General features: G+C 44.8%; 3 protein-coding genes across 3 annotated transcripts; all 3 read right to left on the bottom strand.

The window, feature by feature from the left end:
• Positions 1 to 481: 481 nt before the first annotated feature.
• Positions 482 to 12,350, bottom strand: chrnb1l (cholinergic receptor, nicotinic, beta 1 (muscle) like). Its single transcript, XM_070929426.1, has 11 exons — positions 12,260 to 12,350; positions 9,977 to 10,110; positions 9,789 to 9,833; positions 9,222 to 9,331; positions 8,722 to 8,830; positions 8,466 to 8,613; positions 8,008 to 8,193; positions 7,239 to 7,462; positions 6,978 to 7,156; positions 1,031 to 1,169; positions 482 to 801 (listed from the first exon to the last, which is right to left on the bottom strand). The coding sequence occupies exons 1-11, from the start codon at positions 12,348 to 12,350 to the stop codon at positions 661 to 663; spliced, it is 1,506 nt and encodes a 501-aa protein (XP_070785527.1). The 3' UTR covers positions 482 to 660.
• Positions 12,351 to 15,962: 3,612 nt separating this feature from the next.
• Positions 15,963 to 31,336, bottom strand: chrnb1 (cholinergic receptor, nicotinic, beta 1 (muscle)). Its single transcript, XM_070929648.1, has 11 exons — positions 31,276 to 31,336; positions 29,284 to 29,417; positions 27,617 to 27,661; positions 26,932 to 27,041; positions 24,987 to 25,095; positions 24,726 to 24,870; positions 24,427 to 24,612; positions 22,673 to 22,896; positions 19,764 to 19,939; positions 16,382 to 16,529; positions 15,963 to 16,109 (listed from the first exon to the last, which is right to left on the bottom strand). Exons 1-11 carry the CDS (start codon positions 31,334 to 31,336, stop codon positions 15,963 to 15,965), a joined length of 1,485 nt encoding a protein of 494 aa, XP_070785749.1.
• Positions 31,337 to 40,308: 8,972 nt separating this feature from the next.
• fgf11a (fibroblast growth factor 11a) lies at positions 40,309 to 111,029 on the bottom strand. The gene is made up of 5 exons (XM_070929568.1): positions 110,837 to 111,029; positions 72,084 to 72,194; positions 60,891 to 60,994; positions 40,683 to 40,881; positions 40,309 to 40,451 (listed from the first exon to the last, which is right to left on the bottom strand). Exons 1-5 carry the CDS (start codon positions 111,027 to 111,029, stop codon positions 40,309 to 40,311), a joined length of 750 nt encoding a protein of 249 aa, XP_070785669.1.
• Positions 111,030 to 121,896: the final 10,867 nt, after the last annotated feature.

The raw sequence follows: 121,896 nt of genomic DNA, 5'->3' as shown, positions 1-121,896 counted from the left end.
TCTTCCAGAACCCCAAACAGAACATTGGGTTCAACCGTCTTATATTCATATGTAATATAATGGGAGACTGACATACACAACCTTGGTAATATGTACCTTTTACCAGTTTTCTTCCAACAGCAGTGTTCTCATCTTTTTTGAATTATCATTACATTACTGCCCTCTACTGCCCAAAGGCCAACATTGCAATCACTTAGTGCAATCACTGTTCTTGGAGATTGACAGCGCACCTTACAAACAGCGGCTTCCTGCACGGTCCACAAAGTACAGCACATTCATAGAGAAGGTGGCACAATGAAACAAAAAAACTGTCGCTTTCAAGAAACATGTATTTCAAGCTTTTAAACTCAAATAACGAAGATGTGTTAAATACATGATTTTGACAAAATAAAACAAAGCACCACATATACATTTCCCTTCTATAGATCTATACATGGATCCTGTTATCGTGTAGGTCGTGTGTCAGGCCTGTGGTCCTACATGTTTTCCTCTGCGACGTGACCTTACGAAACATTTCAGAGGCTGACAACAGAAATATGGAATAGGTATTAAGGTATCAATGGAAAGTCAGAACAGGTGATCTCAGAAATCACCAAACGATGTAGCAAGCTCCAACTGTGCGTGTGTGTGTGTGTGTGTGTGTGTGTGTGTGTGTGTGGTCTATGGGAAAGGGTTGTCAGGTGTGTAGTTGAAACTGGCATCCAAGAACATGGCCAGGGTGCCCAGGGTGGTGATGATGACAAACAACCACAGGAAGAGACGGTCCACCACCAGGGCGATGAACTGCCAGTCTCCTGTCATCTGAAGGGAACAACACACACACACACACACACACACACACACACACACACACACACACACACACACACAAAACACTTATTGTAAGCACTGAGTCAGCAATGTACTGTATGTATGCAATGACACATGAACATTGTCGGGGCATGTTTGGAACACCCTGTGCTCAGGAACTGCAGGCAGACGGAATAACAAGCCGCCTGACAGCGTGTGTCGGGCCGTGCTCGCCTCTCACCGTGTCGTCCGTGTCCTGCTTCTTCAGCTGCTCGGCCATGTATGTCACAGCAGCAATGGCCGACTTCAGGTTGGGAGGGAGGATCAGACAGTAGCTGTCGGTGTCCGGGAGCCGCTGGAGCTGCACTGTGCTCTCACACCTTAGACGCAGAGAGGCAGGGAGAAAAGAGGGGGGGGGAGAAATTCAACAAAGGATTTCGTCTAGTTCTTAGTTTTATGTCAAACATGAACTCTAAGCTTGAGCCCAACACATAATGTTTGTGAAGGTTGTTCGTCTGTGCTGAGCTTTGTTTTACAAAGCTTTGAATGAATGAATCTTTGTATTTTTAGGTACACTGCTGCCACTTGTTTTCAAGGAATGGTTTGACATTTTGGAAAATAAGCTTATTCGCTTTCTGGCGAATAATAATAATAATTGTAAGTAGTGATCTTTTGCGATGCTGGTAGGTACATTTTTTTTTTTTTTACCTTTGGACAGAGGCAGGCCCGCTGTTTCCCTGTTTCCAGCCTTTGTGCTAAGCTAAGCGGACAAACATTGGCTATAAATACATTTCACAGCAATTGTGCCAGATGTATATTGGTTTGGCAGTTTTTTAAATTTTTATATATATTATTTCATCATGTGTGAATATACACTTTAGTTGATATATACTGTGTAATTATTTCACCATGCATACTCAGCATCTTGGGCACAAACATTTTCTTCAGGATGAATAAATCCCTGTCTTATATTATCATTTTAGTCAACTTATTATATGATAATAATAAAAAAAGATAAGACAGCATCTTTGCTATGCACTATGCACACATAGTAAGATAAAATGAAAATATACACAGCAGTGCACATTACAAAAGATGGTGCAGCACATGGATGGAAGTGAAGGGTATCAGTTCAGTTATTGTCAGTCTATTTTTATTTAAGTTTTCACAATTCATTTTATGCACTTTAGGAAATCCAATGAATGATTACAATGAACACACCGACAACGCGGGGTGCTGTTTCCAACAGGAACACATTCTCGAGTGTCATGCTTAGACACTTAGACGCACGTCCTCTGGAAGAAGTTAAAAAATGCAGCGACACCCTTCAGAAATGTTCCCTGAGCTCAGCTTTATGTTCGTGCATGTCATGAGTCACTGGCACAGCATTGTTCACCCCCGCTGAAGCAAACCGCCATTGACATCAGCTGCCCGCCATAGGACGCGCAGCATAGAGACGTCAGTGTCGCCTCATAACATACAGTGTGTGTACTTGTGTACCCTCTAGCCACTGACAAGCGAAACCACAGCGCGGAACACTGAGTGACAGCGGCAGCACGCGCCTGACACCCGGGGCGACATTGACACAACACCGGGGTCAACATTTATGTGATGCCATGACCTTTGACCCCTTCATTCTTCCCCTCACACAGCTGTTCCATAAACCAAAACATATGAGCAGAGAGAGAGAGAGAGAGTCTTATTGGCAGCGTTCTTGTCGTGCCTTCATGCGTTTGAGCAGCAACCACAAAGAAATGAGGAATTTAAACAGTCTCCGCATTTCTTTATGCTTGTAATCAGAGGGAAAATATATGATCTCACAGCTGCAATAATAATAATAATAAAAATGCATTTTGTGGGTGGAAATTTAGGGTAACACAGAATATATATATGTCGCCTATGTATGAGTATATATGACCCAACAATACACACTCTTATATGGCAGGTCAGGTCACTGACACTCATGTTTGACCACAGTTACACAGGTTGAAGCAAACACTTAAATAGAGTGTTAACTATTTGCTACAGATTCCACTTCCTCCTTCTGCCCTCTGCCTCCCATCACCCCATTCACCCTTCACCTCTTGTAAAAACTCGTCCTCAGTGTCAGCCGAAAACCTTATCTCTCATCATTTTTCATTTTTTTCCATTTTTATTTTATTGTTTGTGTATTTAAAAATTGGATTCTTCATTGGCAAGTTTGTGGACACCCAACAGCCCCATATTGGATAAACTGTTCAGTCTCAGGCCTGTTTAGAAATAAAGGTTTTTACTTGGAAACGGCAACGTTTCACTTTTGCACACGCTTTTGTTTTACTGCACTGATGACACAATGAGACTAAATTAAACCTCTTCGCTATACTTCTTGCAGTCGATCTTATTGACAATACACTGTATTTCTTTTTATACATATCCTCATCAGAGCAACATGTTCAGGTCCTGCTAAACACATCATAGTCAGCATCAGTGAGAACTAGTGGACCTCCGTCAGTTGCTATGGCTTCCGCTGTCACATGAGTTTTGGCAGCTCTATGCACTTTGCATTTCTGTGTTTGTGCGTTTGCACACGCAGCACACACGAGGCATTTTAACACGCAGTAAACAAAGAAGATGAGCTAACATGTTGCACAAGGAATAGAACAACCTGCTATATATGACCGAGACGCAGCTTTAAATGCGCTTTCCCTGCTTTCTGGTTCCGGGGGCCAGCCTGCACAGTGATGCTTTGCTGAAGGCAGACGTGGCACAACACAAAAACGATTCTTAAATGACAGAAGTTAGACTTTAAGTAAACACATTTCTGCTATGTTGTTATTCTATGCGGTTATTCTGGGTGCTCATTGGAGCCATAATGTACTGGAATGTTGATGAACATGAATTTTCTTTGCTTTCTTGTAGTTTTGTTTAGTCACTGGTACATCAGTTTGTTTAAGTGTGTGCTTTGCTAAGTTTTCTGGTCATTTGCTCATGTGTTCAACTACACGGGACGCTGTGATACCAGCTGGCTTTGGTTTCCTTCTTTGTCACTGTTGTCACACGGTCACCGAAACATTACTAAAGGAGAGCGAGCGCTGCGCCAACGTGTGTCACCTCCTGAAGCCGTCGACACCACAGCGCACCTGTCAGATTTGCACTTCAGTGCACCTCTCACAGTCCCTGTATGTATGTAGTGTATATAGGGGGCGCACACTGCGTATGATGTTAATAATGTGCAGAACCTCCGGCACCAGAGAGGGGAAGGCGTCAGTGAAGGAGAAGAAGGACAAGTTATCGGAGTCGCAGAGAAGGCGGCGTGACAACAGATGGACTACTGGACGATAAAAATGAGTGACCAAGAAGGAAGGGTGTGTGTGTGTGTGTGTGTGTGTGTGTGTGTGTGTGTGTGTGTGTGTGTGTGTGTGTGTGTGTGTTGTGTGGCCACAGCTCAGGGCAGAGCTATGCGATGCTCTACATGCTGCATGCCATTCACATTCCACGGCTTGTATTCATTACTGCGGATACATGGAGCCCTTCTCACTATGACACACACACACACCCTTAAACAAGCACATGTATGTTACTGTTACTGTATATGTATACAGTTTATAGATATATATTTACATGTGGGTATACCTATGTTGAGTAATTGATTCATAATAGTATACTCTCTCAAACACACCCCTATTGGTGATGCACAGCAGAAAAAAAGACTTTGTGATATCAATTAAACACACTCAAATGGAGGTGCGCATGCAAGCAGCTCACATCATCAAACACGCAAACGCCTCTCATAAAAAGTCGTAAAGGGCAGCACCCGGCTGTCTAACTAGCCCTCGGACAGAACAACAAGATAAAGAGAGACGGGTGACGGCAGAGACATCTACATGACGATGGTGCCTGATAGCGCGACCACCATCTCCTCCACATCAAAAACAACCAAATCCTCCTCTGCCCCGATCACTCAGCACCGGTCTTCCCTTCCACTCATCTACCCCTATCTATTCTTCACCCTCCCTGAACCTCCTTTCTGTGGGATTACCCCCTAATGCCCAACCTAAACAGAGGCTTAGTGGCTGGCGACTGTGGACCGGGGTGCGGGGCTTAGCTGGGGCTGAATCTGATGCCTTTGGAACGGGATGAGAGATGCCCAGCAGTGAGCACTAGGCCTGGTTCAGGGGACCGCGGAGCTGTTTATGATGCCAGGGCTGGGTGGCAAGGCTGGTAGAGTGAAACCAGCACGGTTGGACGGACAGTACAGATTGAAACAACATTTTCGATAAAAAAAAAGAATATTTCGATCATCTCTTTCCAGTATAGTGACTCTGTCCTATGCTCAACTCATTACAGTAAAGCTTGTTGATCTAAACACCCAGCGTACGGTACAGTAGGTCAAGGAGACAGGGTAGTTCAGAGCTAAACCGGCAAAGAAGGAGCACCAGCTACACAAACTCCATTAACCGGAAATAGAAAAGAGTATACACTGCTTCATTAACAGGCGATCTCCGAGAATGGCAGTACACAGAAGCAAGAGCTACTTGCACCAAAGATGGATTCCAAAAAAAACCCAAAACATTTTTAAGCGAAAAACTTGGTGTGAAGAAAGCTCCCAACAACAAAACAAAGTACATTCCAAAAATAAGAGGATCGAATATCATAGAAACGAGCTCATGAGACAAACGGTGGAGACAGAGGGTCCACCTGTGACCAGCACTAAAATTCCAATCAACAAAACGCGATAAAAAATAGAAGAAATGACTTAACAAGACCAAGAGTCTGAGCCATGTGGTAGCAGCTCTGTGAGGCTGTCCTTAGGCGCAGCTCATTATATGGTTACCCAGCTGAACCGTAAAATCCTTCCTTTTCGTCCGTCAGAGTACCTTTCATGCGGCCGCTTTAAATATGGTATCCAATACGTGAGGCTGAAGGAAGTGCACACACTGTTACTGTCTTGACAGATTCTCTGAGCCGTTGTGGTGATGACTGTGATTCTGCCAAGTCTAGCACGCTGTGTGCTTTACTATAATAGCTAGTCTGGCATCAGATCCAACATTCACACTTTGGCACACTCTACAGAGAAGACTCATCCCCGGCCTGGCTTTTATCAAACATTAATAGAAATAGCTTTCTGCTAGAGTTACATCAAGGATCAGCGCGTCTCAGCCTAGAAAGAGGCTGAATCAGGATGAACGGCTCTGATGGGTATTACTTGAGGCCCGCGGTGTTTAACAGTCTTGACAGGTAAGACTACAGGCACTCTAACTTTTTGGCAGTTTATCTCTTTCAGTAACTCCAACCAAGAGCTTGGTTTATCGTTGGAGTCTAATCCAATCAAGTTTGTTATATATATACAGCCAATATTTATGCTTAAGCTTCAACCAATATTTCTTGGGGTTTGTGTTTTTTGTTGTAAGAGAAGGTCTTCATCTAACTGTTTAAGTTGTAGCTTTTGGGCTTTTACATTCCTGTTTCCTATTCTGATTACTGATTCGTTCACATGCTGCACGTAAAGCCTTGTCAGTATGAATATACTGTCAGCAGTTGGTGTAAATGAAAGCTGAAAACGTAGAGAGGTCTGGTGATTTTAGTCATTTAAAGGGTTTTTCTTCCTCTTTTGTCCCAAGTGGGGGGAAAAAATGAAAGAAAACACACCTTTACAGACTGATCTGTTGATTGAATTGATGCATGAGCAAAAGTGCTTGCCTCGGTCCAGACCTTTGAATCCGCCCACTCCACCATGTTGGCTGCTTCTGGTCTGGCAGTGGTTTCCTGGTTGAAAAGCGATCGATTGAATGAGCGCCATGGGGGGGGGGGGGGGGGGGGGGGGGGGGGGGGGTTAGCCAATCAGTGCCACAGGCAGGACTAATGCTGTTATCAAGCTGTTGTCAAGCACTGTCAAGATTCAGTTGGATACCTTGGTCTCTAGTGATTGGTTAGGGAAAATCGAATCCCCCGCCCCCACAGAAATCAGTTCGAGTGGAGGCAACAGTTCTGTCTGATATCAGGCAACAAAAGTGCAAGGAGTGATTCACCTGTGGCAGTCTTTGACCAGAATAGCTTTTCTCCAGTTAGTCAATGAATTAAACTGAACACTTCGCCAGTTCACAGCTTTTACAACGCACACATTTCATTTAGACCATATGAGCCGGTATGAATCGCTGATCGCTGATTGAGTCGTGCCTCTGACTCCTTGTCAGTTGAGGTGGTCTTACCTGCCTCTCCAGGGTATGACGAGATCAGGGTTGATCTTGCGAAAGAAGTACTCCCCCCCAGGCTGCCTGCCGTTGAAGCTTGGCGTTGGCGCGTCATCACTAGACTCCTCCTTCAACAGAGGCTCCTCTGGGTTTGGCCTCGTCATGCCGATGTACTTGGGCAAGAAGTGAATGAATACCTGCAAATGCGAGGCAAAGGAAGCAGTGAAATCGGGGTTCTCAAATGTTTTGAAACAGCCTCGATGGACCGCACCTTCTCACCTTTCGAACCCAGTTTGGCATGATGTGTGTGCTCGGTGTTCGGTGGTGCAAATTGAGGACGACGACACTCAGGATGACAGAGAAAGTAACCAGGATCATGGTGAACATGACGTAGTTGACAATAATTGGGATGCCGAGGGAAGTCTCTGGGACCTTGTCAGCCAGCAAAAGCATGAAGACAGTCAGAGCGATGAGGACGGAAATGGAGAGAGTCATCTTCTCTCCTGCAGACAACAGGGACAGTGTGGGGAATTCATTCAGACAGAGAAGCAGCCAATATTACTCCGCCGGCTTCTGCTTCATGTTGACAAGGGCAAACTCTAAGACCTGATTACATTTGAATGTCTGTCGTGGATAAACATGCACTTGATGAATTGGCTTTATGTATTTAGGCAAAGTGTCCGCTGTAGGTAAAGAAGACTTTTACCGCTGTCTCACAGATAATCGAGTTTATGCTCCAAAAATCCACCGTGCTCAAATTGTTTGCAATCAATCCTGCAGCTTTCTGTTGAGTCTATATTTTTCACTATGTCAGTGAAATATCACTCTGAGATCTGGCCACACAAGACCAAAGATTGACAAAGTAGATTCCTCGCCAAGGTCACTTTCCTTCAATCTATAGTATATATCATATAAATTCCCACAAAGATTGGCCTGCCTCATGAAGTAGTGTGTATTAGACACATGCCTCTTGTCATGTGCCTCTGTCTCCCTTCCTATATCCCGTCTTGGCAGTGATGTGTAGTCACAACGTGTAAGATGTGCTGACCTGCACCGGGAGGCAGGTAGAAGACAAATATAGCCAGCACGCTGGTGAGGATGCAGGGCACGATGATGTTGATGATGTAGAAAAGAGGCTTCCTCTGTATGATGAGGTAGAAGGTGATGTCCTCATACAGGTCCTCCTTGATGTTCTTTCGTGAGGGTTTGTGACAGATGGCCCACTCTCCATTTTCTGCAGAGAAAAAGAGACGTACACGGTGATGAGAAGGCGGAAGCAATCGAGAAACCTGAGGAAGGTTGTTATTATTATAAATCTTATATTTTTACCACATAATATATTAATGTGGTAAAAATGATACTAAAAACACCAGGCGGCTAGAGAGAAGGATAAGATTTAAAAAGCGCATTATTGTCCTATTATTAGAAAAACTACCTATATATACAGGAAGTATCATGAGGTACACGAAAAAACACTATACTATAGGTTCTGGACAAGGCACCAACCTGTGAAAGCATTCTCATCGATAACAATCTCTTGGATCTCTTTGCCTTCATCATCCAGAAAGTACTGCAGGTCCACCTCCGATGCGTCATAGGTGTACGAGCGGAAAACCATGCTGCAGTTCTGCCAGTCAAATGGGAAGTACGACACCTGTAGGGGTGGAAATTAAAGGACCGCTGCATCACTTTTCAAAGGGAAAGGGACATATTTCCAAACATGGAATTCTGGATGAGGGTCCATGAAAATATAAAGCAGCACCTCGATAGAGCAGGAGCTGCGGTAGATGGCTGGTGGAAGCCAGTAGACTGTGCCGTCGCTGTAAACCAAGACGTTGACGTACAGAGCCACGTCAAACTGACCGTCATTGCTGTATGGAGACATTAGATGAGAAGACAGATGTGGTGTTCATATTTCAGACATGTTGGTGCGACATTTCAGATGTCCTTCTACATCCTGGACCCTTCTTCTGTGCACTGTTGATAACACGTATTTCGGGAACATATTTACATGTTGACACACACAAACATGTTAAGATTGTTGATATTGTGTCAGTAACAAATGACACTGGGGCCTGTTTGGAATCACACGTTTCACCACACGTTTCATGAAAATCACATCGATGTCGTTACAATACAGCTCGCAATAACTTGTGCACCGTTTTAGCACACTTGTTGACATTTTAAAGTGAAACATGTTTTGTGTTACATAGGTTCTATCAGCTTTGTCTGTTTGGGGCCAGGCCTCAGTCAGACACTCACTTGTTTATGAGGTAGATGTCAGGACGCCACACCTTGTTGAGAGGAATCCTCAAAACGTCAATGTCATCATATTCCTTGGGGTTCCATGACAACCTGTAGTCTGTCCATGCCTGGGAAGGAGGGAAGGGATGCAGGGAGGGAGGGAGGGAGAAAAGAGCAAGTAAAAAGAAAGAGGGAAAGTGAACGACAGGCATAGCGGAGCAGACAGGAGGTGAAATCATTACCATGTTGCCCCGACGTCTCTGTCATTTACATCCTAGTTTCTCCTGTCTTTGATAAGTCACTTAAAGCCCACTGATCTAAACACGCTCTCACACGCCACTGCCACAAACACTCAAGCCGCCCTGAATTCTAATTAGCGGGACCGGGGGGGGGGGGGGGGGGGGGGGGGGGGGGGGCGAGGGACAGGAATGACCGAGTGAGCCAGAGAACAAGAGAGATAAAGCAAGGAATCATTTGTGGTTATAAGAAGTGACAAGTCCATTTGAGGGCAGAGCGACGGAGCGGCAGAGGCAGAGGAGATGGGAGTCAGCTCAGTGATGAAGATGAATGTTTTCGTGCTCATACCAGATTCATGAACACGTTGGTTGTCATCTCTTCGTTCTTCTCGTTCTGCGTGGGACACAGAGACGGGGGGGGGGGGCATACATTAGTGACTCCTTCATAATCTTGTTGTGCATTGGACTGCGTTTCCATAAGATAATTCACAAAAGACTCATATATGCATGTATTTGCATGTGTGTATTTGTATTTACCAAGCTGACAAGCTGGGAGAGGGTCATCCCCACTCGAACCATCACCTTCTCCTCCCAGTAATGAGCTGGCCTGACTTTCATGTTGTAATTCTCAAACAGCTTCTGATGGAGCTTGCGCTCTGTTTCGGAGGCTCCTGGATGAAAGGACGCGTGCAAAGACACGAAAAAATGATGAGGGGGGGGGGGGGTAGATTGAATCTAATGCACCAAGTGCCACCACCGCCTTAACAGCAGAGAGTATATAGTGATATGGAGCAACGAAGAAATACTACATCACACATACACACTGTACAGAAACCACATGGACCTGTATCATGTGAATTGTGTCGCATGTTAAATTCCTGGAACAGTATATTATAAACATGCTGAATACACAGGCTTTTTTTTGCAAGATGTCTTCATTTTGACATTTGGATTTATAATGATGGACGTGAAATGAGATTCAAACTGGTTTCACTGATTTAGAAGGGACCTACATGGTTTTTTCCACCAGTCTGCTTGTCTGAAATAATGTTTTGAATGCTTTAAGGCTATTGTTTGACTTTTTAATGTACCTGTTTTTTGTTAATGATTCTCCCCCATTAGTCCTAATGTTATTTTTGGTGTGCAATAGTCTCGTATTATTCTACTGTAAGACTCTCAATCATCAAGAAAATGAAAGGAGAACGAAAGTGGGGCTAAAACAAGAGTAAATCAACAGTTAGTGGAAAAGACCAAAGCTTTTCAAATGAGATACAATAAGTACAGCATCACCAAAGCACATGACACATGCCACTGACCCCCAGACCACAGCACGTTTGTTCTCTGTGGATCAGTGAACCAGACCTATAGTGGTCAAGGGTTCAATTCCCACTGGGATGACGCATGCTAAAAATACACTGTGTGCGCTCATGTATACTCACTGGTACTCTGTTTGCTGATTGATATTCTAATAAGCTCATGCAAATAGAATAGAATTATTACTCTTTGATATGAAAAGAAATACTGCAGGCACGTGGAAGGGAGACATCATTAGTGTTTTATTGATTATCTGTGATTCACTCCCGATTTTGGCATCTCCGACAAATGTTTCTCAAAACCCCACTGATGACTTTCAGTCCAAATGTGCGACCAAAACAACACTCGGAAAAGGCAGAGAAGGACGGACAGGGCGTGCAAAAGCAGCAGTCAGCAGGGCAGGTGCTGTCTGATGGGTAGCAAAGGTGACTGAGCTAATGTAATTGATATGCAGCAGGGGAATGGGATCAAAGGGATGTCTGGGATACCAGCGCCATCAGCGTCAGAAATAGACTCTGATTAACAAACAATGATGTGTTAATGTGGTTCATTATATGTTCCAGAACAGGACAGTCTTGGGGTTTTTTTTTTTTTTTTGCTTTTCAACAACACACAAACATGTTTGACAGGACATAGAATGAGCCTTATTTCCATCGGGACTTCCCCCTATGTGCCTCAGGCTTCTGCTCTCTGTTGGGCCTTCTCTTCTGGGAAATACAGTTGCAACATCGCCCGAGCCGTAGGACCTACATAGGGACAGGAACAATACACCACAACCCCTGTGGAGGTCATCAACCGGTGCGGGGCAGCTTTTTTTTTGTTTTTTGCTCTCCACTCCCATTGTGGGGTCAGAAGGTCAAAGTCAAAGCCCCTCAGCTGAGCTCAGATAAGAACTAGTCATTTTAAATCGATTCTAAATATGATTTTATCCACACACAAAAAAAAAAAAAAACTGAGGAATCAATACCGATTTAACTGAACTGACAGAGTTCAGTGGAATATGAGATGCATGTCTGTTATCTGATCATGCTGTAGCTACCGTGAATGCGAAGAAATGCTTGCAAGTGGAGGTAGAAAGGATTCTCCTCCTGGAAATAGGTGGAAGTGTTCGGACAGACAGAGGAATGGCAACACTGCACCACAGGTCGCCAACAAGCACAGGGCAACTGTTTGTTTTCCAAGCACAGTATGGGGTCATAGGTCAAAGTCAAAGGCAGCCAAACATATTCGTGTGTGTTGTTGTTGTTTTTTTTTTTTTTATGTCACTGTACAATTCAACGCCTTCATTTTAAAGGCACATGAGGAAAAACCCATGGAGTTAGTCCCAGTAAAATACTGTATGTCTTACATATAAATTCAGATTGAGGAAAATACCTTTAGTTCGATCTCTGCTCGATCAAATTTATCTTAAAAAAAAATGAATCAGCTTATGTAAAATTTGAAATTCATGAAATCGATGAGTCATCGTCACACCAATGCAACAAGTATGCCATAAAATGTCCTTACCGGCGAGAGTGAGACAAAGGCAGCCGCATACGATGATGAATGCGTCCATCCTCACATGAATGTTTATCCCCTTCTTCATTTGTCCAATCATGACATCTTATTCTTTCGTGTGCCAATCAAAGGCCCCACTCTCCGCTGTAGAGGCACTTTGACCCCTCCGCACCTTCACCTGGAGTCTAGATGGAGCGTCCTGAGAAGACACACCTTTCTGGCCGAGGCATTTACATGCACACACACTGTTCAGCTAACGTCTCTCTCTCTCTCTCTCTCTCTCTCTCTCTCTCTGTCCTGTCCCTTCGTCTCTTTGTGGCCATGGCTCCATGGGTGAAACCACGGCCTGATTGGGTGCGTGCGCTGGGAGTGACGAGAGGGTGGAATGTGTTTGTACTGGGAAGCCTGTGGGGCAGGCACCTGTTGGTGCTCACCAATCTGAGGTTAGCACTGGGTGGGAGGAAGAGGAAGTGGAGGGGGTGGGATGGGGTAAAGGAATGGCAAAGGGCTACGGGTTATGACAATGGAGATATTTTTGGGAGGAGAACAAGTGGGCGGGGTGGAGCGTGGAGTTGATTGACTTTCTCACTGACTGGTGGTGACTAATAGGTGGCATCTCTTGCTCATTTCACTTTTAATGCCTTCATCCTGTTATTGACCCCCCCACCCCCCATTCTTCTTTTCTGTTTTAACTTACAATACGTCTTTCATCCCTTCAAACATTCGTTTCCACCCTTGTGGCAGTCACTCCCAGTGTGCTGCGTTGTGTCTGTACAGGCTCTTGAGTTCATCTAGTTTAACAGAGCAGACACTTAAATGAGTTGTGGATTTGATTATTTAATTATTTCAATGAATGGGGTGGGATTTCCTCAGGATTTGACCTGGGACAGTGAGATGAGTGGTCTGAAAGCAGCACATAGACTGGGCCAACTGTGGCTGGGAGTGTTTCATTTTTTTTTTTACAAACAAAAAGATGACATCATTTCATACAAATATGTGACTTTAGGCACTCAGTGGGTTTAAGTCACAGGAATTTTGGGCCAGAATAAAAAGATGACCAGAATTGAGATGGGACCTGGAGTAACCTTAGTGCAACAGTAAAATGAGCCATTCTTGAAATGACAAGCAATAGTAAGAACAGAGATCAGATCCACAGCCCTGACATTATCTTAGTGATATCAGAGTGGCCGTGACAGAGATAAAGAAATTGCAGCTAGCAGAGCAGAAAAGACATTTTTTCAGCAGAGCAAAGCTGACATGATGTGGCTTTATATGTCTCGAAGCCATTAAAGCTAACGTGTGCATTGGAATTAAAATGAGCGAAGCTGAAAGACTCCGCTCCACTGTTGGAGCGAAAACTTGCAGGGTGAGTCCGGAATTAGCAAACTTCTTGGCATGAGCAGCGAGGTGGTGATGGAGAGGTCTTACAGGATTCATGGGTTTGAGCGGAGAAAGAGCACCTCGGCCTCGCTGAGATTGAGTTTGAGCTGAGCTTGAGGCAAGAAAAAGGTAAGCGTGTCGAATAAGATACAAATAGAGATGGATGTAGTTGCCATAGAAATGGGGAGGGAAGTTCTGAGACGTGAAGACTACAAGTGTTATGATCGATGAGGTGAAGGCCTTGGAATGAACTCCGGATCCTGCCGCTTCTCGGATCCCTCATGTTGCTTTTTATGAAGTTGATGCCGGCGTTTCAAGGGTCGTAAAGTTATTTTGTCTGTTACACAAGATAAGAAAGTATTCCCCCCCCATCACCTGCTCTCTATCTCTTGCTCTCTGTCCTATCTGAGGTCACACTATCCCCTCTCCCTCACGCTGGTCAGGGTTTCCAGCGCAAAAACACAAACAGGCCATAAATCAGACCCAGGTTGAGAGCTGAGAGAGGGAAAATGTCTCCGACTTGCCCTCCCGCATGCCGCCACTCCCAGTATAAATACATCAGTCACAACGGCCCCTGTGTGTTCTTGTGCATCTGTCGAACAGCCTGGTCTTCTCAGAGCTACAGTCGCGTGCAGGGTCAGAGTGTTAGATCGAAATGAGCGCAAATTAAACACGTGCGACGCCAATGCTGCAGCCAGGCCCATAATGTTGAAGCACTATCAGCACCGTCGCCACAATGAGCTGTCGGGAATGACTGCAGACTTTCAGCCTTCAAATGCTTCAGCTCGCACCGCATGCATGCAGTGTAATTACACACACATAGAAACATCAGGGAAGCCCATGCTGCAGTGTCCAGTAACCAGTGCCAGCGTGTGTGTGTGTGTGTGTGTGTGTGTGTCAGTGTGTGTGTGTAGGATTATTAAGGATTATTTATAGCAGAGCGGGCAGGTGATGGAGCGAGGGGGGCAACTCTCACGGCAGCATTCTGACAACAGATGGAGCCTTTGATATCCTCCCCACAGATCTTTATTTCAAAAAAAAAAAAAAAAAAAAAAAAAAACTGCAACAAAATGAAAGTACAAGATTAACAGGGCAGGCGTGTGTTTGTGTCACGTGAGAGAAGAGAGAGAGAGAGCGAGACATTAAGAGACACGCGTCTCCTGTATAATGGGAATTCCACAGCCTATTGGTGCAGCTGGTGAGCCGAGTTGGCATGCTGCTCCGCACTCCGACATAAGAATATCCTCCGAGCAAAAAACCAGTGCCGAAAATACAAAGAGGATTACCATGGATGCAGAAATATACACGAGGCATGTGCCGCACTCCAGCACATTCTGACACAGGGAAATGAAAGGCATACAGTTTGCTCATTATAGCATCTGCTTTGTGTTGGTGTTTATGTGTGAACACCACATATGAAGATCCAACGTTGGAGCCACACTCCAGAGTCCTACTGTGGCTAATATACTAAACAACACACCAGTAACTTAGATGGATGTATTCATACACACGTCTAACGTTGGCTTAGTTTGTATATTTCATGCAATTGCCAACGCCCTTGCACGCGTAATGCGGTTTTAGCTAGTTGAAATGATCTGTCCAGAGTCCAGAGATCTGTCCATTTTTGTGTGATTAAGGCAACAAAACTGAGGCAGAGACGTTCTTCGGCCGAGAAACCTCAAGGCGTCCATTCATTTGCCTTTACTTGCAAATTTAGGTTGAATGCAGACAAAACCTCGCAGGACTTATTGACAGCACAGAGCAAACACGCCATCCTTTAAGGGTAGGATGCCCTTCTGTTGAAGCTTAATGTCCAAAAATGGACCTGGTTCGTCAAAATTTGTCAACTTTGGTCTGGAAGCAGCGGTGCACCCAAGGGTCAAGGACTGGTTGTACAGGACTTATGCTGTTTGGAGTTTAAATCCAGGTCTCTGCCTTCCATATGGGCAAGAATGACAGTGTTGAATTAGAAATTATTAGTTTGACACGATAATGGAATATAGTCAAGATGTATTTCAACTTTTGATACTGTCTACACCAAAGGCAAATGAATAAGAGCAACATGTCAAGGTCATTTGGGGTTTGGCAGTCAGAGAAAGTAAAGCAAATTGCTAGCCCTTTCCAAGACACAAGATGACAGTGGGAAACATGTGAGGCGGGCAGGTTTCTTGTCTGGAGTACATATAAGAGCAATTCTCGAGAATTGTTGGCACAATGGCCGACGGTGAACTACACCCAGAGAATCATTCAGCCGTTCAATACAGTGATTTCTTCCTCTCCATTTGCAAATCAGGATGGGTATAGCACATGAAGAGCAAAATGTCCCACTGCTTCAGGGGGATTTGAAGGGGTCGGTGGGTGTGTGGTTGAAGCTGGCATCAGCGAAGATGGCCAAGGTGCCCACAGTGGTGAAGACGACGAAGATCCAGAGGAACATGCGATCCACCACCATGGCCACGTACTGCCAGTCCTCCTTCAGCTGGACGAGCATGGATGGGTGAATAACAGGGAGGGCAAATTGAGGAGGAGGAGAAGATGGGAAGTGAAAGAGGGGACATCAGGAAGGAGTAGCGGTGGTAGGACAGGAAAAGACAGACAGAAGGGATAAAAAGAAAGCAGAGCAGAGTTCACAAATCAAATAAAAGAACCGACAAGAGCGACAAGAATGGTCTTAGAAAAAAAAAAGGAATACAGGAGGGAGGAAGAAAAAGGTGGAAGAACATTACAGCTAGCTCCAACAAGTAAACTCACAGCTTCGTAGTCCTTCTCCGCCTGCAGAGCCTCAGCGATGTATGTGATGGCCTCTATGGCGGACTTGAGCTCGTCAGGTAGTGTGAGGTAACTACTGGGGCCGTCAATGAACTTTCTCAGATCTGTACACATGCCCTCTGGGTGAAACCTACACGGCAACACACACACACACACACACACACACAGGCATTAATGTCACAGGGAAATATCGCACAACATTTGATATTACAAACACATCTCAGCGCGCACACACACACACACACACACACACACACACACACAGTGTCACCGTCCAAACTGGACAAATGCACACCAGCTTGCGGAATGTAGCAACGTGCGAGCAGATGTCAGGCCGGACTAATTAAAAGCTGTAAAATGGTAAAGCGTTTATGAGGCGGGCTGCACGTCTCCATTGCACTCTTCTGTCATTCAGAGAGGAATAAAGAGAAGGTCGGAGGAGCTCCCCGGGCTTGCTTGCCCTGCCAGTGCGGGGGAGTCACCGCTCTGCATCTGCTGACTGGGCTGCTCCGGCTGAGAAAAACCTCCCCGTGTGACCGTGTGTGTGTGTGTGTGTGTGTGTGTGTATGTGTGTGTGTGTGTTTGTGCATGTTTTGTGTGTTTCCTTGTTGCCCGCAGTTACCAACCCGTCAGCTGCTATGGGAAGCTGGGAGAAGGCTGCTGTGGGTGTCCTCATAACTCGCCTAACTCTGCTGTCACTCGCAACCTTTCGCGCGGCAGCAGGTCGTATTGGTTTTCATTCTTTATCAGATTGTGTAATAGAACTGAGCTTTGAGCCGTTTTCTCAAATTCAATTCTGTCCACTGTCAAAGTGTTTGAGGAAACTTGGTTGAGCCTGTTGCAAAGAGGGTTTTTCCTGCTATCCTTCGTACTCAAGAAGTTGAGGTCTTACGAGTGAAGTGTGCATATGACAGGTAACTACAATCCATCCTTACCAGACAATGCATTTAACAGTTTTCCCCTTTAACAAAGTCCCTAAAACTCATCTACTCTTGGTCACTGCAATGACCTTGTCCAAATGAAGATGACACTCTGACAAATTAGCATTATTCTCCTTGCAGAACAGCTGCAGAGTGCCTTCCACAAAACATCTGTTTTGTTATGAAACACCTCAAATATTAAACACCTCATTCGCTTACATTTTTAGATCCTGAGGGAAAAAAAAAATAAAAAATGCCAGATAAATATGTGTTGCAGGTGAGGCAGCTCACCACCAGAGGGCAGTATGGCGCTGTGTCTTTAAGTGGAAAACATTACAATGGAGCGTGTGACTTGACAGCCAGGGCAGAGTGCAGAGCTGCTTGGTATTCAGCGCAGCAACTTGGGAGTTTACAATGCAGCGCTGCCATCGCTGCTGCTCCTGTGAGTGTGGCAGGTGGAGAGGCTGTGACCTAGGAGAGGTGGAGCCTCTTCAGATGCAGAGAGAGAGAGAGAGATAAGAGAGGGAGGTAGAGAGAGCGACAGAGACACAATTTGGCCTCTTAACCCCCCCCCCCCACGTGGCTCAAAGTAGCACTTCATCAGTGAGAAGTAAATGACTATTCAGGAGACTAATTCAACTAAAACTGTCTGCATCTGGTGCCAAGACATGCACTAAACCCAATTAAGAAGGTGGTGCGTGAACGTGTGTGTATGTGTGGCCTCAAGAGAGATACTGCTGTCTCATCAAATTGCTCTAATAGAGCCCCCCCCCCCTCCTCTTCCGTCACCCCTTCTTTCACCTAGACACGCAGCATCCCGCTCTAATGTGTCAGAGTCGGGTCATTATTATTTTAGCAACGATTCTCTGCCGCCTCCAGTCTTTCCCCCCTAGACATATTTCAGTTCTCGCAGGAGGCGAAGGATAGAGGGGGATAGCTACAGACTGTGAGGAAGATTTCTGGTGTGAATTACTAGAGCAGCAAGCAAGCTGGCTGGTTAAGGATGTCAAATAGCAGCTCATTCCCAGGACGTTCCTTGTTCTGCCATATTCACCCGATCAAGGTCACCCATTTCCCGCGTAAGTATAGCTACCAGGGCTACACTGATCGCCAATTTGTGCGCCAACATGAAGTTATCCTTTATTGATCCACCTGGGGGAAATTCATTCTCTGCATTTAACCCATCCTAAGTGTTAGAGCAGTGGGCAGCCACTGTGCAGCGCTTCGGGGACCAACTCCAGTTCTAAGCCAGTACCTTGGTCAAGTGGCCTGATGGGAGAATTAAGCTAACATACAGGTTTTTGGAGGAGGAAAACCAACACAAACACATGCAAACTCCACACAGAAAGGCCCTGCCCCAGCCGGGCTTCGAACCCAGGACCTTCTTCACTGGAGGTGTTGGGGTTATAAGGTCAAAATGCCTTTTTAGAGGCTTTTCCACCTTAATTAGGTGGCTTTGTTTTGTACTGTTTTAGCACAATGCGCCCGCAAATTTAAATATTGCCAGTTTCTGTCTAAATCCAACGTCCTGGTGCAAACACCTCTCACAGTCTAAACCAAAGGTCATCCAGTTTTACCTGTTAAACAACTTGTTCCCTGATCAGTTGCAACAGCTCCAAAACTAAGCATTTACTTTATCACTGACAGCCCAAAATTTGGGTGTAAGTGCAGCTTTCACTGTACACACTGTGATATTTGCAAAAGAGGACATGCAATGCGTGACAGTGACTTAAGACGATGTCTGAGTGCGATTGCGCAGAGCCTTTAGTGCAGCCTGAAGCAAAGCAACCTTGATTTCTTTATCGAGACAACAGCTGAGATACGGGCATGGAAAGATAAGGTGTGTGTGTGGTTGCGCATTAAAAAGTCTTTTCATATTTGAGGTAACTGCTAGGCCTGGTAAAGTTTATTAATGCAGAATGAGAGTGTGATTCTATAGGACAAATGCCAGCTGTGGGGAAAACGGGAAATGTTGGCCGGCTGACTGCAAAGATAACCTGCTACACAGGCCTGAAACTCTATGAATACTAAACACAGGAAATGATAAAGAAACTATTGAATTTTCATTTCGTAGTGCTACCTAACACGTTAAAGCAAGTTTACTCTCGACGTGTTTTTAATCACTTCTACGACACAACATAACATACGATGTTAGAGAGAGTCAGATATGGATTATGTATTACAAGTGGATATAAAACAATTTTATGCTTGAAAGTCCTCTTTCACCCCCCCCACCCCCCCCCCAAAAAAAAGAAAGAAAAAGGGTGGGAATGGATCTATCCAACTGTGTCCAGAGGCATTCTTTGGTCTGCATCCGTTGATAACGCCCCTTGGAAATTGAAAATGAACTGGCAATGACTTCACGTACATGCTGACCAACATGCAGACCCAAGCACTAATACATGAGCCTATAATATGACCCTGGACCCAAAAGTCGGTCTCACCTGTTGGGCTTGGGGAACAAGATGGAGGAGTCAGGCTTGCGGATGAAGTATTCATCGGCCACTTTGCTGATGGCGACCATCTTTTTCTCTTGACGGGGCAGGGTCTCCAGGGACAGGGGGGTCTCTACTTTTGGCCGCAGCATGCCCAGGTAAGGAGGCAGCATGTGGATGAAGATCTAGCAGAAAGGGAGAGATGAAAAGCATGAGTGACCTCCAGAACTCACACATAAAGTCTGTTTCAGCTTCTTTGGGCTCACACTTCTGAATTTGATGTGAATACAGAATTGAGAGTTTAAAACTGGAAATCACACATGTAAAAATACCCATTCATGAGGGGTATCGTCTTTCCTGGCGACAAAAATCCATTTGTTTGGATCCCGTGTCACGATTTATGGGACAGTTGAAATGAATTTGCTCTGTATTTGCCTATTAAGGCTGAGAAATGAGTCAAAATGTTGAATTTAGTGGTGAGATAACCTTTGAGAACAGTTGCGGGCTGAATAATGTGGGCGGGGAAACCAAATGGGTAATGCTTTCCAATTCCTCAACGTCTACCCTCAAGGTGTCCTTGAGCAAAGAACATAAACTCTGGTTTCTCCAGTGGAGCTCTTAAGTAAAGGACTTTAGTTGTACTGGGCAGCCCCCAAATGTGCGTAATTAAAACAGAAACACATTTTGATAAAAACCTGAGATAAATCGTGTAAATCTTCTTTTTATGTAACCATCAGTTGGTACTCCTTGGCTCGTCACGCTTGGAGCTGCCTTTCAAAAAGAATACCAGAGGAATTTGACTTGAAGATAAAACAGCAAACCACTGGGCCAAATGTTAGTCTTGATCAATATCATAAATGCTGTTTGCCTCTGTAAATGGCTCTTTTATCTGCACTTTGGAGTGCTTCGATATGATTCTTTTGAAATGACTCTTGGCTTCCCTGTATTGACAGATGGATGTCAATGACAGCCCACTGGCAAGGACCACGCAGTACCGGAGCTACAGTGGAGAATATAACGTGAGGTGAAGCAGCTTTGACTTGTGTTGTGCTTTCAAAGAAAAAAGGGTGGCTTCGTTCAGAATCGCCCGTCAGCACGAGGGGATATCAACCTCTCTGGCTTCCTGCTGTTCCCTCTGTATATCACGGCACCATTTTTCCTCGACACGCACCAGACTTTTGACAAAAAAATGAGACTCCAAATGTATCTGACTCTTTCCCAGCTTATGTAAAATGTCTGCTGATTGGCTTAGATGTGAAGACGGGTTTGAAAGACGGCAGGGCTGAACGCACTGCTTGGAAGTGGTACCATTAAAGCCTAATAACTGTAACAAAAGAACGCTAAGAGAAGAAAAGTCAGAATAATGATTGTATTAGTGGGTATGGATAGGTGCCCTTTGGTCAGTGATGATTTATATTTACTTAAAAAAGATCATGTGGATTTTATAATTTGGGTTACAGACATTCCATAAACTGCTGTACCGCAAACAGTATACTAAAGTATATATACTATAGTATATTAAAGTGTGCATGCTATCTCTTTCTTTCTTTGTTTTTTTAAATACTGTGTTTCACACGTACATGAGGGGAACTGCCAGTTTGGGTCATAATTCTCTGTGAATGACCCCTTTCACATTCCATTGTTAGTATGTAAACATCGATTAAGTGCAGCTTTAAACCAGATAAATAAACCATCTGCAAACGTCCCACTAGTTAATGTTCTGGGCACACATCTTTCCTCTCCACATGCCATGCCTCTGATTGGCTGAAAGGTAGGAGTGAAAAGAAGCAGAACCTCTAATGTTCTTTTCTCCCATCAATCCAGTACCAAGCAGCTTAGTTCCATTAAACCACGCAAATCACCTGTGAATGAGCCTTTCGGAGGCGAATGTTCCCTGAGAGCGTAACGGAACTTAAGAGCAAAGCATATAGAGCTGCTGCTCAGGCCTGTAATTAGCTTCACGTAATGTACAGAGGAGGGCAACAGCCGCTGATGGGGGTTAATGGTATAACATGAAGTTCAGGGTGTTGAGGAGTGTGTCGACTCATTCCAATAGTCTGCCTGAAACTAACCTACCATTGCCCCCATCATCAAGTTATCACCAAAATGAACGTGACAATTCATTAATTCAAGGCCTTCATTGACTCCATCGTATAATTAGTTGATTAGTCTTGATTGTATTCATTATGTTTAATCAGTCTTAATTAGTTCTTGACCAGTCTTGTTGTTGAATAAATATAAAGTCAGGTAAACATTTGACATTGTATATCCAGCATATACTACAAAGAGTTTATGGTATCTCGATGGAAAGGAGGGGTGTGCCCGAATCTCAGAAACATATCTTACTGTCTAATTCATTTGCCACGTGATTTAATTTTGATATCTATTTGCAGATTTTGAGCCGTGCATGTTTTTTTTTTGTTTTTTTTTTATATCCAAACATCTGAGCAGGTCACATGCAGGAATAAATATTTGTTGTGCTGCCTCCCAATTTTCCCCCATCCGTCCCCTCCATCCCTCTCAGGGGGCACGCTGAGAATAGCTGGCCTCCTGATGACATCGCTTTGACATCACTCACCATGCCCCTCTTGGATGCGGACTGCTGGGAAAATGAAAGCCTACACATTGAAGACATTGCCTTCATCTTTGTCAGCCGGTATCCTGCAAAAGCCTCCAGCAAGAGAAAGTAAGCTTTCTCACTCTACTGGACTGCTCTGAAAAATGGCAAATGCACACGGGAATGACCTATCTACGGGAAAAAAAGATTTTTTTTGCAGCGCCAGAGAGCCCAGGAGCACAAAAATATCAATTCAACATCAAGTAGAATCGTGACAAACAATGTCATTCATTCTTCCTCAAGTTTGATTTATAATGTACAGCTGTAACCAGGATACGTGATATGGAGGCAGGGACCTCACCTTGCGGACCCACATGGGCATCAGGTGGGTGTTGGGCGAGCGGTGGTGCAGGTTGAGGACGACAACGCCCAGGATGACGGAAAACGTGACCAGGATCATGGTGAACATGATGTAGTTGACGATGATGGGGACGCCCAGGGACGTCTCTGGGATCTTATCAGCCAGCAGCAGCAGGAACACCGTGAGGGTGAGCAACACGTTGATGGACAGGCCCATCTTCTCACCTGGTAGGGAAGAAAACGGAATACACCGTGTTGAGCAATGTTCACCCTGACGGAAGTCGGTGTGTAATATCCACTTTAAACTCATCTACTGTCACCGGGACAAGGTGCGCTCCTCCTTCAGCCGTGTGAGATCTACTATTTTAGCAGCAGCTGGTCCATGTAATACACCAGTAATGCCTCTAATAGAAAATTCATCTCCCATTCTAAGTGAAGCTGATTTGCCAATAGAGCACGGCCTCTCAGGTGCATTCAGTGGTCACTTACGAACCGTGTTTACCTCAGATTGGTTCGAGTGGGCGTGTGATGAGAAACTGATCATCACATTAGGGCAGTGCGCACTCCCACAGTGAGTAACTGTCAAAGCAGAGGCGTTTCACTTCAACGCACTGCATCACCAAGGTTCGACAGGTAATCTCTGGGAATCTTTCGTGGATTACCACTTTAAAGTCCTTGACTTGTCACACTGTGTTGGGGTGGGGGGGGGGGGGGGGGCGGGATCATACTGCGTGTCTGCAGATTGTGCAGAAGCACGGACCTTGAGAGGTCCCACATGCAGAGGGTGAAAGATTTAAAAAAAAAAAAAAGGAGGAACACACACACACACACACACACACACACACACACACACACACACACACACACCACCTTTAGGGCCGTAGCCAGGATGTTAGCAATGCTGAGGCCATGTGTCCAAATTCACCCAGAGTGACCCCACCTGGAAGAAATGTTTGACAAAGCCACCAAAGAGTCTTCTATTTGATCCTAAATAATGTCTGTCTCTCCGCACGATGAGAAATACTCAATACCTTTCCATTTGAATTCACCCATTCATTTCCAGTGCTTACTGTGGAGCAAAAGTTAACATAATGTGTCAACAATTTGCAAATCAGCTAAAAAGAGCCACGAAGTGTGTGAGTGAGAACTGAGAAACAAAGAACCCCCTCTTTCTTGGAGAGTGTTATGTTTGTATGCTGTGGTCATATGTCGTGTTGTGGTCACTGTTACATCCCCCATAGGTGAATGTGGGACTAGTACGACCTGTGTCGCTCCTCCGGCTCTGCGGGCCTCAATTCTCAAGTCCACTTCCTCCCCTAGTGGAATTGGTTGGTGAACCTGGGGGCCTGCAGCTGACCACGGACCATCTGAGAGTACATATGGTCTAAGGAGCTGCACTTCTGGGCCCTCTTGGCCATTTTCGGCTGCCTTTTGACTAATCATGTTTGTGAGTACTGGGAACAAAGTACTGTCTGAGTACTCTCAGTAGTTGCGAGGTTTCTGCTATTTTCATTTTCGAGGTTATCGATTCAGCAGTGCTCCGCGGGAAACAACTATCTAATCTGAAATTGAATCCCCTTTTTTCCAGTAATTGGACAAATGTGGGATTGCCCAATTCAAATGCACCGCACAAACACAATTAGGAAATGATATTTGCAGTTTTGCAGAGAGCGACGATAGAGCGGTGTAATCCTAACCGGAGCTACATCAAGGTGGAAACTGGTTTGTATGTGTCATTCTGGATTGTCGGTATACCTGCATCGGGGGGCAGGTAGAAGTTGAAGATGGCGATGATGGTGATGAGGATGCAGGGGAGGATGATGTTCAGGACGTAGTACAGAGGCTTCCTCTCGATGATCAGGTAGAAGGTCATGTCCTCGTACAGATCGTCGTTCATGTTCTTCCTGCTGGGCTTGTGTCTGATTTGCCACTCGCCCCCCTCTGGAGAGACATTTGAAGAATTTAGAATCTAGAAGCAGCATGTGTTTCCCTTCCTTTTCTAAAAGCGTCACTTTACTGCTCCACCCTTCCATCCATCCTCTCCAAAGTCTCACCACTGTACGCTTCGTCCAGTTGGATCTCCCTGATCTCGTTGCCTTTTGAGTCCAGCGCGTACTGTATGTCGATCTCTGTCGAGTCGTACGTGTAGGAGCGGAACTGCATGGTGCAGTTCTGCCAGTCAAACGGGAAATACGTCACCTAGACAGAGAAACAAAACGGGGGTGATGCGAGAGTCAGAGGGGAGGGAGGGAGGGAAATGGACGGAATGCATAAGAATAGTTTACGTTTGTGTATGTATGCGTGTTGATGTTCACCTTAACTCCGCAAGAGCTGCAGTAGAGTGCAGGGGGGGTCCAGGTTACTCTGCCATTATTATAAACCTGAACGTGGACATGCAGGGCCACATCAAACACCCCGTCATTGCTGCAAACACAGATTTAGATACGAATTCAAAACTTACGTTTCTTTTCTTACGCCTGTATGTTGCTGCCAGGAAAAGATCGCACTTGAACCATCTTTATTTGCTGAATTCTTACAGAGCTTTTGAAATCCTGACAGTCTTCTACTGAGGTTTGTCGCTTCTGTTGTGCATGAAGTACTGATTTTGTGACGGAGAGATCCTGCTGAAAGGTCACCGTGGAAGACAATAACGAACCACCTATCTTGTCGTTTGGGTCGGAGGACTCGTTGGGCATACAGGTGAGGGCTGCAAGCGTACGCTGTCCTTCGGTGACTTTGCTTTCAGAGACATAATTGGATGGGGTTCAACCTGCCTGCTAGAACCTGCTGACTCAGCTGCGCATATCACAGCAGCGTCCCAGGTTTGAATCCCACCCCTCTCCCAAAGGCCTCTGCTCCACTTCCTCTCACTTAACCTTCCTTTGCGATGAAGCATAACGTTACCTCCGAAGAGTGAGCGAGTAACTACGTCTCGTACGTCTGATTATTGCAGTCTCACTGTTGTTTCCATTCCATATAGAGCACGCCAACATTTGGAGGAACTCGACACATTTCAGAGGACACTTCTAAGCGCAGCTCTAATGTTGGATGTATAGAGCCGTTGTGGTTGTTGAGCTCACAACACTACACACAACAAAGACATCAAGACAATTAGACAGCAGATTTAGCCGCCTGTCAGGGTGCTTGGTGTCTGGTTTTTATGGCTCTGGTAATTCAAGCTTGTGTCCTTAAAGCGGGCCCCTCCTAAAACCCTGTCCCTGTGAAGGTGCTGCTGCTGAAATGACCAGCATTGATCACACAAAAACACACACACACACACACACACACACACACAGTAGGGCGTTTGCATTCGTTTGTATGTACATATTTGTGTGTATATGTATATGTGTGGCTCCTTGTTTCGCCTGACGACACCCCTGCATTCAAGGATTACATCCGGCCATGGCCGCGCACAGATCCTGCTGCTGTGGGTGAGTGTAAAACGTCTAATAGTGTATTAGGATCTCATATTTGGTTTCTACTTACAGTATGACTTGTATAATAGTGTCTAAGCACAGTGTATTTTGGGTCTAATACAAGGGCATTATACGGGTTTGTAATTACAGCATAATTGAGGCGTATGGTGTCAAATCAGTGTGTTTATTTACTGTCCGGTGAAGAACATATTATTTCTGTTTTTTTGTCTAATTTGACACAAAGTACGGCTTGCTACGTCTTATTAGTGTACTGTAAAATGAAGTGCGACCGTGAGCGCCTCCCGGGCTGCAGTAGCTGAGCGGTGCCATCATCTCAGTGTTTTTTTTTTAAGGGAGCCACGCTGCTTAATTGCCTATAAAGTGTTGATGAATGGAGCAGTGGGGGTATTTACAGCTGTGTTAATGGGAGTGTGTATGTGTGTATGTGGGGGTAAGGAAAAGAGACGGCACTCACTGTTTTGTCATTACATAGGTACTGTACTGTACTGTACTGTACTGTACTGGGTCTTTAACCTAAGGTCCACTGGGTGCAGCTGCGTGGCGTTCTGGCTCCATCGACATGCAACAAAGGACTCTGGCTGGACACGAACCAGGGATATGGAGGTTTATGGTCTGCGCCTTTTTCCTCATACAACATTTTGCATGTTGTTGTTGTAGCTTATCCCACGTGTCTTTCACATCAACATGTACGGGAGGGTGAAAACAAAATGCCCCTCAGGGCCCACAAAGAAAACCACCGTGGAAGTGACCAAAACAGTTCCCCCCCGAAAACTCTTCGGCGCTGATTAATTCATGTCAATGTGAGTGCGGTGCTCGTGCTCACTTATTGATGAGGACAATGTCGGGCAGCCAAACCTTCCCAGAGGGGATACGCAACACCTCTATCCCATCATGCTCCTTGGGTTTCCACGACAACCGATGATCTGTCCATTCCTGTTTGGAAAAATGTAAAAAGTGTTTGCTGTGTGCAGGAATGTGGGAGTTACAATCAAAGTGCATAAGAAGGGCCGGGACAAGAGGGAAACCGAGAATGACAGAAGAGGGAAACTTTGCATTTACAAATGTTACCAATTTGTACTTTCATGCGTTTATTTTTCATCTTTCCACTGCTGCAATTAGATTCCACTGGGACGATTCCCCTGTGCATTTGTCCTTGCATTACAAAGCACCATTTGCATAATTTCTCATTTTGCATGTACTCCGTATTATTATGACGACTCCAAGTGCTCTCGCTTGGTTGTTGTTGTTGTGTAGTGCATTGGCACTGAGCTGTACATGAAGGAGGAGGTCTTATACACTTGTTTTCAGTGGCGCTCGGCTGAGTGAAGAAGTAAGACGTCACTGCGTTAATGAAGACTGTGTGCAGTGGTTCCTCTTTCACGCAACTTTCTGTTTTAGTAAAGCAACAAGCTCTCGCGTGTCCCAAACAAACCGCTGACAGATCATTCGTCGTGTGTTGGGAAGGCTTGAAATGCACCTTCTTAAACCGACTCCGGGGGCACACTTACCAGATTCATGACAACAACTGTGCTCATTTCTTCATTTTTCATATTCTGAAACAAAAATGTCAAAAGTTGCGTTATTGGTGCCTCTCTTGATGATCAAACACACACACACACATTCTCACACACACAACACTCTGAGAACGCGGCATCTTCCAGGAAGCTCTCCAAATAAACTTCACCTTGCGAGTGCGCGGGGGGGGGGCTTCTCACACTAATTCAACGGTACATTTTCACTATTTCAACTTCATCATTTAACGTTATTAGAGAGCGAATTTGGCTGTCTGTTTTATTAGGTCAGACAGTGCAGTCGATGGACACTCCCGGTTTTCAGTTCAGCTGTGTTCACTGCAGAAACCCAATCATACTCTCTTCCCTGGACCTCTGTCTGTTTGTCTAAATGAATAGCTGTGGATGAGGGGAGGGGCCCATAGAGAACGCCCATGTACAGGGTCCAGAATTTTGTGCTACGCCCCTGAATACACCGTTATTACAAGACACCAATTTTACATATGTCCTTTGTCGTGCCCAATTCGTGCACATATGTAAACATGGTTGGGCTCCATCCCACGCTGTCCTGTATGTTTGCCGGGAGAGTTATGACACAAATGACATCAGGAGTTACGGCTACATGCTGGAAATACAAAACAGCCGATAGTCATTTGAGATGCTGGCCGGTTTGACAGCAGTGGACACTACGCCAGCTACTTCCAGGACAGAGTTCACTCTGGTAAAGGTGTTTGCGTGTGTGAATGTCCACTAGTATGTGTGTGTGTGAGTGTGTGTGTCTATGAGCGCGCGCCTGTGTGCATGTGATTGTCTGTCCAGCAGGAAGGCGGAGCTTCTTTGAGCCGGGCCTGCTATTTAAAACGCCGGGAGGAATGTCAGGGAGACAGCTGGAGGGGGGGGGGGGGGGGGGGGGGTTGGTGGGGGTCTCTCTCTCTCTGTCTCTCTCTCTCTTAGCCTCATACAAATAACTGTCTGACCTATCACTAACTGATGCTGATACTGATACTAGTTCTGGAGCAGACCGGCACTGAGCATCCAAGTGGGTCACTTTTCAAGATCGTTCCACTCCAGAACTTAAGAGCCCACGTGACTCCCTCTCCGGCGTGAGGCTGACCTTGAGTGGAGGCGTAAAGGAACGCGCTCGCGGTGGATGTGTATGCAAATGTGACACAGTGTGAATACGCGTGTTGGTGTGTGTGTACGGCTGCTACAGAGAAGAGAGCCAAAGGGGGAAATGAAGGAACAGATGAAGTGGCCTGGTATGTGCGCGTGTTTGTTTGAGCGCGTGTCCGATTGTTGCGTAGCCCAGTCAGTCATCAAGCACTGAATACAGAACCAGACGGCTCTCAGATATATTCACAGTTCTGGATTAAAAAACGAGCTACTACGGTTTTATCCTGTTACCCTGTCATGTGCGACTATAGGAGTACAGTGGCCCTCGGCATCGGGACCAACCGCCGTGCTTGAAACCTTCACAGAGACATCTGTCTGCGGAAATCAGATTTGATTTTTAAATAGGTATTTATCAGCAGCAGAGCTGTTCTCGAGGCAGACAAACCCCAGTTTTTCCAGGTACAGGTATAGCGTATGAGTAAGGGTGTAGTAAGCCTAAAACTACATCTGACTGTGTGAATAAATGTAAGTGTTTGGGTCTCGTGCCTCACCAGTCCAACGAAGGAGGAGAGGACCATACCCACACGAACCACCACCCTCTCTTCAGGACTGGCTGCTGGCCGCACCTTGAGGTTGTAGCCGGAAAAGAGCTGCTTCATCAGAGCCTTCTCCACATCAGACGCGCCTGTGTGACGGATGGGCAGAGGGCTCGTATGACAGGTTCAGTCATGAGACTTCAGGCTTCAAGCTGATCAATCATTTTGACAATAATAGTCATCACGTGACTGCTGTTGTTGGTACTACCATAGTTGATACAGCTGGATGTGTCGCCCAGCAGGAGATAGCCAGACTATTTGCGGCTAAGTTTGTGGAGTAAGAGAAGCAATCGATGGCCAAGCAAAGTTCTTTAGCTGTCGAACTTAATATCAGCCTTCCCTATTATTGAAAAATGAATCTTTGATTAAAGCCACAGTATCCTTGCTGGATATAACAGAGACGGTATGTAAAAAAGTAAATCTGGTACTGCAACACATATATAGAAAAACCGCTTACATTCCACTGCATTCTCATACATAAGGCCTGTTTCATTTCCACCCATTTGCTCCTCAGTGTTGGAAGGTTAGAAGCATTTATAATCAGCAGCTCTGGTGACGCCGCATTCATCACGTTTGGCATAGCTGTGGCCCCGGCAGGATCTGACCTGACAGGAATAAATGACAATGATCACCCAGCGAGGCACCCCCATTAGCCAGGCACCGGGAAAGCATGGCTGCTGACGGGCGAGGCCGGGAGGTGGCTGTAGGAGGCTAGAGTTTAGCATTTCCTCCTCTCTGCCCGGGTCAGATGACGCGGTAAATAAGTCAGACCAAAGTATAATCAAGACCAGTGAGATCAGCTGAGGTCAGGCCACGTTTGAGCGTGTGAGGGATGCTCGCAATGAATACAGCTGATGGCAATAAAATACGAAGGGCCACATTTGAATGATCATTTTGTCAGTTCTGCTGGTAAGACTTCACAGTACGGTACACAATGACAGAGTAGTTGCAATGCAGTCCTTTGTTACTCCATCATTGTTTGGCCATTGCTTCATGGTTTAAGGTCTGATTGGACTTTAATAGTTTAAATAGTTCAAATCAAAACTTCCATGAAGTAACAGCCGACTTATGAAGAAAGTGGTCATTAATATAGTATCTTTTAGTCTGTTCTTTGGTAACTCATCATTGTCGACTATATAGTCCTCAATTCTGAGTTATTCAGGAACTACTCATTAATGATTCCTTAATTATCAGGTTATTCCTGATTTGCTCCTCTCTCCTTCTTTAGTACTTTTGTGTCACCGTTTTGCTCCTCTGATGTCAGTTTAATAAAGGACATATTGAAGAATTTTTGAGTCCTCATACTTGGAAAAAGGCTCTTCAAATGTGCTTCCAGCTGGTGATAAACAGGATTCCAAAATGGACACTAACAGCAGTAAAGCTCAGTGTGAACTACATCTCTCTCCGAGTGGTTTGAGCGCTCTGTTCTTGTCCAGAAACCAGTGGTCGGTTATCAAATCAATGGCCTGAAGACAAGAAAGCTATTGATTTCTCGGAAGAAATGGATGGCACTCAACTGAAAATGATTGTTTCTCTGATGATGTTAGTTCAGTTTACGACTGCTGTCAGCAGTAACTTTCCTATGTCACCATTCCTTCAGTCCTATCGGAATTGTTCTGTTGGCAGCCTGTGCCATTTCCATTCAAATTTGTATCTGCGGTGTGTTTTTCTTATGGTACCTAATAATAGTATCTGGCTCTAGAGATGGCAGTGTCTGGTTTGTTGATTGGAAGGTCACCACTTTGGTCCAGACTGATATATCTCAACAACAATTCTATGGATTGCCATTAGATTTTGTACAGACATTCATGGTCATCAGAGGATGAATCCTAATGACTTTGGGGATCCCCTGAAAGTTCATCTAGTGTCATCATCAGGTAAAATGTTCAAATATTCCCTATTATGTTTTCCATTACATGTGTACACTGGTGTCAGCTTGTGCCTTACCTCCCAATGTGCTCAGGCTGCATAAGCAACATGCCAACAGGAACAGATCCAGGCTTTTCATGGCAACCCCCAACCAAAAAGGTCTCTCCTCCGCAAAACAGACCACAACAGGTCGATTAATCCAAGTTCTTGAAGGCCTTTTTTTCTCCTCTTCTTTTTCTTTTCCAGTGCAGCTCACTGGAACTCGTCGGTGTAAGTCTTGGGTTTGGTCAGTTTGGACTGTTGTTGTCTGTCAGTCAGGCCAGCCTGGCCAACTGCTGTCTGCTCCAATTACATCCTTGGGGGTGGGGTGGGGGGTTTAGGGGAGTGTGTGTGTGTCACTGTTCACCCCCTCCGTCAGTCTCCCCAGTTCAGCCAGCTAATTAATCACATTTTCATACTGACAAGTACAAATCAAAAGTACCTTTACAGAGACAAAGGTATATATATTTTATTGTGAAGATATATTTTCCAACCTTACTTCCCGATGTCACAAATAATGACTACTGAACCAGATTAATCAAGGAGGGTACGCTTGGAAAGCCCACTATTGGACATCTTTTGCGAGTTTTACCTTTAATACATAATGTGACATAATATGAAGTGATCAAACAACTAGATTCTTTCTTTTTGTTCTGGTAGATGGTGTTAATGTCTACTTTGAATGAGGTGATATTCGAGCGTCTTACACAGTCATATATAACGTGTGTTTGGGTCAAAGGGAATGGACACATGACTGGTCATTGCCAGAAATGATTCCAATGGATTATCATCAAGTCAGTCCATGCAACTGAATAAAAATACAGTACACAAATTTGCAAAAGACACTTTCTGAGAGAGCCTCTCTGGTAACGTCATTGGGTTTTTATTACTGGCGTGCTTTCATGGCTCATATATGGCAGGGACTCCTGTCCGCCTTCCTCCCTCCTGTTCAGACACTGCTCAGTGCTGACGTTGTTTTTACATATTCATTTCTGATCGACTGAATGTGCCATAATTGCTACGACGCTATAGAGTTGATCACTCTAATAAGAATAATTCACCACTGTTCCGCCCTGCTGCTGACGCCATACATACATGTAAATAGAGAGCGTTTTTTCACGTGGTCTCTCGTCTCTGTTCTTGTCTGTTTCAGTGTCACATAAAATGAGCTTTTATGCTGTAAAATACATGGCCATCTTGTCCAGTCAACCACTGTAATAACAGGACATATAGAGGTGATACAGCAGCCATTATTCTCATAATGTAACGCTAAGTTGATCAAACTGCCACACACACTGCTGTATTTTCCGAAGGCCCCCGTCGTAAAAACATCTCCATCCTCCCTGTACCCCTCCACTCATCGCTTCACGCCACTCTGCTCTCACTCACATTCATCGGCCATCCGCGACACCGTAATTTATGATCCACTGTCACTGCCATTTTGGCCTGACGCCAATTTAATTACCATAGAAGCTAACTATTAACAGCTAGCAGCCAGTGTCAAGTCACACATCAAATCTGTGGTCATGGGGGAGTGTATAAAGCCCCTGCTGGCAGTGACTCAAATTCAGGGATCTCTCCCAGAGCGACCTTAGTAGATCACTGTTTAATACAGAAGTAAGTAGTAAAGTTAAATTAGATGGATTGTTTACCCGTTAAGCGTCATTCTCATGAGTAACAAGTAACAGATGCAACAGGATTATAGCAATCAGACGACATAAAAAGTTGATGATGTCACTGTAAAGATTATATAGTTCGGTGTTAGAGGTGATCATTATATTTTATTACAACATGTTGTCCAAGTTCCCACTTTCTTTCTCACTTTAATCATATTGAAAATGCATCATCACTTTTTGTTTATTTACCTAATTACCCCACAGAGATAAGGGATGCCCGATCTGAGTTTTCAAATCAAACGTCAATTAATTAATTAAATTTTGTGTTTGGACTTCAATTGAAAGTAATCCAAGTGGACTTTATGGACAAAAAGTTTCTCGACACAGGAAGTGAACTATGGAAAGCCCTGGTCCAGACCAAATGAACCGAACTACAGGTGTGAAAGCGACCAAAAGGCCCAAACCATTACAGATTATATGATCATATAGTGGAACTGTAATTCAGTACTACTATATGTGATATGAGACTTGCAAACAGGTTAGCTTTTTCAAACGTAAAAATGTAGCTTGCCGAAGGAATGACATCAAAACACCCAAAAAGAAAACTCTCAGCAGACCAACGTTACAATCATACAAATATATTAGTTTGTTTTATTCAATTATATCCAATAATACGTCTCCCTTGATTTCGGTAAGTTATTATAGAAATAAATACAGATCATATTGCAAATGCAGGGACAAGAGTTTGGGATAATAGAATGTTGGTGGGGGGGGGGGGGGGGGTTAAGGGGTTAAAGAGTAAATATTGGGTAAAGACTGTTTCTTTGAAGGTGTCCAGTAAATGATTGGCGCATGCATGCTTGTAGTCCCACCCGTCTGTGATCCTCTACCTCAACTCAGGAGTTTCAAACCGCAAGGCTCCCTGCGGTCCTCTACAGCTCCTTTCTCCAAGTGATCCATGGGATTGGATGGCGTATAGTAGTCGTGTTATTTCGCCTTGCCAGCAACAGGGGGAGTTATTGCACCCCAACCACGTTTGCATGGATATATTTATATATAGAGATATATAGATATATATTTTTTTTTGCCCCATTTGTATACAAAAATAGTGTCATTGTGGCTTTGATAGCTGGAAGACTGAAGCACTCTTTTTGCAATTGGAAGACGAGAAGGAAAGTAAGATTATGGTGATTTCCTTGAAATCTTTTCTGGAAGACTTTGTCACAATAACTCGGATCGTCCATGCAGTACAAAGAAGAGCAAACAAAAAGAATCCTTCAAGGATCGATGACAGAATCACACACACACACACACACACACCTTCTACCTGTGTGTGTGTGTGTGTGTGTGTGTGAGACAAGACGGTGAATGAGCAGTCCACATGCTGCCGGTGAGCCAATTAAAATCCCGCTAAGAGATCGAAGGTCAGAGGTCAGTCAGTCGGCCTTTGATTGACAGGTGGGTGCTGGAGGATTGTGGGGGGGGGGTCAGGAGGAAGAGGTGTGAGACCCATGCTTAGCGTTCCTCTCTTTGTAGACTGACCTCCATTGTTCAACACCCCCACATTGTGTGATAGGAGATTTGTCACGGGTATGCATTTAAATTGAAAAAGAAAAACACATCAAATCAACAAACACACATGGACGGACCAACAATGATTCATAAACAATGGACACCAATACTCAGAATTCCTCATATATCATCACAAGTCACTGTACTTCCACCGAGAAAAAACCCAAAACACAAAAAAACACTTGGGGGGGAAAAAAGGGGTAATAAAGACTTTTTTTTTAGCATAGTGTACAGTGTAGAGTCACCACTAAAACACTGTTGGTGCATTAGCTTGTGAGAGGTGAAGTCCCTCCATAATCTGCTTGCAAAGGTCACCCCATTTAGCCACATCTGCGCTGGCTTGGTGCAGGGTGCTGTGTGTGCAATGCAGATGTGTCCGTGGGAAGAAAAAACAAAAAACACAGTCTGATTTTTATATGCTAACACTGCACGGGATGTGGCATTAGGTGCTCGGGCTGTGGACTCCAATATAGAAGCACTTTTTTTTTTTATGAAGCAGCTGAAAAAAAAAAAAAAAAAGAGAGAGAGAGAGAGAGAGAGAGAGAGAGCAAATCTGTCCGAGGACGGCGTCACTCTTTTGTCACGTGAGCCTCCCTCTTCCTCCCTCTCTTTTTTGTGTTTTCTGCTGCATTGCAGATGTGGCGAAGGGACTCCACCTCAAAGTAACACACACACACACACACACACACACACACACACACACACACGCACACTTAAACAGCAAAAACCCAGCTCACAAAAAGGGCAAAGTGTTAGAAAAATAAAAGCTCTAATAAAACACGCAGTTGGTTTCTATATCAATATTAATCCCTTTTTTTTTTCTCCACGCCCTCCCAGATAATGTGACTGCACCTTGTTAATGGAGTTTATTGCTTTCTGCCCAAGGACTCGTGCTCATTGATTTGGCCTCTGATTTATCCTCTATTTTCCTCTCTGCCTTTCTCTCGGCCCAGACTTTATCCCCCCCCCCTTCTTCGATACGCATAATGGACATACAGAGATACTCAATCACAGTTACACAACGATTACACACAAGTACCAAAGCTGATGAGCGAGATCTAGAACACACACACACACACACACACACACACACACACACACACACACACACACACACACACACGCACACATGTACTGCCTCCAGGTTAAAGGGAAGTTGTGTTTGCAAAAGGGATGGGAGAGAGGAAGTGGAACTTCAAAGGGAGGCTGTGAGGGCACGAGTTAGGTAAACTACAGTATGTGACACATGCCTCTCTCTCTCTCTCTCTCTCTCTCTCTGAGTCCTTCACCACCCCGGATGACCCCCTCTGCAGTTGTAATTCGCTCAGTAAGCAGGGAGGGCCCTGACTCGGGAGAAATGGGAGGGAAGGGAGTCCCCGGGGAGAGAGGTGTGCGTGCGTGATGCGTTGAAGCGTGCAGCTGAATCAGACACACTTCATTTAACCCCCTTCGATATCCATACACACACACACACACACACCTCTCCTAACTTTTTTTTTTTTCATTTACTCCAAAGAAATGGTGACGCCAAGCCCTCCAAAGGGCCAATATTTAACATTTAGGGCTGAATATAGAGATGTTTATCAGCGAGTTAAAAGCAGTATATTCAGCTTTTTTTTTTGGGGGGGGGGTCACAAATCAAACATGTGCTCAGACAGACAGCAGTCAAGGTAAATGGCAATCTTTACTTCCTGTAATTCACACAGAATCGTTTGAAGTGAAGCTGGAACAGAGAAGCTGATTTCAGGCTTCACATTACAGCACAGAAAAATGGCGTACGAAACCCTGCAAAACACACACGAGTCTGTCACACACACACACGCACACACACACACACACACACAAACACACGCACACACACACCCACACACACACACACACACTCATGCAATCATGCAAACTTTGCAGATGCAAAAAATGGCTTCGTAATTCTACCTTTCTGCAAAGTGAAATCAACAACACTGCAAACAGACAAACTTTACCCCCCCACCTGCTTACCCAAATACATTGTATCTGTATATCTGTTACAGTATTTTTGGCAAAAAAAAAAGAAAAAAAGAGCGAATTTGATTACAGATGTGGAGTTAATCCTGGTTGAATAGCACGAGGATGAGTGCTCGAATAACAGTGGGCAAAAGCTAATCTACCAGCACAGTCTACAGTGGGAAAACGAACAGGTGATGCATAGTTGCGTACTAATAAATGATGCAACTATAAGTGGCTGATGGATCCCGTATTGGATTGCATTTAATCACCCAGTTCACACATGCATATCTCAGTTAACGGAGATATGAATCCATCACTAGATGTCGGCGTTGACTGATGCTCGGTCACGATGTCTGATGAAATCTTGGCTCGAGTTGCTTCAAAGTCACTTTAACACAGAGTTTGAGGCAGGAAATGAGATGATTGTAGCCCTACGAATATATCACAAACAGTCTGTCCTCTTATCTACAAATACCACCTCATGTGCTATTATGTTTTTTTTTTTGTTTTTTTTTTGCATCTATACAAGCATATGCACAAACAGAAAATAATATTGCATTTACTTTGAGCTTTAAAAGGGCCGCCAATTTAGCATGCCACTTCCATAAAGTTTGGGGTTTCACAAGAGGCAGATTGAATTCGTGTGAATAACAAGAATGGCGAACATTTAGGTTCACTTTCTGTCTTGAACACACCTCTAGAGAGCTCCCACAAAAATGCATTACTTACGTTCCATATCTCTAATCTGAACCTCATCTAACTTACATTATTACATTAATTACATCATTATTTTCATAGTCCACATTAGCAGCTTGAACTTAAATTGAAGCCCTTAACTCTCCTTCTCTTTCTTTTGATTCACGTTCCGCTTGAACTCTGACAACAAACACGGCGCAAACTGAAAAATAAATCAACAAATATTGCAACTCAGATTTCCCAGCCCTTATAATATACAGTAGTTGTCACAGAAGACAAGGCTGTGTCTGTTTGCTGAATCCCTCCTCCCCTCCCATCTAGCAGTATCTCTCCATCTAGTCCCAGACAGCCTTAATTCTATTCCAGCAGGCAGGAGCCTCACTTAATTAAATATTTGTGTAATTACTTTGCGAAATGGTACTCAAACATTGTGTTCTGGACTTAGCCATCCATAGGGGGTGACTGGTCAGACACACCAACCTGAGGGTCTATTTAACAGTTTAATTAAGGTCTTTAGTGTGTAAGTGAGGTTTTAACAGCAGCTTGTGTTGAATAAATAGAAAAATAATGTTGCAAATCATCGAACTGTACGTCTCTTTTCTTGATTCCTCGCAAGTCCTTCTTTCTTTCTCCTTTTCAACCACCCTTCCTTCCTTTCGCATGTCTTTCCCTCTACCTAACTACCTCTTTTCATTCTTCTCACCTCTTCTCTTTGCTTCATCTCTCAGGTATTACTTTATATCAGCTATTATTATTTACAACCACAGGATACAGGGGAGCAGAGGTGTGTGCACGAAATGAGAGGCGTGTGCAAATATGTGTGTGTGTGTGTGTGTGTGTCTTCAGGGACATTACTGCAATTCCCTCTTAAAACTCTTTTTGCTCTGCTCATCGCCACAAATGATTTCGACCCTAAACAGCCCCCCCTTCCTCTTTGGTGCGCCCCTCTCTCTCTCTGAGGCCCGATCGTCAATCCGGCCTCGCCACCTACCTCCCGAACAAACGGGACTCCCTCGCTTCCCACAATGCATAAACATTGGGCAGAAACAATTACCCTGCACGGCATATTGTACCAAGAAAGTTCGATATGGAAAATGATTGCTTTTTCGTGTTGAGTGGAAAGAACAAATTGAAACACACGAAACAAGGCCCCCTGAACGAGAACGGTGAAATATTTTAAGTGGTTTGTTTCTTTATCAGGAGAGTTTATCGGATAAAGACTGAAAGAAATGTGATCGAAGTACGTGTCTGTCTTTCCATCTCATCTTTTTTAGAATCCTCATCCTTCTCATGTGCTACAGCTGTCCATTTCATTATTCATAAATGACTTTGGTTTCTTATTTTTCCTCCTCACAAAACAGTCACAATAATCACAATCTATGAACTCTCAGTCGTCATAGGACAAGGCTCGTGAAATGACAAGTAAAAGCGGCTTGAATTCCTTTGCATTATAACCAACGTCTCCAGGAGAAGATTTATGGTAATTCGTCCTAACACATTTAGAAAGAAGGATTTTGGATTAAAAAAAAAAAAAAGGTGAAAGCGAGTGATTCATGTGAAGCACGGCGTTGTCACAGTACATGTAATGAACAGAGGTGTTCAGTTGACTCATCCATGTGTATATAAAGACTTAAAGGACCCCTCAAGCAGAAGAAGCCGAGACATCGCGTCTTTTAGTCCCTCGTATGGGTTAAGCTGCAAAAAGACACTGGATCCTACACTTCCCAGAATACAGTGCGATGGCATATTTCATTAGACCCTCCTAAACACCCACATCTTTCAAACTACACACTAGTTTGTGGAGTATTTCTGGCATGGGGAGAGCGATGGGGTTTATCATATGCCCAAAATACTTTTGGAAAAATTCATCATAAGGCGGACGCACAATATGGATGTAATACTTAAACAAAAGCACATTTTCCTCTGTATTTTTAGACGAGAGTACCACATTGCGTGAAAGAGGGTGTCCGCAGATACTGTGTGGGTCTTGGGGGTTTGCGCAACGCATGGCCAGCCACAGTGAAAAAAAAAGCTACGGCAGCGCAATCACGAGCCACACAGTCGGGCTCCGCCAGCACCCCGTGATATCCTCCGTCATCTCCCAGAACCCTGCACACACGCTCGACCACCGTGCCGGCATGTCTCTGCGTGTGCATGTGTTAATGCATGCCGTTGTGTTAAGTGTGTTAAGTCGGTGAGATCGTTTTTCTGCGGTCGTCGCTCACGGATATCACAAAACACACACCTGTGCGCGCGTGTGTGTGTGTGTGAAAATGTCAGTGGAATAATGAGTGCATGCGTGTGTGTGACTACCCAGTGTGCCGAGGGAGCTCTTGGCCCCTCGTTTAAGGGTCGAAAGATACTGATCAGCCCCAGACTCCATTAACAGACGGGAGGGGTTTTCTTGTGCCACCGAGTGGAAAATTGAGTCCATGTCACAAACTAATCAAATCGCGCCAAAGGTGAATGGAAGAAGAAGGGAACGCGCACACACTCACACACACACACACTCACACACACACACACACACACACACACAAGCAGGGCTGACAAGTATCCAGGCCATCTCACAAAGTCGCTGACACACACAGAAGATGTGGGCTGAGCAGATGGCTGCAGAACAAAAAGTCTGCAAGGGTCTCTGTGACAGCCTCGCATTAGCATGGCTCCGGGTCAGGCTAACATTAGCACGGAAGCCCTGCGGGGAAATAAAAACACAACCCATTTTGTAAAGTACGCGCTGCAGAGGGACGGATTTGACCGTTGCACCCGTTGTGGTAAAACCAGGAAGACTTTGCTCGGATATTTGGTTGACTGGAGGGATGTTGCTGATGATGGCTAGAAGGTGAGAGGGACCTCCTTCCAGCAGGTTAAACGCGCTATACGATGAGAGGCGACTGTTCACCTCGTCATGGAGTTATTGCTTTTATATCCCAGGCTTTGATAATCACAGATAAATAAGAAGGTGGAGGGCTGGTGTGGATGGGGGTCTGTGAAGGTAAAAGGGGCTTCCCATTGGCCAGCTCCACTCTGCCTGGACAGCTGCTCCTTTTCTGCTACTTCGCTCCAGTGCATTGTGGTTCTCGTGGGGTCAGTGTTGCAGGCAGCAGGTGGGGGTTAGCCCTAACAACCCTGTTCAGGTGTCCGCTGGTACCCAGTGCCCCGTGTCCTCCACCCCTCCTCCCACCCGTGTCTCTGAGCGCTAGGAGGAGGAGGTTTTGGTTTTGGATTGAGGGTCCTTCTTGCCATTCTGGAGCACGGGCGAGTCACTGGAGGTCTTGGGCGTTTTCCTGGGCGGACTCTGCTCAGCGACGTCATGTAGAGAGGGCTCCCTGTACATGGCCACTGGGGAGGGAGAAGGATGCAAAGAGTTAAGACTGGGTAAAAAAACGAGTGACAACATAGGTGCAGGACTTCACTTGAAGTGGGGGTTTTACAGGAGAACTAGCGCGTTCGTCTGTTGGTTTTTATACAACAAAATGAGGACAGCAAGTGAAATCTTTGACATGTGACGCTGACCTGCACTTTGACATATATTATAGTAGCATACAGTGAGTATATATTCATTTGTGGTACCTTCAATGAGTTTGGGCAGGAAGTGCGCAGCTCCCTTTGTCTTCTTGACGCGGTTCCCTTTCATGACCTGCCCATCTCGGTTGATACCGATGTACCACGCCCGACCCGACTGGGTCTGCCTGTACAGGATGGACGAGTAGGTGACGTAGTAGTTTTCAAACACACACTCCTTAAACTTACACTCCGGCGTGAAGTGTTCCTGAAAGACACACACACACACACACACACACAGAGACAGAAGTGCACACATCAGGTCAGGCGGAGAAGAAGAATAACACATTTGGAGCGTCTGCCTTTTTTTTTTTTCTTTTTTTTTATCTGTTCCATTATTTATATATTTACTCTCCAATTCCACCGGCTCAGCTGGGAATGGGGGGAAATGGGCGCCACATTTCATTCATGACAGGGTTACAGGGGAGCATCTGTGGCTGCGTTGACAACACACACACACACACACACACACACACACGCATGACAAACTCATTCCAACATGTGCGCATGCCTGTGCTGAAGTGGTTCCAGAGCCGGGATGCCATAACTCAGCCGGTTCGGTTTACCTGTAACAAACCACTATCAGCCGGATCCTTCACCCCCCTCCATAGTTTAACGACCCCACTGTCGGCCTTCAGCTCTCTCTCTCTCTCACAGACATGCATAGCTCTGCATTAGACAATACGTCAACATCGGGACACCCCCCCCCCCCCATCTCCCTCTTGTTACAGCCCTCACATATTCCCTCTCTATCTCATATTCTGCCGCTCCTTCTCCACCCCCACCCCACCCCCATCCCTCCGTCATTTGGTAACCTTGTTGAGGAACAAACCAATTTGCAGGATTGATTTGGAGCCTTGATGTGACGGGTGAGTCGAAAAGGCCTGAATAAGGAGTTTGCTCTCTCTCTCTCTCTCTTTCATTCCTCACTCACCCTCCTCACCCTCTCCTCCTTCTGCTCTCCGTCTGCTGCCTCTCTCCTCTCTCTCCTCCCTCCCCGTCTCTGCTTGTCTGCCACCGCCGGCGCAGGGCCTCAACGCCTGCTCATATCCATTGTACCGCACATAAACAAGCTAATTACATTGACTGTATCGCCCATTCTTTAATTACACATCCATTCACTTCGGCAGCCATTCATTTCCTCACCCACCCATTAACTTAGCTCTAATAGCACGGAGCGACACCCAAAGGTCTGGAGTCTCTTGAAAGGTGTAATCAGATTGCTATCATTAAGCGTGTTTGCACTGTGGTGTGTTGCGTCTCATCTTCTCTGCACTCTGTGTGTGTCTGTGTGTGTGGATTCGGGGGGGGGGGGGCTTCACAGGATTAAAGCCTGCTTTGTAGAGCCTGATCACCAGCTCACACACCCCCCAGACAGACATGATCACGTTCATTAATTGATTAATTACGTGAATTCAACGGAATCTGGCCATATGAGTAATGGGTAGGGGGTGTGTGTGTGTAAATGGGTGTGTGTTGAGGCTGCTTCATTACCAATCCATGACCAACCTTGTGCAAAGGAGGTCTTTTTCAATTAGCCATTATCATCCTGGGAGTTAGCAACAGAAGAAAGATGGAGGCTGGGTTTTTACCACCGGGCTAAGTCTGATTTTCCGATTAAAGATAAAAATTGGGGGGGGGGGGCATTTACACTGTTCCCGACTAAACGCTTTACTTTGCTACTTTACACTTCTACTCGTATATTGTGCTTTTAACTCCACAACATTTATCTGACAGGTGCAGATTTTACATATGTTTCTAAAATACGATGCACTGCCAAAGATTAAACCAGTGGTTCGCAACCTTTTTGGCTGTTGGTCCCTCACAAAAAAAAAAAAAATCAGTTAACATCTTAAACATTGTACATTTATTGTATGTTTGTAGCCTCACATTAATATTACCAATGGTTGTGTTTTTGCAGTGTCTCTTTACATGAACCTATAAAATCACACGTGTCTGTATCTGTCATCTGGCCTCAGCGTCTGCAGTGTTGACAGCAAACAGACAGACAGACAGACTTAACACTTCCCACACAGGGGTTGAGCAGATTTGGTCTTAATAAACTATGTCCAAGCAATAAAAACTCAATACAACACAATAACACAACACTTGTTGCCCTCAGAGTGATTATGCATAATATGATGGCTGACGATATCTTGCATCACAGTCAAATCTGACCTCTGGCTGGTAAACATGATAAGGCAAGCAACAAACATGAGCGAAAATATGTCCCGTTTTCAGAAAAGAAATCATTAATTCATGATTTTCCCCTCGTAAAAAACCCCTTTAATATTTCATGTCATTTAACTCAGTGTAACGTTTAGCATGGCGCTACACTGACTGAAAGACTACGAGCAGCTTGCATGATTGCATGAACCTCTGCAAGGCATACAGGCACTTCATTTGATCATTTTAGAAAAATCGAAATATTTCCAAAACCTTCCATCATCTTACTGTTTTCCATCTGACATTTGGAAATATCTGAAAAACAAAGCAACTACTACCGTACAGGACATTTCAACCCTCAACACATCAAAATGAATTCTCATTAAACGAATCCTTCTTCACTTTTGTTCTGGCCAGAAGCCAACCCACATGTACTTAGTCACAAACACACACTCAGGGTGCCATCAGCAATGCTGCTTTATAGGATAACACACTATTAAGCAGTCATTTATAGAGACACATTATTCACACCGCAGACACACAGGGGACAGATGCACATCTGTCTGCGCAGTGTTTACTCTGACTAGACTTCAGGCGGATTTCAGACGGATCATTTCCTCTCAGAAGGGGGCGACTTCCTCACACCTCTTCGCCCAGATCCTCTATCAAGACACTGAAGTAGATCCGCCGCTAAATAAAAACAGTGATAGCTAACTGTCACCTGTGTCCAACAACCCTCATTCCCCTCATGTGAGAGACAAACCAGACTTCATCATCACTGCTGCAGTTCCTCTTGTGTCCAGAAGGGGCTGCTCCGAACACACAGGGCAGTCCTGTCACTGCTCCTGCTGCTGCTCCAAAATTAACTTGTGTCTCATTGCTGCTCCATAATGCTCAGCTCTACCCAAAGGGCCTCGGTTATAAAACCCACTCCAGTCGTACAAAACAGCCACAAATCCACACAAGGATTTCTTTCTTTGTGTGCACGCTTTTTATGCACCAAACTCCATGTTGTTTTGTATACGTTAAGTCGAATTTCGTCCCATTATGTTGCATTACATGATTTAGGAGAGATGAGCATAAACCTAATGCAGCAGTAACGCAATATGATATCATTGCCTGGAGTTGAACCCAGAGCCTATTAGCAGCTCCAAAAGCTGTTTTTAACTGACTTGGGAAAAGATATTAAAGGTCCATATTTGACAACATTTCTCAACTTTCATAGACACTACAGCTTTCCAGTGCAGGTGGAGACCCCCGCGGCTGTGTGGCGTCAAAGTATTTGCCAGAATAGATGAGAAAAAGTAAGAGAAACAAGAATATGGAGATGGAGTAAAAAACATAGTCTACTCAGAAAAGACTGAGACGGAGAGACACACTCACTAATCAGATCAAGTCAGGGTCAATAAAAAGTATCCATGACCAGACAGTAAATGTACTTAAATCCTCTGTTCTACATAGACAGTGTTAGAGGAGATGAGAGGATTGTGTGTGTGTGTGTGTGTGTGTGTACATCCACTCATGCGTGTCTGCTGTTGTGACAGAGAGACATGACGGATCCCTCTTACATCAGTGGGAGGCCACCCGGCGCCGGATGACATGCATGCATACACACACACACACACACGTTCACAACATCAACAGTGACGGATGGACCGGTTGCCTCCCTCATCATTCACTCCCACAGACAGAAGAGAGAAAGAGAGGGATGGAGGGAAAAGAGAGGGAGCGGCGGAAGAAAAGAGGGGACAAGATGAAACAAGAAAAGGGGGGGGGGGGGGGGTGAAACAGGGGGGAAATATGAGATATGATGGAGGAGACACAGGGAAAGTGCAGTAGGATTATTCTCCAGTAATGACACACACACACACTTGTCTCATTTCCATCCGTTGACACCTAAAGACATTATTCAGGCAACGTTTGCAGGCGGGCGGCAGCCTTTAACCATTGAGCCTCCCGTGCGCTCAGCTGGGGAATTGATTCCATGTAAGACCTCTGTGGAAAGTCAATAGGCATTAGTCCAGAAAAAAACTTGGATTAGGCTTTGATTGGACGCGGCGACACGGCGACGCAACCGAGTGTGAAGAACTTAAAGCGACTTACAAGCTGCGATCGGGCACCCACAGGTTAATCCAGGGGCTTTAAGTCGTGGACACCTATCGACCGCGTCCCGGAGGACAAATGTATTTCACAGCGTCGATAGAGCGCATGTACGGGCGGCCCTGTGTGCGTGTTTGTACTGTACATGCCGAGAGAAATACATGCGTGAAATTTGTACAGCTTTCAGTAAATGACGTTTGCAGTTACGCGTGTCAGCAGCTACAGCTGATCGATGCTGGCTCTGCTGCCGCAGTCGTAACGGCAGCAGATGCACACGGGGAGGTTGGGTGGCCTCATTCAAGCAAAATGGGCTTTTGAGGGCCGGTGCCAACGTTTGCTATCGATGGGATGGATAGATATTCAGGCTGATAAGCTTCGGATTCGGCAGAGGTGAGACAATGTCATTGTGATGCAAAAGTAGGTCTCAAGTTGTCGCTACGAAGTCGAGTCTCAGGAGAGTCTCTGTGGTCGAGACCAACCAAGTCCCAAGTCAAGCCCAAGTGCTGATCTTTGTGTTTTCTCGAGTTCTGAACAAATCCTGATGTTATAGGGCGATATTTTACTTTTTGCTTTTTTTATTTGTCTTGTCATGATGAAGGTCAAAAGGTCAAGTATGCTTCGCAACTTCACGTCGGTCAACCGGCCCGTCTGTCAGATCACATCTTCAGCCTCCCCGTCTCTGCCCCGTCCCTCCTGTCTCTTCATCTCAAAATCCAATAAAAGAAGGAACTGCTGTTAAAATATCCTGCGGGGGGCGGCGGGGGGGGGGGTTATAAAAAGATATTGGACTGATCATGAATTGAGAGCTGTTTTCTTTCATCCTAAAAGCACTTGCCTCAGTGGGTTTTTCCACTGCGTTTGTGACACGACACAGGAAATCAGCTTTATTGGCTCCAAAAAGAGATTTGTGTATGACGCAATAAAGAATTGTCGGGCGTAACTATAAATTGAGAACATCTGAAGATCCGAGACGAGCAAATATCAGTGCTGTGTGATGGTATGCTGCAGCTGTGTGTGTGTGTTATTTTGTGCTAAATCATTGGTTAATAAAGCGGCGAGCAAACAATTTCATCAGAACAATGAAGCAGCGGGAACGCAGGAGTTTGGCTGAGGATAAACCTAACGGTGAAATAAAGCGTATAGTGAATGATGAAATATTTACCTGCAGATGCAACTCTTGTCAGAAGGACAGGAATCAGCACTAAAAGCACATAGAGCAAGGTTAGCCTCAGAAAAGCTTGTTTACCAGCAAAGCTGATTATTATCTGAGCAAATGAGCAGGAGAGAAAAAAAAAACAGCTTTAATTGAGGACAAACAGCTGAGGAAGCACCACAGGAGCTTGCAAAATAATTGTCTAAAGATAGGAGTAATTATCATTTATTAATTTATGCAGAACATGTAGCCCTGCTGGCACTTTCTGTAGTGTTGTCATCAGCACTGCTCTTTCAAATTCTGCGTAGAAACCATCACTGAGCGTTTAGAAAACTCAGACACGGTCTACATAAAAAAAACAAACAAACGTCCATATCCAAGCCAGCATTGTATTCTCAGGTGGATACGCGAGCCAGCTCAAGCATCAACATCTAGCAAAGCAACTTTGTCAAGTCCCAACGCTTGAGTTTTAAAAGCAGCATTTTTTTCCTTGCACGATGACGTTTTTTTTCCCCCCCACAGATTTTAAAAAAAGATGCTTCACTCTGAAAGAAGGGACATGTCATCTTCACTGCTGTATAACAGTAGGACAGCGTGCTGTAAAGGGCCAAAGGTTGTAGTTCATATTCGAGCTCATTTTAAAAGGCCCTAAAAGCCCTAGCATATAAACTACGACTGGGGTTTGGTTTAGACTTAGTACCTTAAATGTAGCCGTTGTGTGTTAGTCGACATTAAATGATCTATCAATCCTTTGTTGAGCGGCGGGCTGAAATCCAGTCTAAAATGTTGATGGTTGATGACACCTTTGTTTACATTTGAAGAAGGGATTGTGCCTTTAAGACTATTTTTGCCTGAATTGAATACACATTTTCAGATCATTTAATTTCAAGATATGTTCCAGAAATGAAATGCCTTTTATTGTCATTTATTCCTGATGAGATCTTATGGGCAGCAGTCAGGCAGAATGTATGTACTAAACCTTCTTGAGAGCTTTTACATCTGGTGTTCTGTCCTGTCCTAGTGAGAAAAAAAAAAGGAAAACCAATGTTGGCATAAGATTGTTTTGTCTGATCCAAGGATGGAGAATAAACATAACTTGAGGGTTATAGTGAAACTCAGGCTGAAAACGTCACACATATTGTGTTGCCTTTAAACACAGGACATGCTGTTGGTTACATATTGTATCTAAAACGGCGGGGGGGGGGTCAGTTCTTCTGGCTCATCATGAATCAAACAGACCTCACAACAACCCAACTGGCTTTAAAGGTCTTTTCTTCATCTGATTTCCACCTCTCTGAACTCTCACGAGTGTCTGTCAGCTGCTGACTGACAGAGAAGAGAACAAAGTTTTAAGCAGTTCAGGCGGAGAGGGGTCCTCGCCTGTGCCAACATTCTGGCATTTACAGGGACGCCCTGAGGAGCGCTGGACCTCGACCAGGGCTGATGCGCTCGCAGCATCCAGAAAACACACACACGCACACACACACACGCACACACACACACAGGCAAGCAAAAGACCCAAAAACACATATGTAAACACACATGTTGATGATATCTGACTGCACAAAAGGACGAATAAACAAGACACGCGCATGAAGCAACCCTTTGACACAAACACACACGCAGACAGATGAGTGGAGATTAAACAGACACACACACACACACACACTGTAATGAGAACAGCTGGAGAGGGTGCAGGCGGGTGCACCAGGGGGAAGAAGCAGAGAGGGAGGGAGGGATGTCCTCTGCTTCTCACCTTGACTGCCAGACCCTTGCTGTGCGTTTGGGGATTTTCCAAAGGGAACCAGAGATAACCTGCCTTACCTCTACACTGCATATTTCATCTCTCCTTCTCCACATCTCCTCTCTTGTCTTCCCTTTCCTCTCTCTCTCTCTCTCTCTCTCTCTCTCTCTCTCTCTCTCTCCCCCTCTTTTCTCATCCCCTCCATCTTCTGCCACCCCCTTACACTGCTTCCCAATTCCTTCCTCGAGGCCACGTGTCTGCACACTTTTGCTGCCACATCAGAGGAGGAGGACGGTGTGTTTGTGTGTGTGTGTGACAAAGGAGGGGGTGAGGGGGGGGGGGTCGATCAGAGTGTGAGAAAGGAAGGAGAGCAGAGGAAAGGAAACAAGAGTGCTGACTCAAAGAAAAAGAGACAAGCGGTTTCTGATTCGCTGGGCGGGTGAGGAAGGTCAGAGGAGAGAAGTTGGAGGCAAGAGGAGGTGCGAGTGGGGGAGTCAGCGCGCGCGTGTGTGTGTGTGTGTGTGTGTGTGTGTGTGCGTGTGTGTGCGTGTGTGCGCAGGCAGCTCGGTCCTCTCAGGTCATACTGTAAGAAGACTTTGTTGAGAGCTTTGTTGAGGGAACTGACTAATTGCCAGTTTGCCACCTGTCAGGAGTGTGCCTCTGAGGGAGCACTACATGCATATACTGTATACACTTACACACCATCACAGGTGGAAGTTAGTTGCCCTGCGACAAATTAAAGGCACGGTGCGGTGTTAGATAAGAAAACATGGAATCTAGCGTGCGTGGCAGCACCTGTGGACCCTGTGGACATGTGATGAAAATGTGGACAGACAACGATTCATGGCTCCAAGGACTTCAAATGTTCAATGTTCAAGATGACAATAAAGTACTGAACCTTGAATCTACAGTAATGTAATTATCATAAGACGAGCGTACTGTTACTGCTATATCTTGGCAATTTCCCACTGTTAAGTTTTCCATGTGACAATATTAGCTGTTTAGTGTTTGCATTGACTCTTAATGGGATGTTGGGAAGGATTTAGCTGGACTTAAAAGGGACCCAGTGTAGCTTTTGACTACCAACTATCATAAAGCAATGTTATGATGAGCGGGGGGGGTCCCTGTGTTGTGTTTAACAGCTTGTGTTCTACGACTAACATTTACACACACACACACACACACACACACACACACACACACACACACACACACACACACACACACATAAGCACGCGAGAGACACAATACACATTCCTGCCCACTGCAGTAATGTCAATCTATAACTGAAACTAGGTGCACAGTGTGGCCCACATACGCTGGGGAGGGTGAAGCCCGCATGAAGATTGGTGAAGTGCAACAGTGCGCCATGTTAGCCATCAAGTATATATCTGCAATGTGTTTCGGTGAGAAACACGGAACATAAGGATAACTGCGTAATGACAAAATAATCGTATTCTTAAATAACCCGAAGAACCACTATTATGAAGGACTGAGCCCTGTGGCGCTCTCCAAGGTGCTGATCCAGCTGCAGTTAGCGAGCTGTCCTGGGCAACTTTACTCCCACCAGTCTCATGACATGAAATGAAAGTGATGGGTGAAAAGAGGCTGCGCATGCAAAACTTTCATATAGTAGTATAATTAAAATTGAAGACTTTTGCCATACTTTCTAAAAGCACCCGTCTCTTTACTTTGGCTATAAATGATTTAGGTGCGTCTGTTCTCGTATGTTAACAGGGACGTTAAAGAGAACATTCCTGAAAGAAACTTCTCCAAGTGCATCCTCATCCCTGACCTACTCTTTACAATAGCTCTGCAGGAAAACCAGTGAACTAAATATCTTGAAGAGACCATCCCCCGTACGCACACACACTCTCTGCCAGTCTCCACAGAGAAAGGAACTGCTGTTATAGAACACAGTGGGATGATGGATGTGGTAGCTCTGTAGATCACCAAAGACCATCCATCCCAAATAACTGGTTTTGTGAGACAAAGTGCCACAGCGCGCCATTTACAACGAACAACTTCACTCATAGGAAATAATTTTGCAGTAAAAAGCTTGTTTGCTTGAATGTTTTCTATCCATGTGCGCTTGGTGTCCTATAAATCCTCATATAACATGTATCAACACATACAGCTGCATATGTATCCCTGTCTTCTTGTGTGTACGTGACCCTGTGTGTGTGTGTGTGTGTGTGTGTGTGTGTGTGTGTGTTTATGGGTTGTTAGTACAGATCAGAATGCGGAACGGGCTCTACCCTGTCAGCTCACCGGGGCGGTCGTAACTCTTTTCAAAATGCAGCAAGGCTATTGTGTTGGCTCTGGATGGAGCTGCAGCATTTTAAAGGTGGATATGAAATCCTGTCTCATGTCACCTCCTTCTCCACTTCCTCATCCTTCATGATGCCCCACATCTTCCTTTACCCCCCCCCCACCCCTTTTCCCTCTTCCCCGAGGTTGGCCATGTGAGCAGAGGTGTTCCCTATTTAGCGGCCGGTGCCTCAGCGCATCTCTGAAAGGAGTCCCCAGTGGAGAGCTTAGAAGAGGCCACAAACAGTGCGGAGAAAGGGCAGGGAGGGGAGGGAGAAAGGCTGAACAACAAGCGAATTAGAGGTATGGGGGAACCGGCGGGGGAGATAAATGGAAGTGGAAGGCGATCGGAGAATGAATAAGCATGGAGGTGAAGTAGAGAGATCAGGGGTGAGCCCTGTTTGCACCAGAAAGTGGCACAGCCAAATTCATCCGGATGTCTTGGTGAAATATTTGGGACTACTTGCAGAATAGGTGGTACTACTACTACTACTACTACTACTACTACTACTACTGTAGTCAGCCACCTAACTGCTATAGCCTGGCGGTACCTGCTAGCACTAGTGAGTAACAACTGCTTCTATTTTCTGTGCACTTACTGTGTATTCCCCCCCCCTGACGTATTTTTTTCGGGATCGTACGTCATTTCACTCAATAAAGAGTTTTATTGAAGAGGGGGACAAGCTGGGCAAGTTCTTCTGCTAATTGGACAGTGAGTCCAGTCACCTCCAACATGCTGTCCATACACATGCTGCAGCTATGTTTGTCTCTCCCCTGGAATACCGCATGTGAAATGAAAATGAAAACAATGTTGTATTTCTGCCCCTCTTCCTCCCCACCAATGATTCTCAGTATTGGGTCGCAAGTGGAGCTGTGTGCGTTCCTCCTCTGAGTGTAGATCCACAATGTCATCCGGCGGAGGAAAGTTTTACTTTGCCAAACTTTCCCCTGTTAACTGCGGAGCGTCTGGCCAGAGCTGGTCCCGGGTATCAGAGTCCGGCCCAATTATGTCTGCCTGCCTCTGTCAGATTGTTTATACCTGGCTGCACATGTGTGTTTGTAGGGATGTGGAGGGTGGCTAAATTGCACTGGGGAGTTTGTGTGTGTGTGTGTGTGTGTGTGCAGGCACCATGTATTGCTGTGTGTGTGTGCGTGTGTGTGTGTGTGTGTGTGCGCCTTTTACAACATCCCGCCAACACCAACCCCCCCCCCCCACACACACACACCATCCACACATCACTCCTCCCTCCCTCTCCGCTGCCATTTCTCTACCCGGGAGGCTTTTCCAGAGCACACAGCTAATAAAGTGGGCCAGGTCCACGGCTGAGCACTATTTTTATCAGAAAGCAATTTTCAGGAGGTGCCCACAGGTAAGCGGGTCCCAGCGCCTCAGACAATGGAGCCATGACAAGGAGTTTCCCCCTGCCATTAACCTCTGCTGAGCTACTCCCGGATGCCCCGCTGCTCCAGGAGCACTGCACAGCCACCACATAGACCTGGTCCCTGTCCCTGTATTAATATCAAGACCTCCAAAAAAAAACACCGATTGTGCCTAAATTCCCGGAGACAAAATGGCTACATGACTAGTTACCACAAATGGTTGTTTTTTGCTCTTGAGTGCTTTCCCAGCACGTAGGATGATTTGTAGGGCTTTAGAGACGACGGACAGAGAGGCAGTGAGCGGGGAATGAAGAGACGTCCTGTGACCTGATGAATAAAGGTACCGCAGAGGTGAAGGCAACCGAGGGAATGATGAAGAGGAGGTGTGTATTGTCGTGTATGTGGGATGTGTAGAGACAGATGGATACACGCAGCCCATCTGGCTTCACTCTCTGTACAGCTGAACGATCCAGCGCTGCATTGAAAATGTTTCTGCTCGTGCATGTTATCACCACAGAGTCAGGCTCCAGCTATTCCTGATTATTATTATCAGTGAACTGCGGCAAAGTGAAATGTTTAAGTGTATAGATGTAGGCCACTCAAGGATGAGTGTTTTTAACCCAGTCTTTCCTCTCTTCTACTACAGCTAACACTGTCCCAGGTCAGATTTCTGGCCTCGTGTGTCACGCGGAAGGGGGAGGAAAAACATGTACAAAATCAAGAGATCTGGTGCAACGGTGCCACAAACTACGGCCTCAAATAAAGGTACAAAAAAAGAATGTCTGAACAGTCCAACACGTCCTCCTTCTCCAATCCGTGTGGGAGTTGCCATTGCTCTCCAACACCGCAGTGGGCACTGTGGACGAATCTACAGCAGCACACGAGACGGCCGCTGAGGAAGAAGAAAGACACGACATTTCTTTCTTCCTTTTTTTTGACTGTACGTCGGCATTGTACATTATGTGTGCTGTTCTCCGCTTGCTTCTTCGTTCTTTTAGTCTTTATAATTAGCTGGTTGTCCGATTTTCTGTGTCATTTTGATGGAGACATTGTGAGACTATGCTGGGTGGACCTCAGACCCTCAAAGGGTCGTTTGTACGTTTTAAAGATAAATACATCAATCTGGTGCACTTTGAGACCGAAATTAAGAGGCTAGATCTATGACGAACTTTGTGCTCTTGTAAACAACACATATACATAGAAGAGCGTAGGTCTAAAGGCCTATGTGGTGGGGCTGAGCCCTGGACAGCCCAGGCCTAATCTCACCACTGATCACACAGTCATTTCATCCTTTGTTAATGTTAAAATATTGGCTAGTGCAGCTTTAAGTAACTTGATCTGATTTCACTTAAATAAAAGATTTGAATGCTCGCTCTGCCACTGACTGTATAGTTGCTCATACTATAATAACCACCCCCCCCCCCCCCCCGTCTCACATTTCTAATCTGTGTGCGAGTCGTATTTTTGGAGCTGTGCTGCAAAATGTCGTCCCAAAACAGGCCACCTACATGTGTCTTGTACTTGCTGCATTGTGCCCTTACAATTAACATTCACTTGGGACAGCTGTCACTGTTTTGGCACCGTGGCAGCTTTGCTGAGCCAGCGTTACAATAGAAGACACTTGATTGGGGAGACGCTTCCTTTCAATATGAAATGCATATTGTATGTTTATTTAAAACAAGCAGAAATGTTTTCGTACCTCTGGACCTTTTCTGGATCTTTTATACATTAGCGTCTGTTCATATTAAGAAATGGATTATGTCCTAGAAAAAAAATCTGATTTCTCTGAGCATACATTCTGTACATGGACAGGTTTGCAGTTAAAGAATAAAAACATGAGCAGGCAGAGCTGACCGTGAAAGGGAAAGGTTTGAGGGCGAGGAGGCAGAGGACAAAGGGAGAGAGGGGAAAGGAGAGCAGAGAGGTAGAGGACAGAGCTCGGACAAGGACAGCAGATAAGGGACACATCAAGACAGGGATATATATTCTGAATAAAAGAGGTTCACGGGGTGACAAAAAAGCACGGGAGGAAGAAAGCAGTGACGGCTGGAGAGGAAAGAAAAAGACAAACCACAAGAGAGGCCAACAGACACAAATGGCCGGACTGGGAGCGAGCCAGACTGACAGGCGAGTAAAAGCTGTACAAGTGAGACGGGGGAGGGAGGGGGAAGAAAGATGAGCATGGTGGCGGTTGTTGCTCCCAGCGGAGACGTTATGTTCACTATGAGTCTGGGCCTGTCAGGCCATCCTTCTCTTCCTCTCTCCCTCCCAGACGCTGCTGCTCACCCCTCCTCTGTCTCTACTGTCCTCTTCTCAAGACAGCGACAACAATCAGCCCTGTTTGTTATCGCTCGTGGTAAGATCCAGCCTGTCCTGCCAGTCAAGTTGCCCTGTCACTCCCTTACCCTCAAGGAGTTTGAGTAACCCTGGCCTTGAATACAGATTCACGTGTGTGCGGCTGTGCACTGGCCATGTGGCATAACGGGACGAATCCCGGTTGGCCGCCGCATCGGTGGGCTGTCAAAAAATCCATAAGGTTTTTACCGGACCTCTCTGTGTTTTAAGGTAAATAACACCCCAGAAACAGGTATTGTTACGTCTTTCATCAGCTTTCATGGAAAATAAAACAGCACAAATCTTACAGCAAGTGAGAATTCAGCCAGTTTTAAAGCTCATGTTTTAAGCTTAGGTGTCAGCAGGTGTCTCATTTCAAACCAAACTCCATTTCCATCCCGCACATTTTAATGTAAATGCAGAGAAAAACTGACGCTTTGCCGTGACTCACTCCTCTGTTCTCCTTCTCACCTCTATTATCATCTCGTTTTATCCTCCTGAAACAAGAGGCTCATGTAAGGACGAAAGGACATTCGCTCCATCAGTTAGCCTGTCACTCCCACTCCCTTTTTATTGATCTTGTGCACGACAACTCACAAGTTCACAAAGAGATTAAGGCGTTGGAAATGTGTTATTTTTTGTTTACATGAGGTCACTTTGTGATGACGTATAAATGCTGCCTTTTCTTGGTGGGTGATCCTTTAATATCAGGGCTATACTAGAATGTTTGGCTGCTTACTTCCTCACTGAGGCAGGTGAATCAACACTTCGGTAAAGTAATTCCAGTTTATTTTTTCCCTGTCCTGGCGGGAGCTGCTTTCCCTGCCGCTGTGTTAAATGTGTCTAGAGGTTTAAGTGTGTCGCCTGGTTAAACGTAGGGATTTAAGGTTGGCCAGATTCCTGAAATGAAAACCTGGGAAATCTCCAGTTCAGGGGGTCGATATATCATTCAAATATCCAATGTTATTATCTATGAAATAGAAATATTGTCTTCACAATAAACATAGCCTCCATGGTGGGAACAGTGAACCTATTTCTTGCTTCTGTCCATTCATCATTCTATATCATCAGGATTTCTATGGCACATACATTTCCAGCACTCTTCGTAGACCAGGGACAGCCAGCGAACATTGCTGTGTCCTAAAATGTTATGGTACTCCTGGCCAACAAACTCACAAAAGTCCTTCGGCCTTTCTAGTCCGATGGTGAAAATGTGAAAGTATCCAAATATCTTTGTGAGCAGGTACTCAACATCGAGGGGAGTCATATCCAAAACTGTTCTGGCCGTGTTATGAATGATGTGGGCCAATCACCTCCCGCTGCAGAGCATTTTTAACTTTGGTATGGACATTGACCCTCCCCAGCCTACTCCGTCCTCCAAAGTTGGTATTTGTGTTGTGGGCAGAGATGCCACGACTTTGTTTCCCAGGTTAAATTTCTGGATGACCACCAGGACCTCTGCAAATTTCCTCTGCTGCTTCTCCTTTCATTGCAACAAAATCAAGCGGTTGTGTCTCCACAGACGTGCTGCCATCGCATATCTTACAATATCTGACTGCTGAGTTTTGGCAGCAGCTTGAAATGTGATTGGACGCACCAATGGGACAGGGACACAAATTCAACGTGGTCCTGCTTTCTTGCCACTTAAAATACTATTTCACTTTGCGGCCTGCACAGTTAAAAGCGAGGACAATGCTGGGGACAGCTCCAGCAGGGACATCTGGTAACCCTATGTGATCAATAATTCATGCAGTGTGTTTGAAGGGGAAACCCCACGGTGCACACTGAAGTAACCAAACGTCATGTACATTTGAACTGAATTGAATTCTGCTCATTTTGTGCTTAAACAAACGCACATTATAATGATACAGCAGCTGTTGTGCATATTTTAAACTTTTTCAAAAGACGGTGAAACAGTTTTTGGAGATATTGCAACAGCCTCTGCACGTCAAGCCTCTGGATGGGTGTTTCTCCCATGGCAGGAGTTGACTGACCTCTGCGAGCCGGCAGTGCTAGAAGACGCACCTTCAACGTCTTCATGTCTTACTGTGACGTTGTAGCCTACAAATGGCGATACAAGGCTTTTCCTCCCTTCTCCATGAGTCCACATAGCACTAGCTATCAACTGTTAGCAATTTAAGCCACCTGTCCCTTACATCATTCAACATTCAGTGGGCCCCCACGTGCTGTTATGTTTGTATTCCACCCAGGGAGTTAGTCACCCCCAGCTTGCTAACAGTAGCACTGATTCCCTCAAGACATTACTTTTCGTTAAACACCTGCCGAGGGGCTATAGTCGAGCTCCTACACTCAGTGTTGTGTTCATCAGACATTACAAAACGGAGGGGGGGTCGAGCTACAATTAGCTGTCTATATTTCATTGGTACAATGGGTAGCAATGGTTAGTTCTATGACCTGTTAGCAACTGCTGTCAACATGGGTCCCCAGCTGGTTAGCTATTAACTATTGTAGGGTATATATATATATATATATCTATTATTAAACCACCATAGGGACCCCGTGAAAGCCTAGGAGCAAAATGTCTACTAGTGGACCATGGGTCAAAACCTTGCTGTGTCATTGAGCGAGAAAACGAAATCTCTATAAGATCCAGGACTGCTGCTCTGTGGCTCCCCGTGACCTTTGACCTTCCTGTGGAGGAGACAGGGAAAAGATCATTTCTCTACGGGCATCAGTGACCTTGACCGGACATTGCTTGCGGGACTTTGTCACCCTCTGATCACTTATTTTCTTCCTCGTGGCCATGTTTACAGGCTCAATTCTCATATATCATACAGGATTAAACAACAAAAGAAAAGTGGAATACACGATCAAGCACATTTCATCAAAATGACTGTAAGTTCTGTGTTCCAGGCTGTTTAATTAGCTTGCAAGATAAACTGAGGTCACCACAAATATTTGAAATATTTATAAAAGGTGACATCATTAAATTAGATCAGGTGATTTGATGAAATTTCAGTGACCCTCATGGGGAAAATGAGTTGTGGCAGTAGAGGGGTAGAGGATGTCAATAAGGGTAGAGCCAACAGAAACTACTGAAGATCATACAAAAAGAAATGAGAATGATGCAACTGATAAATAAAGATAAATGATGGAACTTAGGAAGGCCGTGCTGGAAAACTACTTTCCTCTGAGCCATTACTGGCAAATGTACAGCTGGTAGGAGGTACTTCATTTTCAAATCCTTTAAATAAGTGTTGTAATTATCTGCTTGTGTGTGTGTGTGGTTGCAGGAGAGACAACGTCTGCCACAGAGGCCCATGAAAGATTAATGCTGAGTAGCCACTGGAACACTGCCGCAGCCAAAGTGAGCCTTTGTTATTGCTACGAGAAGGTAAAAGGAAACACCTCTCCACCCTGGTTACATGTTGTTTTTTCTGATTTTGCTGGAGAATGACAAAACACATCGTGAGGTTGTCAGCCTCGTCTCCCCTCGAAATTACGTTCTTACTACTACTTTGCAACAGCAAGTACATTTAGCAGGTTGCAATACAAACTCCTCAACCGCAAACCGTTGCTTATTTACACATCAGCAGCAGACGCAGGGCGCCAGCATTCATTTGGAGTCCTGTTTCTGACCACGTGGCAAAATGAAGTCCGGTAGCCAGTCTCCTTTTAGATCTGTTTCACTTTCCAAATCCTGAAAGAGATATCTGGCTCTTTAGCCGGCAAATGCGTCATTACGTTCGCTAACTCTGCCTGCACCTGGAGACAAGGCTGATGGCAGCAGTGAGAGTGAACTGAAGCAGTAAAAGTGCGGAACAACGAGCTGAAAGCTGCTAAAGCGCTTCGTACAACTGAGTTGAACTGCAGAGGTGATCATTTTCCGTGCGTTAGTCTCTACAAGCGACCTTTTCGAAGCTACGGTAGTCAATCGATCCGTTGCTGATATAAAAATATTGATTTTAGCAGCTTTAAAGGAAAATAGCAGCACCTTTTAGCATTAGAACCCATTCACCTCAATCAGTTTGCGATGTGTGGGTGGCCTAACCTCTATTTTAATCACATTTGTGCGACCTTTCGTTCTCTCCTCTCCCTGCAATGCAGAGCAAAGAACCACCCACAGACTAACAGCCATTATCTCAAACATCTCCCTCATTATAAATCTTTAAAGACGGCACACATAAGAAATTCAACGACAACAGAGGTTCCCCTTCTACCACAGTCCCGCTGTGAGGTTTCCACTACGGTAGGCAAAAGGACATTTGTACCCGTGACCCAAAATGGCACATGTACCAAAATATTTTCAGAAATTTCTACATGTTCATTTTAAAATTTTACACTGAGGTTGAATTTCTTTGACTGCTTGCGAAAACGTCCCTTACCCTTCAGGGGATGACGCAGGGGCCTTGTTCGCTGCACATGCTAGCGGTTGCGTAACAGGGTGTTAAGGATTTGCACCGCCTCTCTCCGGACCCTTAGGGCAATGAGCACAAAACATGCTTTCCTCCTCTATTTCTGTTCTCCATCGTCTTCTCCATCTCTCTGGTGCTCACATTTGCACAGAACAATGGCAGAGCAGGTAGTTTAAGGTGAAAGGGGAAATATTCTCCCTCCTCTCTCATCGCGGAGGGATTTTCTCAAACATTTCCCTCCTTCCTCTCTCTCTCTCTCTCTCTCCCTCTTTCCATGTGGTTCTTTCCCTTAGTGAAAATGGGTCACCTTTCTTCTGTCAGGAGAATGCCTGGGTAAGTATGACCTCTATATTTGTGTGTGTATGTGCATGCAAGGTTTTCACTGTCTAGGGGGGTTCCAAGCCCTGGAAAAGTCATGAGCAAGGACCATTTTCTGGGGCTCATTAGGGGAAAAGTTTTGTGTTTTTTGGGTTGGCGTTACAGTAGGGTTAGAGTTAGGTTAAAATATGGATTGGGGCTACTTTCGACATTTCGGCAATTTGCACTGGCAGTTAAAACTACAATACTTGAAAGGAAATTCTGGGAAATCTACTCTCATCATAGTGGACATTCTGATCATTTTGCCCTTGCCACCTCTGTTGCAGAGAATCAAGAAACGCGACTGGTATAACTATAATTGTATATCAGGGTTAGCAGTCTTCCCTAAAGCTTTCCAAATAAAATTTCACACGCTTGTCATCTTACTTGTAAATAGAATTAAATTTTCCGTTCCTTTCCTTATTGCCTGTTTCATTGATTTATTCTATTCTAAATGAAATATTTCTGTGTGTGTAGCGTGGAGGGAGCACTGATGACAATAAAGCTGAACCTGGAGAAAGTAGTTTAAAAGGTGGTAGAATCATGCTATATGTGTAAGAATACGTAATATGTGCAGATGAATATGTAGCATTGGTGTGCTTGGATAAGCAAACAGCTAGCTTGGTTGGCCTGTAAGCAAATATAAAGCAAGCTGATCCAGGGAGCCGCTGGGTAGTTTTGTCTGCGTTTCTCGAAGTGCAAAGTCGGCATGACCCATAGTCAGAATGGCCACAATGATGAGGAAAAGACCCGGGGTGAAAAATACAGAAATGTCCCTTTAATTGTAAGTAGAGATTTGGAGAGCTTTTGAACGTCTCACGGCAATTTGTGGTTGGAAAAGTGAGAAGCTGCTAGAATTAAGGACACACATTAAGTAGTGTGCTTGTACGTCTCAGCACAATGACTGTATATGCACGACAGACACCCAGTGCTTTCTTTCCAGGCTGATTTTCCATTGTTCCGCCCGACTGAAACCCTGTATCTCGTCTGCATGCGGGCAGCGTTAGATGGACTTTGAAGTGAGCGCGCCGATGCACTTCAAACAAGATCTCACACACTTTGCCTGTGTGCCAAGAGGAAAAAGGCTGAAAAAAAGAGATTTTCTCCGCCTCCCGATAAGAGTGCACTCCGATCCACCCTCTGTCTCTTCATCTATTCTTCCACCTACCCCCCTCAAATCTGTGGCATCGGCGGTGCCGCTTCTCGCTGCACATCAATGCCGAGCAAGTCTCTGGAAGCACCGTGTGAGCCGTTTCACAGGGTGTAGCACACAAGTCCTGCTGTGACCGAGAGAGTGGGGAAGTGTTTCATGCACAGATGCACGCAGACATTACGCGCAGTTTCAGATGTCACCACCTCAGCCGCCGTCACTGCGCGAGCAAAAAAGGGAACCGGGTTGGGGCGAGAAGCCTCAGATAGTCTCAGGCAACAGCACTGTGTCATGTGATGCTGTGTGTGTGTGTGTGTGTGTGTGTGTGTGTGTATTAATCGTAGTATACTTAGGAGTGTGGACTTCTCGTCAGGTGACTTAATTGCTAATATTATACCCCAGTACTAGGGCATATCCTTCAATGAAAATGACATGGTACGATTAATGAGATAAGATGAGACATAATTGAATAATTAAAAACTTGCTCTGAGCATTTTTGGTTTTAAAAAAAAAAAGTTTTTTTTTTACTTTCTTGCAAGCTATTAATGTGCGCTGTCTTCTGTTTTTCTCTGCCTCCCGTTGAAGACAAGGTGACTGCATTAAATACGCTTTCACGCCAAGCACTTCAATACATGTAGTTCACGTGTTTGCTGTTAGTTACCGTGATGAAAATGTCAATAAAAGCTACAACTATACTATTCATCCAGTTGAGCGTGAGTTGGGTTCATTTTTGACCTTGGGAACAGTAGACAGACAACAACAACGACAACAACAAAGATGGAAGATGGTAAAATGAGGTTGAAAGCTTGAGAAGTTAAACACATATATGCAGCTTTATGCATACTGAGATATACACACACAGTATCAGGTCAGTTTGACATTTCTGCAGTGATGTTGCCACACAGACTGACTTAAAAAGCTTTCATAACTGCATGCAACTGCAGACATATTCCTCCATTTCAGCAAACACTACAGCAGCATTTAAAATGCATGTGTTGCTGTCACACACTGCCCGTTCACTGTGTTTAATCAAACTCAAAGCCAGCGGCGGGGTGGCAGTTTCTCAACCAGGACTGGTGTGAAATGAAATTACAAATGAAGTCCTTAAAGGCTTACGGCATTACTGTACTGTATGTGCTGACCGTACCGAAGTGTAGAGGTAGCCCTCGCTGTTCATGGCAACGTAGAGCCCCGTCTTGGTGCTCTGGATGGCCACTATCCTGAGCCCCACAGGAATCAAGTTGAACTGCACTGCAAAAAAAAAACAAAAAAAAAAAAACACAACACAGAGGGGGGGGGGGGGGAGTGGTGTTAGAGCAATCATTCTTTCTCTTAAACGCTCGCAGTGCTTCCTCGTGGCATAAAAAGACAATTGCTTTCCAGCTGTCTCCTATTTCATCCTCCCTGTTGTACAGTATATCTGTCGAAAAGGCGGGAACGTGGGAGTGTGTGGGAAAGAGAGAGGGAGAGGCAGGGAAGGATTAAGGGAGGGGGATTTAGGAGGAATACAGTCTGGTTGCTGGTACACCGGAGGTCGGACAAAGCTGGGAGTGACAGAACGGAGAATCCCTCTGCAGGAGAGAGAGAGAGAGAGAGAGAGAGAGAGAGAGAGAGATGGAGAGAGCATAGCTGAGCAGAGAGCTTTAAGAATACAGTACATTAGAGAGTGACATCTCCTGAGCCTGCTTTGAATTCATTTCCTCTGTCCCGACACAGTAAACTGCACTTTGTAATGCAGTGCGCTGAATCCCCTTCCTACGGAACCTTGGATTTCTTTATGTGCATAGCTCTCCATATAAACCAACTTCAACACGGCCACTGAAGTGGGCTTTCCTGCATGTTCTAGTAATTTGTTTTCCGTCCAAGCCTTTCTGCACATGCTTCCCTGTGTGTGTGTTTATGCCTCTCAGACCTCTCGAGCGTGTGCCATCTAAAAAAAAAGTGCCTCATAAGATTCAACACGGCAAGTTGAGTGATACGGACAGAACTGCCTGCGGCTGCAAAGCTGCTCTGTGGTCACATTGTCACCGTGACCAAACGCTACCACGACATTTAAAGTCCCCGAAGCGTTTGGATCGGATCTGGGATGAGAAAGACAAGCAAAACAGACGAGCTTCAGAGGATTGAACACATAACAGCTATAATTACATTCTTCAACAATTTGCTTGCAATCTGCTTATTATCCGCTTTTTTGTTGTTGCTAAGAGTTAGTTAGAAAGTCAATACCACTGTCCTCTCTTTGTACTGGGACTTAACATGCTGTAACTATCTCTCCCTGGGGACTTCCTGGGAATCTTGTCAGGCCACCAGCAGAGACTCCAGGAAGTCACTGTGGCTGGACGGCAAGAAGTAGTTAAAGCACGTAAGTCCCCGTAAAAACCACAGCTTGCCATTCTAACATTTCTGTTTGTGTATGGATTAAACAAACAAGGTACACCGTGCTAATGAGTAAACTTTAGAGGTGCCGGTGAGCGCATATATTTGAACTTTGCAGTGAGGAGGTCTGGCTCTTTTTCTTGTCTTATGTCTTATGTAAATGTCTTACAAATGCAAGCCTTATGCACTTTGAATTGCCTTGCTGTTGAAAGGAGCTATACAAATAAACTCGCCTTGCCTGCTTTAATCCTTTATGCTGAAAAAGCTAGTTGCTCTAGCTCCATAGCTTGCAAAGAGTGGTATCAATCTCCTCACGTAACTACTCCTTGAATTCCTTCTAAAGAACGTTGAGCCATTCCTTCAAAATGTCGCGTCGAGCATGAAATTAATAATAATTCTTTACTTTGTAAATAGTTTGACAAAAAAAATAAAACTTAACCCAAGGCCCTCTCACCAGCTTCTTCTGGAGCTTTCAACGACGCCTCATGATCTTCATCAGCAGATGGAATAGCCAACCGAGCAAACTCAAACTACTATATCTTAGGTTGAGCATTAAAACAATCTGCTGATAAAGATGGGTTTGCTTATCTTGCATGTCTGCACAACTCCATCATAATAAAGTTTTAAAGTCACTAACTGAGAATGCCGCTCAAGGGAGCAGTTTTTGTTTAAGGTCTGGTCAGAAAATACCCAAACTAGCATCACTGTGAGTTCTTTTTTTTCTTTTTTTTTTGTCTTTGACAAATTACAAGTGCACATTATGAAGTGACAGCGTGGCTGTCAAAATGACGGATTTCTTTTAGAGATGAAAAATGAAGTATCAGGGGCATGTTTTAGATTCATGGAGCCATTAGCTGCCATTAAACAAATCAATTTCAAATCAAAAGTTCTGCCAACATAATGGATGGAAGTTAAGTTATCAGATGGAGATAGAAAGTCAATGCTGGCCATGATGGGGGAAAAAAAAGTCAGTTCTACTTTTTGATGAATATTGAGTTTTTTAGTGTTAGGAATGATGTAAGCTTCAAGAAAGTTGTGTTTTTCTTTTTAATAATACAACTAAAAAGAACAAAACAACTTTATTTGGCCTTCTTTGCAAGCAGCATTCAGTTTCACAAGTTCTTCCACATAAAGTTGAGGAAAACTCGCAGGCTTTGCTTCTATTTAGGCGACATGTGGGCTAAAAAGGCAGAAAGTTGTACATTTCAGTTTTTTCCGCCAATGTGCACATAGCCAGATTTGACTGTAGTCTCACATTTAATAGAAATGAAGTTCACTAGTAGTATACCAGTACAAATTAAACCAAACGCAGCACAGATAGTGATGTGTGTCCAGTTTGAAGGTGGAAATGTAGGTAATGAAAACCACACACTCCACAACCCCTCCTCCTCTCTCCCTCTCTCTCCATCTTCGGGGGCCTGCCTCTATTTGCTCGATCGATCCCTGCATCTCAAACAGTCGGTTTCGCAAATGAACAAGGTGTCACCAAAGACCATGGCCGGGATGACAAATAGAGCAGGGCACACACACACACACACACACACACACACACACACACACACACTGCCTCCCTCCTTCTCGCCCTTGTCTTTCCCTGTACTCTTGTTTCTCACTCTCTTACATACACCAGCAGTCTTACTGTGGTGTTGATGACCCCACATAACCTGCTGCACATAGAGACACACGTGCACGATATTTCATATGAATACTTTGGATGGCAGTTGGGGTTTTTTTTGAGTGGGTGGGGTGGGGGGGGTGTTCCCTCTCCAAAATATAATAACATAAAAACAGATGGATTAAACAGTGCGTTTGTCCTCTAAAGTAAGCTGGAATCGTTAGCATGTCCGGCTAGTTTACGACCTACAGTCGCAGCCTAACTGGGCGTTACTTCCAAGGCCAGTAGCGTTTCATAATGTTAGCTTAATCGGCTAGCTAACTACGGCTGACAAAACCGACTAACGGCAGTTGTCATTTTGGCAAAATCGACGTCATCGACTACAAATGAGAGCCCTGCTTTTGTCGCTGTCTAAAATCAAGGACCCATTGTTCCAGAAATGATTAAGAATCTCAAGTGGTAAATCTGTCATTGCTTATTATTACTGTGTGTGAGAATGGAAAGCTTGACAGTAACGGGCTCAGCAAACGGTCAATTACTTCCTCCTTCTCAGCCTCTCTCCATTGTCTTGTTTCCATCGTCCCTCTCTCTCTCTCTCTCTCTCTCTCTGCATCTCTATCTCTCGTTATTTCCCCTATTCCAAGAAAGAAGTTTGCTTCCTCTCTCATCCTCAATCAAAAAGAGCTTTTCTTATCAAATGGATCACATAACTTTCTGCCTGGATAATACAGGCGCCCGTCTCTCTTTTGTTTGCCCTTTTCCCTCATCACGCTCTCTCTCTCTCCGTCCTTCCGTTTGACTCGCTTTTTTTTTTTTTTCTCTCTCTCTCTCTCTCTCCGCAACTCACAGAGGAGGTCGCTGGATTAATCAAAAGTCTTTTGAGGGAGAGACGGAGGGAGGGAAAAGGAGACGAGGGGGAGGGAAATGACGGGGGAGGGAGGAGGGTGTTGCCAAATCAATCCCGCAAGTCAATTTGAGGCTCCAGATCTTCTACACAATAAATAAACAAGGAGAAAAGTGGAGATGGGATGAGGGAGCGGAGAGGGGCGGCTGAGCAGAGGGAGGCGGTGGCAGGACACAGAGTTAAGCTGTGCAGAGGGCATCTGCAGGCCTGCACAATGTGCTGCCGCTCTGCGGTGTCGTATTGTGCCGCCCAGTCGGTCTCTACTGGAATGAAAAGAGGATTATAGTCATCTGTGAGAAGTCACACAGAGTTTAACTTCTGGACAGGCACCGGCGTTCTTAATTCTATTTCCTGTTTGAATGGGGCCGACTGGATGAGAGCGCCGTGATGTGATAGTAACTTACTACTGACGTCGGAAATGGACTCATTTCCTGGATCATCTCTAAATTTGGCGGTTATCGGTTTCATTTCATCGGATTCGTTGAGATCAAGCTCTCTTTCTTTTTGCGAAGTGACCCGAGAAGAGGCGGCCAGCGCATCGACAAACAAATCTTTAACGCGTCGCTGTCACTGGCAGAATGAACTCAGCAGTTCAGTTTACATGCTGTAAATTACAGTAGTAGCCTGACCCAATTCCATACTGCATACTAATATTATACTATAACTACTATATACTAACCACACAGTCACAGTTTACTGTGTTTAAAGTTAGTATACAAGAAGTGAATGTATTTTACCATATGTTACTAACAGGAAATTAAACTTGAGATGTTCATGTTGTGATCTTCATAGAGCTGTCTATATACAGCACATCCTATCCATATCCATATATATAGAGATGAGAAACATAATGTTTGCGGGCACCCTGGTAACCTAAGGGTTAATAATCACAACGTCCCCGGTTCAATTCTGATTCCATTACAGTTCCAGTCACTTGAAATAGCATCTACATCTTGAAACAAGACAGACGGCTGCACTGGGATCAGCACAATGACACTCGAATTAATGAAGTGGAAGACAATAAATAAATAGATCGGCAATAAATAAAACAGCCTCTCTCTATTCACAATCTGACATTTGCGAGGTAAAAAAAAAAAAAGAAGAGCTTTAAAGACTCAATAGTAGATTAAATGACTTGTAGCTGCAGCTTCACGCCAGATTTCCCTGGTGGTCGATGACTCTGATGACAACCACCTTCACTCCCCTGTTATTTAACTTCTATCTTTCCCCCCAGGCTTTCCTCTCCATAACTGATTCCTCTCAGTCTTTATCTGTCTTGCTTTCAGCCCATCTGTCTTTCCCTTTCTTCTCCTCTCCTCTCTTTCCCTGGTGCTTTCTGTCTTTTCACCCTGCCTTGTCATGAATTAACAACCTTTTTCTTATCTCGCTCTGGTTTTTTTTTTTTTATAACACCGTCTCTCCATTTTTCTCCCTTATTTGTTCCCTTTCGGTTCCCCCGTCGCCTGCTGTCATTCTCTCTGTCCTGTGAAACCGATACTTTTCCACCAGCGTCCATTCATCTTTGTCCCATTTTACCCTGCAGCCTTCTCTGTCTGTCTCTTCATCACTCTCTCCCTTCTTGTCTCTGCCTCCCCTCTTGTATCCTCACTTCCCCTCGTTTGGTATTCTTCGCGCTCTTCTTCTCATCCTCACGAGCCCGCTCGGGTACTCTTCTACCTTTCTCCTCATCGGGCTGAGAGAGCTTTTGCTTTCGATGTTCACGTTCCCCTCCCTCCCCCCCGCCTCTTTGAATGCTGCAGCTCTCACACGGAGCAAAGTTTCCCTCATCTGCCTTTCAAGTCTTTGAATTTTTTTTTTCCTCTCGGCCCTCTGCGAAGAAACGCTACCGAGCACTGTTGAAAGTTAGACGAGCTAGAGAAAGAGCAGACTTGTTCCAGAACAGAGAACGAGATAAGTAAAAATGTCCCTCCAACAGTGGGAGATGGTAATTACAGTGGATGAAAGTCAGGGAATCAAGCTCCTCCTTATGGCTTTTTCCGATGTACACACTGAGTCAATAGCTTTCATCCCTCTCTCCGTCTCTTCTCTCCACTTCCCTTTCCTCCTCTTTTTTTCTCGTTGTCTGTCAAACTGTCTCTTTCTGGCTTTTTTTCTTCTTCTTCTTCTCTCTCTTCATCTCCAAGAAACAGAATTCAGAAAGAGACCAAATCCAGTGACAATCACACCAGCAGCCCCATCCGTCACCACTCGCTCAGTGCATTTATTCTCTCCCTGCCTTCTTTTGTGTGTGTTTTAATCTCCCTTCAGCTCCTCTGAGATCTGTTTCCTTCCCCGTCTGATTCTTAATCTTCTAATCTAATTCTGTTTAGTGACAGAACCCTCCAAACCCTCCTTGTTCTGTCCCTGTTTCACTTCTGTCGCCGTTGTCACTATATCTGCGGTTTTCCATAATGTCTGTGTGATTAACCCCGTATTTAGCACTATTATACACACATGTCATGTTGGCATATGTACATGTGAGCTTTTGGCCCCCAGCTGCTCATGGACACACAGTGTGGAATTAACATTTTAACAAATTACAGCCACAATGTGCAGAAATTAAAAAAAAAAAAAAAGAGTAGTAGTATAAACACAGACAGTAACTGACAACTTATGCCATCAGAATCATTTGAAATCACATTAAAATGTTACACTTAGTGGCTTTAATCACACTTCACTTTTAAGTTACTTGCAGGTCTTTGCAAGCTGCATTTCACAATGGACTGAAATGAATGGAAACCTATGGCCGCTAAGAAGTGAGGAAGCCGCATTAAAAATCTAAAAGTCTACATGGTGATGAGGGAAACAGCTGGCAAACTGTAAAGAATGTGATACATTGTAAAGTGGCTAACATGCGCAAAAACACCAATGTAGTCCTTTATTGGCGCCTTCTTCCCCAATAAATAGATAATACATCCTCACCACACTCCCCTCTCCTCCCTTCGTTTCTCTTCCAGCTTTATTACATAACAGCTTGGAGGAGCCAAGAGCAGAGAAGGAGAGAGGGGCAGGGTGGGAGGCGGGGGTGGCAGCTCCTCTGACCTCCCACCAGAGGGGGGAGACACAGTGATTGAGGAGCCATCAGCTGTGTGCCAGCTGCTCCTCCTGCTCCCCATCGCTCCCTCTCTTCCTCTCTACCACCCCCCCCCCACCCCCTCGCTTCCTTTCTCTTCCTCTGCCAACCCGTCTTGTCCCGCTGTCTCAGTTCTCTCTGGCGTGTTCCACCGTGTCCCTCTTTCTCCTCTCTTCTCTGATCCTCTTATTCTCTGTTTCCTTCCCTTCCGTCGCATTTTGCTTTAATATGCAGTCTCTCGCCTGGTTATGGAAGCCCCCAGGGAACTGTGATAAAAGTGATAAAAGTATTGCAAGGCCGTACAAAAGCCGCACTGGTCACTTTCTGTTCTGCTACATCCCCTCGGGGCTTCCATACCTCCTTCCAGCTTTTGTCTCCAAACAAGCCTTTCCCTTCTGTCCAAGAGAGCCAGGAGGTGAAGGCAGCTGCTGTGAAGCCAGGTAGCCCAGGAAGAGAGCTGACAAGAGGGAGTCAGAGAGGTATCCGGTCCCCTTGTTTGTCCATGCTCCCCCCTGCTCCCCTGGAGGTCATTGGTTTGGTGTCATTACACCAGGTCACAGGTGTAAAGGAGCATGAGGACAAGTCAGGGTCACAGGGAAGAGAGGGTGTGGGGGGGGGGGGGTAATGGAGGAAGAGAGGGAGGAAAGGTGGTGATCCTGGGAGAGAAGTTGATGTACTGTACGTGTCTGAATGCGCTATTCAAGTTGTTGGGCAGGTCAGTCGATCAGTGCCACAGTTAGCCAAGAACTCCAAGAACGTCCCCGTGGTCTGGTAAATGTTGGACAAACTGAAAGAGCTTTAAAGATTTGTATATATCTGAACACAAAACATGGATTGCTCTGCATTACGCACGGGCTAACCTTTGCTCTGCAGCACCGCTAAAGCTCTGGGGCTTCTCATAGAGCTGGAGACATTATCAACTCACTGCTCTGCAGAGAGGCATGTCGGGGTCACGCTCCTCTTGCCTAAATGAAGAACTGAATTTGTCATGCTTCCTCTACTGTGTTGTACTTGACGGGTGCAGCACCTGTACTTTGTCTCCGATGTGGTGCTAATGCATGGGGTGTGGCACACTGCCTATGGCAACTACCACCCTGGGATTCATTATCCAATAGATTTGAAATCCTGCTCAACAATGACAACTGCACCCCTGTTCTAGGTTGACTGTATATGTTGTTTCCTCATGTCTTTGTCCAGTCGTGTCGAAACCTTAGTCTGTTTGCACAATTCAAGGGTGCAAATCAATCAGCGTGCTGCAGTCTCTGCTCTTCCCTGTTTCAACTTTCACTGACATCACTGTGTCTGAGTGCCCCTCTGCACTCAGACACTACTGAGTGCTCTGGAGTGGAATTAATGGCACTGCTTAGGACAGTGTCAAATTTGCGCTTTCAGTGTGAAAGCCCCCGTGTCAAGTGGGGCAGACTTTTGGAATAATCACATGACGTGGACAGAGACATTTCTGTGGACAGTGAGGCATGAGGCTGAAATCTTAAACTGTACAAAGTTTAATGACTTGGAGTGTTACTCAGTTTATATGTAAAAAAAAAAAAAAAAAAAAAAAAAAGCAATGCTGGACTAAATCAACATATTTGAAAGTCAGACGTGTGTGTCTATAAAATGCCTTCTTTCTCACTCGGCCCATGTTTTGTTTATGTTTCTTTTTAACGAATGTCGCTGCCATTTCCGCTTTATTGTCACAACGCCACGCAGTGCGGGCTCACGTGCGTGACTTGCAGAAAGTGTGCTGCCGACATTTTGGCCGCGCTCACGTCCGGCTTTGCCTCCGAATAAAGCGGTTTAGATAATCTGGATGAACTGTTGGCTCGCTTACGGTCTGTCTGATCTGCAGACTTCTTGCGCGTTTGGCCCCTTTGTTGCAGTGATGTCATCTTGCTTCTAGGTCTCAGCAATTCATTTGGTGGGTGGGCAATGTAATCATAATTGAGAGAAACGATAGAAATGATTACTATTACTATGAACTATGGTGCGAGGCAGGATTGGAAAACAGGCCCCTGCCCCAGAGCCCCTGCAGTTAACTGTACAGTAATTGGTTTATGGTAATTTGATTAATCATAACTTTATATGGGAATACCATAAAAGCACCACTAAAGCCTAATATCAACTGACATGACATAAGGTCCTGTTTTATTACCTTATCTTGAGACCCTGTCCTGAAGAAGAGCCACGCGTCCAAAAGGTCGACATTCTTGAATCAATTTGTATTTAATAAAATTCACACACAGCAATGGGGCCAGGATATACTGAACAGAGAGGGGGAGGAACAGGGGCCCAGCAGCTTTTTTGCCCCGTGATCCCCAAGCAGATTAATCCATCCACGCCAAAGTGGTCAGCGGCACTCTTGACGATATCAAGAAACACTTTGTTCATCCAGTTTGTACCCTACATGATCTCTACTGGCTGTAAAAAAAGAGATTTTAGGGGGAAACTAGAGCTTGAAATGGAGTGAAACTGAAAGCTGTCTGGTTCCAGGGCCGGTTTGCATAATACTAAAAAGCCTCTGCTCCCAGGGAAGACTACTGAAGATAACCTGACAGCCAGTGTGTTGCAGTACATGCTCACACAGCTATTTCTACCTGTTCAATATTCTGTGCAGCCAGGTAGATGATTGTGCTGCTGATTGATACTCAGTTACAATCATGTCAATCACTCAGCGATTCCCGCATGAATGAATAAATAATCAGACTTGGATAAAAAGTGCACAATTTATGAGTTTTTACGGGACTTAGCTGTCACCCCCACCCCCCACACACCCCTGAGACTTCAAAGAGCCCAGGACAGCATTAAACCAGATCCTGGGATTGATGGAATTATAGTTGTTATAAAAATGAGCCGTAAGTCAAACCCACGCAAACACTTTGCGGGGTGACCTCCACTGACTGACGTTAAATACCCCAACAGACCAGGAGAGCTGTTACGCAACATGAAATGAGCGCCACTCGCCTTCCGATGTGCCCCACGGTACTACGTGACGAATATTTCTGATTGGACATGAGGATGTTTAAAGTCCAAAGAGCAGCGATGTTTGCCTCAGTGTAGGTGTGCGGTTACATAACAGGAAGAGGGGAGAGCAGGTCCAATCAGTTCCTGTGGAGCTTTCTGGGGGTGTTGTGGGCCTAATTTAACCAAACAGCTGTTGGAGGACTCGCTCACAAGTTTTCCCCAATACTCCTGGAATTTGCTCTCATGGGATTGTTACTCAAAAAACCCCCCCCATCTTTTAGAGAGTTGTTGTAGGGAGAGATGTTTTACTCGTCCAGTTCTAAACGAAACACGTTGCGCAAACACAAGTGTAAGTTTCCAATCAGCAAACATAATCCTGTCAAAATCACATAAAACATGCTGTTAGGTTTTCTTTCCGGGACAAATGCCAAAGAAAAACCTCAAAATAAATGCATCAAGGTTAAATGCAGGTTATTCAAACCTGGTAACACTGCTGCTGCCACGAGTATCCTGACATCTCAAAGGAAGGCTGAAATACAAACTGTACAGAGGGAACCACAGCTGAATGTCAAAGTGATTTTTTTTCCCCTCTCTCTCTCTCTGTAGATTGTAAATCCAAAATTGTGCTAGCTTCATGTTTTTCATCCAAACTGGTGTTTTGACAGAAAAAAAAAATGCTGTGTTGCCACAACAGGGATATCCTACAACACAATATTGATCTCTTTGGGATGGTTGGAGGGAGTCCAGGGACTCTGGGGATCATGGGATATGATGTTTTTGGTCAGTAATCACCCAGGTGATGATCCCTCACAGGGTGAGGTGTGTGATTACTGCTGCCCCGTTCCTCTTCTGTATTTTTTTTTAGCCATGATAGCTGACTCCAGACTATCTGATGAATTGCCACGCCATTTTGCACAGATATGCGTGGTCCCTCATGGTCATGGTCCCCAGAGAATAAATCCCACTGACTTTTCATCTAGCGCCATCACAGGTCCACTTTTTGTGAAGGTTCCATCATCTAATTTTCTTTCATAGACAATCAATACATTAACTATTTAGTCATATTACTCTCACCATTTAAAATGATATTGCTTAGCTACTGGATTGTTTTAATGTACCTTTCATTTTGCAAAACACAGGCAGCTGACTTTTTTTCTGACTGAGATTACAGAAGAAAAAGACACCGTTAGGCTCCAGATTATTCAGATTTCATTGATCATAATGTGAATCAAACCAGAAAGCATGGCAGAGTTATCGTGTATTTACGTACGATATACGATTGCTCTACCAGCTCAAGTCCTTTGGCATGGAAGCAGGGGAAACTCCAAGTGCACGTACTGACAGAGCTATGAAATGCACACCTTCATCAAACTAGCTGACAGCGTCTCTGAGTGTCTGATTGTTCACTTACAGAAGGAGCTGCTTTCGTCCTTTGTGCCTTCCATGGTGCCATCTGGCAGCATCTGGAGGTAAAAGCCGTGTCTGCAGTAAAGCCGCGTGACGATGCCCTTCAGCTGGGGCTCTGCAGAGCAAACACAGGGTTAAACACACGTTAGCATCCAGGAACACACACACACATACACACACACACTTGTTGGTGCACGTATATTAATGCACACGCCTACCTATGAGCTGCACATTGACTAAACAAGAGGCAGGTCTTGATATTTACACTGTGAAATAGTCAAACAGTGAAGTGTGTGTGCTTGCATGAGTGTGTGTGTGTGTGTGTGTGTGTGTGTGTGTGACGGTGGCCTTCTGCAGGATTGATGGGACCCACGGTGTCTACTGAAAAGGAGCATCTTTCAGGGACAGGTTCAAGTGAGGCTGGCTAAATGTTCATTCTGTGTGTGTGTGTGTGTGTGTGTGTTTACACCCATGTGATATGTGCGGTTGCTTGTGCCCACCTCTCAACAATGGGCCAAGCACTTCAAACATGCAACCACAGATGATCGTCTGCGTGGACTAGATCCAAGGTCAGATAGACCCAACGGTGACCAGGACATCAGTGTGGGTCCTCTGACGAAGGTTTGTGTTGGACTCTTCACATGTTACAATCGGTGACCAAAAAAGTGTGTTATTCACAACTGAGCTGTCACTATCACCATTTTCCTTTCGGGGGAATCATGGGGTCAGGTATTTAAAAAAGCCTGAGTTTACGTCGTGTAGTGGGGTAAACCTGGAAATATGAACCCAAAGGCACCCCACAGTCTTACCACAGAGTCTTACACAAAGAACAGGGCTTAGGTGCCCTACGCATGAATTGCTTTTGAAATTCAAACACCTTGTTTGCAACCAAGAGCAGAGGGCTCAGTTTCTTACGTGTAAGACGGCAAAAACTCAAGAAACAAACAAGAACAACTTAACCATCATGCTGAAAGTTTAATGAACCATCTCCCATCGTCTGTTTACACTGCTCTCAAATACCAACTGTCGTCATTTACTCAATGCACTTGGAGGCGTCAGACTACTATTCGTTTCCGGGGAACCAATCAGGCACCCGCCAGCGCTCTATATAGAAGTGTCTTCCTCTAACCTCGTGTTTGTGTTGAGTTTCTCTTCTCAAGCCGCACACACACACACACGACTGAGGGGGCTCTTTCACTCCAAAGTGCTGAGGGAGACTAAATAGTGGATCAGAAGGAATGTCAGAATGCTGAAGTGTTTCCACAATCAAGTTTTAATGAGACGCATCAAATATGCATGAGGACAGAAAAGTACGGGGGCAGCTGGCAGTTTGCCCTCGGTCGACAGCAGGGGTGTGGGAGAGGGAGAGAGAGAGAGAGAGAGAGAGACATGCACTGCAAAAGGTATCAACCCCCACATTTACACTGTGAAATTAATTATATTCACAGTACAAATACATTCTCCCAGAAGTGCACGCAAAACAATGACGTAACACAAATCAAACTGTTCGCAGAATTTTCTTTCATTTGCCTGAGCCACTTTTTGCTTTAAAGGTAAAGAGGGGAAAATAAAAATGAAATAAATACGGAAGAATGAAAGCAGAACTGGCTGAGATGTCCTGACGTTTAGGCTCAATAACTTTGGATCGTGCTCCAAAAACACTACCCCACAACGCAACCCGATTGTGTCTTTTTTGTCTTGCTGTGTTCATGACATGAAGTCGGTCGTAATTATGCCGCGTACAACCGGACAAAACATTAAGGATTCAGTATGCTAAGTAAGTGTTTTCTGGAGATATCTAAGGCAAAAGGGTTAAAAGCTGTTCTGACCTTTGACCATCCATTGACCTTGATGTGGAAGACTGGTGGAGTGGCCCTTTAAATTAAAGCCTTCAATTCTATATTTGACTTAATCAATAGGATATAGTGCTGAAATTGTTAGTTTGCTTTGTGATTACTGACTTTCTATTGTACTATATTCCCTTTTCACAGCAATCATTACGGTTTAACATTTTCCAACGCACTAGCCGATCTCACTATCTCATCATTTTGACAGGACGTTTTCCAGTGTTGAGAGACGGGGACACAGAGTATTAGGTTGAAAATGTTACGTAAATGTTCTGCTTCTTGTCGCTGCAAAGCGAACGCATCTTTCTGTGAACCTCAAGAAGTTGAAGCTCATTAGGGTTTGAGTTAAGCCTTGAAGCCTGTGAATTAGTCAAAGAAATGCTGTGTGTAATCCTCGCTTTCATGCTGACAGTGTGACACAACATGTTTGGAGGCTTTTCATCGGAGGCCCCGGCCTCAGCGGCGAGATTGAGCCGCTGTAACTACTAAAAGATAAAAGCTCATCCATCCATCGCGGGCTGACTAGACACAGAAGGTCAAACGTGGAGTGTGGTAATCTGTAATATCCTGAGCGTTAATCCCAAATTAAGCCTCGGACCACACACCAGGCCATGTGCTGCTCGACACATCTGCCTCATGAGCGACAAACACACACTGAGGAGGCTGATGTTGACCTTTAGCGCGGCTCCGCCTCCGCACGTCCCGGTTTGGTAACGACGCTGTTGTCCAAAACACTCCGCTGCTCGGACGCCAGGGCGTGCAAGACTACTGGTGCATGTACAGAGCCTTCACAAAGCTAACACACACACACACACACACACACACACAGCATCTCTTCCTAAATCCATGTAGAAGCAAAGGCTAAATGCAGGAGAAATTGCCTCGAGTCATACCTGAGGCAGGATGTTAGTTAAACCGAGGGTTTAAAGTCACAAACACACACACACACACAGACATCGCCATGGTTACTGTGTGACTTTAGGTCTAGAGTGAAAATGAGAAATGAAATGAGAAGAGGTAAAGCGATGAGTCATTACCTACAATATGAAACAAAAAAAACCCCAGTATGATTTTCTTTAACTCTTTCTATTACAAATGACTTAAGCTGTGTTTCTTTGGGTTGTAGCCTTGCGGTAGTTCACTTTGTCTGAAACCTGTTCTTATGTCTCCCAAGTCAAAGGTCTGGCCAAATGGTGGCACTGGAGGAAAGCTCGGTGTTCATCAAAGCCCCTTGGATTGATCCTCTAGGGACCACGGATATCTAATTTCAGAACAAAAACAATTGCAGAACAAAACGACCTTTAGGTTTCGAAATGCATTTGACCAAAGTGTGGATGAAGGGAGAGTTTTGTTGCCAAACAAAAGGTTAGGGGTCACTAGAATCGTCAGAAATCATCCACTGGCCCAAGGACAGTCATACCATGGCAGTCCATGGCAATCTAGCTAGTAGATGTTGAGATCTGTCAGACTGATGGACGGATGAACTGACATCCTCAGGCTCCATCACTAGTCAGGCACCAATCATCAGCAGGGGATGCTATTGTTTTTGAGGTGTTTGGACAATTATGTTAAGTTACCCTCATCTTTTCCAGTGGGGTGACCTTTGCAGCTGCATCAGCAGTCTCCATGGCTCTTTGGTCAAATTTAGATATTACACCTGCTAGCCTCTAAGAGTGGTGGTGTGCATAATATATGCAGAAGTCAAACTACATTTGGGCAAGATGTGAAGACTTGTATCCCACATGCACACCGGGGAGGCCTGGTGGAGTTATGCACTTAGTTTCTGTTAAGTCAGGTTCAGAGAACTCGCCAGCTTCTTCATGTTGCCACAATCACACAGCGAGCCACGACAGCGAGTTGGAAAAGTTGAAACCTTATCAACTCCAACAGCCAACTTCCACTCCTCGCTGCCGCCGCTGACCTCGGCTGTTGCCGCGTTTACATTGAAAACAACAGAAGTGCCGTACGCCTGCATGAATATGATCGGACGTTAGTAGTCAGCGGATACCCACACAGCTGCTGAGCGAGCCAGTGATTGCGAGCGTAGATGAAGCAGCTGATGCCAATTAGCTCACATGACTTTAGTGCTACATATCAAGTATCTCGCTGACGTCAAAGATACGCAGAACTGAATGTTAGAAATAACTGATTCTGCAACTCAGCTGACAGAGAGTTTGTAACATAAACATATAACATAACATATAGAGCATGAACGTCTATATGTCGTGACATTGACCTGTGCACTAGTAAATGAAGCCCAGTCCAGCCTGCATCAGATTTCAGAGGTAAAGGCTCCTCTAGAAATGTTGGTTAAAGTCAGCAGTCTACTTTGATAAAGTTGAGGGAAATCAAAGCAGCAAAGGCAGAAATATCCTGAAATTGAGTCCCTAGTATGGGTTAAGCTAAAAAAAAAAAAGAAAACCCCACTGTTTCCCATAATACAACTTGATAGTACCTTTTGTTAGACCTTCCACTGGTTAGTACTCACTTCCTTTCCTTGAGGCTAAAACACTGGGCCAGTTACAGCCTGAATCCAGTCTAGGGTTTAACTGAGGGAGGCTTTGAAAGCTCGTACTGACATTTTGAGCTGCCAATTTGTTGTTTCTTGTTTTTTTCCCCCCCCCAAAATTACAACTATGCAGAGTTTCCCCTTGAGTTTCATTCTTGGCAGGGTGGAAAAAAGCCTCTGAAATGGCCTTACAACCAAGGGGACTCAAACAAATCACACTGTCACATTAGAATGCATCCTGGGAATATCATAGCATTAGTCAGCAGACGATAGATTTGGTTATCAGAGTGCATCATATCCTACGGCACAAGAGCGTGAGGTGGTGTGTGTCTCTGCATGAGGAGGATTTGTGCTCATAATCCCGCAGACATTCAACGGCAATTATGGAATGACCTTAATAAAGAGCAGGATTAATTTGACTTATTAAGAATTTCAACCATTAAAGTCACCCTGAACCCTCCGGCTGCCCAATGCCTCAAGTCAGATGACAACTGGGCAGCAACTCGTGTTATTTTCACCCCCATTACACACTCCAATTCTTAATGTGTGTGTGTGTGTGTGTGTGTGCGTGTGTGCGTTGGACACCTTCAACCGAATGCGCTTGGCTGAAGAAGCAGAGATGGTCTGCCAAGGACAAGGTCTGTCAGTCTGTCATCACACACACACACACACACAGTAGAAATATTTCTGTCTCCGTCCATCCCCGTCTTTCTCCCCTCAAGTGTCCTCACACCATTTGCAGTGGTGTGCCCTATATGTAGCGGACAGACGTTAAAGGTGTAGAAGTGGTGTTGGTGGATGGGCGTTGTAGTGTAGTTGTAGTGTAGTTGTACGAAGAGACTTTTGAAGATGTTGGCATTGGATGTGGAAAAAAAAACAAAAAAAACATTAACACTGATGGTAATTTGTGGTTTTGCAGAGTTGGCCAACGGTATGCCCCCCCCCCACTGAGCCCTCTCTCTCATTTCTTTCCCTCTTTCACTCCATCTTCTTCTTCCCTATCTCACCCCAGAAAATGCAAATCCAATCAGCAAGGGAAAGTCCTTACTTCTGCCCTTTTTTTTTTTAAAGAGTGAACGAGGGCGAAAACGTCATCGAACAGCAACAGGGACTCCGCTGATTGACTGACATGTCATTCAGAGGAAGAGGAGGCAGAGAGGGGGAGGAAGAGGAGAACAGATAGAGACATTGAGGGACAAGAGAGAGAGACATGATAAAGAAAAGAAAGAGCGAGAGAGAGAGAGGAGAGTAAATCTCTATGATTGTCCCATTTGGCCTTTATATGTTTTCCACAGGTAGTCGTTTCACTTCAGCAGCACCGGGATACACTGACGACTTGTTATTGATGTTTCACTTAGCGAGTGCGGTAACTCGTATTTTTTTTCTTTTTCTTCCAGGCACTAAAGTCTGTCAAACCTCTTGAAGCTGATGCCACTGCGACAATAGCCGATTATTACACTTCCATCTGTTTGTCGACTCTTTTCAGTCTGTGTCAGCGCCGCCGACGCAGTCAAACTCCGGGGAGAACAGACGTGCCGACATCACTGACGCGTCACTCGCGAACCGTGGTCAGTGCAGTTCACTCACTATTTCAGCGTTTGGCAGCATTAAAGCTTAAAAAGTTCATTGGTGAGAATCAGCAGCTTTGTGAAGAATCACAACAAACAGAGTATACAACTGGGATGTGCAACTGGTAGCGTTTTTCAGAACTCACACTCCCAATTCCATACTACCTATAAAACTTGGAGTATGTAGTGTGTGTGTGTGTGTGTGTGTGTGTGTGTACGCAAATCAATCAGTATAGTTGTAAAGTTAGTGGTGAGACGTCTCAAGGAAAGTCTTGCGAAACAAAAAATAGTGTCGAAGTTTTGGAAACACTGACCTCTGTCACCCTCTTCATGCAGTGCAGTTAATGCAGTACTCCACAGAAGCTGATAGCACACGGAGACCCCCTACTGGGTGATCCCTTTTTCCATTAAGAGTACGTATTTTTTTGTCAGTCGGTAACTCATAAAAATCAAACGACAGAGACTATAAGTAGTAGTAAGACTGGTTTCCCACCAAGATCTGCCAAAAGTGGTGTTTTCTACTACTTCAGTAAGGGTAGGCTGAATAACTCTGTTCGACTGCTCAACAGCAACACAAACTACATCTTCCAAAAGGATCATAGAGCTCTGAAACAGTTCCAACCAAAGCTATAACCCCCATGAAGGTAGGGTATATTTCATGGCTGTTATATAGACTGTATTCGTTTTAGCTACCTGATAAACTGGCAACTGAGTGTGGTGTTGTATGCTAACTGCAAAAACAGTATACTATGAAAATGAGTGCATATTACAGTCCATAATGTATACTATTTGTATGGGGTATGGCATTCGGACACAGACTTTGTTTCTTGCAGTTGCAATAAAAATGATGCAACAAGGAGCCCCTACGTCAATCCAAGTGTTTGCTTCCCTTTGGATTTACTGAAGAACATAAACATGTTTGAAGTGATTTTTTTCATCGCCTTTCACATGTTCCAACATGAAGGAACTCTGACAGCTTCGGCTCTGCCCACTGCCCTGTTTTGTCTTGTCTATGATGAAATGCATTCCACTTTTCGTACAACAAATAAAAACAATATGCTAATGTGAACGTCGGGGCGAATGTACAAACGAACTAGTTATTGTTTTCGTGCAAAAGTCTTATTCAGAGACCAGCATGTACCTGTGGAATCACACACTGATCCTGATTGGTAAAACGCTGGGTTTAGCCACACACTGTTGCACAACATCTTGCATTTAGTAACGTTCTGTCTCCGTCAGTAATAGCATGGAACGGCACGCAGAAGTCATACACGAAGCGTTGCAGCCCTGGTCAGTAATGTTATCTGAAATTACCGCTTTTTTTCCTATGATTATTGTTATGCACCAATATACCAAAGCAAATTCCTTGTATGTGAAAACTTACTTGGCAATAAACCGGATTCTGGTAACACGAGGGCATGCATGCATCTTCACGCACAAACTCACAGTGTGTTCTCTTTCTCTCACACGTTATTATTGTTATTTTGAGCATATATTGCCTTAAAATCTGCCTCCAGTTCAGACCATCGTGGTTCCTTCCTCAGCCAGTGGGCAAAGGTCACTTCTGTATAATTCTCTTTTATCAAATATAGCACTGTGGGCAAATTCCTGCTTGGTTGCTGCTACTTAACATGCCATGCTTCTGCACACTGGTCCCAGAAACACTTCTCAGCTTTCTCCGGAGTTAATAAGCTTGTTACTCCCCGCTGACTCTAATATTGTCTTTCTCACCACTAGCACAAGAGCCCGAAGCTATTAATCCATGGACATATGGATTTTACAACTGCTAGTATTTCATCTCCCAGCATTTATTGCATCCAATGGTAAACGCTCGACGGCAGCCACAAAAGCAATAACATATCCTGTATTGAAATGAGAACAAGTGGAGTATGATATGTAGATTTTCTTTTTCATATCACAGTGAAGGCCAAGTTATTTTTTTTTTTTTGCATTCACGCTCTTCTCAAAAGCTCAAAAACATCTGGATTCAGGATGAGAAAGCACCACGTGTTCTCATATTTTCATTCATATATATATATATATATATATATATATATATATAAATATATATATACACCATGCACATTAAGTGCACAGCTAAATTGCATAAAATGAGGGGCTCGCAGTGGCCCCAGCTGACAATGAATGATGGTAATAAAAGCGGGGAGAGCCTATATGGTAATGGCCATATTTACAAGGGCCATCAATCATCTCGACACCACCAGCAGCCTCATCCCTCATAGGACGGAGAAAGAGAAAGGGGCGGAACACCTTCAAAACAAACTGCTTCTCTCTCTCTCACACACACACACTGCAGTTCAACTTTAGCTTTTAGGAAAATCAATAGTGACAAAAGTGATGAAGTGCAATCCTGCTGAGAGTTTGCCAGACCCCCAGTTTAGACATGTTTTTGGTTGTAATTAAAGTTACCAAAAGGAAGGATCATATGAATTACATAGCAATTCCATAAACTGGGGGCGAAGCAGCCAGAGGACAGCGGATGTATGTCCCGGAATTGGCTAAAGTGGAGAAGAAAAAAAATAACTGCTTAGTAAGGGAAGAGCAAGATGGCATTTGAGAAAATCTAATTCTGATGTGTCAGACTCTATATTCCAGAAAAGAAGATTAATGCCACCACACAAACCTCAGCAGAAAGACTACCCGTACTTCTGTCAACGTCCAGGCTCTGTATAAACACGGTGGCTGTCGGAATATTGTGTGTACGTAATGGGATTACAATTACCACATTGAACCTTCTGCTTCCGCTGGACTTCTTTTAATAACGTTGCCATGTTCCTAGAACGTTATTATTATTACTGATAGGAGTGAAACCACAAAAATAGGACCCATTAAGCTGAATTGCCCTGTACAATTTTTAATTATTTGAATCACATATGTCTACAAGATCCAACTACAGTATGGTTGAGCTATGGTTATGGTTTTACCACATTACACGAAGGGCACACAACTGTACCTCCTGCTGGCATCAGACCACCTCTCCGAGAAATGGTGTCTATACGCAACTGTTCCCTGACAACGTGTTTCATTTGTTTTCCTACAGTATCCACTCCCTCATGATGATTTTGACGGTTATGTTCAGGCACTCTCACTTGGTTTGAGGTTAGCAAAAGACAGCTGTCCTGGTTTGATATTGGAAAATTAAAGCACGAGACAGGACAAAACCTAACCACATGTGGGACTCAGGAGGCGAACCACTTCGGTGTCACAGTCCTGCGCTTTGAAAAGTACCCCGAATATATTTCCTTTCAAACTAATTATTAATGTATAAACCTCCTGGGAGACACGGGTTGAACGGCACTGGACTAGTCTCACATAGCCAGACCTATCTCCACAGAGAGAGATGGCTCAACCCATTAACATCCTGGCTTGTTTTTAGTTCTTTAAACCAATCCCAATTGTCATGGGCAGACCTAAGCCCAGGATGCAGCAACGGTGCCCTTGCAAGACGGTAACACGCGGATAGCAGAAGGGGAGGAGTATTTCGACTGAAATAGTGTTATCTCAACAGCCAACGTCCGGTGATTACTGTAATAACCACACCTGGACAATCACACATTGGTCCATGAGCAGAAAATGTTCACTGGAAGCAAGGAACCACTCGAACAAGAAGTGACCCGACACACACACACACACACACACACACTTATAGGTCAGGCAGAGTGAGACGTTATGGATTAATTAGAAAAGCAACGGGTGAACTTTTCAGTCTGTGCTCCAAAGCTTAATGATTTAAAGCTTAAATGAATGGCCTAATGATTAAGTCAGAGAGAGAGAGAGAGAGAGAGAGGGAGAGAGAGAGATATAGACGGAAACAACAGCAGCCGTCTCAGAAGTGAGAGAGTGTATATGGAGAGGAAGATAAGGAGAAGGGATAAAGAACACGATAGAAAATGGGATGAGAGGGAGAAGGAGTGAGACAAAGACAGTGGGCATAAATCAAGAAAGGAGCCAAGACCGAAGACGGGGGAGACGACACTTTAGAAAAAAGCTAAAAGAAAGATACCCTCGGGGGTTGTTTTGTTTGTAATAGGCAAACATACAGAGATGGGGAGACCGAGAGAGAGAGAGAGAGAGAGCCGGAGCAAAGGAACGATTGAAAGAGAAGGAGGGGTGCCCGGTGAGACGGGCCTAACCGGGATCAGAGAGGAAAAAGTGGGTAAGAGAACAAACCACAGCAAAAAAAAAAATAAATAAATAAAAAAGCATCAGATCAGAGACAGAGAGACAGAGAACAAGGAAGGGAGAGAGAGCAAGTGTCAAAGAGAGAATGGAAGGGAGAGAGACAGAGGCAATGAGAGAGAGACGCAGACAGAAGGACAGAAGGACAACTGAAACTGTATAAAGCACCAAATACAGGTCCTGCTCCAGAAGTTAAAAAAAGAAACGTACCGTAGCCAAACACGTAGATGTACCCCTCAATATTTAGAACATGTGCACATGTAAAAACTATTGGGGTGAATGGTTAGGGAACCTTTATGGTCATGGTTAAAGGGACCCATTGTTGGAGGCATCCTGGTGGCCTATGGTTTAAGACACTGAGCATGTAATTGCAATGATACCAGTTTGAGTCCTGCCCTGGACCTTTGTTGCATGCATTTTCTTTTTCTTGCTAGCTAGTTGGCAGCTAGACAGGCAGACAGGCAGGTAGTATTCTAGCACAGAAAAGGTGTACACAATGCACAGCGAGTGGAAGGTTTTTGGGCTTAATGAGGGCCCCGCAGCTCATTTTTGCCCCGGGGCTCTCCAATTATGTCCACAGTGGACAACCCTGTGGCCACCAGTGCCAGCATTCAGTACCAATGCAGGAAGTATTGTATTTGCAGCAGGGCGGGAAAGTGCGCAGATATTGTACAAAGCAAGAATTGCAAAAATGCTGGCATCCAGAGTTTCTAAGAATAATCCAACATGGACGTTCTTGTGTGGTGGGAGGATTGGGGTAACCTCAGGATCTTCTTCAGAAAGACCAACGAAAGATGCAGGACACAAAGATCGAAATTATTCAGTGTTCCAGTGCTCTAACTTTACTTTGAAAAGCTTGTGCTGTAACAGAACACTGCAGAGGCCTGGTCAAAGGAGGAAAAAACAGAGACAGAGAGCAGAGTTGGTCAGCCAGAGGTTTTCAGTATCCCAGGACCTTTCTTTATTGATGTTAATTACAGTAACGATCAGCAGGGAGACCCCGCCCACCCAATGTGGCTCCAGGCCAGGACCCGATATCACCTGAGGGGGTGGGAGGAAGGACGAAGAGACATGGAGGGAGAGAGGGGAAAGGACTGGATGGGAAAAGAGGGAACAAAAGAGAGGAAATGAGGGAGACAGAAGTGAAGGAGATGAGGAGGAAAAATAAGAAAGAAAATGAAAAGATGCTGGAGGCTGAGAGGACGAAAGACGGAAGTAGTAAGTAGGAAGGAAGGGACGAAGGAGACAGAGGGAACAAAAGAGAATTGACACCAGAGGGTGGAACGAAGAAAGGAGGGAGGAAGTATAACAAAGTACAAGAAAGGAGGAGGAGTATGGCTACAAAAAGAAGGAAGGGAGGAAGAAGGACGGGGATACACTGTGAGAAAACATTTGCAGAGGGAGGGGATGAAAGCAAGTTTGTAAATCAGTAAGAGACGAAGGAGCAGAGGGCAATCACAGAGGGGGAGAGAAGGGTGGGAGGCGAGTGGAGAGATCAATCACCAATGGCCCTGGTGTTGTAACATTGAGAAGAGTCAATGGCCAGGAACCAAACTTTCCACCCACACACTTACTCTCTCTTCATCACCAACATCTCTCTCTTTCTCCTGAGAAAAAAACCCCTTCCTTTTCCCTCTCCTGTACACTCCCCCAGTTTATCGCTCTCTTACTCCCTCTCTCTTAACGACACCTTACATCTTTCAGCGTTTTAACACCCTACTATATTTCTCCTCTTCCTGGTAAGTGCTGACCTATACAGAGATAAATAGGAATATTCCCTTAAGAGCCATTAGAGGCAAATACAAGCCAATTTCCCGTCTATAGAAGCCCGCTAGATGACACTTAAAGCATATTATGCCATAACTCACAGCGACGCACAAGTTGAGGAAATAAATATCACACGTGAAAATGGGAAGTGAAATACCCCAAAAGACAGCAATTGCCCAAATTCTCAAAGTTTACTGCTCTGGCCGGTGTTGATAATTGGTTGAAAGTGTAGAACTTGCAAAAATGTTGAGCTTTTAGTCATGAAACTCAAGTGACTTACTGCCACATTGAAAAAGTTAGGCTTCCAGACTGATTCGGGATCAGCAATTACAGTGCACGTCCACTGTGGGTAGATAATGTTTTGCAAGCACGATGAGATAAGTGTCCGGTCGCACGAGAAAGCTTCTTTTCTTGTTGTCTATCTGTCAGGTGTCAAGTACAGAAACAGTCCACGGAGCTGGTAGAGAGGACAAACAAGGCCACAACAGCTAATGGATGAGTTCTCTTCATACCTGGCCCCCTTTGAAATGTTCAAGGTGTGAATTTCTGGTGCAGAAATGCGTTCACTGGATTGTTTTGGTTTTTTTTTGCTGTCGTATCCACTAACGTTAGCACTTTACAGGCAATCAAGCCAAACCTCCTTCCTCATTCAGTCTGAACACGGGAAAAATAAACAACTTACTACTAAGGGAATTTCTAAAAAGATCTGGGTGATTAATGTGATTCAAATGAAAAAAAAGAAAAAAGATCAGATTTGACCTTTGACATTTTGAACATGATCTGTTGATGTTCACCTGCTCAACAGTCATTTTCAGGTTTGTTTTAGGGATGTTTGTCACGTGTGTGTGCAGCCGAAGATCCTGCTACTCCTCAGTTGTTGAGAAGCAAGATGAGAAAAGTCCATACACACACACACACACACACACACACACACACACACACACACACACACACAGGTCATGACAAAAAATAAGTTGAGACACTTGTTGCTGTCATTCTCTTTCTCAATTGTCTCCCATGAGGGCGCAAAAACAAAATGCATGTGAAAGTGACACCAGATGCTTTGAGGATGCTCCATCTGTGTGTGTGTGTGTGTGTGTTATCATAGGCAATGCATGCCTGCATGTGTACGGTTGTGTGTGCACGTCTGGCTGGTGAGAGCCTGCATGTTTACGCATCCACCTGAGAATACCTACACATGTGTCTCTATGTATTCATGGTTGTGTGTGTGTGTGTGTGTGTGTGTTCTTGGCTGAGACTCTGACAGAGATGGATGAGGCACAGCCGGCCCTGCGAGGGACTTGTGTGCTTTTGCGTCAGTGACCTTCGACCTCGGCGAGGCCGGCAGCGGCGGACACGCTCTCCCACTGTGCATTAGTTAATGACCAATTGCTGTCGCCCTGCAACACACACACACACACACACACACACACACACAGGTGGGTTTCTCGTCCTCAGGAAGAGACAACGTGTGTGTGTGTGTGTGTGTGTGTGTGTGTGTGTGTGTTGGAGCAGATGGGTAATGGGCTGGAGGGAAGGGTGAATCGACAATGACTTGACGAATTTAAACAACCCAGAAGGACTCTTTGCTCAATTCTTCACCTGGATCACATCCAGAGACGCTGATAGAAAGAGGACGAATCAATTTGCTTTCACATTATTATCAGACACTCTTCACAGCTCTACGTGTGGAGGTTTTAAACATCAGGATATCGTTAAGGAATTAATTGTGATATCGTGGTGTTAGGCTAAGACTGACAGTATTTCAAGCTGACAATTTGTGTTTTATTGTTACATTGGGATGTAATATCATATCATTTTGTGTTTTTTTTCACTTACTGTGTAGTATTATGTTGGCCTCAGTGCTCCATTGTTGTCCAAAAACTATTAACAACACACCAATGAGACACACTGTTGCACTGGGTGACATGTTTCTTAAAAAGCATGAACACACACACGCACACACAGTAGTTCATTTTGACCTAATCCCACGTACATCATCCTGCTGTGTGTAAATACTCACTACAGCACCAAATGTGGATTAATCTGCAGCTGAAAATAGTCCCCAACAAATGCACCACCTAATACTGTTTGCTTAAAAACTACAGTGCTAGGAGTTTGTGGAGTGAATGATCAAAGTGAAATTGAGGGCTTTGAGACGGTGTGTGTGTGTGTGTGAGTGTGTGTGTGTGGTGAATAGGAGCAAGGAGCAGGCGGAAAGTGTGTGTTAAGGCCCAGACGTCTTCCAGGTCCACTGGATGTTACACTGCGTGTGATGGATCCACTGTACGGTTTTCTTTTTGATGCATGTCCGTTTGTGAGACGAACATCTGGAAAATCCTGGCGCCACAATGTAAATGGAAAGAAAGACAAGGAGAGAAAGGGAGAGAGACTTTGAGGAACAACGTGTACGACTGAGAGAGAGAGAGAGAGAGAGAGAGGACACCTTACCTTCTTCTACCCTAATTGTGTCTCTTTTCCCACTCTGTTCCCTCCTCTCATTCATCTCCAAACATATGGAGTGAACACCTCTCACCTCCTCTCTCCTCTCCTCCTCTCTTCTTCTCCTTCTTCCTTTGGCAGAGTGCTGAGCCTGCACATCTGCTTCCTTCATCCCTCTCTCTCTCATTCTCCCTCATGCTCTCTCTCTCTCTCTCTCTCTCTCTCTCTCTCCAAGCCACAGCAGTGGAACGTGGAGCACAATGCTAATCAGGCTCTCACACTGTACGTACACCTCCCTCTCTCTCTCTCTCTCTCTCTCCCTCTCTCTCTCTCTCTCTCTCTCTCTCTCTCTCATTCACACACACACACACACACACACACGAGATAGAAAACCCCGACTAACGAGTGTCAGGAGTCGTAAAAAAGAAACAAACTCGCCTCGCCTTTTATCTGCCCGACTCTTCCTCCACCTCTCCCCCCATACCTTTCTCTCCCTCTTTTATTCGTTTTATGTCAGCGCCAGCTCCCAAATGAGGCAATCAGCCACGGAACTACAATAACGTATTTCTTTCATATCGCATCCCGGATATTGTCATGCAGAGTGTGGACTGTGACATGTCCGTCTTCAAGTCGAACAACAACAGTGACGTGACAAGTGATGGCAGTGTGATAAATCAATGGTTCTGGGCTGAAACACTTCATCCCACCGTGGTCAAACACTGAATATCACACAAGATTATAGTAAGATGATTTTTTTTTTTTAGGTACGTCATCTTCTTATATAGCGAGCACAGCTAGATAGCTACATCAATGAAGAACAGTAATAGAAAGATGGCAAGAATGGCAGAAATAGCAACTCCTAAATCCAAAACGTCTTCGATGTTTGTTCAGAAACGCCAAATGAACTGCTCCAGAGCAACCACTCCCGCAGCTTCTGTGTTTTGTTTTGTATTTCCTTTGAGCATTTATGCCTCTATCTGATAGCTGAGAGCAGAGAGATGACAAGAAATGAGGGGAGAGAGAGAGAGAGAGATGGGGAATGACATGCACCAAAGATCCCAGGCTGGACACTAATCAGGAACGTTGCCTGACCCCCTCAGGGCCACCAGGGAACCCCCCTCAACTTCAAGTTCTTTACTTGTCATATTCACAACAATGTCAGTGAAGCAGTCATTGGCCATTCTTTGCTCTCAGGCTCCCTAAAACAATGCTCATGCAAAAGCAAATACATAAGACAAAAAATAGTGCCGAATTTAAAATATAGGAATAAAATACAATACATAAACAAAATAGTATAAGATAAAAGACAATATAGAATGATTATTAGGCTAGTCCTTGGATTCAAATTATAGGTCAACACATGGTAAAAATAAATACAATAACAAAATAAATACAAAATATGAAGGACTGCAATGTCACTAAATCGTCATCAATAGTTTTCACACCAAGTCTTTGCCAACCCCCTCTACTGCATGTATCAGGTCTCTGCATCAACATGTGACCACTGTTCCTCTTTCTTCATACAGGTCTCTGCTTGATATACATGTTTGACTTCAGCACCTGCAGTTAGATCACAGATTTTGGCCTCTCTGCAGCTTTGGCAGTGGTCTTACATTTCTTAGAAAATGTACATTAAATCAAAAAGCTGATAGCCACATCAGTGTTTTTTACTGTGGCTGACAAAAGCATCTAATTGGCAATCAATCTAATATGAACCGTGCTAAGATCCATGGGCCTCTGTATTGTTTGGATGACATGGTCAACTAGCACGTGCATGACAACAAATACGTATCCTGAGGTACGGAAGCCAGGGACGGCCGTGCATGCAATTATTATTTTTTGAATTATCTCGAGATCACAAGTTAATTATTTCGTTATCTCAAGATAACAACGCTTGTTTTCCGGTGATAACGGGTTAATTTATCTCGTAGCCTTCTCCTTAAATGACGGATCTGAATGTTAGACCTTGATCGAAGTACAGTCTGATGCGCTGATCAATAACGGGTACTCCTTGATTTGACATTTTCAGCTTAAATCAGTGGCTGTCAAAGACACTCTGGCATGGCACTGCTGATCTCTGATAAACATTAGGTAGGCTAATAAGACCTTTAACGACCTTTTTTCTCAAGATAACAAAATAATTAACTCATGATCTCGGGATAACAGCATTAAATAATATTATTGCAAGCACAGCCGTTCTAGGCTTCCGTACCGAGGATATCATTATCTCCGATGTCCTTCGTGAATAAACATCCATAAATCTGCGTCGAAAATCATAGAATAAAAATGTGCCTTACATCTCCAGAACTTGCCGAAGTTTTCTTCAGCAAAATTCAGTGACAGTTGTCTGTACATCCATGGGTACCTTGCGAACATGAACTGTTAGCAGCTAATTCAGCATACTATTAATGGTGCCAATCTGCCAAAATATAAGAAATATAGGCAAAAAAAACACATGAATGAAACTGGAGCCCTCAGCTAACGAAAGTAACTGACTCCATCGCAACATTATACGTCCTGTTTACATTCTCCAAAGCCCCCAAATTATGGGAAGTGTAGTTCAGGGCTGAGCTTTTCCTTTAAGGGTAGAATGCATATTTGTGAGAAATGAGAAACCCCCCAAAAAAAACATTTTCAGTCATGTAAAGTATTTTGTTTTCGGTGTTAACATTATTTTGTCTACTCCCTTTCTTTGCGTTGTCTTAGTAAACTCACAGTAGGGTGGACAGGGTTGTCAAGAGTCACAAAGTGAAGCAAACAAACCTCACTACAATTCAATTTAATATATCTTCCTGTTACTCGCTGCTTACTTGACACTGATCCAAACTGGCCGTTGGTAAACTTCAGTCCGACACTCCACACAAGTGCAAGACAACAGTAATTGTAAATCCAATTAGAGACACTGTAGCTGAAACATGATTGGCTCCAAAGGACTTGAATGTAAACTGGCCATGCAGCAAATGCTTTTTATTTCATGACATTAAAAGAGTCGCCTGGGGTCTGATCATTTTTTTTTCCTCTGAGAGTGCAATATGGGATTCAGTGTTCAGTCACGAACAAGGACATAGGACATACAGTAGAGAGTCTGTGTGTGTGTGTGTGTGTGTGTGTGTGTGTCCTGCAGCAGTTGTGTTGCATCTTGTCACCAGATTCTGTATGACACTACTAATTAGGCTCTCAGCGACAGACAGGCCGCACAGCCAGAGATGTTTCACCCACACACACACACACACACACTCACACACACACACACACACACACACACACTGCCTGACTCAGGAGCGGGCCCATCGTCAAGACAGGAAACACCCTGGGTGCCGTGGCAGCCTACAGAGCACCACGGGACCGGCGTGCTGTGCATCACCACAGGCAACAACTACCACAGGAGTCTGCCGCGAAGTGGTTGTGCTTTCTCCCAAATCTCTCGCCATCATCCTCTCTCTCTCTCTCTCTCTCTCTCTCTCCCTTTCTCTCTCTATCTCCAATCTGTGTCTCTCTCACTGTGTAATCATATCATTTACACCATAGGCTCCCAATCTAATCTCATGCATCGGTACTCTTTAATTAAACTGATTTGCAGAGACTCTTTCTTCTCTACTCTGTCCTCAATTCATTCATGCCCCCACACCAAAACACACACACACACACACACACACACACACTCATGCAGTACATCCTCATTCCACTACATTCTTGTTGGCAGCTCTGCAATCACCCGAAATGCCACGCAGTTCACAAAATGTTACTCCTAATTATTTCCTGATCTCATTGAAGCAGCTGTTCCCCATCCAGCACAATCGCTCTTTGATTGGTGACACCAAACAGCGGCGGGCTCGACAACAAACGGCCGGCCAGAAATGTCCCGAAATGACACCCAGGGGTGGGCGGAGAAGTCAAATTGTCACCGGCCGTTTGTTCGCGCAGTTCATTTGTCAGCTGAAATTGAACCTTAGCGAGGCGGGGTTATCCTCGCAGAGCAGTGGGTTTCATTTTTTAAACCTGCCGCAGTTAATCACAGCAAACAAGAGAAAACACACACACACACACACACACACACACATAGGATTTGCACAGTCGCTCCTGTGCCTGTGAGTTTAATTTGCTGCACCGAGATAATAGAAAAAGTGAGGCTACAGTACGCTCTCTTTCCTGCTCTTCCTCCCTTTATAATTTCCGCTTTGTTCACCTGCTTATCTACCTCCTTCTCTTTCTCCCACCGTTCGCGCCCTGGTTCTGAGGGATTCAATTTCCCTCCAGCCAGTAAACTGCACTGTAATTATACAAGCAGCTTCATTGAACTGGATGGGGATAATTCCTTTTATGCGCACAGAGACGGGCCTCCTGTTAAAACCCATCCGGACAACCCCATCATCTCCAGCCAGCCCGGTGATCTCCTCCAACATCTGTCCATCTGTTCATCTCTCGTTTTTTTTCTTCTCCCAGCCGTCCCTTTAGGACCTCCCTTCTTCCTTTTCTGTCGGCGGCGGTTCGGCTTGTCCGTCTATTTATTGCTGTTGTGTATCTCCATTACGCTGCAGCAGGGTTGCCTGCAAGGGTACAAAACCCGGTGATAAAACTCAGTACACAGAGGTGGAATTGGGTTTAGGGGTGTTGCGCTATCGAAGAGGATGGAAGTGATCAAATCTACTGAAGACCCAAAACACTTGTGTGGGTGATTTATGGATGTCCAGGTGAAGGACAATATTTAGCCTCATAGCAAATTAAATTCTGTCGTGAGCACACATCGCTACACTGCACGTACATATTTTACTGAAAATACTGAAAAACAGTTCTTCTTTGTTACATGTGAATCAAATCCTCCCCCCAAAACCACACACACACACACGTACGTAAAAACAAAATAAATAAATAAAAACCATTCGCGCATGCACACACTTCATTGCTTCTGTGATGAACACTGCTCTACAGAATGTCTGAGCCCGTTGGCTGAGGCAGTAAGACACAGACCAATGCACATGTCTGACAGGACTCAGAGGCATAAATCAAAACTCTTTTTGTGACATTTTACTGTACAAATTTCTCACTGAATCTAAATATATGAAAATCATTTTAATATCTAGCAAATACTGCGATCGCAAAAGAGGTCGGATTGTTGCACATTCTAACTAACTAGCTTTTGCTTTCAGCTCAACTTCCTTCTCATATATCAGTATAAACACACTCCAGGAATCACCCTCTTCTGTACCAGGATTCACTTGGAGTGACGAAACCCCCCAGGCCCTAGCAAAAAGAAACCATGGACATGACACTTGGGGATAAATTGCCACATAATCGATCGACTGTTGACCCAAGCCAACTTGTTTTGCTTTGCAGAGAGCAGGATTTCAAGTCTTTTGGTCAAGACGAAGTATTTGCCCGCCTTGTGGCCGACCTAAAAGACTTTCAGTTGAAGCATGGCCGCCGCGACCTTAAGGCTTCACCAATTGCCATATGTGGTAATAATCTTGGTTCCTGCTGCTTTGGTGGATTTACAGAAAGTTTCAGTAATTGCAAAAACTGCTTGATTGATAGAGAGACATTTGCCAAATCACACCTGGTATTTGGCCCAAAAAGAACACCTGCAAATTATAATTAAAGTGTTCAACAACTGACCTCCGGCAATGTTATGAAAGATGGAATCAAGTGTGATCTTTCAACTCACCGAGGTCTTTTCACGCCTGCTCTGGCCTTCCTCCGTGTCTTGAGCGCGGCCTTTTTGAGGGAGTAGTGATGATTTGGCATTGACTATTTGGTAAAAGCTGAAAAGCATTTCACCTACGACCAGACAAATCTCACAGACGCAACTTCTAGACAATGATTCACACCAAGTCAGATAAAGGAAAATGCTAAAAGCTGGTTCAGAGGTGCAAAAGTGGTCTTTCGACAAAATAAAATACACTCTTAACAACTACAAACCGCATTAACAATCATAAAAAAACGACTGTCAACAATAATGACGTGATACTTATTTGAGTCCACCTCTCTACAGGGAAGTCAGAGGTTAAGGTCACATACAGAGAGAGACCTTTCTGAAGGACACTCAGGGACACTTCAGAAGAGCAGATGCTGCCCAACAGGGTGGCTTAACTGGAGCTTACTTAAGATCATGTTCCAAAATCCTCAGGAGCCAGAGATTCTTTAGTGGCTGACTCAATTGCTGTTTAAGGAAGAGTATGCAGAGGATCTGGCAACCAACTCACAGACCCACACCGACATGTAAAGCCATAATGACCATCGTCAGGCCGGTCATTACTGTCATGCAACAGGGAGGCAAAACACTAATTGCGTCCTTCTAAGGTCACGCGGGATTTACTCAGTGCATATGGCTTCTAGAAAGGGAAAGAGAAGAGGGGGGAGGGGCGGAGAAGCAGGTTTTCAATAAGTTGATCAGCTTTCCCATGTCGCTTAGCTCTCTCTCTCACTTTCTCTCTTTGGTTTAATTGGAGGGAAGGTGAGGCGAGCAGGCGACGGACGGTGGTGGTGGTGGAGGTGGAGGGAATCCTCAGCCATTTTGTCGATCTAATTGCAGCGGGTGTGGGAGAAGGGTTTTTGTAATTACAGTTAAGTCAAAGCCCCTTTAGGCTGCAGGAGGATTGAGAGCAGAGAGGCTGAGAAATGTGGAAATGGAAAGGATATTAAACGCTTAAGAGTTGAAGGGGAATAAATGCTTTGCAGTTACGTCAAAAATCACCTAGTAACCTAGTGCACCGTGAAGGTGGTGCAGACCTTGATGCACACTCAAGAAGGTTAAATAATCATAATACTGTTGATTAGTGAAAGTGATAAGTTGATTAGTCTCTAGTTTCTAGTACAACTCAACACTATTGTAGCTTGAGCAGAAACAGGTGCATTAACCTGAGCATAGCTGTCATCTGGCTAACTAGCCATTGTGCTAATACAGCAAACATTCATCAACAGACATGGCTACATTTTGAACACGAGACGGAGGAGCCTTGATTTCCTTTAATGGCCGCTTCATGCACCAATAAGAGCTCAAATTGTATTGAAGTGAAGGGGAAACCTCTCCACACATATGTTCTTTTCTACCAAAACCTAGGAGTGTGATGGGGCACGAAACACGAGCAGTCAGGCCATCAAACATGTAGGAAGCAAACCAGGTTAGCCAAACTCATTTGGTCGAGAAAACAGAGCAGAACAGTAGAATTATTACCGCCCGTGTTTCTCGCAGTGGCGCTATAGTGTGAGATCTCAGCAACTGCCTTGTGACAGCATGGTGATTACTGAATGATGTAACTGTACAGCATGTGGACTTAAATCTTCATTTGTTAAAGCATAAACAAGGCAAGGGGGGGGTCCTTCTTCGGCTAAAGTTATGCTGTAAGTTACCACACACGGGTTGGCACACAGAACAAGCCTATTCTCAAAGCAATCGTCTAATTATTCTACAACCATTATTAACTGCTATAAAGACTATTCTGACCAATAGATACATGAGGAACTCTTAGGGTAGGTTGCCAAGATACATCTAGCATTATCAATGTGCTGTATATTTATTCATTCGACTCCGTCTGGCACTGGACTCTGGCAGTGCTCTGCAGGCGACGAAAAGTACTTCTGCTTTTGGATCGATTACAATACCACAGCAAATAGCCTGTTTGGATGTATAAATTCGGACAAACATTGTGTGAGTCCACAAAGTCACTGTCAGTGGACAACCTCCAGGCTGTACATCATGTTGACATTACAGATTACAGTACGGGCGCTGCAGCTGCAGGCTTCCAGAGAGTGGTTGCTCGAGTGTCCAAGGCTATAAGTAAAACCTGGGAGTATTCTTAAATTGAATGCCAATCCCTTTTAAATGCCAGCGACCGCACAAAACCGTTGAATCCACTTCCGCAGCAGGCTTTCAGTCATATATGTCCGCCTCTGAAAGCTTTCCATGCATTTTCGTCCACAAACACTGATGGTAGTGTTCATTTTAAAACATTAGGATTTAAGGCAGCTGCCGTATGAGTAGCAGAGTATGAAGCAGCACGAGTTCCACTTCATCGGTGCACGTGCCACAAGTCCACAGTCCGGATCAATCTCTCTCCGCGGAGGAAGAGAATAAATTCAGAGCGGTAAACTCGCCTCTCGTTTCTTCTTCACCGCCAGTCAAGTCAGTGTTTCCCCCGGGTGACTCACTGCACGCAAACCCCCCCCCGGCCCCAGTGCTTCACTTACTGAACTTCACACGCGCTCGAATGTAAACTGCGATCCGCGCACACATGCTTGAACTTCCTATGTCACATCCTTCTCTGACATAAGCACTCCCCAGCTCCCTGACTGACAAGAATCTAACATTTATACTTCCGTTGAAAGCCTCACATAACTCAACACAACCCTCAGGGTGTGTGTGTGTGTGTGTGTGTGTGTGTCTGCTGGTTAATATTTGAAGCTGCTGTGTCTAAGGCTTGAGTGTTCACTTTACCTTGACATGTGGTAGGCGGAGGAGTACTCTATATGTATAAGTTACGCCCAGCTCTCACTGCTGTGTGATAGAGTATACTTTAAGGTGGCTTCTTTTCCTGTGACACAGCTTATTAAGATGCAGCTCGCGGGCACTGGTGAACAGTCTTCACTTTTTTGTAAGAACAGCGATCTGTAAGATAGAAACACTCCCCCCCCCCCTCCCAAGTCCATATGCACTCTATAAGCCTATTAGTCATACTAATTCTAGCTGGGGGGACAACCAAATGGGAATGAAAAGAGTAGAGTTTGACTTTTAACTTGCCCCTGTGAATATTTCAGCTCCGAATTGTTTTCAGAAATTACACTAAGGATCGTTTTTTTCCCCATCCACAGTTAACTTAATATTTTCATTCTCTTTTTTTTTACTTTATTTCCCAGCTGTCATTGTCGCCTGAAATGTTATTAATAGGGATGTCCCTAACAGAGTCCCACAGTGTTGGGCATCTCTCGATAATGAGTCTGAAGCAATACTTATATTGACTTAAATGTTGATTGACGTTATTGAAATAAAAGCTGTAGCTACTAAATCTGACTCAGACTCTTATTTTTCACAGGCTACTTGATTGGTGGTTCAAAAATATGAAGTTGATGATCTTGAATAATTGATATGAATGGAAGTTTAACTGGAGAATGCGACTCCTGAAATTGACCCGATGCGAGCGGCTAGAGTGCGGCTGTCGTGAAGGAGAGCTGAGGTGTAACGCTGGCAAGCTGAGACGGACAAAACACAGCAGAGTGCAAAGATACGTTTTTGATCAGCTTTATTTCAGCCGATACCAACCAATTAAAACACGCCCCTGATCGGCCTGCAGCTTGAGTTACTGTATTATCCAACTGCAGTCTTTTGCATTAGTTTCATTTCCTGGATACCTTAAAAGTTCCGTCCGGTGTCCTACTTTCTATCCAAAATCTGCCCGGATAATAAGAGCTTTGGTTTCCAAATGTGAATGTGCCAGTGGAGCCCAGCAATAAAGCCGCTGGTAGTTAAACAAAGTCTTCAAAAACCCTTAATAATAGATTCAACTCAACACCTATGACCTCAAACTATACAATATTTACAATAAAATAACCATTAGACTATATAAGTATGTGATTTGGAATACATTTGGTTTTATGCAATCGCAGAAGAATGTTTTTAATAATAAAAACGTATTTCCATTATGTGTCAGTGGAAAGTTGACGATTAACAATCAGGTTTATATTTAGATGAAATTTTGCATTCAGTGTTTTCAACTTCTTGTGATAAAGTTCATCCGTTCATTAAAAACCCGACTATATGTTCATCGATTAATACATAATGCGTGTGTGTGTGTGTGTGTGTGTGTGAGTGCGCGGAGGTGTGTGTGCGTGCTTTGACTAATGCAGAGATACTGTCATTGAGGGTACAAGGGCATCGCTAAAAGCCCTCTTTATGCAAATGGTGCGGAGATGACAGTGTGTACGTGTCACAGGCAGGACATATCTCATAATGATAACTTATCTCCGCCGGCAGATACGCCTGATATGGAATACGAGAGACGCGCAGGAGCTGACTGTGCCTCCCCCTCTCCGCTTCACATGACCCCCCCCCCCCCCCCCCCCCCCCCTCCCCTCTCTCTCTCTCTGTTACATGGAGTGCTCATTAACAAATTTATTAATGGCCTCTTAATTATGTCTGCTTATCTTCTTCTAAAGCGCCGGCACTGCCCCCAGACTCCAATCTCTGCTTGGCTACACACACACACACACACACACACACACACACACACACACCAACGCTCACCCACAGTATGTACATATTTACATAAAACCGTTCTCACACACTCCATATACATAACTTATATACGTGTCACTGAAATCTTCATTACACACACACACACACACACACACACACACACAGACACACACACACACACACACACACACACACACACACACACACACACAGACACACACACACACACACACACACACACACACACACACACATTGAATTGCTGGCATTTTTCAGTCTAAATTATCTGATGAAGGCTCCTATGAGAAAAATGAATTGACTTCAGCCTCTCATTTTTTCTTTTGACTCCCTCTCTGCCCCGCCTCGCCCCCCCTTACTTGATATAATTGAGAACCGTTGGTAGCTCCATCTTTCCCAGGCCTATCTCTTCCCTCCTTCCCTCCGTCGTTCTTTACTTTTCCCTAGTATTTTTTTCAATTATCTTTCTCCCTCCTTCGTTCTCCCTCTATCAGTCCATCTCTCTCCACTGCTCCTGACCCTCTTACCTCCCTCCTAGCTTCCGCCCACCTACCTCCTCTCCTCTTTATCCTCCTATCACGCCATCTCTTACTCGCCATTTTAGAGCTGCTTTTAGTTCTTGCTTCCTCTTCCCTATCTGTCCGTCTCTCTCTGGCACTCATAGATATATCTGTGTGCTCCCTCCTTCCTTACCCCCTTTAACTTCTTACCTTCCTACCTTCCTGTCTTTTCTATCCATCCGACTCATCAGCCCCTGCAGAGCTGTAGCAGTGCCCACAGCCTTTTTTTTCCGATCAAATTGTGCAATTAGTTCAAAACATTATGACATCAAAAACACTGACAGTCATTTCCTTTTTCTATTTTCCTGGGTTAGGGTTAGACTTGTGCTCTTGCACTCGATTTCTGAATAATCCCAGCAGCCTTTCAGCAGTGGTATGCACCCATGGCCATGGTCATTTTCAGTGAAATAATGCAAATGGCACACCATCCCCTTCGACAGGTTATGTGTACAATAGCGCAATATGTACAAATAGACATATAAACACTGGGACCAAACATTCTCGGGACAGTTTTGATAAGAATACACACTCTGTTGCCGGGCATGCTCTGAAGCTTCCAAAACTCCGATAGAGATGTCCTGATATCGCAGATGTTTAAAGTTAAAACCCTCCAAAACTCTCTAGTTTCAACGGGAGCTGACAAAAAGTCAATACCCTCCACAGGCCCCCACTTTGTAAAAGAGACACCTGCAAAATCCAGACATGGCAAGCTGCAACCGAAATAGACTTTCAACGGGCCGCTGAAATACTCCGAACTGTCCAATTCATGCTCAGCGAAGTGGTGCTCGAAAAATCTTGCCATCAACCTTCTCATTACCGTAACGTGAGATGATTAAAAACACTATCCAGCATGATGTAACATCATTTATAGATAGCCTCTCTTTATCTCTCCATCCTCCTCCTCCTCCTCCTTTCTCTTGGTTACAACTAGCTAGAGGTCAGACGTCAGTCTTTCCTTGTCTGCTCTAATCGCACCATCTTCCAATTCCCTTTTAGTCACAGCGATGTGAGTAGGTGCTTCACTTCACTACACGCATTTCTTGAATTATTTATTTATTATTTACATGCACACACACTTCTTTCAATAAAATCAATTATTTCTCTTGTAACTAAGAAATTAGTGAAGACATATTTGTGTAAATGGGCTACTGTGGAAGTGTTTTTTATGTAAATCTTTATGTCTCAAAGGGCTAAATGGAAATGAGCTGCTGCTTTGCCGATAGTGTGTAATAAACATAAAGGCATTCACATTCACTTGAATCAAAACTGTATCTTATAGCAGCGCACTTTATACTGTTTATGGTGGTTACAGTAGTAACGCAAAGGCCCTGATCACACCTGGCATTAACAGGTGATCCAATCTAAGCTAAGCTCTAAGTACAGGTGTGAACGCACCCAAGACGCATTGAGATCCGATCGATCAGACCATATTCGGAGGTGGTCCGGGGCACATTTGGCATTCTTTTAGCAGTGTGTGCGCGCGAACGCGTCCTGTACCGCAATGATGAGGGGCCGCCTCCTCAACTGACGTCCTCTGCGCAAGCGGAAACTACGTACTCATTTACGCGAGATACATTAGAGTGCGTCAAACATCTTGGGCGATTTGGTCTGCCTGAAACACACCAGTCTGCATTGTTTTGATTCGCAAACGTCCTCATTTTCAGTCGCACACAGACCGATGGACACAAGCAAATAGATTCATTAGATCCGTCTTCCTCTCCCTCTGTCTGTCAGTGCTAAGATGGCGTCCTGCCACAAAGTCCGTGTGCTCAGGGAGCGAACAGCTGAGGCTTTGGCAGAGTCCGTCATGCTGGAAGCGAACAGGGTAGAGGAGTTCAGCTCGGGGATTTCAGTCGGCGCCCGGGGCAGGCAGCTCACAGGAGGATCATGAGCCGAGTCGTGGACGTACAAGAGAGCCGCACAAATCAAACACTTTACAGTAGCGTGTATGAATCTGTGATGGGCCTGTCTAATTGTGACTCGGCTCTCTGAATCCAGCTTGTTCTCTGTCACATTCAATTTCAGCAACTGAGTAGCTCTACATCTCATCATTATCTGTGCACTTCCGTATTCCAGCAAGGATCTGTGTGCCACCTTCAACATAAATTCATTAATTTACAGAATGGACACTTTTGACATCGAAAAATACGTAATATATGTAATACATTCAACTAATCCTGTGATGTTCCTATATAAGATGATGGTTTATGGGATTGGGTTTCACTCAAATATTCTGTATTACATATTGAGTACATTTAAAGCCTGATGTAAGCAGTGTCCTAAGGTTAGAATCAGATCTTCTGCAACAAGACACATTGAAATGGGCCTTGATTTGAGAGTGTGACATGAATCTGTGATAGAAACTGAATAAGTGTTGAATAAGTGATATCATCTGGTTTCATTAGAAGGATTTAATGCTTCTGCCCTCCATCTCTGCATGTCCTAAAATGGATTACACAAAACGCACTGAACATGAATGCATATGTTAATATATCCATCGCTGCATGGAACGTGAATTACGGGGGAGATCGAGAGATGTTCTGTAGATATGAGTCATCATGGTAGACAGCATCATGGGTTTGAATCTGTCTTGTGACCTTTGTGAATGTCAGCATCCCGACCGCCGCTCCATCCCGTCACTTACCACTTCAAAACGTCTAATAAAGCTGAAATGGTTTAAAAATAATGATGATAAATACATGTGAATGGCTGTCCTTCATGGCCCAACGGCCTTAAGGGGCTTACAACGTCTCATCTTGCAAAGATTCCAAGCGGCACTCCCCTCCCCTCTGTCTCTCCTCTGCCCTTTAGCTGCCTGGTGCGATTCACACATCCAGCATGAAACCGTGAGCTTCATAATTTGACATAAATGGATGAAAGTTGTTTTAAGTGACTCCCAGCCAACCTACAGGACTTTCATCTTATATATTCCTCTGTATATATTACTACACTGGCAGGATTCAATTGTATATCCATGCGCCAGAGATTGACAGAAAACAATGCATGTGTGGACGCAACAGCCAGTGCATGCACAGCTGGTGTCTTATCGAACTACACTGTTTACTGTCTTCTTTAGTCTTCTTTATGGTATTATAAACCAAAAAGAAATGTCAGGAAAATTGTTTCAGGGCGCGACATTCAAATGAATGTTATCTAAGTGTCATCATCATGTCATATTTTGCAGGGAGGTTGGTCTGCTACAAGTCTGTATTTCATTTCACATTGTCACGCCTCATTTCCAACAGAATTGTGTTGCTGTATTATTAAAATGCAGCTACAACCAGTAATCACAATTGTCCTACAACTAACTGGGACTGAAATCTTAAGGAGAAGGTCTTCGGTCAGAAGGTCCTCGGTAACTTAATATCTTTACAATGACAATAATAAAAGTTCATCTTGATGCTACTCGAGTTATTTTTTCATGATATTATATAAGACTTAATGCTAGACTTAATGAATGGCTAAGAGTGCTTTCTGTCTCTGTCTGTCTCCATCTTTCTGGCCCTCCCTCTCTGCAGAGTTGCATGATGGATAATTTAATGGCAGAGGTAAAGCCCCAGTTTCAGAGGAGGCAGGTCTCCTCTCATCTGCACGCAAAATCTCACATTTCTAGCGTACATGTACTGTACAAATGTTTGTAGCTCTGTGTGTGTGTGTGTGTGTGTGTGTGTGTGTGTGTTTGCGTGTGGCTTCTCTCCAGCTGTACAGATTGATAGCACATTAAAGTGAAGGGCGCGTCACGCACCTGTGCTTGTGTACCACAAGGAAACAACACACAGGTAGACAGGGTGCTGCCATCAGCAAGGCGCCCCACGCGCACATGTACACACACTGTGTGTATCTGACTTGTATGTTGTATATTTTTCAAAGGGAGCGAACAGATGCCAAATCCTTACACAAAGAACACATGTATGTGCTGTGGGTCCCGAGTCCACTTCTACACATGTGCTTTTGAGAACGCACGCCATGCCTGGGGGGGGGTTGATACAGTAAAGATCATAGCTCTGCATGCACCGTGTCCCCTTTTATCATCTGTGTGTGTGTGTGTGTGTGTGTGTGTGTGTGTTACAGTCAGTGTGAACAAGTGTGCAACTGCAAATGTAAACTGCATGCCTGTCTGTGTGATTTGCCGCATTTTTCTCCCAAACAATGCAGTTTGCATTTGTATACAGATTGCGTGCATGTGCATTATGTGAAAGTCTATACAGTAACATCATGAATTATCTCTATATGGCTGAAAACACTCGCCTCTGCTGTCTGTCTACAGACACACGCAAGTTCCATTATTCAGTGTTATTCATGTACCGACTTGGTAACAGCGCTTGCAAATGCAAGTAACTAAATGCAGCATGCATGTTTAAGTGCTCATGTGTATGTAAGAGGGAGAGTGGGACAAGCGGACGGAAGACAGAAAGACGGGCAAAATGTGATGACAAAGGCAAACAAAAAAAAAAGACAAGTAAAAAAAGATCCATCAAAGGGTAAGAAAAGTAAAAGCAGCACACTGTGATTATGGTTAAAAACTGGAATTAACATCTGGGTGTTTCCCCAGGAATGCTCACCAAAATCTGGTCCCATTGGCTGGGACATATATAAATACCTGTGGGATCCCGGAATGGACTTCATTCCATTCCAGTGCTCCAGATCAGCACTATAAAAGGATCAGCACTATATGCATCCATACGGCATAACCACTTTGACCTGTAACTGTTAAGAGGATGTGCTGAAAAACAGGAGACCAACCGATTCTGTATGCATGCGATGAACATCACTTTAGAATGAATTACTCACAGCTCGGTTTTCAAAGTGAAACTCCTTGTCAAGAAATTCCAGGAATCCCAGAAAAAGAGGGATATATTCCTGCAAAATACTTTTTTTTTCTCTCCATCCATGACGGATTCATTTTGGTCAAATTGCCAAATATGTGTTGAAAGGATTGATACTTAAATCATCTGTGCCACTTGTAGAAAGTTAGTTTCTGAACGGATATTTATCTAACACATGAGGACAACTATTGACATTTAAAGGGGCAGTTCACCCACTTAAGAACATTTTTTTGGACATGTCTAGCCATTAAGATTGGCTCAGAAACAACACTCTTACTCTTACAACCCTATTACTCTGGATAATCCACTGATCTCACTGGGGAAAGTTCTTTTAGTAAGAAACTGTTTCCTTGTAGTTTGGGCGAAACAGCCCTTTAAAGTATGACCGTTGAGGGTTTAACATTTTTGAAAGCAAACACACTATTAGCTCAATCATAGCCAATCATGCTCAATTGCTCAGTAAAGAAAATGCATTATGTGTTTTTCAGTGATCCACTAAACCAGTCTGGCAGGTTTAGACTCATTAAAACTAACAAACCATCCAGTTTTACAGCTGCCAGAAGCTAATGATCTTCAATTACTTTACAAACTGAAGGCGAGAGGATTGAGAAGTAAAGTGATATTTATTTAATGACATTTCAAATTCATTTTTAGGTTACCTTTTCGGGGGGCCGCGCTGCTGTGTGCTGATCTGGTGGTCCGCAGCACCTGTCAGTAAATCCAACCCCCCCCCCCCCCCCCCCCCTTGGGTGCCACAGTCTCTGTGATCAAAGTAAATTAACACGTAATCAGATACAGACGCAAGCAGGAAAGCATGCACACACAGGCTTTTCCCTGAAGGCCGGTTTATTTTCGCCATCACTCGACAGCAGGCTCGAAGTGTTTGAGGTGATGTGTGCGTGAGAGGTAAACACACACGCACACACACACACACACACACACACACACACACACACACACACACACACACACACACACACACACAGAGCGGTGGATAAAAATGACATATGATTTAATGAGTTTTCTTTGAGACAGTGTCACTTCGGTCAGGGACTGTGGTTGAGATGAGAGAGAGATCAGACTCTCCATGCATGACCAGGACATGTGTGTGTGTGTGTGTGTGTGTGTGTGTGTGTGTGTGTGTGTGTGTGTGTGTGTGTGTGTGTTCGTTCAGTGCTGTTGTGTCTTTGCGTGGCTCTATGTCTTGTTCATGATTTAGTCAGGAGTTTTTTTTTCATGCTGTCTGTTTTCCCACAATTGTGTGTCTTGTTTATGTGTGTGTGTGTGTGTCCCCCGACCGGCATCTCACGCGTGACACACGTCCCGCTCTGCGCTGCGCGTAAACCATGCGGCAAATTGATTGCATATAAAATGCTAATGCTGGCTTTACTGTCCTCAGCATGTTAATATTTCGATTTAACTACAGGCATTGATTAAAGGGTCACTGTGCAGTTTCCGTGGGTTTTTTTGACATTGAGAAAAGCAAGGTTGTGGTGGTGGTGGTGGTGGTGGGGGGGGCACACAAGATGCTGACTCGACGCTCGCCGGTCATTTGTTACGTGGGCTCTCAAGACGGTGGATCCCAGCGGAGTGGAAATTGTCTGATGCAAAATAAGATGTTGTTGCGCCGGTGTAGATGAATGCAAGCACATTAGCATGCAAACAGACATGCTTCACTGTAGGTGTGTGTGTGTGTGTGTGTGTGTGTGTGTGTGTGCATGTGGTACAATCCCAGCTGGAGGTCATTTGAAGAACAAAGTTCCCAGATCTTAAAGCCCCTTCCACATCATTGCCCCGCTCTCGTTACACTTTTGTGTTCTCAGTGCCATGCTGTGCCGTGCTGTGCCGTGCCGTGCCAAGAATGCGCCGTGATGAGTCCGAGCTGCTCGCCTCATTCCTACCAGGGCACCGCAACCTGCATAAACCCACCATGTCCTCACCAACACTCTCACACACACAGTCCAGACACGTATTTTGAGGAACACACACACACGAGCAAACTTTTAGCCCATGCAGAAAACACACACAGAGACACACACTTAGGCAAAATGCACCAGAAATATTCTATTTTGTCTGATAATGATGATTGATGCCCGTCCAAAAAAAAAAAACCACTCTGCAGCAAAAACAAATGGTGGTCGGCTCCATAAATCAATTGGTTGGGAGGGGCGGCGCTGAAAGCCCACATTGATCATCAACACAGGCCAAATGTTAGCATCTCCAAATCATTTATTCCGGGCACCATTTCATACACAACATCTGCCGCTCTGGCAGAGACAGAGGGCGGAACCTGTTACAAAACAACAGAGGCCGTCGGCTGCTGGTAATGCACGGTGTAAAGCACGTGGCAATATTTCTCCCTGGTGATTGATGGGGGACGGTCGGCTGTCTGTAGCTAATGAGCAAAGGATGTGAGAGCTTGCACAATTCAACATATTAAAGCAGTTCTTGGTACCACATGTGATAAAAGATGATTTCAATCGGGATGCCAGCTGAAACTGTCTCCATTTTGTCCACAAAAAAAAAAACCTTCTGAAAAGGTCTTACGTGATCAAATCTATGCCTGCCTGTTTGTTATCTGTGGACGCTTCGGAACACTTGACAGTGTGGGGGCAGCGCAGGGTCGGAGAGGGAGCAGAGCAGAGGTGTGACGTGATAAAAATGGGAGACATCTTTATGTGAAGTCTGGTGGACCGCCACGGTGAGAATATTGTATAAATCCGCTCATGAGCATCGCTGTAATGAAGCGATCTGAAATGCCCACTGGCTTGCAGCAGGTTAATTTGCTGTGTTTTACTGTACAGCTGTTCATTTCTGCATCTTCACTGCACTGTTTCAAAGGAGGGAGCGTCTCTTAACTCTTTGAACGTTTTCCTGCTTTTATCTACAGGCCTGTGGTATACAGTAAAATGACTGAAGAATATCTGTATATGAATGGATAGAGGAGAGTGTCAGTCTTCATTTGATAGTACAAACAGTTCACTTTAATGGATTTCTTTCCCACTCTATTGTTTTTGTTTTACACATGTATTTAGGATGTTTTTAAATGTTTCACCAGGGTTCTCATCATGCCAGTGTGGGCCACTTCAGCCCCCTTTTTTGCCCTGAAGTTTAAAAATAAACATTTTGGCACCGCGTGAAGTCTTATGCTGTGCAGACACAGTGCGTTTTTTATTTATCTTGTGAGTTGTTACTTTTCGCAGAGCCACAGATGTATGACTTCTATAATCCCACTGTACAGACCAATGAACCGTTCTCAACGTGGGTGCTCATACTGAACGGAAACACAGGACCCCGATCAGTTTTGTCCACTGACATCGACAAGACTGCAGCGCCACTAAGAAATGTTGATAAAAAACAGAAAGGCTGCATTACTTTGTGCAAATCTACTAAAATGGAAAGCAATAAGGAAAAGTTTGTTTTTTCTGTTGTGCTGCAGAGCTCAGTTTCATCCCCAACATGTAAAACACTACTTCAGTAACATTGAAACAAGCTCACTACTGTTTATAACAGGACGGAACTGCTCAAACTGCAAGATGGCCGACCGAAATTACCAGATCATTTATCGCAATAACCAATTTCATCGTCATGTGTTATTTGTTCAATTGATTTAAAGGCATATAAATAACATTCACACAGACTTCATTGTGTCTCCTTAACTAAACCTACGCCCTCGATCCCTCCACATGAACATGAAGCGGCGCTTCGTACGCACACCAAGAGGGAAAGCAGGACAATAGTAAACAAACAAACTCCAGAACTGAATGATAAGACTTCCATACATTAGACGTGCATCACGCTCACTCCTGATCCATTAACAATAGAACCAGGGTTACGTAACGTGGCGGCATAATACCTCCAGCCTATCTGCCACTGTAGCTTCCAGTGACTAACTGACGGGCCCACAGACAAGATGATTAGACACAGTGGGGGAAAATACCGCGAGTGAAGAGAGACAGGCAGACGCTGAGGGAGAGAGAGACAGTTATAAGAAAGCCAGATGTCCTTGAGAAGATAAGTGAGTGGTGTGGAATGGGGGGGTGGGGGGGGGGGGGCTGTAGGAGAAGAGGGAGAAAGGGAGATGAGATAGAGGGAGAAAAGGAGAAAGCCAGTTCGAGGAAGGATTGAGAGGAAGAAAGGCAGAGGGGGAGAAAGCTGATAAAGAGGGAGAGAGAGAGTCAAACAGGAAGAGAAAGAGAGAGAGGGAGAAATATAGTCCTCCGCGGTGTAGCCCGTCCGGAGTGTCCGGTCGACGAGGCAGTAAATCGCCCCAGTCAATGTGTGCTCTCCAAACGCTGCCGCACATTATTGATAAATCAGTGTGTGTTAATGAGAGGGAGCTGGTGTGGCCTGATGAATCACGGCACAACAATGAGCCTCACACTCTCACACACACACACACACACACACACACTCTCACAGCCTCACACAGACGAACAAAGCCTGGTTGGAGGTGGCGTGTGCTGACTACTGACACACTGTCATTAGTTGTTTGTCTCCGACACAAACGTGCACATAATTCCACCCCCCCCCCCCCACGCACACACACACACACACACACACACACACACACACACACACACATTCTCACACAAACCAATTTGCAGTAGCTGGATGAACACTTGGCCCCTGTGCTGCAGTAACAACTATGAGTGTTATTCTATCCTGTTAACAGAAGAGAGGAGGGCTTCCACAGCAGCTCCAGCAGGCAGTCAGAGGACAACACAAGCTATTTTGGTTTCGCTTTGATATCCAATAGGCGGCTTAACATCCTCATTAGATCATATCAGCCCCACACACACACACACACACACACACACACACACACAAATACATACACACACGCAAAGCCAGGGCGAAATGATCTCTCTCCCACACTCCCTACCTAAATTATCATGAAATGTCATCATTTGTTTGTGTGCGTGGGTGTGTTTTTATGTTTGTATTTATGCAAGTGTGTGTGTTTGTAATTATTGATATATGTACTAGTGTATGTGTGCACTTGAAAGTGTGTGTGTGTGTGTGTCTGCTAAGGCTAGTTTGCTTGGGAGTGTGTGAGTGTGCTTGTGCAGGGCAAGCTGACCTTGTTATAAGCTGAGTGGGCTGTAGTGCTCGGGCATCATTAGTATGGGTTAGGTGAGGGTTAGAGGGTGTGTGTGTGTGTGTGTGTGTGTGTGTGTAGAGGTGAGGGGGTGACAGAGTGGGGAGAGATGCGGGATGACAGTGTAAGGAGGTAAAGGGGGGGGAAGGTATGTGGGTCAGGCCGGGACACACAAACACACGTCCCCCCCCCCACTCATCTGTCAATTAGAAGCAGGTAGGTAGCGAATGTTTGAGGACACACACACACACACACACACACTACCCACATACTCGTTCTTAAGTACAACTCCTCCTCTCCTCCAGTAGCCTCAAATGGCCTTTAACAGTACAAAAGGAACCTGAACTATCAGGTCACAATGCGGTGACGCACACACACACACACACACACACACACACACACACACACACACACACAGAAACACTGCATATTTAAGGCAGCATCAGATTATCTTTGGAAAGTGTCACAACACACTGGACACACATAGGGCGACCACTAGGGCAGGACGTCATGCGTGCTGACGCAGGTTTAGTCTCAAGGTTTTAACTCTTATTAAGGTGGGGGAAAAAAGTGTTTAGCATATTTCTACCTTTGTCAAATTTATTCAAGATGACGTGACAAGATTACATAATTAATTGAGCCCCAGTGACTCTGACATATTGTTGCTTTTCACCTAAGATAATTTTGGAGGAGGTGTCTAAAAGTGAATTGCAGCATGACTGGGGTGCGTTTTCTACACCAAAAAAGCAAAAGCAAGTACAGCAAAGTCAAAGGGCATTAGTATTACATCCTCTCTTTTTTGCAATATTTCTGTGTAATTTTTTGTTTTCTTTTGTGAAAATGCACAGCTGGATGGAAACATGCCCGGTCTTTAAGTCATTCCTAATCAGCCTTGCAGATGAAGTCAGAACATGCGAAACCGTTGTATTCCGTCGAAACAGGTCGGAGCTGCCACTGCTATTTACCAGGTGTAAGAGTAGCATTACAGCAAACAAGGACAGAAGCATTGGTACATGACGTCAGCATGTGACATGATTAGCCCACCTTTACCTGCTCCTGGTTATGATTTTAAAGGAAAACTCTGATATGCAGAGGCTGGTTTAACCTGCGGTAGATGTTGTAGGTGAACAAAACACAACGAAAAAACAATAAAACTAATAAATAACAATTTAACAAATGGAACTTGTTTCATGTTACACCACCGACCCAGAAAGTTGCTTGTTGGTTTTATGGTGAAACTTTACTCTTTACACTTGGTGTAACCTGCAACCTGAGGGTGATCATGTTGCTTTGGTGCAGCTGAGCGCTTCTCTGCCTTCCCGGCAACTACAGTCTGTACAAGTGCTGATGCTGTAATATGTCACACTGTTATCTCCTGTCCACAGTGAAAACTGGTAAGCCTCTGGTAGCTCCTAGGATCTCATCGTCCCTGTTTTTATTTTCAACTGTGTGCATATGAGAAATGAAAATAGAGATTCTGCGCTTGACAGAAGTCAACAGAGCCAAAGAGAAGGTAACCAGAGCCAGAGGAAGCCAATGTGACAACAGAAGCCATCAGAAAACAATGGGAACCAACCGAAAGACAATGCAAGAGACTATAAGCCACAGGATGCAGAATAAGCCAATAGCAGCCAAGTGATGCCAGTAAAAAAACAATGGAAGCCAGTTGGAGGCAAAGTGAAGGCAAGCTGTAAGCAGCCTGCTCTGAAGTCCTGCCAGGAGGAGGAAGAAGAGGAGGAGGAGGTGGTGGAGGCTATGGCTCAGGAACATTCTAGTCGTTTATTCCTGGCCAGGGGTCAACTGGGGCCTCGGGGCTGAAGCTCGGAGAAGGAGGCAGAAACTCACATATGATGAGTATACGCACTCACAAACACCAGCTAGCACACACACACACACACACACACACACACTCATGGTCAGGGTTCAGCAGTCCTCCATATGCTGAACGCACACATGTAAAGACTCCTTGAGAGAGTGATGTAGACGCACACACACCGTACTAAACACAGAGCCCTGCATATCACAACTTGGAATGGTGGAGCTGGTGATGTGTCTGTATCCACAGTCTCTGTACCTCGTCCCCATGATTACCATAATAAATCCATACGAGTGTGAGACACACTGAAGCCATTAGGGTGGAAATGGCTTCAAACAATGGGCATGATGCACGCGTGGTATTTTCCCAAAGAGCTGGCACTGCCACGACCTGTCCAACATACTTTACAACCGTAATTACAATATAGAGAGCGGCCGCCTCTATGGCAGATGCTGCTTCCCACGTAAGAGGTTCCCCACGTAATTATCATGATGAACTTGGCACACCGAGGTAATAAATATCACAGAACACACACACACACACACATGCAGACTGGTGAGGTGAGGACAAGCTCATTCAGGGAACACACACACACACACACACACACACACGAAGATACACACACACATACTGTTGAGTGCTTAACTTAGAAATTAAAAGGGAGACAGAGGACTAGACTGAAAAAAATCCAATATGACATCCAAAAAACAGACAAAGTAAGACCCCTAAAACGGGACAATAAATAGGATATAACTTCTTAACAAGCAGAAAAAAAAGACAATATGCCTTGAAAAAATTACTTAAAATGTGAAAAGCAAAAACCAAATAAGAAAAAAAAAGGCAAATATGACTTCTTAAAAGAGATAAAAAGATAAATATTTAAAAGCTAGAATTACTATTAATAATTAATTATTATGAAAGAAGAGGCCAAAAAAAGCCACACTGACTGACCTCTTGACAGAGCTTTTAATAAAAGATTAATGATGAAACTATAACACTAATACGACTATATATGACTACCAGTGTTCTGTCATAAAGTACATTTAGTTAGTGGACAGTTAGTGTCTTGAATTCTCCCTCTCCTCTCTAAATGTAGAAATGTATTTCCAAACAGATCCAAAAGGTTTCACCAAGACCACAGAACCCCTGAAGAACCATATTATTTTAAGGCATCGACATTTTACAATCACTAAGATACAGTTTCAACACTACGGACGAATTATTCTCGAAATTCAATTCATCTTTGGCTCGTAATGTCAGAAACCGTCGCCATATGCAGCACAGACACACACTCATCACACAAATCAAGTGTCACCGTCTTATTTAGTGTCACTGAATAATTTTGCAATTACATTTAACATGGAAACACACAAGACAGATTAGGCCACACTGTGTTTCACTTGCCTTGAGGGGAGCGCAGGCAGGAGTAATGGCCCCCAGAATTGCAAATGAGGCGCCTCTTGACATTTTTATATCACAGTAAATCACCGCATGTACGAGCCAAGTTTGTTGTGTGCTTGCAGATTACCAGCGCGCGCGTGTGTGTGTGTGTGTGTGTGTGTGTGTGCGGATGCGTTGACATGGACCTCAACATAGTCATCACTGCAGTCACAACACAAGATAAGTCAAGCCTCTGGTCAGTGGTACAAATCTGTGCGTGTTAAGCTGGAATTTGCTCTGTCCATTTTCCCGTACAACCACAAATACGGGACATGTTGTGTACAGCTACCAGGAAGACGGGCTGGGATGTTTCCCAGATTCAGATTAAGTCCTGAACTGGAAATTACAGTTGAGGATTAATCTGGAGTCTGGCAAGCCACCTATCAAAATCCAGTTATCCAGTACAGGCAGAAATGAAGATGTAGGAAGGAAGAAACTGGAAAAGGTGGGATTTTAATAGGAAGGCCAGGAACTCACCTGGTCTTTTTTCCATTTTTCTCCCTCGACTGCCACATAGTCGAACCTTCGATATTAATATGAGGATTTGCTTCTGGCAGAGTGACTTGTTGCTCTTTGGGCAGGGCTTGCGCTTGCTTGCGATCTGCCGGTTTGCCTGGGGGTCCTTGACCTCCCTGCGCTGGCGAATGAGGGAGCTGGCGAGAGCGGCCATCTTCCCAGCGCTGACCCTGCCGCCGCCTCACCAGCCTCTGGCGGCTCGGTGGCGCCCAGGTGTCGGGGGGTACCGTGGGCCACCCCCCTGCCCGCTCACCCAGGGCGACGGAGCACCGCTGAGGGAGGGGTGCAGAGCGGAGGAGGAAGCTTCTGAGGACGGACCGAAGCGATGGCGAGAAAGGCAGAAAAAGAGGGAGAGGAAGGGAAGAAGAGGAGGAGGTGGAGGAAAGAAGGGTGGATCCCTAAAAAAGGCCCACCCAAATCTGAGAATTGGTGCTCGTTGAGGTTTGGATTGATGAGCGATAGCCTTTAAATGTCCTGCTGGTTGTTTGTGAGGTTCAGGAGCCTTGATACGTCACTGGTCCTCTGTTGGGACAAGTCATGTTGTTTTCCACCCAAAAACCAACGCACTGTAGCCGATGTCTCCCAGTGCCTCTGTCCCAGTCCCAGAGTATACCCTTCCCCTCCCTCCTGGAGCTCCCGTGAAGTTTCACTCAATCCTGTCCGAAAGGGTCCAGCAACAGAACCATTCGCCGCATGATGAAACCAGACCCAAACAAAAATCACATTTAGTCCTCTTAACCCACTCAGTCCTGCAGATCAGAAGCCTGAACCGACTCAGTGGGACGAAAAAAAAAAAAAAACGTCTGAATATCAACTCTCCCAAAAATGACTCTGTCGGGACACACTGCAGCTCCTTTTTGTTCTGTCCCTCACCTGTGAAATGTCTCCCTCCGAAGCAATGACAGAGCAAGAGAAGTAGAAGTACAAGTCGGGACCGTCTGACCTGAGGTATCAGCTCCGCAAGCTGAGGCGAGGATGGAGGGATACTGCTTGGACGGAGGGCGGCTTGTTTCCTCGCTGTCTTTCAGGCTCTCCTGGCATCACCCTTGCCGTTCACCCACACCCTGAGAGAAGAAGGGGGAAAGACAGAGGCTTGATAAATCCAGCATTTCCCAGAGACAGAGGTGACATTCATGAACGAGAGAGCGCGGGGATAGAGAGACAGACAGGGACACAGAAATAAAGAGCAGGGAGGGAGGGAGGGAGGGAGGGAGCGCAGCGAGTCTATCTATCCCCCCCCCAGTCGAATCGGGCTCTCCAACTCTCTCGGCTGCGCGCTACACCACAGCAAAGCACAGCGCTGTGTCCTTCAGCCACGCATGCCGCCTCGCAGCTGGGAGAACGAGGGATGAATGAATGGAGGGAGACAGAGAGGGAGGGAGGGAGATGAGGTGAAGGGGAATAGGGGAGGGGGAGGGGGGGGGTGCTGGCAGAGAGCCGTGCCTTACGGTAGATGCTGTATTGCCGCCGCTCATGCAAGAGTCTCCACTGGTGGGTGACAGTAGTCCGGTCTGGTTCTGTTGAGTCCAGCTGCACAGTGTCCATGTGTGTGTGTGTGTGTGTGTGAGAGAGAGACAGGGGAAAAGTGTGTGTATCCAGAACAAGGCACCTCTCAGCCTCAGCGCACACGTGTGAGGAAGTGTGTATATGTGTGTGTGTGTGTGTGTGTGTGTGGGAGCGGCACAGTGTGAAGGTGTACGGGTGTGAGGGTGTGTGACAGAGGCAGCATGTACATATGTGAATGTGTGTGTGTGTGTGTGTGTGTGTGTGACTCGCTCTCTTGCTTGTCCCTGTTCACAGTGCATTACAGAGAGAGCGCTGGCAGCATGCTTCACATGCTCTCTGTCTCTCTCTCTCTCTCTCTCTCTCTCACACACACACTCCCTCCCTCGCTCACTCTTTCCTCTTCTCTCTCTCTCTCAAATCTATTTCCCTAAACCCTCCCCTTTGCTCCTCTTTCTCCCTCCCTTTTCTCCTCCCCCTCTGTCACTCTAAACCCTCCTTCCATGTCTGCGATTCAAAGTCCCTTCCTCCCCTGTCTCCCCTATTCTTTCCATCACTTCTCCTGTACCGTACCAGGCCGGGCCGAGCCAGGCCGGGTCAGAGTTTGGGTGGCCCCACTCCACCCTCCTACTCTTCCGTCCCACCCCACCACCTCTGATGAGGTGTTTGGCTTAAAGAGACAAACTAAGCGAGGTTGTCAGCGCTGTGCTCTCAGCTATGACAAGGACGTATAGATGGCGTGACACAGTCTGAGTCAGTCGGGACCTTGCGTCAGTGCCGTCACATCATCCATTCTTCTGTAAATGCATCAGTCAGCCACACACACACACACACACACGCTATCACATATACTGCACATACAGTACACAGTCACATCCAACAGAGCAAGAAACAGCAGTCAGATCAGACAGGACGTAAACAAGCCAAAACTGTGCAACTACAGCAAGCGTGGTAGGTACAGTTTGGGTAATCATTTTAGAATTCACTTTCTGTCTGCTACAACATACATGTCCGCTCTGTAAATCACATATCCTGTGTTCTCAAACCTTTTACGTTTTGGTTTCACGATGACACCTCCGCGTTGTTCATGTACTCGGCAGAAGAGCCGCTAGTCTACATTGATGAAAAGGTTTTCCTAATATAAAAAAATACATTTATGCTCCGTGATATTATTTTGACTCCAGAAAGGGATGACTAAATGTGATTTCAATACTGTCTAATCACCTGTGTGTTTGTCTTTCTGGCCCCGTTGGGACTTCTTTTTAGACATGCCCATGCATTCCCATATGCCTCAGCTGTACTTAGTGTTTAGCGCTAATTAGCAAATGGTGAAATGCTAACACGCTAAAGATGTTTAGCATGAGAAGCATGATATCAGTTTGACATCAGCACCTTAGCATGCTGACATTAGCATTTGCTCGCAACACCGCACTGCCCAAGTACAGCATCAAAGACCAGCTAGCGAGGCTGTAGACTTTAATACAGATATAAAAAAAACTGAATGTATCCTTTAAGTGGAGTTATATGCAGCGATGAGTTCAGGCTTAGGTCACATGAGGACAACTGCAAACTCAATGAAACCGTGAAATGTCTGAAAAAGGCCAGCAGCCTTGAGTAAGTTCTGTCAAACTTAATTTGTGTAAATCTTCATTGCTAATCAGTTACACAGCTTAATTAATCCTTGGGGACCAATCAATAGTCAACGTTCGGAAGACTTACTAGTAGTAAGTAAGAGGTGAGGTCAATGTAAGGCATGTTTTGGTACCAAATATGTCTCTCTAGATAGCAAAGACGAATCAGCGTCACTCACGATCAACGATACGCACACTTCTTTTCACGGATGTTAGCTTGGTGTTGGTTCATGTAACACACTGTAATTGTGCTGCCATTTTGGCCAAGACTCTCCAGCACTCTCACAAAAGAATACAATTTCAATCTCAAGAGACCATCCTGGCTAAATTAAGGCCAAAACTAAAAAATAAAAACAAGTAAAAACACTACAGGGGGCTTGAGCCAATACCAGCATCATTTAGCCTGCAATCTAATCTTCTGTGAGTGCTGACATTTCTTTACTGATACGGTCAAACTACACTACTAATCACAACAAGCCAAAAGCATATACCTTATATCTCCCGTCCATCCATCCAATCATCACAGATCATTGGACAGTAGCACAATACTACGATTCTTCCATCTTTCCCGATAATGAGTTTAAATAAGTCGCAATGATATTAGTAGCGTCAACACAAGGAGGACATGATGATGCAAAACAAATGCTATGCTAAGCATAGCGCGCATTTGTTATTAATATATGTATAGGAAAAAAATGACAATTCGTAGCACTGTAATCTAAACATTGATTTCTCCTCAATCAATCACATTCATGTACAATGGTGAAAAATGTATTTTTTTTCCCCACAATTCAACTACGTTTGGTGTTGTGCTCATTGGCGACAAAAAAAAAGGCAACAACAACGACGAAAACAGCTGGCATCAACATAACAGACTGAAACATTTAATGAAAATGGGAATTTTCTAATTATCCAATTATCTGGTGATTCTGAGTATCAGGCTAGGTGAAAATATCAAAACCACAATTTGCCATCATCCTCTCTTACACAATTAGTAAGAGTAATATTCTATTAGCAGCACTAGACTACACTGGTGAAGAATTACCAAGGGCAGTTCCAGTGATAAACTGCCCTCACTGCTGGAAAAAAAAAAGAAAAGAAAAGAAAAGAATAATCCCCCCCCCCCCTCGTTTGTGATATAAGGTTTCCATTAAACTGTGATGACAGCAGAGCAACAGTGCCTCAGCCCCCGGAGCAGTCGGCGTTCCCCTGAGAAGGCAAATGTAAAATGATAGCGGGATTCTGTGATTGTAGGCAGACCTGCTGCTGGTCTCTCCCTCTCTCCGTTTCTGCTGGCCTAGCAGGGAACGAGAAGAGAAAACCCTGCAGGATTTCCCCTCCACACACACACACACACACACACACACACACACACACACTCAATCACCTATCACTACCGTATTGCAGCTTCCTGAGCTGTTAAATAAAGTAATTATCTCTCTCTCTCTCTCTCTCTCTCTCTCTCTCTCTCTCTCTCTCTCCCTGTCCTGTCCTGTCCTCTTACTGCACCATGGCTATCTTTCCCAACTCCCCACCCAAGGGCATCCCTCACCCCTCTCCAAAAACACCAAACACCCCGGTGTAAACACCCCACAATATCCAGCTCCAAGCCCGCCTCTTACATCACACACGAGGGGCCGGGGTTGAGGCAGACAGTCCACTAGACAGTGGGGAAAGCCTGGCAGCTAAAAGGACACAGCAAGCAAGTGGAGGACGGAAGCTGGTGGGGAGGCGAGATGTGGAGAGAAACAGACGCTGGTGGATTGCAATGAAGACATCACTCTGCACGGACGAGCCAAGACACGGTACAGAGAGTGCCAGGAGGGAGAACAGAGCCGCCAAGGAGACAGACGAGAACACTGGCCAAGACAGAGCGACAGACAAACAAGGAGGGACGGAGAGGGCAAGAGAAGGGAGGATATGTACTGAGTCAGTGGGCTTGTTTCTGTGTGTGTCTGAGCACATGTATGTCTGCGCCAATGCCGATCCACGGGTGGCCGGACGTGAAATCTCGAATCAATTTTCCATCTGCAAATGCCTCCGAGGGTGACACCGTGATCGGGCCTCACCAGCCACAGGGCGGCCACGGCGCTGTCTTCCACCCCGCCCTCCACTTCCTCCACTCTATCCCTCCATCTATCCCTCCGCTCCTCGCCCAGACAGGCTGGCCCAGTTGTGTCTGCACGTCTCTCCGAGTTCAATTTACAAGCTTTCTTTATTGGTATAGTACGGAGAGCTTTAACACTACACCAACTATAAGAACACACGCAGCATTAACAAAGAGAGCTTCTGCTTAGCTTATGTTTAACTTGAGTTAATGATATACAGTACCAACACAGAAACCAACTACATGAGTCTCAATTTACATTTTTTTTCCCGTCACAGGCAAACTATCATGGGTTTTGTTGATATTGTTTCACATTTGGAATTTCTACACCGGCAGCCTTGTAAGGCCACTAGTGGAGAAGAAGTCAACTTTAAACTACCTTCCTCATTTCCCCACCCACCTGCTGACACCACCTGTCCTATATGCACCTCTTCACCTCCTATTCTAACTTCCTTGCCACCCCTCTCTCCCCCGCGAGGTACTAACCCTGGTTACCTCCCACTGCCCAACCGCCTGCCCTCTTGACCCCATCCCCTCTCACCCTCTACGGTCTAGTGCTCCTCACCTCCTAACATTAAGCATATCATTGTCTATGTTAGTTAGCTACAGTTAGCATATTAGCACACTATCATTGGTAATATTCTCAGAGTATAGCTGTGGCTGACAGGAAGTAGGTATCAAGCGGCATCATGTCACGAACTGAAGTGTTTCACAAGTGGAAACTACGACCTGCTCACGTGAGAGGGTCACTTCAGTCTTCATTTCTTTAGGTTTCACCCTGACAGGTCAAACAACCTACCAGCACTGCCACTGCTAACCATTAAGTTGGCTTAAAAACCCATGTTACTGTCTCTTCTGCTCTGTCTCTCTGTTTGTCCTGACCTCCCATCCCCTCCACTATATGTGTTTCATTTCAGCTCAATGACTTGGCATGACCTTTGGCATACAGGATATTGCCAAAGCATAAGAAACCACATGGAGATAATTACTAACAGTGTATGCTTTGAAATGTGTACTTCACCACGCTACATTCCTATTATAACTAAAAAATATGAAGATACATATCAATCATCATCTTTCTCGCTGTGTCTTCATTTTCCGCCGCTCCACATGTAACCCATCCTAATCTCTCTCCTCCTCTTCACGTTGCTCATCTCATCATCCTTCCCCCTCCCACGGTCTTTCCTCATGTAACCCTCCTTATTTCTCTCTCTGCTGCTGGAGAGGTGACTGGTCCTGTTTTGCCTCTCAGTCTAATCTCAGGCTCATTATGTAAAGGCGTGTTGGCTCATTTGTTATTACTGGCTCCAATAACCCTGATTAAGCCCCCCACCCCCCGTCTTTTTTTCTCGGCCTCTTTCTTCCTCCATCCTGTTATCAGTCGGCGTTAATGATCGCAACACTGCCCCTCTTTGAGAAGGGTTCCTCCCTTAGACATTTTGATTCTAGATAGAGATAATTGACTCACACATTAACCTGCAAGCATAATAGTTTTACTAATTTACAAGCTCCTTCATGTTAAAACAGTGGCATTTAAAGTATTTCATCACCAGACATGAAAAGTTCTTTCTGTTGTTTTCTCTGAAACAGATGGTAAGTATTTAGAGTGTTTCGCTGCGGGCAGCTCCCTGATATTCAGATTTTCGGTCGTGCAGCGATGGCTGCAAAATGTGGCAGGAGCAGCAGGAAAGGGAAGGGGTAAAATAATTGCTCTATTTAATGCAAATAAAACTAGGTGCTAAGTAGTGGAGGTCAGTGCTGGGTGGTGTTACTGTAGTGTTACCAGTAATTTCCATTTTGTATAGGAGTACATTTTACCAGCAGTGGCACTGGAGACAACATTTCTTGAAGGTGCATTCAAGAGTGCTCTGACATTTGCAATATCTTAAATTCATGAGCTTCTCTACTAGACTGTCAGAAAAACAATGATGTCTTGAACTCTGAAATCTCAAGTGGCTGGAGCATCCTGGAACGCACCACCAAAAGACTTTGCAACAGTCCCTGCTAGCAACGAATTTACCACACCATGTTAATGACCGGCAACTCTAAAGTGGCAAATGATCAATATTTGTCGTCAAATGACAAAATGAACATGTGACAATATGAAAGGTGAATGCTGGATGTAAATAAGCAGTTGTTCGATTATTTGAGCGAAAGAAAATTAGTTGTCAACTATTGTGATAATCGATAAATCGTTTCAGTCATTTCTCAAGCAAAAATGTCAAACGAGCATTTCTCACAATGTTTCGAGATTCTACAGACTAAAGGATTCATCGAGTAATCGACAATAATCGGCAGTTGCAGCCTTCGTGCTGACCTTTTGTACCCCAGCAATTAGTCAAAGTGGAAGAGAGATAACAATTTGATGTCACCAGCTCACCATTAATGCATCAATGCTTGGTTATCTGTTCTCCTTCCTGTTTCATATCTGTTCCCGCCACAGAGCAAAGCAGGCTGGAGGGGGGGTTTGACGAGTGTGAATAGAAGGATAGCGGAAGAGATGAGGACAGAAGGGTTGGAGACTGCAGCCTTGCGTGATATAGATTAGTATGGGACAAACAATCTGCACAGATCTGAGGGGATGAGCACGGAGACAGGGAGAGTAAGAACCGGGATATGAACCTACAGAGAGGCTAATTCATAAAGAAAGATAATGTTGAGGAAGAAAGCAAAGGGAGGAGTTTGAGGATGTGACAAAATCAAGGAGTGTGTGCTCTTCATCGTGCACGTTCAGGCATCCACGCTGTATGGAGGAAAAACCATGCTGGTGCAGTGTAGCCAGAGCAATATAACATATAGCTCAGGATTTGTCATCTCGACATCAGCAATTGCATGGGGGGGGGGGGGGGGTGCTGAGGGCGCTAATACATTATGACTTCATATATCAGCCTATGTCCTACCACGACTTGGTGTCACAGATAAATATACCCAATAGAGATAGAAAACACACACACACACACACAGTGCATCTATAAAACCACAAACGGAGCCACGTCAAAGCTGATACAAGAGGTTGGAAAGTGCATGTTTGTCATTTGCGTGTTGAACTGAGTATGTGTCTGTCAGTTATTGTGTGTGTGTGTGTGTGTGTGTGTGTGTGTAGGTGTTGCTCATCGGTGTGTTACCCCCTGCTCACCTCTAAATCCCCCGATGCAGCTGTGGATTAGACGCTGGTAAATTATGGCTCGGAGGCTCCGTGCTGCCTCAAATAATGCAATAATGCACCCTCAGTGTGTCAGTCAGTGCGTGTTAACCGCCACCAGCCTGAGACAAACGGGCCCCAAATTGGGATTGATATGGGGGGCTTTTCTGTGGGGGACTTTAATGAGCACACAATGCAGGTCTCCGCCTCTTTGCTCTCCCTAGATACGGAAAATAAAACTGAGCCAGGATGCTAATGTGTGCTTAGCATGTTTTACTAGACGTTTATCTTCACACTGCCGAGTTGATTACGTTGACAATTCCTCATGAATTTACCGGACATCACATTGTACTAAACGCCCAGTGCTGCAGCGCGAGGTGTAGAGGCGTCACCACTGAAGACACTCTAAATCATTTTATTGTCCTAATTGGATACTTGGTCCTCTGAAAAGAAGGGTCAAAGAACAGTGACAAGAACATCTGTATGATTAACTCGGTCAGTCAGTGGTCCAAACACCAGCCGACCATCCAGCATGCAGCAAAACAGACACTGAAAGCAAAAACTGCCTGCCATCCAAAACCCCACCAGCCGGCCAGCCAGGTAGAGCCAGATGCAGCGGGGCTCGTGGAGCCGAGCAGCATTCTTACCGGATCAGAGCTTGCGAGCCTCATTGTCAGTAGCACAATAACGGCACATTACTCCCATGTGCAGAGTAAAACAGAGGAAAGGCCTCTGGGTCGCGGCGTATTGCTTATTACAAAAATGAAAAAAAAATCAAGTCAACCATCCACTTTGTTGATTTTTAAGCATCATTCATCGAGTCTCATCAGATCTTCTCTCTAATTTGAGGCTGGACTATTACATGATTGTTGCCATTAGTCTTCCCAACTGAATAAAGTGGCGTGTCAAGCTTTGTTTTACTGTAAAAATACAAGCTCTTATGAATAATGTCTTTTTTTACAGTATCATGGAAATTAATCCAACCCTGCATTCAGAATCCTGTTAAAATCTAGACCTATTTTAGCCTGATATTAATGTCAGATATTTATAGCCATCAAAGCAACAATATGATACTTTGATATAAAATGTCCGCATTTGTACATGTAGACAAACAAGTCACATCTCTTATGCCTCAAGTCAACATTGTGCGCCACTAAGAGCTTCATTAGCTTCTAGGTTTGTCGTAAATATCGCACGGCCCTCTGTCACTATTCATTTTAGCAAAGCCAGACCTTGGACTGTTTCTGTGACATTGTATATTTACTGAGAGATGAAGGTGTGAATGACGCCTGGTCAAGGTCGTTGTTCCTGCCTGTGGTGAGTAGTTACCCAGCGAGCCAATCAGCTGTCAGCAAAGAAAGAGAAGATATGATAGGACGAAAGATCCTTTGACCATTCTTCTGAGCACCGAATGCTGTCATTGAATGTTTACCAACATGATTTGGCCATTCAGATAGCAGAGAGAAATGAAAGGACAAAAAGGACAGAGAACAAGAGAGGACACAGGAGCCATTTAATGATAGAGGACAAAATCAAAGGAGGAGGAAACGACTCAACGTGAGTTCACCCTCTCCTAAATAAATTCCAATCAAATAGGACAACTCTTGCATCCTCCGTCTGTCTCTTTACTCGTGTTTGAGAAAAATCTCCACAACCAACAAGAATTTGAAAAACCGAGACACACCGAGAGCCACCGTGCAGCAGCGAGTCTCAGGTGTTGGCAGGCATGTCAGGTTCTGCAGCTTTAATGAGGCCAATGCACCCTTGATTCATTGCTTTCTGCTTAGGAAATAAAGAAAATCTTGTATTTCAAAGTGTCCTTCCGCTGTCTGCAGTGTCGTTAGATTTTCACAAATCACACACGGGGAAAAAGTAGTTATAATTACATTTACCCACTTCAGTTGACAGCTTGTTGGCCCGCTCTTGAAGCCCCAAAATATATTGGCCTATTACAGCATTAAAAGCCTCATTGTGGATGGGAGTGTGTTCTCACTCATCTTGTCTCATTAAGCTAAACTTGAGAAATCCCCTTTTTCTCTTTATAAAGCAAATAGCTGTTTGCTGCTATATCAACGTTCAAAATCTCACACATAGAACCTTAAGATGGTTGACGCTACGCCGCAATAGTTAAGGCTAGTCAAGGCTGCAGCTTAGCTTAAGCTAAATTTACCAAGAGCAGATACCGGTGCACTGTCAGTATGGTAATCATTCGTTTTGCTTTCAATCACCTTGAACACAGAAGTCAGATTGGCGAGTCAGATTCAGAGCTTTCAGAGCAATCACTGTGGATGTGACTTTGATATTTACAGGTAATTACTGGTAACTCCAACGCGACATGTCAGGCTAGCCTTAGCTGAAGCTAAAGGCACGTTCTCCTTCATGTTTCCTGTATCAAAAAAAAATCAAGTTTGACGAGTCAACTTCTAAGTAATTAAAGTTTGTTGTCAAAACTTAACACCTTTGACTCCCAACTTCACTGTTTCAGTAGTTACTGCTCTTTCCCCTTGTAGGGTAGCATGTAGAAATACTGTAAAAAGGCAGCACTTTGCTCCCTCCGTGGAGCTGCTCTAATGTAAGAACACTCACTTAAGAACAAAGGGGTTGAGATACCTAAAGAATCAAGGCAATTAAGGCAGGA

The sequence above is a fragment of the Enoplosus armatus genome, chromosome 23 (assembly GCF_043641665.1).
Source record: "Enoplosus armatus isolate fEnoArm2 chromosome 23, fEnoArm2.hap1, whole genome shotgun sequence".
Lineage (NCBI taxonomy): Eukaryota > Metazoa > Chordata > Actinopteri > Centrarchiformes > Enoplosidae > Enoplosus > Enoplosus armatus.
The sequence above is the reverse complement of the archived record's forward strand: the minus strand, read 5'-3'. Positions and strand labels throughout refer to the sequence as shown.

Excerpts from the sequence above, each read along its gene's own strand:
- chrnb1l (XM_070929426.1), bottom strand. The coding sequence starts at position 12,350 with ATGATTGGACAAATGAAGAAGGGGATAAACATTCATGTGAGGATGGAC. Across the intron at positions 9,834-9,976 it reads TCTCCCAGCTTGTCAGCTTG|AACGAGAAGAACGAAGAGAT; the intron begins GTAAATACAAAT and ends TGTCCCACGCAG. Across the intron at positions 8,831-9,221 it reads GACATCTACCTCATAAACAA|CAATGACGGTCAGTTTGACG; the intron begins GTGAGTGTCTGA and ends GTCTCCATACAG.
- chrnb1 (XM_070929648.1), bottom strand. The coding sequence starts at position 31,336 with ATGAAAAGCCTGGATCTGTTCCTGTTGGCATGTTGCTTATGCAGCCTG. Across the intron at positions 25,096-26,931 it reads GACATTGTCCTCATCAATAA|CAATGACGGGGTGTTTGATG; the intron begins GTGAGCACGAGC and ends CTGTGTTTGCAG. Across the intron at positions 24,871-24,986 it reads GCAGCTCTTGCGGAGTTAAG|GTGACGTATTTCCCGTTTGA; the intron begins GTGAACATCAAC and ends TTCTCTGTCTAG.
- fgf11a (XM_070929568.1), bottom strand. The coding sequence starts at position 111,029 with ATGGCCGCTCTCGCCAGCTCCCTCATTCGCCAGCGCAGGGAGGTCAAG. Across the intron at positions 72,195-110,836 it reads AAAAATGGAAAAAAGACCAG|AGCCCCAGCTGAAGGGCATC; the intron begins GTGAGTTCCTGG and ends TTTGCTCTGCAG. Across the intron at positions 40,882-60,890 it reads AGGGCTACCTCTACACTTCG|GAACACTTCACGCCGGAGTG; the intron begins GTACGGTCAGCA and ends TGTGTCTTTCAG.